The sequence below is a fragment of the Saccopteryx bilineata genome, chromosome 1 (genome assembly GCF_036850765.1).
Source record: "Saccopteryx bilineata isolate mSacBil1 chromosome 1, mSacBil1_pri_phased_curated, whole genome shotgun sequence".
In the NCBI taxonomy this organism is placed as follows: domain Eukaryota; kingdom Metazoa; phylum Chordata; class Mammalia; order Chiroptera; family Emballonuridae; genus Saccopteryx; species Saccopteryx bilineata.
The window spans coordinates 400109562-400229244 of record NC_089490.1 but is presented as its reverse complement, the minus strand read 5'-3'; the positions used below and the strand labels follow the sequence as shown (position 1 = coordinate 400229244).

Below are 119683 nucleotides of genomic sequence, written 5' to 3'. Positions count from 1 at the left end.
CCCAGTCCAACGCTCTATCCACTGCACCACCGCCTGGTCAGGCCAAGCCCCTCCTCTCCTATGTTCAGGTCTCTGGTTCCAAACCCTGGGCTTGCTCAATCAAGTCACATAGGATAACTACTACGAGTTGATGCTTCCCGCTTCTCCCCACCCTTCTCTCCTTTCTAAAATAAAAATTAAAAAAAAAATTATTATTATTATTAGCAGCTTTGACTTGGTCTGTGGTAGTGCAGTGGATAGGGCATTGACCTGGAACGCTGTGGTCGCCAGTTCAGAACCCTGGGCTTGCCGCATAAAGGCACATATGATAAGCAACTAATTAATGAACAACTAAAGTGAAGGAACTATGAGCTGTGATACTTCTCACTTCTTGTTCCTCCAACCTATCTTTTCTGAAAAATCAACAAAATCTTTTTTTTTTTGTATTTTTCTGAAGCTGGAAACAGGGACAGACTCCCGCATGTGCCCGACCGGGATCCACCCGGCATGCCCACCAGGGGGCTCCGCTGTGCCCCTCCGGGGTGTCGCTCTGTCGCAACCAGAGCCACTCTAGCGCCTGGGACAGAGGTCAAGGAGCCACCCCCAGCGCCCGGGCCATCTTTGCTCCAATGGAGCCTCGCTGCGGGAGGGGAAGAGACAGAGGAAGGAGAGGGGGAGGGGTGGAGAAGCAGATGGGCGCTTCTCCTGTGTGCCCTGGCCGGGAATCGAACCTGAGACTTCTGCACGCCAGGCCGCGCTCTACCACTGAGCCAATCGGCCAGGGCCATATCAACAAAATCTTTAAAGACAGAAGAGAGAAAACATAGACCATCCTTCATAAGAGGCTCTGGTAAGAGGCTGAGACGTCATCAAGGGGAACCATGGTGTTCAGTTCAGTGTCTCCCTATCCCCTGCCCCTCTCAGAAGCACTTCAGGGTCCGCACAAGCTGGGTAGGCTGGTTATTAGTCAGCTGACCTGTCTGGATAGTTGTTCCATCTGTAGACGGATACTCCTTAGGAAACAGGAAGTTAGTGTTGGACACTGACTAGGGTTCACATCCCAGCCCTGTTGCCTTGGCCAAGTGATGCAGTCAGAGCCTGCAATCCATTTATAACACGAGTAACCCTTCGGGAATTTTCAGGAATAATTGCCGAGGCCACTCCTTAGTCACAAGGACCCCTTTGCTGGGTGCAGACTTGGTCCTCCCCCTCACCAACCTGGCTGGGTTTACTAGATTGAGCCTCTTACCTGCTCAGTATATAGGGCCCGAATAGAAGCAGGCACTCGAGATTTATGAGGCCAGGCACATGGGTTCTTTCAGCATGTCATTTGCAACTGCAGAAATATCCAACCACTGAACAAACCAGGTAACACATGGCCAGTTGTTTGCTTGGGTGATGCCAGCTGATAAAAGGATGTGACCAGGAGTCACCCCCAAGACTTAAAAGGGAGTATCTGATAGCTCTTAATTGGCTTAAAACTTCATTCTTTTCAAATTTTTATTGATTTTAGCCAGTTAGTGCAAGAGACATCAGTCCCTTCCTGTATGTGCCCTGACTAGAGATTGAACGGGCTCTGGCCAGGGCTCAAATTCCTTGCAGTTTACAAGGGTTTTCTTAGAACACAAGACCTCTCTTCCTAAAGCTGTCTCCAACCTGCCCAGCTCACAGCCAACAAAAGAAGCTGCTTTACAAGTGCCCATTTGTTTGGGGGGCAGGGTGGGGTATTGGGTCTCTCCCCTACTTCAGAACTGTGTTGTATCATGGTGATGTGTACTTATTAGACAAGTTAAACAGGAAGAAAGCAGACCCCACAGAACACTCATTTTCTCATGGATAGAAATTCAGTTTACTCATGAAAGAATCACACCAATAAAGAGCTTTTAAATTTTTATTAATATGAAATCTTGAAAGTTTTTAATTGTGAGGCTTCTCCAAACACTAATTGCATGGAAAAAGTACCTGGAAATTAAAGACAAGGCCGTTACATTATGTCTATATGTATAAATATAAACCGTTCAAGCTTCTACCAAAGCTACATGACTACCAACTGCAGAGCCTAGTCTAGCCCCTGAAAAAGAGGAAAACGCAGAGTTCTGCAGCAGAGGTTATCAAGCAAAGACGCCACAGGGATTTGAACCCTGTCCTGGAAACCAGGAGTGCCAACCACCAGCATCTTTTGCTTTTTTTTTTAAGCTAGGAAAAGGCCAAAAAGCAAAACCTGAGAAAACAAATCTTGTTTTCTCAGGAAAAGAAAAACCTTTGCAACCCCTACTGGAGAGCACTGGAGACTCTGCTTCAGCTAAGATGCTAGCTTGGCCAAGTCTGTTATGTTCACCTGAAAAAGTCTTAGCAGAGAATTTTTGCAATCCCACCCAATCAGCCCTCACCACTAACATGCCTGCCTTCAGTTTAACTTCCCACCCAACATTACAGTCCTTAAGTGCTATTCTGCATTTACTGGTTTTTGTTCACTGGATAATAGTGCGGTTTCTTTTTTTTAAACATCTCAGAGCTCAGTGTGGTTTTAGTAACAACCATTCGCAGGCAAATTAATGGCCTCTTCTAGTAGTGCAACCCACCAGAACCTCAGCACCACTGTTACCTTGAAACTGGTAAAGACCATGCCCACAAGGATCCGAGCTACCGGCAGCATCGAGGTGAGGGGTGAAGGGTCTGCTAGGCCAAAGGCGGGGAGTGGCGATGTGGCAGAGAAGTCACTTGTGGGGACACCTTGCTTTTTACCAGGCTTCTGGAAAAGCTAGGGAAAAGTGGTTGCCCGCTTTCCCACTTGCCCTCCCCTTCAAGCATTACTTGAGGTTTAGGCTGTTTAAAGAGCTGCTATAAAAACAGCTTCCATAAATGTCAGGACAAGCCAGAGGTTTTACAAGGTACTCAAGCATTGCTTTGGATGCCTCACTCCCGAGGAGGATCAATATGCCACAGTGTTAAGCAAGTCCATTTCTGATAGAAGATGGGGTTATGAGGCTAGCAACCTTTTGACCTTAATACAATAGCGCTTTGTTGTCTGTTGCCACAGGAAGGCTCCGTGATTGTCCTACTTTAAGCCTTCGGTGCCTTTAGTGAGGTATACCTGGAAAATCTTAAAGAAAAAGGCTTAGCACCCACCTCACCCCTCCACCCCCAGGCCAACAACTTGCTAACACACTATTTACTCCAGCATAAAGCTGAAAGACTAAACACTAATTTATTTATCCAGAACAGATCTGACCTGGTATGTAAACAGAAAAAGCTTGTTCACCTGTTGTCCTCATTTTGTCCACTGGTGAATTCAACTGGAAGCTCCTTCTATAGTCTGAAGAATACCATCTGAAAGAACTAGTAGTTCCCAATCCCCACATAGAATATGGAATGTTTGTTTGTTTAAAGTAAATAAGCTATTTTTCCTTACTGGGTCTGGCTTCTCTGGCCCTTCGCATACGTCTGCTGTTTTGAGTGTTCCTGTGTATAAGAATTAAGACCAAGGGAGGGGAGAGAGAAACCCATACAAAGACAATGCACTAAGATCACTGAACTGTGTGAAATAAACATTTCCACTTGCCAGTTAAATTTCTTGAAGACTTGCTTGTTTGTGATTTATTTCTTGTCACTGATTTTAAGTAGCATCTGTAAAAGACTAAAGGCTTCAGTGCCCTCCCAACCCCCCTACCAGAAATGAACAAGAAGCATTTTACCTATAGCACAGCAAAAGGTACTTGGCTTCAATCACAAACACAAATGCTTAAAGCTGCGGAAATTTCAACACTCAGCCTTTATCACTCAGCTGGATTTTCCTTCAACAATCACTACTCCAAGCATTGGGATTAACACAATTTTTAATTATACTCCAGTCGTCTCACAATGCATTCTAATAGCAGATCAGAACAGTACTGCATTATTACTTGCCAACAGAACAGACAGACCTGAGGTCAAGACAACTGCATTCTGTGTAGTCTGTAAAAAAAAAGCTAAGACAAGTAAGCCCCACCCCCTCCTCCCTTCCCTTCCAAATCAGGGGGGAAAATTTTGAGTATGCTGATAAAACTCACTGCAAGGTCTCACTCTCACTAGAACAGAAGGCAGAGCCAAGCGCTTAAATGCAAGTCAAAGTCCTGCACAGCTTCATGAAGGATGAAATGAAGCCTCTGAAAAGGAAAATTCTTTAAAAACCCACATGCCCCTCCCCCAGCATCTATATAAAAGGCCAGTAGTGTGAATAACAATGCCTAACACTGAATGAGATGGTTATAAGCATTTGAAATTAACATGCAAACTTGGGAAATGTGGGTAGTATTTCATTACTGTAATTTATAGATACCTGACCTTCTGAAAGTAGTGTCGATGCAGTTACCTGTTATTCTGATCATTATCTCCCACCTGTCTAAGAGGTATTTACTCCTTATTTAGAGGGCCTCTACTGCCATGTGCCTGGAATTATTAAATGCTCATCACATTAACGAAGAATAAAATGTCTTTCCTGCCTTAAGTTAAATTCCTTCTTCCGCTCAATTCCTGATCTTGTCCATTAAAGAGTGTTCGCAGACAAGTTTCTGAAAGATTAGAGAAGAATCCCCCCAAGATTGCCCAACACTAACTACAAACAAACAATATTTTATTTAAATAAGGAGACACCTGCTTCCTAAAAGCATACATTCTATTTAAAATGTTTTATTTTGAATGATTTAATGGTTTTCTGCACAATATACATCACAACACATTTAAGTTTTAGCAAGATCATCTGATTTCTGTCAAAAAGCACATACCTTAGCCCATCCTTTCATAGGGGTTTTTCAAAGATTCAATACTAAATACATTTTAGTTTTATAAAACATTATAATGGAGAGGCTTTGAAGAATTAACTTGCCTCTCAATGACGTGCTATCCCATCACATTAAGGCCACAGGCACAGAGGCCTCTCTAATCTTTAAAAGGCTAGATGGAAAAATTCCTCACAATCCTGAATCCCTTAGGGCAGAGATCAGGAAGGTGGCCACGTTCAATACCTAAAACCTCCATTGCTCTTGCTCTTAATGAAAACAAGCACTTATCCCTAACATGCAATAATACTGCAGGTGCAAGTTAAACTTATCTGTTAACAGTTGCCTGTTGTTTTCTGCTCCCAGATGAAATGAAGCAACTCTTCTGATAAGAGAAACCTGTCTGAGGCAAACGAAAGATTGGCACACAGCACAGCCTCCTCTGATCCACTTGATCCCACTCATCTCTGAATTATTTCAGCTTCTTTTACTCCGGATTAATGTAGTATTATCATTTTCATTTCATTTATATTCTAATTTTGTAAAAGCAGTACTTAGAGATGGATCTTCACTGTATTGCTCATCAATTCGTTATTTCTCATCAATTCATTATTTTTGTGGGTATAGCTTGATGAGCCATAACTTTAAAATGGTAGATTCCATTAACTTTAAATTGGTAGCTTTCATTTGCTTTTTTTTTTTTTTTTGCATATGCAGACAAGGTTTTCATCAGCAGTAAGGATTTCAGGGTTATGCCTTTTCCCCAATGAAGGTATGAAATATCTTTTCTGCCTTTACTTATCATTCACCAAGGAGCTTGTTCCCTCTCCTTCTAGGCCATCATTGCCAGGCTGGTTATGACTCAGAGGATGTTATCTGAAAAAAGTCTACAGAAAAAAAAGGTTTCCCCTCCCTCATCAACAAAAGCCCACCCTTTTTATCAGTTATAATTTATAAATATTTAAGATGTAAACAAAATATACAATTGATGATTTCAAAGCATACCTTAACATCTCGTTTTGCAGTCAAAGGAAAAATATTTTTCTCCTACACTAGGAAAAACTTGCTTATGTACAACTGAAAATAGAATCTTACTTGAGAATACAAAAGCTACCATCAGAAGAAATCCCTTCAGGATCATTAAGCCACTTCCTCTGCTCTGAAGCTCTTATAGTAGTAATAAGCTTTATTAAATCACCTGAAAAAATTCCAAAGAAGAGAACCACACACTACCACATCCAAACTTTTAAGTGAATTAAAAAATTCCCAAACTTATCTGTGTCACAGCCCCAGTGGGCTAGACCAACCCCCAGCTCAACACTTTCCTTCCCCAGGCCCTACACTTGGAATCCAGCAGATCTTCACGAACATTCCCAGCTGCACAATTCAGATGTTGAGGAAAAAAAAACTTGAGGATGGGGAGTTACTTGCCAACTCGGAAGTTGCGATTTCTTAGTTTTTTCCATCCTAAGTATTTAAGTTCTCTGGCATGAGTTATCTGAAATCATAAACTAAAAAATTACCTAAACCCGACCCTCCCCAGCCCAACCGTAACAAGCCATTGCCAAAGACTAAGCCAAAATTTGCCCCTCCCCTTAGATACAAGGTATTTTAAAAGTCACAGACAGTATTTGAAAACTTAACTTTAACATCTGGCCTAGTCAAGCTCTTCTGAAGTTCTCCTGAGATGACTGAATGTGAACCAAAGCTGCACTGGGAACACTCTTCCAAGGTAAAAAGACAGCTCCAATCCCTAAAGGCGATGTTGCCAACAGCATATCGGTACAATCCTTCTCTAACCCAGTTTGTCAATAGTGCTATAGCATCTGTGGAAAGTCTTAGAGAAAACATTTTTCTCCCCCACCCTCTTCCCTCTTAAGACCACCCCAAAACAATTCATGTAAAGTTAAGGGGTTACATACTTTAAAAATCTGATTTAAGGGGTGGAATAAAAAATAACTACCAGCCATTTTTCTCCAACGGACAGCTCCGCCACAGACCTTAAAGTGAGAACTGCGTGTGCTCTAGTTTCTAGAAAATGTATACACCTGTGGTGTTCTGATTATCCTGTTACTGGATTTTCTTTTTTTCTGTTACCTCGAGTCATTTGCCTTTGAGATTCTAGACAGACCTAAGGGGAAAAGAACTCAAAACATATTTTGCCCCCCAACCCACAAAAACTTTCCCCCCAGTTAGATGCCCAAACTGACATTCATATCTAGTTACAAAACTAAAAAACGCTTCATTACCCCAAACTAAAAATACAGATCGCTTACAAAACTTGCCTTAATTTGGTCTCAAATTCACACTTTTCCCCCTCAAATTGGTTAAAAGACAAAGACCATAAAACTTGCCAGCTACCATTCCTCCGGGCCTTGGAAGTCTGCCCTCAAAAGCTTCAGACAAGATGCATGAGAAAATAAGCCTGAAAAAGAGAAACCTGCAACACTCGGAAATCGGCCTACATTCCATAATGAAGCTAAGCACACAACTCCCCCATTACCAAGATAAAGTGAAGGTTACCATACTCTTGTTACCAAACACCTGGACATGGCCGCCCGGACTGCCACCACACCACTGGCTGCCTGTACGCGGCCTCGCGCCGGACGCTGGCTGCTCTAGGCTCCTCTATCTATCCTCCTTCACACCGCCACTTGCCACCTCGCGCGGTCCAGTCGCACGCTGGCGTCAGCACATCGCACTGGCTCCTCCTTCCTGGAATCCTCTCCTAGCTTCACCTCCAAAGCGTTAGGGCGCCTTCCTTCTTGCTAGCTGCCTTCACCACACTGGCTCCTGGAATCCTCTCCTATCTTCACCACACTGGCTCCTGGAATCCTCTCCTATCTTCACCACACTGGCTCCTGGAATCCTGTCTGTCGCTGTCCTCCTAGCTTCACTGAATCCAGTCAGCTGCCATTAACGCTAGTCCTCAGCACTTTTAAGTGATCTGAGCTCAGTCCAATGCAAAACTGTTAAGTTGGTGATTACTCTTGATCTTGAATTACTTCAGTTATAAAAGTCCTTGACATTTTCCAAAGAAAAACTAAGCTCGAGTATTTAGGCCTCTTCATTTTTAACTCTTCCAAAAACATCCTATCTTAATTTTTTGATTACGTCAGACCTCTTGGTAGCTTTTTTGCTGTCTTTTAAAACCGATTTCCCTTCTAGCTTCTTCCGGATACTCTTCTAAGTTAGTCCTGGTCTACAGCCGTTTAAAATCCTCATCTTCTCAAACCTAATTTCTGCACCGAGAAATTAAACTCGCGGGCTTTTATAATTCTTATTAAATTATAAAGTAAATATTTCCTCCTTATTTTTTTCTTGTATTTTTGTACTTAATACTTTGGCTCTAAGCTTTTCTATCTTAATTTTTCGACATCTTGCATGCCTGTGTAATAGCTGTCCTAGCTTGCTTTTCCTTTTCTAGCTGAAATAACTTTTCCTTCATAGTATTTTCAACCTCTATCTTCTAGTTTTCCACTAAATTTGTATCTTCTCGTTTTCTATCTTCTAGTTTTCTATAAATTTGTATCTTCTTTTCTGTTTGTTTCTGTGCTTTTAGTTGCTTTGGTTTTCTAACTTGTTTTAAGTATTTTTTCTTCTGTTCCCTACCTTTTGGTTTAAGTTTTTCTGTCTTCTAAAATGCGCATTTTTATCTTCTATTTTCCTATCTTCTCTTTTCTTCACCTTCCTGTATACTTCTGTCTTCCAAGCTTTTCTCTTCAAATTTCTATACTTCCTCCAAAATCTTATACTTAAAATCAATTAAGCTTCAAATGACGCCATCTTTCCTGCGCCATGTATTTAAGGTCTATCGCTTAAATTACCTTCACTTTAATCTTTAAAAGATGGCCTTTACAAACATTTTAATCACCTCCAACTTTACTTTTTAAGTGACGAATATTCTATTTATATCACCTACGTTTTAATGGTATTTTAAAAGTTTGCCCTTCAATTTAAGGCTTTTTGAATTCGGACTTTACAGTCCAGTCCTATCAGCCATTTCTTTGAATATTATTTTACTTCATGAAGAAGTTTCCTCTCATAACCTCCGGCATGTTCTAGAAAATTTTTTCTTTTCCTTTCTGAAACTACTTGAGTCTTATTATCCCCTCAAGTAATAGCTTTAAATTATAAAGACTACTCTAAAATTTTTCATTCTAAGCAATATCTCAATAAGTATTTAGCTATCTACATTCCCTAAATTATTTTAAATTCCTAGCTCTTAAATAGAAAAACTTATCTGGTTTCCCCAAGTAGCGCCATCCAGCCCAGCAGCACCATGCGCTCTCGCTGCCTGAATGGCTGCCGCAGTCCCCGGACGGGCGTATTTATAGAAGGACGACTCACGCTGCTGGCACTGAATAACCCTCCGCCGCCTTTGTGAGGGACGCAAAAATAGTCCCCCGGAAAAATTAAAAATAGACTGGTTTACAAGCCTTTCTAGAATTTTCCTGTTTCTACTGGTTGCAAACCATGGATCCTGAAATATTTAAGATTCATTATTAGCAAGTAGATCTCAGCTGAAATTTTAGGCAAAAACAATGAAAGACATTTTAAGTAAACCATCAAACAGCTCACAAAAAGGGCATTTCCTTGGGAATTATTTAGCTCTCAAAATACCTTTCATGCTTTCTAGCGGTACAGTAGGTACTATTTAGTGCTTTTTAAAGGATGTTAACGTGGATTCGCTGACAGCGTTACTTTTCATTATGTAACAGCGTCAGCTGGGCCAACACAGACCAGGCCGGTTCAGCAGCGGCAGTGTCGTTCCTCCCAAACTGCTGAATTCCTGCCAGCTGGTTCTGACGCTGTGCCTTGTTGTTTTGCTGTTGTTTTTAGGTTGTGCCTTGTCATGGTTGTCCTTTTATTTGAGAAGTTCAAGTGGCCTGGGTGATCTGCTTGAGAATTCTACTAAATGTGGAAACCCAGGGCAGTAACAGAAACGGTCTCAAATAGCCACAATGTACTCTGTCCCCTAGAGGAGACCCGGCACACAAGGACCAGGGAGAGGTTGGAGTGGGGCGGGCGCGTTCCCGCACTCGGCTCCCCCTCGGTCGGTCCCGGGCCTTGGCCAGGGCCGGGGAGGGAACAAAGGCTGGGGGAGGGGCGCGGCCCAGCACCCACCCGCGCCGGCCGGCGCAGGGATACACGGGCCGTGAGCCGCCGCCTCCCTTTGTGAGGCGTCGGCGCGCGCGCGCGCGCGCGCGCGCACACACACACACACACACACACACACACACACACGAGCGCCACCGGTTCTAGCCGGTTCCAGCTGGTTCCAGCCGTCTCTGGGAGCGGGGGTGGTTGGCGCAGCGCGCTACTGCGCACGCGCGCCCCGCCCTAGGCTCTGCTTGTCCGGGAACGCGAGTTGGGGGAGGGGCAGGTGGGCTCTGGGTTGGGGGCTTTCTGGCGGCCCCTCCTCCCTTTCCCTACTTGTAAATTGGTCTTCTCTTTGCGGGGCGGCTGCCCCTTCTTCCCTATTCCGCCGAGGTGTCCTTTTCCTTCCTTTCCCCCGTCCTTTGTCATTCCCTCCTGTCTCAAAGTCATCCATTACCTAACAACAAAAGAAAGAAGAAAAAAGTTATCCATTACTTTAAAATTCCCACATGAACCCTTGTAATTATCAAATTCAATTTCACTGTAGCATCCCTTGGGTGTTCGTAGTTAACAGGTCTTATTAATCTAGTTCAAATTTTTTACAGACGGAGCCAGTTCACTGTCCCTCAGACCGTTGGAGAGCTGGACTATAAAAAAAACTATGAACAAATCCCTATGCACACTGCACATATCTTATTTTAAAGTAAAAAAACAAAACGGGAACAAATACAATATTTAAAATAAAGAACAAGTAAGTTTAAATCAACAAACTGACCAGTATTTTAATGGGAACTATGCTCCTCTCTCTGACCACCAATAAAAGAGGTGCCCCTTCCGGAAGTGCGGCGGGGGGGCCCAATAAATGGCCTCAGGGGGCCGCATGAGGCCAGGAGGCCGTAGTTTAGGGACCCCTGCTCTAGATGCTCTAGTCTAGGCAGAAAAGGTTTCAGAGACTGACCTAGCAGCTGCCTCGTTTTTTCCTGAAAAGGGAGCAGTGAGATAAAATGGAGACGAGGACACTGTTCAAAGCCCACGGCCCACGAGCCTGTGGTGACAGCCAGCCTCCGGCCCTCTCTTACCTCCAAGGGTCTTTATTCTAGAATCTATAAATGGAATGTTCTTAGGCAGTAAAGTCTAAGAGGGGAGGCCACAGTATAGGTTAGAACAGCAATTATATAATGACAGGCATTGTATCAAGTCGATATGCTATTTTTAAAATACCCTTGGTTCCTGTAAATGACAGTGGTTATGAAAGGGTGGGGGCCCTGGGCCCTGGGCTCTACAAAGTGAGGGTGCTGAGTCATGCCAGCCCCCACTCCTCTCCCATCCCCAATACAGCAGCCCCTCTAAACAGGCCCTGGCAAAGCCGTTCTCGTTTAATCAGTCTTTCTCTTCCTTCCTTTCTTCTCCCCCCCTCCATCCCTTCCCTTTAAGCATGGAATATTACTGAGATGCAGATGGTTCCCTTCAGAGATGGTCTTGATATTTACTCTGGGACTGGAAATTTTTTAATAGAATTTTAGTGCTGGAAGGAGGAAGACTGAGTTGGGTCATGTCATTTTACAAATGGGGATTTGGGAGCTTGGGGAGTTTGTGATTTGCCTAAAATCAGGCAAAGCTAATTATAGCAGAACCTTTTTGTTGTTAAGGGAGAGAGGCAAGAAGCATCAACTCGCTGTTGCATCATTTTAGTTGTTCACTGATTGATTTTCATACATACCTTTGACTGGGACAGGGGCTCAAGCCAGCGACCACGGGATCGTTTCAATGAGCCTGCGTTCAAGCCGGCAACCTCAGGGTTTCGAACCTTGGGCCTCAGACGCTCTAGCCACTGCACCACCAGTCAGGCCCAGAACCTATTCTTGAATCCCAGAATTCTGACTTTAGGGGATGCCTCCCTTTCTCCCCAACCCTCACTCCCCTGCAGCCACCTTCTCCTACTGCCCCTGTCCTACTACTCCTGGGAACATGGGACCTAGGACCCCCCTCTGCTATCTATGGGCTTTCTCCCCCTCAGGAGCACATGAGATGAATGTTAAAACGAGCCCTAAAGTGCTTCAAATGTCAAAGCCTCTAAATGTCATTTCATCCCTTTACAGATTATAGCATTAAAAAAAAAAACAACCTTAGATTTTATTGATTGATTGTAGAGAGAGAAGAAGGGAAAGAGAGACAGAGACAGAAATATGGATCTGTTCCTGTATGTTACTTGACAGGGGACCAAACTCACAACCTTTGCGCGTCAGGGTGACACTCTGGCCAGGACTATAGCATTTTTCTTATACAATGAAAATGACTGTGTGTGTGTGTATTTTTTTTCTTTTCTTTTCTTTTTTTTTTTTTTTTTACAGAGTCAGAGGGATAGATAAGGAGTTTTTCGTTGCAACACCTTAGTTGTTCATTGATTGCTTTCTTATGTGCCTTGACCACAGGCCTTCAGCAGACCGAGTAACCCCTTGCTCGAACCAGCAACCTTGGGTCCAAGCTGGTGAACTTTGCTCAAACCCGATGAGCCTGCGCTCAAGCTGGCGACCTCGAGGTCTCGAACCTGGGTCCTCCGCATCCCATTCCAACGCTCTATCCACTGTGCCACCGCCTGGTCAGGCAAGAATCCCTTTAATTTAAAACTACATTTTTGCCTGACTGGTTGTGGTGCAGTCACTAAAGCAGGCGTCCCCAAACTCCACTGCACTTCCGGAAGGGGCACCTCTTTCATTGATGGTCCGTGAGAGAAGCACTGTATGTGGCGGCCCTCCAACGGTATGAGGAACAGTGAACTGGCCCCCTGTGTAAAAAGTTTGGGGACCCCTGCACTAGAGTGTCGACCTGAGACACTAAGGTCGCTGGCTTGAGGTTCTGGTCACTAGCTTCAGCCCAAAAGCCAACAGCTTGAGTAAGAGGTCACTGGCTCAGCTCCCCCACCCCCCACATCAAGGCACATATGAGAAGCACTCAGTGAACAACTAAAGTGATGCAATTCAGAGTTGATGCTTCTCATCTCTCTCCCTTCCCATCTCTCTCTCTCTCTCTCTCTCTCTCAAAAAAAAACAAACAAACAAACAAAAAAAAAACCACTTCATTTTTTTCAAGGCACTTTTTCTCTGGCCTGCATCCACGGTCCTTTTAACTTCAGAATGTCCGATTGATCGCAGCTGCTCTCTCCGCTGGTACTTCAGTATCGACCTCAGTCTAAAAACCTAAGCTTCATTTGGGCCTAAGATGTAAGAGGATAAATTCGTTTTAGCTGCTTGTCTCATGCTCCCCACCCCCATTCTCAAAAGAGCCCAGGCTAAAAATAGGAGGCCCTTGGTTTCTGGCAATCGGGCCACTGAGGAACCCTGTGACCTTAGGTGCTAACCCAAATTAACTTCTCAGTAGCAGTTTCCTTAGGGGTAGAACGGGGAGATGAGATGACGGAAGTGATGACGCTAAGTCTATAAAATGCAGTGAACAAAGATGGGAGGAGAACTCGGAAGATTTTAGACCTCTGGTTGTAGCTTCAAGGCGGTGGGGCACTGTAAAAGACTGAAGTGGTAAACACTTTTTTGTTTTTGTTTTTTTAAAGTAGCAAAAATTGAGAATAGGACTCCAGGGCCTTCTGTCCTGAAGGCCCTACCTGATCCTCTAGGCAGGTCAAGGCCCGAAGCCTTCAGAGAATGCCAGAATCCACTACACCTCCCGCCCTGTTTAGCCAGGCCAGTCCGACTGATTCAACAGAAAGGCTGCGAGGCCTCTCCTATTTGGGTCTCAGGCCCAGAGGCCAGCCTAGCTGAGGCTTCAGCTACACGTGAATTCCCTCCAGGCCTCTTGTGGGGTTTTTTGTTTGTTTTTTAAGATTTTATTTATTTGCCTGACCTGTGGTGGCGCAGTGGATAAAGCCTCAACCTGGAATGCTGAGTTCGCCAGTTAGAAACCCTGCACTTGTTTGGTCAAGGCACAAATGGGAGTTGAGGCTTCCTGCTCCTACCCCCTTCTCTCTCTCTCTCTCACTCTCTCCTCTCTAAAATGAATAAATAGCCTGACCAGGCGGTGGTGCAGTGGATAGAGTATCAAACTGGGATATGGAGGACCCGGGTTTGAAATCCCGAGGTCGCCCCGGCTTGAGCCCAAGGTCGCTGGCTTGAGCAAGGGGTCACTCGGTCTGCCGTATCCCCCCCACTCAAGGCACATATGAGAAAGCAATCAATGAACAACTAAAGCACAGTAACGAGGTATTGATGCTTCTCATCTCCCTTCCTGTCTATCTGTCCCTACCTGTTCCTCTCTCTGTCACACAAAAATAAATAAAACTTTAAAAAAATAAATAAATAAAATGAATAAATAAAAAGTTTTTTAAAAAAGATTTTATTTATTGATTTCAGAGAGAGAGAGAAATAGTGGTGGAGGGAGGAGCAGGAAGCTTCAACTTGTAATAGTTGCTTCTGGTATGTGCCTGGACCTGGCAAGCCCAGGGTTTTGAACCGGCAACCTCAGCGTCCCAGGTCAAAGTTTTTTTGTTTTTTTTTTCTTTTTTTATTTTATTTTATTATTTTATTTATTCATTTTTAGAGAGGAGAGAGACAGAGAGGGAGAGAGAGGAGAGAGAGAGACAGAGAGAGAGAAGGGGGGAGGAGCTGGAAGCATCAACTCCCATATGTGCCTTGACCAGGCAAGCCCAGGGTTTCGAACCGGCGACCTCAGCATTTATAGGTCGACGCTTTATCCACTGCGCCACCACAGGTCAGGCCCAGGTCAAAGTTTTATGCACTGCGCCCCCACAGGTCAAGCCCAGGTCCAATCTTTATCCACTGTTCACCACAAGTCAGGCTGATTTTTTTTTTCAGATCAACATTAAAATTAGAATAGTAAATCAGTATAGTTGAGACTTCCCTTATATCCTATACTTTTTAATTATCAATTCTAAAGTCCTGGAACCACCATTTGTTAATGCCCTGTCATTTTAATCTGTTTAGGTATCATGTTCCTTCTTATATGTATCAAAACTCATACTGCACCATGAGTTCTGGGTTGCAAAAGAGGATTTATTTTTTTGCACCTGTGTGTAGTCTCTGATTTTTTTTTCTAGTCCTTGATTTTTATCTAATCCTGCATTACCAGACACTGATCTAAAAATGCATGCCTCAAACAAAAGACAAGAGGAGTCCCCCCCAGAAGCACAACTTCCTTGTTTTCTGAAGACCCCAGGAATTTGGAGTTCCCAGCGCTCCTGCCGCCCTCCTCCCCCCAGTTGATCTCCGGAACAGTGACTGCACAAACAAATGTTCAGCTCCCTCATCTCTGCACAGCAGCAAGAGCCTGCGGCAGGAAGAACCGGAGATGACACAGCACAGAGCTCCATTACATGGAAGAGAGACAAACAGAAGCTCAAAGTGGCAAAGGAGAAACAACCTTAATCCTGAGTAATTGATAGTCTAGTGCCTAAGATACATATGTAAACCAATCACACTGCAATGTGATAGTGACTATAACAAGGGATATATGAAATGCTATGGAAAATAACATACTGCTCACAAAAATGAGGAGATATGTCATAATGAATATGAAGCAATAAAAGATCCCCTATTTTTTGTGAGCAGTGTAGATTTGGGGTGGGGGGATGGAGGTTGGTGTAACTGAATGCTACATTATGAAATAGGGTGTGAAGGAGAGCTAACCTCCACTCCAGAGAACTGGGAAGTGAAACAGAAAAGAAGAGCTTGCCCTGGCGGACGGCTCAGTTGGTTAGAGTGTCAATCAGAAGCACAGAGGGTGCGGGTTTGATCCCTGGTCAGGGCACACACAGGAATAGACTGATGATCCTGTCTGTATCTCTCTCTCTCTCTCTTTCTTTCTCTCTCTCTCTCTCCCTTCCTCTCCCTCTAAAATATATTTAAAAATAAACATTAAAAAAAAAGAGCCTGACCTGTGGCGCAGTGGATAGTGTCAACCTGGAACACTGAGGTCACTGATTTCGAAACCCTGGGCTTGCCTGGTCAAGACACATACTATGAGTTGATGTTTCCTTAAATAAGAAATCTTAAAAAGGAAAAGAAAGTAAGAGCTTAACTTTTGTCAGCTGAGGAATACCTGACCTCTAGAATATATGAAAGTTTTGTCTTATAACTGCAAAAATGTTAGAGATTCCATTTCGCTTACCAGTGTCGGATGTCCATGGTTCACCTGCCTCACTGGTTCCAACACTAACATTAGTTATGGCCTGTTGTTGGATTAGGAGGAGCCCAAAGATCATTCTTGACATTATTTCTTATCCTACCCTAGGGGATAAAAGTTAAGGATCCCTAAATTCGATTTAAGTGTATAAAGCAGGGGTAGTCAACCTTTTTATACCTACCGCCCACTTTTATCTCTGTTAGTAGTAAAATTTTCTAACTGCCTACTGGTTCCACAGTAATGATGATTTATAAAGTAAGGAAGTCACTTTACTTTATAAAATTTATAAAGCAGAGTTACAGTAAGTTAAAGCATATAATAATAATTAGCAAGTACTTTATGTTGGATTTTCGCTAAGTTTGGCAGAATAAATCTTTATAAAACAACTTACTATAGTTAAATCTATCTTTTTATTTATACTTTGGTTGCTCCACTACCGCCCACCATGAAAGCTGGAGCGCCCACTAGTGGGTGGTAGGAACCAAGTTGACTACCACTACTCTAGACAGACCTACCCAAGAAGGCATGGGAGAAAGCCCAAAGGCTCCGTGGAGCTCCAGATGGGCAGTCACCCTCCAGAGGGGAGGGCAGTGAGTGGAAGGCTCAGGCTTGGCTGTCATTCCAATATAGGACTCACTGTGGGGAGGCCATGTGCTGGGGCCTTTGGTTACTCACCCCACGGACCTGCTGAGTGGGTCCTTGGGAACAGTGCAAAGGGACAGTGAGGCTTCCCAGTGAGTCATATTGACATTCCTGTGTCCCAGCCTATGATTTGGTCAGTTACCCATTTGAGGTTCCAAACAGATGTTTATGTGAGCATCACATACACACTGCATACCTAGCCTGAAGCTCATTAAATGTTTCACACCTTCCACACACCAGTTTGTTCTTCCTCAATACAACTGTGGCCCAAGTACCACAGAAACAAATCTTATAGGAAAAGGGAGCAGAGGTTGTCCAGTTATAGGAAGTTTTTTTGTTTGTTTGTTTGTTTTAAGTTATAGGAAGTTTGCCAATGATGTATTTGTCAACACGTGCCAGGTAAAAACAGAAGCCCATAGCATTATGGATCCTTCTTGGGGCTAAAGTCACAGTAGAGTCATACAGCGATTGAAGTGGAGTGCGCCTTCAAGCTCACCAAGGGATGGGAATGCACTTGAAGATCGGAAGATTGGGGAAGCAGGAAGGAGGAGTAGAGTGAGCTCTGGGAGAATGTGCATTACTTGGGGACGGAGTTTGGACTCTGCTCTGTGGGCAGAAGGATGACTTCTGAGCTGGGAGCGGCCCTGGTTTGGGAGGTATTGTGTGGCTGCTCCTGGCAAGGTGGCACTGGGTGAGGAGGCAGAGGGAAGGGCGCTGGAGTCCATTTGTACAGCCCAGGTCATGGAGGCTTGGATGAGGGTGGGCGGTGGCTATGGGACAAGAGAAAACACAGATACAGGAAATCTGCTTGAGGCTCTGTGGGCTTTCCACACTGGGCTCCTCCTCTCTGTCCCTGCAGCACCCTGGCCCTTTCCAGACTCATTTTCTTTTTTTTTTTATTTTAATTTTTTTAACTTTTATTAATTTTTAGAAGAGAGAATTGGAGAGAGAGAGAGAGAAGAGAGAGAGAAGGGGGAGGGAGGAGCAGGAAGCGTCAACTTCCATATGTGCCTTGACCAGGCAAGCCCAGGGTTTTGAACCAGCGACCTCAGCATTCCAGGTCCACTGCGCCACCACAGGTCAGGCCAGACTCATTTTCTTAACTCCCAATGACCTGCTTGGAATATATCTCCCAACTCTTCAGATAACACTCATTCTCACTACCCTGTCTAGACCTCATCTGTTAGGGCCTCTCTGAACAGCATATCCAGTCATCTGATGTCACCACCCTTCGTTACCTGTATCTCAGCATGACCTGTATTTTCCTGGATGATGCTATGTTTGTTAACTTGTCTCCTTGCTCCTCTGAAGGTCAATGGGAATGCAGGGTTTGCAGCCTTGTTGGTGGGAGGATGGGGTGCCACTGCTGAAGCCTCAAGGTGGGGACAGACCTGGGAGAGGCAGGTCTGCATCAACTCCTCTGAGCGGAGTCCCCTCCCAGCTGTGGACAAAGGAGGCAGACACCATAGAGATATCCTTTTGTTCTGTTTGGTAACCCACCTTATTGTCCTGAGGCTGGAGCTCTGTCTGGTACTCTAATTCCAGCTGCTGTTGGAGTGGAGGCCCTAACTGGAGATGGGTCTAAGCTGGGAGCCCAGGGTCAGGAAAGGTGGGGCAGGGGGCAGAGAGAGCTTCTGATATCTTCCTAGCTCCGCTCACACAGAAGTCACTTCTTCCACTTGGGAGCTGTTAGAAATAAATATACAAAATACCCCCCCCCCCAAGAAGACAGAGCAGAAGTGGTACACCCCCCACTACAAAGGTACTCCTGGGCTTGTTTGAGGCCTGCTGCCTTGTCCTCTGGGGTGGCACTGCCAGGGGGTGCTGACTTGGCTCAAGAACACTGACATGTTGGTGGAGGCTGCCAATCTTCCCCAGGACCAGGGATCTTGGGGCTTCTGGGACGTGTCAGTCAGGGTGACCCTTCCAGTTTTCATGGCGGCACATGCCCTGTGTACCTGAACTTCTGACATGTCCACACCAGACCGGCTTTCTGTGGCTGTCAGGGATCTCTGAGGCTAGCCCAGGCCTCTTTGGCCTGCAGCCTGCCAGAGCAAAAGAACTGTGACTCAGCAGGGCCTGGGAGGAACAGAGAACAGTGCTGGGGAAAGAACTGGGGTGGAAATTTCCATGACTGTTCTGCTTTGGCCGAATGGCTGAAGCCATTCAGCCTAGACACACAGTGTGGGCTCGAGACCATCAAAGTGTCTCACAGGGTCACCCTTTCTCATCACCTCAGATCCTCATCACTTACTGTCCCACCCTGAGCCAAGGTCATAAAGCTCAACCAGTTGTGTCCTACTGTGTCCCGTTACGAGCCCTGTTTGCTGCCAGGTCCCTAGTGTACAGGACATGCCACCATTTCTCCCCCAAGGACATGGCCCTTCTTCCTACTGGTGGGAGCCCCGCCCTTTATTGGGCACTTTTTTTTTTTACTTTTTATTTATTCATTTTAGAGAGGAGAGAGAGAGGAAGAGAGAGAAATGAGGGGAGGAGCAGGAAGCATCAACTCCCATATGTGCCTTGACCAGGCAAACCCAGGGTTTCGAACCGGCGACTTGTATTTCCAAGTCGACGCTTTATCCACTGCGCCACCACAGGTCAGGCTAGCCCCGCCCTTTAGAAGCCAGGTCAGAGCCATTTCCTCCCGCAGGAGGCTGCTAGACGGTCTCTGCATTCCTGCAGATGCAGTCCTGTGGCCTTCGTGGTCCAGTGACCTCAACAGCACTACTGTGATCACACCCTTCACTCAGTGACTCATCTCTTGTGATCTTAAGCTATGGCATATGACTTCTGATGTCAATGACACTTAGCATCCTTGAAAACAGAGTTGGAATCTTCCGATAGCCCTGGTTCAGCTCAGAGTAGCTCTGTTCACTGGTTATGCAGCATCTGCAAAGTTGACTCTGTATGGCTCCAGGCTGGTGCAGGGGACTGCAAGGCTCACCTCACTCCATGTTCCCGCAGCTGGTCCTTGGGTCTGCAAGCAGCCCACGCCAGCACTTCCCCAGTGGAAGTCCCCGGTAACATTTGTAAACCTGAGTTCCCTGCCTGCCCAGAGCCAAAATCCCAGCACAGCCAATCCAACAGGGTGTAAGATAAGGACTGGGCCCTGGGCACAGGCCTCCACCTTCCCTGGGGTCTGTCTGGTCTTGTCCACCAGCCCTTAGCTCTGGCCTGGGGACACAGGTGTCCTGCAGCCAGCAGGCATTTCCTCCCCATTCTTCCCCCTTAGCCTGAAGGTAACTCATCTTGGTTGGTGAAGCCTTCCTTCCGCTGCCCTGAAAAGCACAGCTCTGCCTCCTCTGCACCTGGTCCCCACCTCATCTGGTTCTAGGACAGACACTGCAAGCATTCATGAGAGGTCGCGGAGAGAATGACCCTCAGAGTCTCACACACTCCTCCCAGCCTGCTTCCTCAATTTGCTGGTTGTCCTCTGTGAGGAGGCAAGTTACCTAACCTCTCTGAATCAAGTTTACTGGTCAGTGAAGTAGTGAAGTAGGCGTAATCCGTGCCATACCCTCTCCTCAGGGCTGTGAGGTTATCAGGAGCTGAGACAGTGCCTGGCTCAAATAATGTGTGCTATAAGTGATGGCTGTCGCTGCCTTCCCTGCCCCTCCAGTACCCAGCACCATGTGGGCACGCTCCCCTCCTCCCAGCCCCTAGGTCTGGCTGGAGCCGGGCACATCTGGAAAGAGGGTAAACACTGGCGGTGACTACATTCCTCCGCCCTCAAGCAGGAAGGAAGCAGAGAAGGTAACAAGATCAGGCTGAAGGCTGGATGGAATTTTCCAGTACTCCTAAACCGGACCAGTCTCAGTTGCTAAGGGAGGTCACCATGGAAACCATCACGTGTGCCTGCCCTGAAGTTATTCCAAACTGGCTTAAGGCCACCACTCAAGCTCCAAGCCTGTTCATTGGCTGCCATGGTCCTCATGCCACTGCAATCTACCAGGAGATTGGCCAGTGCAGTTGCTGGGCTGGAGTTAGACCTTCCCCATCCCCCCTCCAACCTGCTGGCAGATGTTGTTTTGAACCTGAAGAAGATGGAAAATAGGCAGCCAAGGATGTTGCCATAGCAACTGCCTTTCTTCTGCCCTACTTAGAGTTAATAGTTAACTTCTTCGTAGTTGAAGGACTTTTCCAAAGGCAGAAGAGATAGCAGCCATTTTACACCAACCTGACCTCCTCTTTTGAAAGGGAATGCTCTCATCTTCCAAGGCAGTCAAGGAATTTCTGAGCCTCTACTTAACAGCTTTGGTTACCAGCCCAGCCCCCTCCCTTCTATGAAATGAAACACAGGGTGGGGCAAAAGTAGGTTTACAGTTTATATGGAAAAATAATACAATAATTAATAATAATACAAGAATAAACTCCCATGTACTCACACTGTAAACCTAATATTGCCCCACCTTGTATTCATTCCAGAACTTACTATCGTCTAAGCCAGGGGGTCTCCAAACTACGGCCCGCGGGCCGCATGCGGCCCCTTGAGGCCATTTATCCGGCCCCCACTGCACTTCCGGAAGGGGCACCTCTTTCATTGGTGGTCAGTGAGAGGAGCATAGTTCCCATTGAAATACTGGTCAGTTTGTTGATTTAAATTTACTTGTTCTTGCCTGACCAGGCGGTGGCGCAGTGGATAGAGCGTCGGACTGGGATGCAGAGGACCCAGGTTCAAGACCCCAAGGTCGCCAGCTTCAGCGCGAGCTCATCTGGTTTGAGCAAAAGCCTACCAGCTTGAACCAAAGGTCACTGGGTCCAACAAGGGGTTACTCAATCTGCTGAAGGCCCGTGGTCAAGGCACATATGAGAAAGCAATCAATGAACAACTAAGGTGTTGCAACGCGCAATGGAAAACTAATGATTGATGCTTCTCATCTCTCTCCGTTCCTGTCTGTTCCTGTCTATCCCTCTCTCTGACTCACTCTCTCTCTGTAAAATAAATAAATAAATTTACTTGTTCTTTATTTAAAATATTGTATTTGTTCCCGTTCTGTTTTTTTTACTTTAAAATAAGATATGTGCAGTGTGCATAGGGATTTGTTCATAGTTTTCTTTATAGTCCGGCCCTCCAACGGTCTGAGGGACAGTGAACTGGCCCCCTGTGTAAAAAGTTTGGGGACCCCTGGTCTAAGCCTTAGACGTCCAGAACTTACTATTGTCTAAGGCTCCTATTGGACCAAGTGTGCAAACACTGATTGTAAACTAGAAAGCTCTGTGCATTCACCATGTGTCTTTTTTTTTTTTTTTTTAGAGAGGAGAGAGAGAGAGAGAGACAGAGAGAGACAGGAGAGAGAGACAGGGGGAAGGAGCTGGAAGCATCAACATATGTGCCTTGACCAGGCAAGCACAGGGTTTCCAACCGGTGACCTCAGCATTTCCAGGTCGACGCTTTATCCACTGCGCCACACCATGTGTCTTTAATTGACCTTGCCATTTACTTAGGACAAAATAGCCCAATGAGGTAGAGTTAACCCCCCACCCTGCAAAGCAAAGCCCAGAGGCCCATGACGGGGTGAAAGGGTGGGCTTTGGAGTCTACTTCCTCTTCTGCCACCAACTGCTTTCTAGGACCATTGGCACAGCCCCCAGGGGACTTACTTTCTCTTTCTGTGAAAGGAGTCCTCAGTACAGTGATCATCTCAGGAGGCCCATTCCGACTAGGGCATTCCATGAGCCTAAGCATAAGGCCTGCCTGCTTTCCACGGTCTATCTGTGGAACTCATCATGCCCATGAGAGAGAAATATACAGGAAGCTGCCGCACCCCAAGCACTTTCCACATGGCAGGCACTGCACACGCATTAGCTCAATCTTCACAGCAACTTTAGAAGGTGAGTAACATCATTACAGCACCTACCCATTTTACAGATGAGAAAATGGAGGCCCGAGAAGTTAGGTAACTTAACCAAGGTCACAAAACCAGCAATTAGCAAGGATAAAAGATTTAAAGCCTGGTGGTCTGGCAGCAAGTCTACACAGGTATCTTTTCATGCACAAACTGCAATGAGGACAGAAACAACATGCATTGATTCAGAGTAGACAGAAATACGGTGGAGCAAACTCTGGAATAACAATCAAAAGCCCTGGGCTCTCCTTTAGGCTCAGGTTTTGAGCCTAAAACCTTGGCCTCAGGTTTTCCATCTGTAAAAATACAAGGTTACGCCAGATCTCTGAAAGCCTTTCTGGTTAAACACTGAGTCTTTTTTTTTTTTTTTTACAGGGACAGAGAGAGAGCCAGAGAGAGGGATAGATAGAGACAGAAATGGAGAGAGATGAGAAGCATCAATCATCAGTTTTTCGTTGCGACACCTTAGTTGTTCATTGATTGCTTTCTCATATGTGCCTTGACCGTGGTGGGCCTTCAGCAGACTGAGTAACCCCTTGCTCGAGCCAGCGACCTTGGGTCCAAGCTGGTGAGTTGGGGTTTTTTTTTTTGTTGTTTGTTTTTGTTTTGTTTTTTGCTCAAGCCAGATGAGCCCTCGCTCAAACTGGCGACCTCAAGGTCTCAAACCTAGGTCCTTCTGCATCCCAGTCCGATGCTCTATCCACTGTGCCACCACTTGGTCAGGCTAAACACTGAGTCTTTAAGAGAGAAAAATACTGGCAGAGAGAAGACAAGTGACAGCCTTCCAGAATCATAGAGCAAACAAGTGCAGTCTCAAATGGCCTGTCCATTAGCTATGATCTTATTTGCTGAAATACGGAAGGTTTGTGAAAGATTGTTTGAAGCTGAGGCCCACAGACCAGCACCAGTCCATAATAATGTCTGCTGTGATTTTTCCAGAAAACAAAAATACATTTTATTTAAGATTGGCTGGTGAGCCCATGCTCAAGCAACCTCTAGGTTTCAAACCTGGATCCTTAGCAGCCCAGGCCATCACTCTATCCCAGGGGTACCCAAACCCTGAGGCCATTTATCCGGCCCCGCCGCACTTCTGGAAGGGGCACCTCTTTCATTGGTGATCAGTGAGAGGAGCATAGTTCCCATTGAAATACTGGTCAGTTTGTTGATTTAAATTTACTTGTTCTTTTTTTTTTTTTTTTGTATTTTTCTGAAGCTGGAAATGGGGAGAGACAAACAGACTCCCGCATGCGCCTGACCGGGATCCACCCGGCATGCCCACCAGGGGGCAACGCTCTGCCCACCAGGGGGCGATGCTCTGCCCCTCCGGGGCGTCACTCTGCTGCGACCAGAGCCACTCTAGCGCCTGGAGCAGAGGCCAAGGAGCCATCCCCAGCGCACAGGCCATCTTTGCTCCAATGGAGCCTCCCTGCGGGAGGGGAAGAGAGAGACAGAGAGGAAGGAGAGGGGGAGGGGTGGAGAAGCAGATGGGCGCCTCTCCTGTGTGCCCTGGCCTGGAATTGAACCCAGGACTTCCGCACGCCAGGCCGACGCTCTACCACTGAGCCAACCGGCCAGGGCCATAAATTTACTTGTTCTTTATTTTAAATATTGTATTTGTTCCCGTTTTGTTTTTTTACTTTAAAATAAGATATGTGCAGTGTGCATAGGGATTTGTTCATAGTTATTTATTTATTTATTTATTTATTCATTTTTAGGGAAAGAGGAGAGGGAAAAAGAGAAAGAGAGAGAAATGGGGAGGAGCAGGAAGCATAACTCCCATATGTGCCTTGACCAGGCAAGCCCAGGGTTTTTTGAACCAGTGACTTCAGCATTCCAAGTCGACGCTTTTATCCATTGCACCACCACAGGTCAGGCCATAGTTTTTTTTATAGTCTGGCCCCTCTACGGTCTGAGGGACAGTGAACTGGCCCCCTGTGTAAAAAGTTTGGGGACCCCTGCTCTATCCTCTGCACCACCGCTGGTTAGGTGGATTATAGGATACTTAAGATTATGTGCTCTCTCGAGGGTGGTTAGGTTTAGTTCAAAGGTGTGTTAACCAAGAGGCTCAGAAACAAGGACAGGGACTGTAACTTGTGGCTACACACCATGGTCTTCCCAGTTATGATCAGATCACCCTGAGAGGTTACTTTCCATAGAACTCCCCTTTTTTTGTCCACAGGACAAATGTGTTTATCAAGACTGCGGGGAGGGGTGAATGAAGTGAACCAGCAGTGCCAGGAGCAGGAACAGGAGAGGGGCAGCTGAGTCCTAAGTGCCTGATGTAAACCTAGAAGCCTGAGTTTATTCAATAAGGCCATGGACGGGGCAGGACCAAAGCTTGGTTTATTGAAAACTTCTCGAAGGTGGGAAATATGGGGCTCAGGGGAAGAGGCAGGGGTGGCGGCACAGTAGATGGGGAGAGGCCCAGGCCTGAGAAAGCAGGAAGGAGAAGTCGAGGCATATTCAGCAGGAATTGGTGCCAGGAAGCGAGGGAGGGAGGGCAGGAACAGAGAGCATCAGGCAGAAGTGGGGACACTGCCCCTACCTGCCTCACCCCCTGGGTCCCTGGGGCTCTTCCCGGCTCCCAGAAGAGCCAGGCTATAGGGCCCTGCCCACCACCCTGCAGTCCTAGGCCCCGCCCAGATTCCTTTTCCTAGCCTTTGGATCAGGGATCACAATACACATTCCCCAGACTATTCGAGAACCAGGCTGGGCCAAGTCTACAGGAAAAAACGGTTCTCAAAGGCCGAGGTCCACAAAGACCCTGGAGTTCTCTCCCGCGAGGTTCCTCCTTCCCACCTGGACTTGGGACGGGGCTGCCCCCAAGAGACAGACCGCGGAACCGCCCAAGGTGGGGAGACTTGGTAATAAGAGGCGCCCCGCCCCTAGCCTTTTCGGAGTTGCGGGGGAGGGGATGTTTACCAGGGCAGTCCTGTGAGGCGCCGTGCGCGCGCGCCCTGAGTCACCCAGGAAGGATCTGGCACGGCCCCTGGTTTGGGCAGCCAATCTGCGGACCTCCCCCTCGTGGCACCATATCTGGGTTGGGGGGGGGGCGCCCAGCGTCTCTGCCTTCGCTTTACAGATTGGGAAACCCATGTAGTTTCAGACTGGAGAAGGGAGTCGAGGCAGAAGAGGGCTCTAGAAGGAGCAACCCTGAGGTCATCAGATCATGTATCTCATAGCTGGGGCACAGGACAGACGCTGGGGTGGTGATTGGGAGAGTCCGGACCAGCTGGGGGAGAAGAATGTGAAAGGTTTGGAGACAGGATGAAGGGAACATCTTGGGAGGAGCATGGGAGAGGGGAGGGGAGATCCATGTGCCAGGGAGGTGGGGCAGGGGAAATGTGGAACTTCGGAAAGGTGATATACAGTATTAATCTTTGCCCTCTTACCCACTACAACAAGTCCTTGCCTCAGCCGGGGCTGGCATGTCAGTGGCCTCAGGCCGTGGCCTCTCCCATAGTCTGTCTCCCCCACCTCTGCACTAAAGGGCCAGCGGCCTTTCCTGGCACCCAACTCCATCAGCCGCCTGGCATGAAGCCTTTCGCATCCTAGCCAATGTCTCGGCGCGTCCTTCCTTTTCTCCCGCCCTAGGGACATTCCCGGCCTGTTTCGACAGGGGGCGCTTGTACACACTTCTGTGCCTTGGCACCAGCCGGTTCCCTGCATCCGAACCGCCCTCTTCCGCATCGCCTCCTCTGCCCTTGGTGAACTTCAGAGCCCCTGTACCCAGCTCCAGGGCAGTCCCTTCCAGAATGCCTTCTCTGGAAGCATCTCCCGGCTCCACTCTCAGCCCCACTTTCCCCCCCCATTGATTTGGTGGTGGGGGTCAGGGGAAGAGAGGAAGAGGCATCAACTTATTGTTATACTTAGTTCCATTTAGTTGTGCATTGCCTTAGTTGCTTATCGTATGTGCCCTGACTAGGGATAGAACCTGTGACCTGAGCGTGCTGAGGAGATGCTTTATCCACTGAGCCAGTCAGCCAAGGACTTTCAGCCCCACTTCTTTTCCTGCCTCCTCAAACCAGGAACCAGAGAGAGAGAGAGAGAGAGAGAGAGAGAGAGAGAAAGAGCGAGCGCAGGGGCGCCCGCGGCTGCGGCAGGCTGAGCTCACCTGCCGCGGCGACGCAGAGGCTCCAGTCCTCGCACCCGCCAAGCAGCTAGCAGATGCGTCAGCTTGGGCCGACTCCTGACCTCTCTAGCCAGAGCTGCGCGAGGGTGGAGGCAATGAGGGGGCCTGGCTTTGGGGGCTGGAGTGCCTGGGGCCGGGAGAGCGGGGCAGCGGTTGCTTATACGCAGCCTCATGTACCTGAGGACATGAACTAGGCCCACGGCGGCGGCGGGGGTGGTGGTGGTGGTGGTGCAGAAGGTCTGGGGTTCAAAGTGGTTAAGTAGGGAGTCTCCGTGAATGTGGATTCCTGTCTTTGAACCCAGTCGCCCACTTCAGGTTATTCGGATGACCTCATTTCGCTGTGGGATGGAAGGCTCCTCTAGTCCTCTAAGACTGGACTACAGACAGGTGTCCATCCAGCTGCTCCTTGGTTTCTCCCACTAATAGGGAGCTCACTACTAAGAAAGTTTTTAAATTAATAGCCCCTTAGGCCTGGCTTATTTTTTCATTCAACAAATGTTACTTAGCACCTACTATGTGGCAGAGACTGATCACTGGTTTAGATAATGATTTTACAGTGACGAAACCAAGTCCCAAGCATCTTTGGTTCATGTTCTAAGATTCTTCTGAGCTTGTCAATCACTCCCTCCTGGAAACCCTCTGATCTCTGTTCTTGGGGTTAAAATCCTCTTCTGTACTCTGATAGGTCCCAGGCGTCCTCCTCATTAACACCCGCCACCCTTTCACTTCCAGAAACTGGAGAAGGCCTAGCCCCTTTTGGTTTGGATTTGACCAAGGTGTCTGGTGACGACTAATGCACCAACATCCAGTGAAAGCTGAATCCTAAGCTGGCACCCTGCTCCACCCAACTCCCAGCTCTGCTCTCTGGAGACAGTAGGGATGGGGGTGGCTGTGCTGAGGCTGTGCTGGTCCAGGTGAAACCTGGCTTCTACCGCATGGCACAGCCTTGAGAGCAGGAAGACCCGGGACATGTGGTGCAGGAAGTGGGAACTCCTGGAACTGCCTCTCGGAGTATAAGCCCCAGAGTGAGAGGCTTTGTCCCACACACATGAAGAAGATTGTAGGTGTGTCTTTCAGCACAGGTGTCTGGGGCCAGGAACCAGAGCTGCATATTTCACACTCATAAGCGAAGAACAGAAGGACAGATGGCCTGTCACTAGGAGACTTCTTGCATGGCTTGAAGGGAAGAACCTTCCTCTTGCTTTGGGGAGCAGCCCTTCCCCAGAGGGATGTATCTGCGACCCTGACATCATCTGTCCACCCTTGTTTTTCCTTCCATCCAGATTCCCCCCTCTCTTCTCAGATCTGGTTCACACTTATCCTTTGACTCTCTACTCAAATGTCACCTTTCTTGTCCATCCCATCTAACCTTGGTCTCCTCCTCTGGTTCTCTTTATCCACCCTACTTACTTTCTTCAGAACACTTACATGGCTGCTATTCACTAGAACTGTTCCTGACACTTCCATTAGAATGTCAACTCCAGAAAGGAAGAAATCTTATTTTCACTAGCTGTGCCTTGTATGCAGGGTGTTTGTTGAATGGATGAAGTTCAACGAACATCCTAAAGCTAGCCTCACCAGTGGTGGCACAGTAAAGAGAGTATTGACCTGGGATGTTGAGGTCCCAGGTTCGAAACCCTGAGGTTGTTGGCTTGAGCATGGGGTCGTACGTAGAACTCCATGGTTGCTGGCTTGAGCGCAAGATTGCTGGCTTGAGGAAGGGGTCACTGGCTTGGCTGGAGCCCCCAACCCTGTCAAGGCACATATGAGAAAGCAATCAATGAACAACTAAGGTGCTGCCAACTATGAGTTGATGCTTCTCATCTCTCTCTCTTGCTAAAAAAAAAAAAAAGTATTCTGTAATCGAATCCCTACCATGTCTCTCTCCTACCTCCATGTAATTTCCCCTATTTCCATTTCCCTCCTTAATTTCAGGTTCATAACAGAAGCTGCAAAATTGTTATTCTCCAGAGCATTTGAGATCTTGCTCCCTGGACTATATTGTCAGTTTGGCTCAAATAAATTCATACATATTCTCTACAGGTTTGGACATTTCTTACATCAATAGTCCTTAGCCTGACCAGGCCGTAGCACAGTGGATAGAGTGTCAGACTGGGATGCGGAGGACCCAGGTTTGAGACCCCGAGGTCGCCAGCTTGAGCGCGGGCTCATCTGGTTTGAGCAAAGCTCACCAGCTTTGACCCAAGGTCGCTGGCTCGAGCAAGGGGTTACTCGGTCTGCTGAAGGCCCACGGTCAAGGCACATATGAGAAAGCAATCAATGAACAACTAAGGTGTTGCAACATGCAATGAAAAACTAATGATTGATGCTTCTCATCTCTCCGTTCCTGTCTGTCTATCCCTATCTATTCCTCTCTCTGACTCTCTCTCTGTCTCTGTAAAAGAAAAAAAAAAAAAAATCCTTAGATCAGCCTGACCAGGGGGTGGTACAGTGGATAGATTGTCGGACTAGGACCCAGAGGACCCAGGTTCGAGACCCCGAGGGCTCATCTGGTTTGATCAAGGCTCACCAGCTTGAGCCCAAGGTCGCTGGCTCGAGCAAGGGGTCACTTAGTCTGCTGGAGCCTCCTGGTCAAGGCACATATGAGAAAGCAATCTGAACAACTAAGGAGACTAAGGAGCTGCAATGAAGAATTGATACTTCTCATCTCTCACCCTTCCTGCCTGTCTGTCTCTATCTGACTCTCTCTGTCTCTGTTGCCAAAAAAAAAAAAAAAAAAGTCCTTAGATCAGCTCAGCCTGACAGCCTTCTTGAAGACATGGGTGTAAGGATTCTGCCGCAGGCAGCTGACTCATTCCTGCGCCCTTGGGCCCAGCTAAGGCCTAAGACTAGGGCACCAGTGGCTCCAGGCCTAGAGTGTCTCCTCAGATCTGAGTGCTGCCACCAAGTGTGGTCAGTCCACCTCACCGCCCAGCTCAGACCAGTAGCTCGGAAAGCTCAAGAACAGCAGAGAAGATTTGGAGAAGGGGTTAAGTAACACTCTGGTAAGAAATAATTATTGCCGCCTGACCTGTGGTGGCGCAGTGGATAAAGTGTCGACCTGGAATGCTGAGGTGGCTGGTTTGAAACCCTGGGCTTGCCTGGTCAAGGCACAAATGGGAGTTGATGCTTCTTGCTCCTTCCCCCTTCTCTTTCTTTCTCGCACTCTTGTCTTTTTTCTAAAATGAATAAAATCTTAAAAAAAAAAAATTATTGCCCTGGGTGGGTAGCTTGGCTGGTTAGTGTCGCTTTGATGTACAGAGGTTGCTGGTTCGATACCCAGTCAGAGCACATACAGAAACAGATAGATGTTTCTGTCTTTCTCTAAAACCAATAAAATAAAATAAAAAATAAAACATTATTCAAAATTTGAAAATTAGGCAAAAGGATTATTGCCAGTACCAACCTGGTGATAAGTAGATTGATCTGTAAATAGGTGTCAGGTAAAAAAGATTGTTTTACTATCCTGTGGGTCATTAGCCAGTTTTGTAGGTAAGGAAGAACTCCTGCCCTGGCCAGAGAGCTCAGCTGGTTAGAATGTCGTCCCAATATGCAGATTGAATCCCTAGTCATGGCACATACAGGAACAGACTGATGTTTCTGTCTCTCTCAATAAATAAAATTTAAAAAAGAAAAGAAAGATATCTTCCAGTATTTTTTTTTGTGCCTTTAATACTGTCTCTCCAGTTCTCTCTCTCTCCTTTTTTTATTCAGTGAGAAGAGGGGAGGCAGAGACAGACTCCCACATGCACCCTGACTGGGATCCACCTGGCAAGCCCACTAGGGCCAATGCTTTGTCCATCTGGGGGTGTTGCTCTGTTGCTTAGCAACCAAGCTCTTCTCAGCACCTGAGGCAGAGGCCATAGAGCAGGGGTCAGGAACCTATGGCTCGTGAGCCAGATGTGGCTCTTTTGATGGCTGCATCTGGCTCGCAGACAAATCTTTAATAAAAAACTAATGTTAAAAATATAAAACAGCCTGACCAGGCAGTGGCGCAGTGGGTAAAGCGTTGGACTGGGATACGGAAGACCCAGGTTTGAGACCCTGAGGTCGCCAGCTTGAGCGTGGGCTCATCTGGTTTGAGCAAAAGCTCACCAGCTTGAGCCCAAGGTCGCTGGCTCAAGCAAGGGGTTACTTGGTCTGCTGAAGGCCCGCGGTCAAGGCACATATGAGAAAGCAATCAATGAACAACTAAGGTATTGCAACACGCAATGAAAAACTAATAATGATTGATGCTTCTCATCTCTCCATTCCTGTCTGTCTGTCCCTATCTCTCTCTCTGTCTCTGTAAAAGAAAAATATAAAACATTCTCATGTATTATAATCTGTTCATTTCCTACCGCTCATGTTCATGGTTGCAGGTGGCTGGAGCCAATCACAGCTGTCCTCTGGGACAACACCAAATTTTTATTGTATAATGCGTAAGGTACACGTGAGAGCTGTATGGCTCTCACGGAATTACATTTTAAAATACATGGCGTTCATGGCTCTCTCAGCCAAAAAGTTTCCCGACACCTGCCATAGAGCCATCCGCAGCACCTGGGGCTAACTCACTCCAATTGAGCCATGGCTGCAGGAGGGGTAAAGAGAGAGAAGCAAGAGGGGGAGGGGTGGAGAAGAAGATGGGCGCTTCTGTGTGCCTGACCAGAAATCAAACCCGCAACCTCTGTGTATTGGAACATTGCTCTAACCAACCGAGTCATCTGTCTGGGGCTCTCCAATTCTCTTTGAACTGGCTCTTCCCCATACTGGTACCCTCCTTGAGGAGTTAAGTGATCTTTGACACATACTCTATATTAAGGAGAGTCATGCTTTTAGCTTTGTAAATTACATGCTGTGAGCTTTGGGAGACTTTACCAATATCTCCAAATGGGCTCGGCTGCCAGAGCCAATTAAACTTTGATACTGAAGTTTGTCTAATGGGCTCCCCTGAAACACTGCCTCTCCTCCCTTAGGCTTCCTGGCTCCGCCCTGTGATTTTATTACTTATTTATTTAGAAAAACTCAAGTACATGGGTACTTTATTTCTTTTAAAAAATTTTAATGTTGATTTTAGAGAGATAGGAAAAAAAGAGAGAGAGAGAGAGAGAGAGAGAGAGACAGGAACATTGATCTGTTCCTGTATGTGCCCTGACGGGATCAAACCAGCAACTTCTGTGCTTTTGGAGGATGCTCTAGTCTAGCCAACGGAGCTATCCAGCCAGGGCATAGGTACTTTCTTGTTGTAAAATTTAAACAGTACAAAGTCCCTGTATGATCACCTCCCATCCTAGGCCTGTCCTAAAGTTGACTGTTATTCTGGAATATTTAATATAACAGATTATTATGTAATATATATATTGCAGTGTGCAGAATAAATATGCTTTTTTTTGAGAGAGAAAGTACGAGACAGGAAGGGAGAGAGAGAGGGAACAGAGTGATGAGAAGCATCAACTCGTAGTTACTTCACTTTATTCATTGATTGTGTCTCATATGTGCCTTGACTGGGGGGGGAGGGCATTTAAGCTGAGCCAGGGACCCCTTGCTCAAACCAGTGACCTTAGTCTTCAAACCAGTAACTTTGGCCTCAAGCCAGTGACCTTGGGGTCATGTTGATGATCCTGCACTCAAGCCAGTGACCCTGCGTGCAAGGTGGCACACCTGCACTCAAGCAGTGACTTCAGGGTTTCCAACTAGGGACCTCAGCATCTCATGTTGACGCTCTATCCACTGTGCCACCAACAGTCAGGTGTGTCCATAAAGTCATGGTGCACTTTTGACCGGTCAAAGGAAAGCAACAAAAGACGATAGAAATGTGAAATCTGCACCAAATAAAAGGAACACTCTCCCAGTTTCATACCTATTCAGTGAGTTCGATGTGGGCTCATGACAGATTTTTTAGGGCTCTTTAGGTAGCTATCCCGTATAGCCTCTACAGACTCGTCACTGACTGATGGCCTACCAGAAAGGGGTTTCTCCACCAAAATGCCGGTTTCCTTCAACTGCTTATCCCACCGAGTAATGTTATTCCTATGTGGTGGCGCTTCGTTATAAATGCGCCGATATTCACGTTGCACTTTGTGACATCTTAGGACAAGCGGTGCAGGCCACCAGCCATGAAAACTGAGTACATCCAGTACATGGCTGGAGGAGAAAAGATAAACAACCGTTAGAAATGTAGCAATATTTTCCACTGAACTCTATGTACCCAGATCAAGGAAGCCCCTACCCTAGAGACTTAGCCAAGAATGAGGTCAGCTAACCGCACCCCTCCCGCCCTTGTAAACGCTGCTTGCTTGCTCAGCCTAGATCGCCACCCTATAAAAAGGAGCCATTTTAGAAGCTCGGGGCTGCAGTGTTCCCTTGCGTGGGTTGCCTGCAGTCCCTGCACAGGTTTGCAATAAAACTTATAAAATTCACTTTGGGTTTGCTGTGGTCTGTCTCCTGGGATGTAACACACACACTTTGGTCACGGATTCGAATTTAGCAAGCCACAGAACACACTGAACTTTCCTCTGTACCGTCCACATCTCGACTGGCATGGCCATGGGCTGCTCCGCTGTATACACGGTGTTACGTCATCATCTGTGCATGCACACATGCTGCCACATCATCCTACAGAAACTGGGAGGGTTTTCCTTTTATTTGGTGCAGATTTCACATTTCTATCATCTTTTGTTGCTTTCCTGTGACTGGTCAAAAGTGCACCATGACTTTATGGAATACTGTATATGTATGTATATACACATATCATATGTTAAACAATGCACTTGTATATATGTTTATTTAATTTTTAGTTTTCTTATTATTATTCATTTTAGAGAGGGGAGAGAGAGATAGAAGGGAGGAGGAGCAGGAAGCATCAACACCCATATGTGCCTTGATCAGGCAAGCCCAGGGTTGTTTTTTGTTTGTTTGTTTTTTGTATTTTTCCGAAGCTGGAAACAGGGAGAGACAGTCAGACAGACTCCCGCATGCGTCCGACCAGGATCCACCCAGCACGCCCACCAGGGGGCGACGCTCTGCCCCTCCGGGGCGTTGCTCTGTTGCGACCAGAGCCACTCCAGCGCCTGGGGCAGAGGCCAAGGAGCCATCCCCAGCGCCCGGGCCATCTTTGCTCCAGTGGAGCCTCGCTGCGGGAGGGGAAGAGAGAGACAGGAAGGAGAGGGGGAGGGGTGGAGAAGCAGATGGGCGCCTCTCCTGTGTGCCCTGGCCAGGAATCGAACCCGGGACTTCTGCATGCCAGGCCGACACTCTACCACTGAGCCAACCGGCCAGGGCCAAGCCCAGGGTTTTTTTTTTTTTTTTTTTTTTTTTTACAGAGGCAGAGATAGACAGGGACAGACAGACAGGAACAGAGAGAGATGAGAAGCATCAATCATCAGTTTCTCGATGCGCGTTGCGACTTCTTAGTTGTTCATTGATTGCTTTCTCACATGTGCCTTGACCGTGGGCCTTCAGCAGACCGAGTAACCCCTTGCTGGAGCCAGCGACCTTGGGTCCAAGCTGGCGAGCTCTTTGCTCAAGCCAGATGAGCCCGCGCGCGACCTCGGAGTCTCGAACCTGGGTACTTCCGCATCCCAGTCCGACGCTCTATCCACTGCGCCACCGCCTGGTCAGGCAAGCCCAGGGTTTTTGAACCAGCGACCTCAACATTCCAAGTTGACACTTTATACACTGAGCCACCACAGGTCAGGCATATTTATATTTATTTATATATACATAACATACATATATACACACATATATCTTTTTTTTTTTTTTGAAGCTGGAAACGGGGAGAGACAGACAGACTCCCGCATGCGCCCGACCGGGATCCACCCGGCATGCCCACCAGGGGCAATGGTCTGCCCACCAGGGGGCGATGCTCTGCCCCTCCGGGGCGTCGCTCTGCCGTGACCAGAGCCACTCTAGCGCCTGGGGCAGAGGCCAAGGAGCCATCCCCAGCGCCCAGGCCATCTTTGCTCCAATGGAGCCTTGGCTGCGGGAGGGGAAGAGAGAGACAGAGAGGAAGGAGGGGGGGGTGGAGAAGCAAATGGGCGCTTCTCCTATGTGCCCTGGCTGGGAATCGAACCCGGGTCCCCTGCACGCCAGGCCGATGCTCTGCTGCTGAGCCAACCGGCCAGGGCCAAGCCCAGGGTTTTTGAACTGGCAACCTCAACATTCCAAGTTGACACTTTATACACTGAGCCACCACAGGTCAGGCATATTTATATTTATATATACATAACATACATATATACACATATATGTATACACATATATACATAGCTTATTTGATATATTTGTATTTATAGAAATGTACTATTTTAGTGGCTGGCGGATTTTTTTCATAAAAGGTATTATATTAGAGTACTCTTGCAACTTGCTTTTTCTCATTCAAAAATACGGTTGGAGATCTATTTTAGTACATGAGTTCTGTTATTTTTTATTTATTTATTTATTTTTGGTATTTTTCCGAAGCTGGAAACGGGGAGAGACAGACAGACTCCCGCATGCACCCGACCGGGATCCACCCAGTACGCCCACCAGGGGGCAACGCTCTGCCCACCAGGGGGCGATGCTCTGCCTCTCCGGGGCGTCACTCTGTCGCGACCAGAGCCACTCTAGCGCCTGGGGCAGAGGCCAAGGAGCCATCCCCAGCGCCCGGGCCATCTTTGCTCCAGTGGAGCCTCGGCTGCGGGAGGGGAAGAGAGAGAGAGAGGAAGGAGAGGGGGAGGGGTGGAGAAGCAGATGGGCGCCTCTCCTGTGTGCCCTGGCTGGGAATCGAACCTGGGACTTGCGCACGCCAGGCCGACGCTCTACCAGTGAGCCAACCGGCCAGGGCCTAGTTCTCTTATTTTTTTAACCACCAACATGGCAACACAAACCATAAAATAACTAGGAATAATATTTTTTTACTACCTGGTAATACATTTCTTTTCTTTTTTTTTCTTTTTTTTTCCATTTATTCATTTTTAGAGAGGAGAGAGAGAGGGAGAGAGAAGGGAGGAGGAGCTGGAAGCATCAACTCCCATATGTGCCTTGACCAGGCAAGCCCAGGGTTTCGAACCGGCGACCTCAGCATTTCCAGGTCGACGCTTTATCCACTGCGCCACCACAGATCAGGCACATTTCTTTATTTTTAATGTTTATTTTATTGATTTTAGAGAAAGGAAGGGAGAGCAAGAAGAGACAGGAACATCAATCTGTTCCTGTATGTGCCCTGACCAGGGACTGAACTAGCAACCTCTGTGCTTTAGGACGATGCTCTAACCAACCAAGCTATCTGACCAGGGCTCCTAGGAATAAAAATTTTAAGAACTGTGTGAGACTCTAAGTAGAAAGTTATGAAAGATTTTGCTATTTTATAACATGTTTAAAACAAGAGGTTGTGATATTTAAATCTATGAATTTTATAAAGAACAATGAAATGTATGAAGCAGGAAGTAAGCACACGCACCATGGTAAGAGCGCTGTGTTTTTCCAGTCTTCTTCTCTACCCAAGTATATTTCTGGAACTTGCTTAGCGGGTTGAGTCAGGAAGTTGAATGCTTCTGTAAATAGCTCTGACGCAGCTTGGGACAAGCACACTGCTTTTGCTGAGGCACCCGGCGTCCTGGGAACCTGCGTCAGGGAGTCAGTCATGGTCATGAGCACTGGGGAGGCTTCTGTGAGGGCGTGGGACTTCAGTGAGGCCCGGAAGGGTGAGCTGGCAGATAAATTGGGCAGGACAGTCCAGGAAGGGAACTTGGACTGGGGGTGGGACAGTTATTTCCTTATGGCCGGTCCCTGACAAGGGTGAGACGGAGGGCCACATTGAGAGGTGTGCGGCTGAGGCAGGCTGAGGCCCCATGGCCAGTGTCCTGGCTTGAGCCTTCTGGATCTAGGCTAGAAGCTGATGGCCATAGCCAGCCCTCTAGTTCAGGTTACAGTCCAAAGAAGAAAGGCTCCAGGCTGTGTACCTCCTGCACTGCTCAGAGTGGGGACCAGAGGGTGTCTCCCAGATGTCAAAGCTGGGAACATGCTTGGTGCAGGAATGGGAAGTACTCATGCCAAACCCCAGGCAAGGCCAGGCACTGTCCAGAGATGGAGCCCCAGAACTCACAGGCTCTCCCAGAAACCAGTGGGAACTGGTAGGGAGATGGATCGGAATTCTTTGTTTCTCTCCCATCTCATCAACTGTCAGATGAGGTGTTTTGAGTCACAAGACCTTGTTCTGACCCAGGGGGTTTACTTGAGCACACAGCCCTTAAGGAGCTGGTGCCTGTGTGGCAGCTGGGCAGCGTGGGCAGGGTGACACCTGCTTCTGAGACGGAGACAACACCTTTACCTGCCTTAGCTGCTCCACAGCCCTAAGAAACAGAGGCATAGAGACAGCCAGGCCTGGTTCAGGTTCCCCCAGTGAGGAAGTAAAAATAGCCAGTCTAGATTTCATATTTTCTGCCCCTCAGTGTCAGGTCGAGTCTATGTAGTGAAAGGTGGGGAGGCAGAGAGACTCCCACATGTGCCCCAACTGGGACCCACCCGGCAAGCCCCTACCAGGTGATGCTCTGCCTAGCTGGGCCTCAGCTATTTTAGAGACTGAGGTCAATGCCATGGAGCCATCCTCAGTGCCCCTGGGGCCAACTTTGCTCCAATGAACCATTTGAGCCATGGCTGTGGGAAGGGAAGAGGGGGAGGGGAGGGGTGGAGAACGAGATGTTTGCTTCTCCTGTATGTCTTGACCAGGAATCAAACCCAGGACTTTCACATGCCAGGCTGATGCTCTACCCCTGAGCCAATCAGCCAGGGCCTGGGTTTTTGTGGTTTTTTTCCCAATCCTCAAGAGACAGGCCCCACTCCCATTATTACTCGCCGGAGTCACCTAGCTCAGGCCTGGCAGCCTAGTGTGCTAGGTCAAGGTCTGAATCTACCAGATCTCCTCAGCTATCACCTGAAACTCCCACCCTACCCCAAAAGGACCTGGGCAACAACCGGTATTTATTGTATCATATAACTAAAAAATACAGAGGTGGCCCCAGGCCTCTGGCAGAGGTGGCCCTGTGTATGCCACAGCTCTCCACCTGAGGCTCTGCTACCCTCTGGCTTTCTTCTCAGACAGGCCTTCTCATATCGCTTGGATGAATTGGTTTGCATTGTACATAATAAACAGGAAGTGCTTGTTAAACTGATTTGACAAGTATTCAGAACTGGACAGTTTGGCCCTGGATAGCTAGAGCACCGTCCCGAAGTGCAGAGGTTGCTGATCTGATCCCCAGTCAGGGCGCAGACAGGAATAGAGCTATGTTCCATTCCCCCCTCTCTCTGTCTTCCCCTCTCTAAAATCAATAAATTTTAAAAAAATTAATAGTAAGTTTACTGTGATTTACTCATGCTGTGAAATGCTCAAACCAGAAGGGACCACAGGGCCTCACAAAAGGTTCCTGGGATTTATTTTAGAATTACGTATCCATATATTAGATTCAGCAGACTATCAGAAAACTGGATGGAAAAAGCCTGTATCAAGGTCAAAGCAAAACAGCCTGACCAGGCGGTGGCGCAGTGGATAGAGTGTCAAACTGGGACGCATAGGACCCAGGTTAGAAACCCCAAGGTGGCTGGCTTGAGTGCGGGCTCACCAGCTTGAGCATGGGGCTGCCGGTTTGAGCGTGGAAGCACAGACATGACCCCATGGTCGCTGGCTTGAGCCCAAGGTCGCTGGCTTGAGCCCAAGGTCGCTGGCTTGAGCAAGGGGTCACTCGGTCTGCTGTAGCCCCCCCCCCTCAAGGCACATATGATAGATCAATCAAGGAACAACTAAGGAGAGACTAAGGAGCCGCAGTGAAGAATTGGTGCTTCTCATCTCCCTCCCTGTGTGTCCCTCTGTCACTCACACACACACACACACACACACACACACAGTTTTGTGAGAAAGCCACAGGAGGACAGGCAAAGGGCAGATGGGTAAGGGACGCTCAGAATTACACTATTACCTTTACCTTGATCTGGGCAACTGTTTCCAGGCCAGTCACTTCAAGAGTGTGAAGGACAAAGAGCTGCATGAGGCAACTTGAGGACAGAAGAGTGAGGTCAGCAGCTGGCAGGGGGAGGGATATGGGAATCCAGGACAGTGCCTGGGGCTGAAAGGCGCTGTGGATGGAACAGCATCCTGCAGGCGTAGTGGGGCAGAACTGACTAGAGCCCACAGGAGGGGCATACGCGGGGGTGGGTCAGTCCTCCCGCGTGCCCGGGGTCAGGCCTCGCTTCTCCGTCCTCCGAGCCCTGTAGTCTTCAGTCTCCCTCAGTTTCATGTTTCAGTTCTAGCCTGATTTACCTGTGACGCTGCCTCACGCCACGTAACCGTGAAAACAGAATCTAGAAGCCACAGACTGAAGGCGTGAACACACCTACCACTAAGGGCGCGTAGCGTCAAGGCCCCTCACTGCCCCACGCCTTCCTCTGAGGTCACGCCCCAGTCCCCCGAGGCCACGCCACGCTGCGATCTGCGCAGGCGCGGGCACCGGCCTGGGCGTGCTCAGGCTGTCGGAGGGGCGGTAGGAAGGGCGGTGTCGGTGTGCTGTCGGGTCGGCTGAGCTGGAAAGCGAACTCCATTCCTGACGGTGGGACGCGGCAGGTGGTGGGAGCCGCTTAGAATAGCTCTTGGTCGGAGGCTCAGCTATCGTCGGGCCCTCAGAGCAATGAGTCGTGGGCTGGAACCTCGCTTTTTCATTTGACGTGGACATCTCTGCTTAAACACAGAAAGGGTGCAGAGCCCCGACTTCTGAAGGGCCCCACAGAACCCAAACTTGACACTTATTTCTAGTGACACCAAGTTTGGTTTCATATGTGCAATTTTAACATTAATAGTACATTTTTTTTATTTAAAAATATGGTTAATGTGTATTTTTATTTTCTCTCTCTCTTTTTTTTTTAAGAGGCCCAATATTTTCTTCTGTGCCCAGGGCCTCAATCGACCTTAATCCGCCTTTAGTGCAGAGCAAGCGAGTAGTTGGTGAAGGGTGCTCAAGGGGCACTCAGGGATTCAGGTGCGGCCAGGACATAGAGGTCGCAGGAGCGGAGGTGGAGGCAGAGGCGGGGTAGGTACTGGGCGGTCCCACCTAGAAGGAGTCACCTGGAACACCTAAGGCCCTAGACTACTCTGCCTTGCACCCGTCTTCCATTGTAACCCTGAGGCCTAGTCCAGCACTGGGGCGTTGTGTTGGACTGAGAAATACTCTGTGGGTTCTTTTTTTTTTTTTTTTAAGATTTTAAAAAAATTTATTGATTGATTTTTAGAGAGAGAGGAGTGAGAGAGAAAGAGAGAGAGAGAGAAGGGGGAGGAGCAGGAAGCATCAACTCCATATGTGCCTTGACCAGGCAAGCCCAAGGTTTCGAACAGGCAACCTCAGTGTTCCAGGTCGACGCTTTATCCCACTGCGCCACCACAGGTCAGGCTCAAAGGCAGAATAGTTACGTCATAAGTTGTTGGCAAAAAAAAAATATAGGGCTGAATTCCTAATTCAGAATTTACCCTCCCCAAGTTTAATTCTTCTGTGAAGTTGGGTAAAAAAGAATTGCTATCTTGTAAGGCTGCAAGAAATATGTCACTTTCAGTGCAGTGCTGGGTGTGTCTGCATAAAACCAAAACTGGGAAAAATCTGTGCCAGAAATAGACTTTTAAATATCAAAAACCTTTATTACAGGCCCTGGCCGGTTGACTCAGTGGTAGAGTGTCGGCCTGGCGTGCAGAAGTCCCGGGTTTGATTCCCGGCCAGGGCACACAGGAGAAGCACCCATCTGCTTCTCCACCCATCCCCCTCTCCTTCCTCTCTGTCTCTCTCTTCCCCTCCCGCAGCCAAGGCTCCATTGGAGCAAAGATGGCCTGGGCGCTGGGGATGGCTCCTTGGCTTCTGCCCCAGGCGCTAGAGTGGCTCTGGTCATGACAGAGCAACGCCCCGGAGAGGCAGAGCATCGCCCCCTGGTGGGCAGAGCGTCGCCCCCTGGTGGGCGTGCCGGGTGGATCCCAGTCGGGCGCATGCGGGAGTCTGTCTCTCCCGTTTCCAGCTTCAGAAAAAATATAAAAAAAAAAAAATTCACCCAGAATCACAGGGCCCATTAAGTGTTACGGTGACAGTAAAAACAACAACAACAAAAAAAACCTTTATTACTTTTTAAAAAGGTTTTATTGATTTTACAGAGAGAAGAGGAAGAGGGGAGCGATAATATCAACCCACAGTTGTTTCACTTTAGGTCATTGCTTGCTTGTCATATATGCCTTGACTGTCCACTCTGCCAGCACAGGCCAGGCTAATTATCGAAAACGTTAGATCCTGGCCTGGTATTGTTCAGACTTTGGAGCCAGAGTGAGTAAAAATTCCAGCTCCGTTATTGAGAGTCTCTGTACCTCACACTTCTTATTTGAGAATGGAAATAACCTACTCATGTGAGAATTAAGTTAGTACTGTATACACCAGCCACCACTCATACAGTAGGCCCAAGCCAGGGTTCCTCAGTGAGGGGTTCTCTCAGCCCAAGTTGACGGGCTTCCTGTCCTCTGTCTCCTGGTTCCCCTCCCTCTACTCTGCAGGCTGCGTTTCTGTGGGGCAGCTGTGTTAGGCTTGCTTGCTGGTTTACTGGCTGCAAGCACTTTGCCTGATTGTTGCGTGAGCATGTGGCCGCGCCACATGTGTGGCCTATGTAAGGCCATGGGTGCTTGTGCTCAGGGGATTATGGATGGCGGATTGTCCACCACTGTGAGGGGCTCTTCTTGCCGTCTGTGTGCTAGAGAAGAGGTTTTCCCCTGCCTGTGTGCTCATCTGCCATTGTGAGACTCTATTAAATGGTAATGGCCCAACACTTTCTGGCTCCACAGTTTCTCTACCATCTGCCCAAGTCAGTGTGGACCTGCCTGGCCTTGGCCACTGGCATTACAGTTTCCCTCAGGCTTTTCCAGGTTTGGTGTGCCCGCCACCCAGTGGGAGCCCAGTTCTCCCTAAAGGACCATGTGACTGGGTGGACAAGAGCTGCCAGGGCACGTGGTGTTCTAATACGAGGTGGGGGAGTCTTTAGCCCATCTTGAAGAAAAGGCCCCACCCCCCAAGCCAACTTTGCACACCTCCCTTCTGCTTCCAGCTGGGCCTTATGAGCCTTGGGTTGTTAAAGAAGACAGGGAGGAGAAGACCGCTGAGGGTCTCTGTGGGAGCTTGCTCATGATCACAATGTGCTGCCTCTACCAAGCCCGAGCTGAGGGATCTCCTGGGATCCCCCCTCAGGTGCCTGGTACTGGGAGAGTGCAGACTCAGACCTTCAGTGCCCACCCTGGCCCTTCTTACCCTCAGTCATGTGCTCTTCCTGCACCAGGGCCTGCTGTTGGCCCCTCTCTCTGCTCCACAGACAAGGCCACTTCGGAGCCTGCCTGCCTCCACCCAGGCTGCCTCCCCTTTCGTCCCTGCACTCAGCCCTCCCTGGCAAAGCTGTCCTGGTCCTCAGAGGGGAAGGTGAGGATGATGTGGGCTGATTCCTGGAGTCCCGGCTGGAGAGGCAGGTGGGAAGCTCATGCTGATGAAAATTCCAGGTGGGCCTGACCAGGCGGTGGTGCAGTGGATAGAGCGTCGGACTGGGATGCGGAAGGACCCAGGTTCGAGACCCTGAGGTCGCCAGCTTGAGCGTGGGCTCATCTGGCTTGAGCAAAAAGCTCACCAGCAGGCCCTGGCCGGTTGGCTCAGTGGTAGAGTGTTGGCCTGGTGTGCGGGGGACCCGGGTTCGATTCCCGGCCAGGGCACATAGGAGAAGCGCCCATTTGCTTCTCCACCCCCTCCCTCCTTCCTCTCTGTCTCTCTCTTCCCCTCCCGCAGCCAAGGCTCCATTGGAGCAAAGATGGCCCGGGCGCTGGGGATGGCTCCTTGGCCTCTGCCCCAGGTGCTAGAGTGGCTCTGGTCGCAGCTGAGCGACGCCCCGGAGGGGCAGAGCATCGCCCCCTGGTGGGCGTGCCAGGTGGATCCCGGTCAGGTGCATGCGGGCGTCTGTCTGACTGTCTCTCCCCGTTTCCAGCTTCAGAAAAATACAAAAGAGAAAAAAAAATACAAAAGGAAAAAAAAAAAGCTCACCAGCTTGGACCCAAGGTCGCTGGCTTGAGCAAGGGGTTACTCAGTCTGCTGAAGGCCCGTGGTCAAGGCACATATGAGAAAACAATCAATGAACAACTAAGGTGTCACAATGTGCAATGAAAAACTGATGATTGGCCTGACCTGTGGTGGCGCAGTGGATAAAGCGTCGACCTGGAAATGCTGAGGTCACCGGTTCAAAACCCTGGGCTTGCCTGGTCAAGGCACATATGGGAGTTGATGCTTCCTGCTCCTCCCCCTTCTCTTTCTCTCTCCTTTCTAAAATGAATAAAAAATTTAAAAAAAAAAAAGAAAAAAGAAAAAAAAAACAAAAAAAACCCCTGATGATTGATGCTTCTCATCTCTCTCCGTTCCTGTCTGTCTGTTCCTATCTATCCCTCTCTCTGACTCTCTCTCTGTCCCTGTAAAAAAAAAAAAAAAAGGAAAAAGAAAATTCCAGGTAGTCCCTCAGTCTTGGTGTTCAGGGCCCCCAAGGTGCCCCCTCCCACAGGGTTCGGAAGACGGGGCTGCTTCCGCAGCTGTGTGTGGGGCCCTAGGGGAAGCGAGTGCTGCAGCTCCTGCTGCTCACCATGGCCCAGGTCCCCCAAGGGGGTGAGGGAGAAGAGAGTGGAATAGGGGGCTCCTGGGAGAGAGGCCCTGGGCGCCCGCCCAACACCTCTCCTGGGGGACAGTGATGTCCTGATGGGGTGGGGAGGAGGGGGCTGAGTGGGAGCTGGAAGGAAGCAGGGACACCATAGGGACTCGAACCCTGACCCAGCAAGCTGGGTGTGCCACCACTGGTGCCTTTTGCTTTTTCCTGCTCATTTTCTCACAGACTTAAAAGGTGAAAAGCAAAACCTGAACGCGGCCCTGAGCTGCGTCCAGGAAAAGAAACACCTGCGGCGGCTCCACGCCCCCCTCCCGGGGTCATTGCTTCCTACTGACACCCTCTTCCCACAGCCAGAGGACAACGTCCCTTGGCTTCACAGCCACGTGTCTCCTGTTGTGTGGCTGCATACCCCACCTGCAGGAGCCCACGGGTCAGGTTGGCAAACTGAACAACAATTTATGGTCCTGCCTTTTCTAGTACAGTGACAGATCCTGTATGTGTATAAAAATTTCCAGAAAGATTCAAAGAAACTTGAGAGGCCACTTCTGTGTTGTAAAGCTGGCATGGGTGAGGGAAGGGGATTTTACTTTCATTTTCTATCTTTGGAATTTTCAACTCCGTGCAGACTACTTTTCTATTTAAAGGCCAAAATCTGAAGTTTTTCATTGGACCAGGAAATCTAAGAACTAGGGAAAAGCTTGAGCACTCAGGCCTAGCTCAAATGCCAATGGCCCTGCAGGTATGCTGTACCCCAACCGCGGGGGGTTATATAGCGCGCCCACCTGCCTCGCCTGCGGTCCTCTGATCTCTCAGCCATTGTCACCTGTGGAACCCATCCTGGAAACTGCCATCACGTGAACGTGAAGTCGGAAGTGCAGTGCCCCCACCAGCCTCTCCTCTCATTGGACTCTCATCAGAGTCTGAGTTCCAAGGAGGACGAGTCTAAGTCACCAGGGCCCGAAGTCCATGAAGCCCACCTTGAACCTTAGGTAGTACCTGCCCCAGGCCACCCTCCCAGTCCACTGCCAACATACCCACAGCTCCCAGCCCAGGCTCTGTCCCCCTGGGCCCCCGGCGGGTCTGATGGCAGCATCCCCCATGAGCTCCGTAGTCCTTGCCTTGGAGTCCTGTCCCCCCTCTCATGGGGAGGGTCCATAGGCTGCCCAGGTGGCCACGAGGAGTTCAGAAGTCCCTCCTAGCAAGGTCCAGATGAGAAGCTGAGCCCAAAGCAGGGTGAATTCTGTTCAGGGTCATGCAGACCTAAGAACTGGGTCCTTTCTACACATTCCGAGGGATGAATATGAGCAGAGCCAGCCCCACTTCACACTCTCACACACACTCACACACATACACAGTTGTTCACACACACACACACACACACACACACACACACACACACACACACACACAGTCATTCACACACACAAGGGTTGTGGATGACCATACCTGCGGGCCCAGCCTCCAGACCCCTCACCCTGCTCCCTCACGGCCCTGTCCCTCCTCCTGGCCCATGTCCCCTTACAGCCTCCCTTCAGCTTCACCCCCAACACACCACAAAGGGCAGCACTTACTGATTGCAGCAGGAGAGAGGAACCATGAACAGCCATCTAAGTCCCAACCTGACGATGAAGTAACAAAACTCTGGCCTTAAAAGGCCTCAGAAATGTGGATCAAAACATACTCTGAAAGATGAACACAGAATTAATGTAACAGGTTAGTGACCAGACCTCAAGGTTTGTGCTGCGGGAGCCCCAGAGAGGGAGATCTACCCAGGGAAACACGCCATTGGCTAGTAGTTAAAATGGCTTCAAGAAACCACTCCGCACCCTGTCCATGAGCAAATACAAAAACAGCCTGTATTTGCAGGGTGGCGGGAAAACAACAGTGTACATAACTGGCCCCTAAAACCATCCAGAGGTCACAGGACAGTGAGCAACTGCCCCTTCCCTTCGGCCCGGCGGGAATGCAAACCCAAGGTAGCCTCAAGGTATCAAGGGGATTTCCCAAAGACGTTTGTGACAGTGTAACTTCCAATAAAAAAGTGCTGGGACCAGCCCTGACAGGCTCACACACTGCAATGCCCCAGCAGACCTCAACCAGGCGGAAGTATTATCTCAGCAGAGACCTGTGGCTATAACATAACCTTAAGTGGGGAAAGCAAAATGACTACTACTCGTAACTGTGTAAAATAAAGTACATGTGAGCAGAAAGCAGGCAGGGAGGTGAAATAGCTTCAAAACCCAACAGTGGAAAATAACTCCCTGACAGGTACTTCAGTCAAATACAAACAGGATGCCAGCTGGGGTGTGGGGTGGGGTGTGGTGCAGTGTGGGAGCAGGTGTGGACATCAGACAAAGTTACCTCTAAGCAGAAAGCCCTCCCAGAGGTCAGTCTGTGTTGCTGGGCATCTCGTGGTCCCAAGAACAATGCAGTAAAACACGGAACAAAGCCGTCAGCCGCCTTGGTACATGCAGAGGACCCGAGAGGAGTCTGACCCTGCTCCTCAATCTACAGGACAGAGTGGATCTGGATTGGACCGAAACACACCTAGAGGGAAGGACCGACCTCCACAACTGCCATGGGACCGTGACAAAGATGCATGCCCTGAGCGATGAAGAAAGGGAGCCATAGATTAGGAAAAGCAGAAATTGTAGAGGTCGCTTGCTCAGGTAACCAGCCATTCAGTAAATCAGAAATTGATTACAATCGTTAAAAAAATAGAAATTTCCAAACTCAGAAATTTTAAAGCATGCTTTTAAAATAACCTGACCAGGAGGTGGTGCAGTGGATAGAGCATCGGACTGGGATGCGGAAGGACCCAGGTTCGAGACCCCAAGATCGCCAGCTTGAGCACAGGCTCATCTGGCTTGAGCAAAAAGCTCACCAGCTTGGACCCAAGGTTGCTGGCTTGAGCAAGGGGTTACTTGGTCTGCTGAAGGCCCACAGTCAAGGGACATATGAGAAAGCAATCAATGAACAACTAAGGTGTTGCAATGAAAAACTGATGATTGATGCTTCTCATCTCTCTCCGTTCCTGTCTGTCTGTCCCTATCTATCTCTCTGTCTCTGGGGAAAAAAAAAAGAACAAAGTGAGGGCCTTTGGTGGTGCAGTGGATAGAGCATCGACCTGGAACACTGAGGTCATCGGTTCAAACCCCTGGTTTTGCCTGGTCAAGGCACAGATGACAAGCAATCAATGAAAAACTAAAGTAAAGCAACTAGGAGTTGAAATTTTTCACTCCCCACACCTGTAAAATCAATCAATAAATTTTTTTTTAAAAAACTTAAAACCAACCAAATAAAAACAAACCACTCTGCGCAGTAATCCAGGTTCCTGCACAGCGAGCAGGCTGTGCCAGCTGACATCACTCGTGAAGGCACACACAAGCAGCACGTTCATGGTTCCACATTTAAGGATCATGCTCTTTTCTCACTGCCAGACATGCGTGGTCTCGCCAGGGCCACCCTACCAAACTAATCATTCACACAACACAGATGTTTTTGCCTCATCTGAGTACAGTCCTCCCCACTTAAATAAATTCACTTCTAAAATAAAAATTTATTTTATGCCTAAGGAACTTATCAAGAAAGTAGAATCACAAACTACTTAATGGGAGAATGTATCTGCAAACCATCTATCTGATGAAGGTCTAGTATCCAGAATATATAAAGAAGTCTTCTTACAACTCAATAATGAAAAGACAAACACCCAATTTAAAAGTGGTCAAAGGATCAGTATATCCACTCTCCCAAAGATATACATACATGTGGCTAACAAGTGCATGAAAGGGTGCCTGACATCATTAGCCATCAGAGAAATGCAAATCAAAATTACATGAGATGCCACTTCCCACGCCCATATGATGCTATAATCAAAAGTGAGGTCAGTGTTGAAAAGAATGGAGAAACTGGAACCCCCACAATTCACTGGTGGGAATGTGAAATGGTGCAGGCACACTGGAAAGGTTTGGAGGTTCCTCAGAAAGGTAAACAGAGTTATATACAGTCCAGCAATTCCTCTCCAAAGTGGACACCAAAGAGAACTTAAAACTTATAAACCTATAAAATTTTATTAACCAATGTCACCTCAATATATTCAATTTTAAAAATAGTCACACAAACATTTGCCCACAAATGTTCATAGAAACATTATCATCATAGCTAAAGAAGTGAGAACAACCCAAATGTCTAGCTGATTAATGGAGAAACCAAACGTGGTCTATCCATACGATGGAACATAATCCGGTTAGGAAAAGAATGAAGTGTTGTTCAAGGCCGCAGTGTGGATGAACCTTGAAAACACTGTGCTGAGTAAGTTAAGACAGACACTAAAGGACAAATACATGATTTCACTTATACGAGATACCAAGACTAGGCAAATTCACAGGAATAGAAAGTATAAGGAAGGTCCCCAGGGACCGGGGGAGAAGGAATGGAAAATTACTCTGTTGTGGGTACAGAGCTTCTGTTGGGGATGACAAAAGAGCTCTGGAAACGAGTATCAGTGATGGTTGTACAACACAGAGAACTACTAACACACACTGAATCGCACACTTCAAAAGCATGGGTTGTTTGGTATGTGAATATTTCCATTTTATATTTACTTTTTACTTTTTATTTTATTGACTTTCAATTTTAAAAACGAAAAGTAAATTTATTTTAAAAGGAAACTATATTCCCACCATAAATGGAAAACCAATAATTTTTAAAATACATTAAGATAAATATATGAATATTAAAAATTTAAACATCTAACTCAGATCCTTTCAATTTGTCTTGGGGACCACCAGCAGGACAATCATCCCGCCCAGCGACTCGATGCGGCTGCTGGGGGCTATGGCAGCTCCCAGGGCCCTGCTGGCCAGCCCTCCTCCATTTGCTGACATATCCCAGGGGAGGGTCAGGCGGGAACAAGACCGTGATGCTCACAGCCCAGTAGTAATGTACAGCCAATGCCAAGAAGACTGGCAAGAGAGGTAGGAAAGGGGGACTAGACCATACGGCCAGTGTCCTGATGGAGGGACAGTGCTCACTCCATGGCAGGGAGGCGCTCAGTAAGCACAGTGCTTGCTTTGACCCTCATCCCACTTCTTAGTAAATAATATGATTACACTGTCTTACAGATGGGGAAACTGAGGCAGAAAGCTGGTCACAATAAGCGGGTCCAGCATGAGAGCAAAGTGATCTGACTTGAATGCCTACACTTTTAGCCAAGATACTGTATTGCCTCCAATTGGCCCTAATAGTGAAGTTCGGCATAATTACTACACACACATTCACCTTACCATATAGTCTATCATCATCTAAAATTTTTATTGAAAAGCATATCCAACCATGATACAGAATAGCGGTTCTAAGAACCAATGTCATAAATGTAAATGTGCCTAACTTTTTATGAGAAGTCCAAATTTACTGAGTCTAATTTTCCTGATGAAAATCACTTTTTTTTAATGTAGACAAGTAAAAGTTTACTTAGAAAGTCATGGAAGGGCCTGACCAAGCGGTGGCGCAGTGGATAGAGCATTGGACTGGGATGCCAAGGACCCAGGTTTGAGACCCCGAGGTCGCCAGCTTGAGCGTGGGCTCATCTGGTTTGAGCAAAACTCACCAGCTTGGACCCAAGGTTGCTGGCTTGAGCAAGGGGTTACTTGGTCTGCTGTATGTAGGCCCATGGTCAAGGCAAATATGAGAAAGCAATCGGTGAACAACTAAGGTGTCGCAATGTGCAATGAAAAACTTATGATTGATGCTTCTCATCTCTCTCCATTCCTGTCTGTCTGTCCCTATCTATCCCTCTCTCTGACTCTGTCTCTGTTAAAAAAAAAAAAAGTCATGGAGGGAATGGCACCAGGGGGCACTCAGGCACGGTGGGACGACGTGTGAGGACACGGCGAGAAGGCGGCCTCTGCGCACCACCAAGAGAGGCCCCAGGAGAAGCCAAACCTGCTGACACCTTGAGTTTGGACTTCTGGCCTCCAAAACTGTGAGAAGATAAATGTTGTTTAAGCAAAAAACAAAAATAAAAATGAACGAACAAACAAATGAGTCACAGAGGCAGAAGAAATGGGCTCAGGAAACAAGTCACAGAAGCAAAGGAAGGGCCCTTGGGGCTTAGGGGACAGAGGCCTGGGGGAGGGGAATCATTGGACCCTGAATAAACAGGGAGGCCAGTTCCTAAATGGGGAGTCTCAGTATTGTGATAGATTTATAAAGGTAATGCAATTCCAATAAAAATCCAAATGCTCTTATTATAAAGCTAAAACAAACACTGGGTTGGCCCAAGGAAAGACAGATCAGTGAAACAGACGAAGTTCAGGTACAGAACTTAATAATTAAAGTATTTAGTCCATAATTAAGTACTGACATTTCAAACTGAGAGAAAGAATTATTATTCAGTAAGTGGTGCGGGGAAACTTGGTTAACCATTTTGAAAGAACTAAATTAGATTCTTACCTCATACTGTTCAGCAAAGTAACTTCTAGGTAGGGGAGCACAACACCCGAGTACGAAACCATAGTAAGAAAATTACGGCTGATGGCGAGATCCAACATGCAAATTTAAATGGTAAGCTACAAACCTGGAAAGCTTTTTGTAACACATAAGGGTATAAACGTCCTCACACAAAGAGGGGCCCAGGAAGAGAAAATTTCAGTGAAGCACAAAGCAGACACACAACCAACTAACAAACAGCTTCCCAGAATCAAAAAGGAAAATGAAAACACCAGTGCATCCTATCCTATTTGAACAGTAAGTCAGAAAAACATCATCAGAAAACGGTAGTGTTTGCACAGGCCCAGGCGCCCCCTGACGCCAATGGAGAGAAAGGCCGGGCTCAGCCTCAGCTGCGGCAGCACATACCGGCCCCAGGAAGGGGGGTGGGCTGACCCGACGCAGTCCCCTAACCAGAAGGGCAGTCAGTGAGGGGACAAGCTAGTCACCTCGGCAGCCCCTGAAAGAACCACTGTTCTCCAGAAAGGTCAGAGTTCAAGACGGTGGCTGGCCTTGGGACCCTGGAGAAACAGTAAATTCTGGCCTGTACAATCTCTGTGACAAGGCAGGAAAGCATTCAATTCATTTTGCAAACACTTCCAGCCAGTTGTGGTGGCTCCAAGGGTGAGCATGGGGTCAGGTGCTAATCACCAGAACAGGATTCATTTAGGACAGGAGACATCCAGGTACACAGAACTCCCAATACTGGGAGTCAGCCACACAGGCACAGAGGTTCAGAATGCGAACTCTGTTGTATGCCAATTATATTTCACTAAAACTGGCTGAGGCGGGGAATGCAAACCCTCCCAGCTGAGCTCTCCCGAAGTGTGACCTCCTAGAACAGGCCCATCTCATTCCCCACGCTGGATAATGTATCGGCACTTTGACCAGGACAGTGTAGACGTGTTTCATCTGCAAGTTCCCTGAACTGGACACTGCCAGTTCAACAGAAACAAATAACCCTTAGGCATAGCCGAGGCCATAAACCTTTCCTGTGATGACGGTGGTTATTGGGACGGGCGCAGGGGGTCACCAGGAGGCAGGTCAGGATGCCCAGACTCCCTCACAGACCACGACCACCAACCACAGCTTTTTATAAAAGCCAAGTCCAATGTACGTGAGCAAATGGAAGGACATACCTTATTCCTGCACAGGAGGGCAGTAGCATGAGGACACCATGAGGAAGAAGAAAATGTAAGAAGAGTCAGGACACTTCTGGAAAAGGAAATGACGAGGAAGGCCACAGGGCCTGCACTGAAGCACAGGACTGCAATATGAGAACTGGACTTGGCACCTGAACAGAGGTGCCCATCAGTAACTGGTGGAGGGGCTACAGGCCAACTATCCCCACCCCAACTCATTACCCCAGATGAAGTCCACACAGATCCAAGATTCAAACAGAAATAAAACCGGGATGAAACATGGGGTTTTACAAAAAATCATCTTGAGCTGGATTAGCCTGCTAAAACACTCCTAAAATCCAAAGGCCTTAAAATATCGATGAGTATTTATATATGTAAAACTCTGAAGAGTAAAACTTTAGCATAAAACTTAAAAGATCAGGAAAGTGACAAACAGGAAAGTATTTACTTGACTGGGCTAATTTCTTTAATATATAAAGAGCTCTTAAAAACCAGTTAGTATATAACCCAATAGAAATACAAATCAAAACCTCAATGAATTTTCCCTTCTCACATGGACAAGGCAAGTTCAGGAACACAGTGTTGGTAAAGGCACAGGGAAATGTCAACCAAAACGACTTCCTGAAGTGCACGGAAGCTGGTGGCATCCACCACATTCAGAAAGGCACACAGACGGTAAAGCCCCCGGAAAGGAAACTTGCCCCCGATAGTTGCCCATGCACATAAAAACACACACAAACAGCCTGACCAGGCGGTGGCGCAGTGGATAGAGCGTCAGACTGGGATATGGAGGATCCAGGTTTGAGACCCTGAGGTCGCCAGCTTGAGCGAGCGCTCATCTGGTTTGAGCAAAGCTCACCAGCTTGGACCCAAGGTCGCTGGCTTGAGCAAGGGGTTACTCGGTCTGCTGCAGCCCCATGGTCAAGGCATATATGAGAAAGCAATCAATGAACAACTAAGGTGTCACAACAAAGAACTGATGATTGATGCTTTTCATCTCTATCCATTCCTGTCTGTCTGTCCCTATCTGACTCTCTGTCTCTGTAAAACAAAAACAAAACAAAAAAACAGAAAAAAGAAAAACACACACAAATAGATACTCAACAGAACCTTATAGACAGTAAAAATGGCTGGGAATAACCTAATTTTCCGCAACAGAGAAATGAATAATTCAAACATGGATTCTGACACAACCGTTGAAAAGCCTGAAGTCAACCACAAATACAGGTATGCAGTGAGTACCTAGATGTGCTATTAACTGAATGATCCAAAGTGCAAGTCAGGGTATGTGGCACACCAGAACACACAGTTCAATACACACATACTTCTTTAGACAGAAACTCCAGCAACTGGCTGTAACAGCTGCCTCCGTGGGAAAGGTTAGAGAAAGGGGTCACTGTACTTCCTACGGGGCCTGCATCCAACATGTGCAAGGCGTTACTTTGAACATTTTCTGCACCTTTAGGTTAAATAAATTGGAAAAAAATCAGCAGTCTTTGCCCTTGTTTTGGCACACAGACGGTGGATCACATCAACCAAAGAGGAAGAGGGACAGTGCACTGACCGCTAGAGGCTGAGTGGGGAGAGGAGACTTCTGGGGCGGAGCCCGGGCCTGGGTTCCTGACATTAAGCTCCTGAGCCTATGAGCCAAGGAAGAGACAGTGGGGCTCACAGCTGTGCCCCTGGCGCTGGGCTGCCTCCAAAGGACAGGGGGACAATGCTAAAGCCACAAAGCAGCCGGGGCTGTGCGGAAAGGGCAGGCAGGGAGCAGACTGTGCCCCACCCACGTGCTCTCTTTTCTGCAGTCCATTAGACTAATACCAGCTGAGGAGATTTCTACAGACCAAGAAATGTCACCTTTTTTGCAAATGTCACAACTGCTTTCCTAGAATAGTTTGTTTTTCAACATGCTTAAGGGAAAGAACACCAGGAAGTAGAATCTGGGGCTCATTCTGTGCTAAATAAGTCAGACACCAGCTTGCACCAAACTTTGGAACGGACAAGCAGCTTCAGCAAGTGAGCATCTTCACTGGACTCCATGGATGTGAAGAGAAGGCTGGCATTACTTCCCTGGGGCAGTGGGAACTCTCAGCCCACCTCAGGAGACCGAGAGCCCCAGCCCCTACCTACTGCACCCTGGAGCGGGGGAGGGAGCGAGGGAGCGCCCCCACCATGTGCTGAACCCTGCAGCTTCTCAGTCCTCCCCTGGGCGGATAGGGACACATTCTGAGAACTGTCCTGAGGTGATCTCCTTGTTGAGCAGACATCACAAAGTACCCTTGACAAACCTACACGGGCTAGCCTACTGCACACTGAGGTTGTATGGTCTATTGCTCCTAGGCTACACACCTGTACAGCATGTTGCTGTCTGAGTTCTGTAGGCAACTGTAATATGATGGTATTTGTGTACCTAAACATACATAAACATAGAAAAGGTACAGTAAAAATACGGTATAGAAGATAAAAACAGTACACCGGCATAGGGCACATACCACGAACGGAGCCGCAGGCCCGGAAGTTGCTCCCGGTGATTCTGTGAGGAGGGTGAGGGGTGTGAAGCCCCGGGCATCACTGTACACCACTGCAGACTTTATAAACGCTGCACACTTAGGTACACTAAATTTATAAAGCAGGAAATTAAAAGCACAGAGAAGAGGCCTGACCTGTGGTAGCGCAGAGGATAAAGCATCAACCTAAAAGCACAGACAACACAATACAATCAAGAGGTGAGGTGGGCCCTGGCCGGTTGGCTCAGCGGTAGAGCGTTGGCCTGGCGTGCGGGGGACCCGGGTTCGATTCCCGACCAGGGCACATAGGAGAAGCGCCCATTTGCTTCTCCACCCCCCCTCTCCTTCCTCTCTGTCTCTCTCTTCCCCTCCCGCAGCCAAGGCTCCATTGGAGCAAAGATGGCCCGGGCGCTGGGGATGGCTCCTTGGCCGCTGCCCCAGGCGCTAGAGTGGCTCTGGTTGCGGCAGAGCGACGCCCCGGAGGGGCAGAGCATCGCCCCCTGGTGGGCGTGCCGGGTGGATCCCGGTCGGGCGCATGCGGGAGTCTGTCTGACTGTCTCTCCCCGTTTCCAGCTTCAGAAAAATACAAAAAAAAAAAAAAAAAAAAAAGAGGTGAGGTGACCACAAGCAGCACGCCGCTTTACTGCAAACTTTTTTTTAATAAGTAGAAAGAGTGCACTCCAAGATAATAAAAGTATAGTACTGGATACCAACATGTACAAGATTAAATATCATGGAGCCAAGGAAATAATCAAGTAGTAGCAGAACAGTATTTATTGTATGACCCTATCTTAGAGCAGACAATAACAGGATACATTTTAGCATGTCCATGGAGGGAGGGATGTCTGAAGGAAAATAAATCTTCATCAGTTATCTTAAAAGAGAGTATAGAGAAACTTTTATCTATTACATTGCATCTTTCTATAGTATTTGAATTTTAAATACACCACCAGTAATTTATAAAGGGATTAAAATAACTTCTGCAACACACTCGCCACAGCCCCAGCCCTGCGATACCTAATAGTAACACTAGCCTCAGCCTCAGCAGGTCTGCAGAATTTTGGTCCCTTCAGAAGAGTGGCTGCAATGCAAAGATAAGCAGAAAACAAAGCCACAGTGTGATGCAGACATGGAGTTTAGGTTGGGTGTCCTCAGTGGCCTCATGACGAGTAATTTAAAACATATTTCAAGAAAATGATAATGTGTCTTGGACCTTGTGACTCCTATCGGTGTTAAGCCCACAAATGTTAAGCTCACAGCTGGCAAGAACCCATTGTAACCACTGAAGTCTCAGTGAGTCACTGTGCACACATGAGGAATGAAAGAAAGCAACTAGCGGAAATGGCAAAGTTCGTTATACAGGGCGCCGAAGAGGATAAGGACACACTCTCGTATTTGGGTACACGAATCTGTACACTCCCCTGGAGGGCAACAGGGCAGAACAGAGGAGAAAGTCACCCATGTCCTGTGACCCAGTCTTTGCACTACTTGGCATCTACCCTGAGAAACATGCCTGCGCACAGGGGTGTGGATGACGATAATCACAGTACTGTTTGAAACATCAAGAAGATTGAAAATGTCCGTCAATATTAAAACAGCTGCCTGACCAGGCGGTGGCGCAGTGGATAGAGCGTCGGACTGGGATGCAGAAATACCCAGGTTCGAGACCCCGAGGTCGCACGCGGGCTCATCTGGCTTGAGCAAAGAGCTCGCCAGCTTGGACCCAAGGTCGCTGGCTCCAGCAGGGGGTTACTCGGTCTGCTGAAGGCCCGCGGTCAAGGCACATGTGAGAAAGCAATCAATGAACAACTAAGAAGTCGCAACGCGCAACGAGAAACTGATGACTGATGCTTCTCATCTCTCTCTGTTCCTGTCTGTCTGTCCCTGTCTATCTCTGCCTCTGTAAAAAAAAAAAAAAAAAAAAATTAAAACAGCTAAGTAACTCATAGTACATTCATGCTACGAAATGCTACCCAGCAGATCACGTGTCTCCCTATTACTAAATGAAAAAACAAGTCAATAATTATATATATATTTCCCTACTTAAATAGAAAAGAAAAAGAGAAAAACACAGTATCTCCTTTAGATATGCACAGAAATGAATAGAAGCAGGCCTGGCAGGAAACATGGCCAACAGGTAATACCGGTCACTGTTGGGGATGGGGACTGGGTAGTGCCAACCTTGCTGGTCAAGTTTTAATTCTGAATAAGGAAGGAACAGCTACCAATCACTTATATAATTGCACTTAACAAGCCATAGCTGTCACGGAACTGTGGTACCGTCACATGATGGATTCCACCCAGCAAGCAAACCGAATCATATACACACAGGGTAAGGGATAAGCCTTATATTAAATGCGAAGAAGTCCAGAAGATTATGTACAACACAATACCTTTTCTATAAAGTTAAAAACAAAGTTAAAACATGTACTTTACAAAACACATTTAGATTAGAGTTTTTTAGTCAAGTGAGAAGAAAGCAAGTAAAAGAAACCCCGTATTCGGGGTGGTGATGGCCGTGGCTGGAGGGGGCAGGGAGACAGGTAGAGAATTCACCGTCTAAAGTCCTAGTTTTTAGATTTAATATTAGGTCCGAAATGCTTATTACAAACATCAGGGGAGCAAACAGAAGAGAGCCATGTTATATCATGAAGCACAGGTTAACCCAGTTCAGTGCACTCAAGTTCCAACCAGGAGAGAACAGGCTTGCCCTGAGAAGAGTATCACAGTTTCAACTCAGTAGATTTTAATACACAATAAACAATGAGAGTCATTAAAATTCATTGCATTTGATTAGAGAAAACAAAAACTAGCGACTAAAAATTCCAGAAATAGATTAATTATATATAAACCGCTAATATTGACAGACCAGATTAAAGAGCAAAGACAGTAATTATGCAATAAAACTTGATACTTCAACTTTATGAGCATAAATAGTTAATTTAGATCCATTCCTAGGTTAGATTCATAATTCCTTAAATGGAGAATATTTATTATAATTGTGGTAGTTCATACATGTTTAGCTACTAAAGAAAAATTAATCAAAACCCAACAGACATTAGTTTTTGTTATCACTCATTAATTTCTTAAAAGTCCTTATATAATAGATACATTTTTTGCTCTAACAATAAAAAGAAAAAATAATAAGTTTGACAATCTCAATGGCAAACAATTATCTTTCCAACTATACAAAAAAATCATGGTTGTTATAAAAATCAGTAAGGAAATTTCACATGGCAAGTGGTTAAAGAGGGAAAATGCAGACTGTAAATCAAGTTGTGAAACTCTGAGGCTGGCCAGTAATTACAGAAATACAAATTATGATTACCTAAGTACTTTTAAAAGTAGCAACAAATACTTCTAACATTGACCTTGGCAAGGATTTCTTGGACATGACACCAAAAGCACAGGCAACAAAAGTAAACACGGACAAATCGGATCACTAAAATCAAAAACTTCTGGGCACAAACCGGATACAATGAATATAGTAAAAAGGGGGAACCTACAGAATGAGAGAAAATATTTGTAGATCGTGTGTCTGATAAGGAGTTAATATCCAGAATATGTAAAAAACTACAAATTAACAAAAAATACAAATAACTCAATTTAAAACATGGTCAAAGGACTTGTAAACACATGTCTCCAAAGAAGATATACGAGTAGTCAACAAACATGAAAAGATGCTCAACACTACACTAATCGTTAGGGAAATGCAAATCAAAACCACAATGAGAGATCATTTCACCGATGTTAGGATGGCTGCTATTAAAAACAGGAACAGCCTGACCTGTGGTGGCGCAGTGGATAAAGCGTCGACCTGGAAATGCTGAGGTCGCCAGTTCGAAACCCTGGGCTTGCCTGGTCAAGGCACATATGGGAGTTGATGCTTCCAGCTCCTCCCCCCTGTCTCTCTCCTCTCTCTCTGTCTTTCTCTCTCTCTCTCCCCCTCTCTGTCCTCTCTAAAATGAATAAATAAAAAAAAAAAAAAAATTAAAAACAGGAACAGCCTGACCTGTGGTGGCGCAGTGGATAAAGCGTCGACCTGGAAATGCTGAGGTCACTGGTTCAAAACCCCGGGCTTGCCTGGTCAAGGCACATATGGGAGTTGATGCTTCCTGCTCCTCCCCACTCCTCCTTTCTCTCTCTACTCTCTCTAAAATGAATAAGTAAAATCTTAAAAAAAAAACAAAACAGGAACAAAAGCAACAGAAAATAGCAAGCACTGGTGGAGATGAGGAGAACTAGACCCCTGCAAACTGTGGGGACAGTAAACTAGCGCAGCTGTTTTGGAAAACAGTATGACATCTCCAAAAAATTAACCCTATAAATACCGTCGGATCCAGCATTCCACTTCTGGGCACCTACCCAGGGAACTCAGAGCCGAGTCTCAGGAAGGAATCTGTGCACCGTGTTCACAGCATTATCACAATAACCAAAAGGTGGGAGCAACCTAAGTGTTCAGTGGCAAAGGAACAAAGCACAGCACTTACACACAGTGGAGTATTACTCAGCTCTTCCACAAAGGAAGAAATTTTGGACACATGTTACAACATAAGATGAACCGAGGAGGACATTATTCTAAGTAAAATAAACCAGTCACAAAGGGACAATACTGTAGGATTCCACCGAATATGAAGCACGCAGAGCAGTCAACCTCACAGGAACAGAAAAGGAGAACGGTGGGCACCAGAGGCTGGGGGAGGGGTGGGGGGCGGAGAAGGGAATGGCGAGTCTAATGGATAGAGTTTCGGTTTTACCAGATGAAAAAGTTCTGGATACAGCTGACACTACTAAATTGTACACTTAAAAATGGTTAATATGGTAAATTTTATGTTAACTTTTTCCACAACCTTTTCAGAAATGAGCAAGAAATAAAACAGAGTCTGAGGTTAGCAGTTAGCTGTGCAGGGAAATGGGCTCACTCACAAGAGGGTGCGCTCTGCAGTGCCGGGTCTGAGACTGGAAGAAACCATAACCATGCACGTGCACTGGCCAGGATGCACCCTGGGGACTGCGCATGGACACCAACTACACAGATGCTCAGGGAGCACAGTCTGATGCTCCAAACCCTGCTTACAGCCCAAGATGCACTAAACGCTGTATACAAACAAGCACAGCAGGATAGAAATGCGGCCATCCACTCATGATCTTTGAGGCGTGGACTCCTTCACTGAGATTATGCTTTTCACAGAAGAATACAGTATACAGTTTCAGAGCCTTCACAGACCTCTGAAAACCCATCCATGGAACTCGTGTAGGAATTAACCTGGAGAAAAGCCACTTCCAACGTGTTTGTGGACTTGGCTGCCATAGGGAAGTGTGAATGGAAACGAAATTAAAGGTAAAGCCAGAACAGACTGGAGTATGCACACAGATTGCCACTGCGTAAAGGCTGGAGCAAGGTGGGAGGTGGTGGGGATGGGAGAGGAGCCAGGGGAGGCAGCAAGATCTGCCACGGGCGGTCCATGAGGAGCTGAGCACGGATGGACAGAGGGGCTCCCAGACACACACTCATCACCCCCACTTCCCAGGCCAGGAAACCGGGCTCTCCCGGCCACAGAGCTGCCATGTGCAAATGAGAAGTAGCACCAATTCTGTGTGCATCTGCTCCTGACACCTTCCCATCCCCACTGTCACAGGCCACAGGTCCAAACCAGTTAGGATGGGGAACAGGGAGTCATGGAGGAGGATCAAGCCAGGATCCCATTAGGAAACAACAGCCACCTGCCTGCAGGTACCAGTGAACTGTCCATTGTGACAACTCTCAGGGATGACAGGACTCTGCCACTCCATCACCTGGCCGCAGGGCAGCAGCAACCAGAGGGAGCGAGCCCCAGGAGCTCTGAACGGAGGGCACACCTGCCGATCCCCAACACAGACTTCAAAATAAACTCCAGTTGAATTACATGTTTAAATGTAAAAAATGAAACCATATGCGTGCCACAGAAATTACAGATTAACATTTACAGATTCTTGGGGTGGAAGAGACCTAAGCATAATGCCAAGTGCAGAAACCACAAAGAATGACAAATTAACCTCGGAAAAACTGTAATTTGTGTGTGTCTGAGACACATTACACAAATGAAAGGCAATCTACAAACTAAGAAAAACATGTGCAATATAACAAAGGATTATTAATAGCCTTAATATGTAATTGCTTTCACTGAACAACCAATAAAAAAATGTGTGATGAAGAAGAGGAAAGTCACATGTACACACACATATGAAACTGCAAACGGCCAACAGACATGCACAGCCCGTCAATGTTGCCAGCAGCAAAGTACACTCCCACCGACCCCACTGAAGGCCTGGACCTGGCCAATGCGCAAAGCTTTCTGACCTGATAATACCCGTCCTGTCCGGAGGAAAAGGGGAGCCAGTTTACCTCACTGGTGAGACCCTGCTTTAGAAAATCCCTCCCCGGATGTCAAGTTAGCAACATGAACCTAAAGCCTGACATGGGCATTTTATGGACACCACCCAAGGTGTGTTCTTGGCTGCATTCACACCACCCAAGGAAGCAGCCCTGAATGTAATCAAGTCTGAGTTCCAGAGAAGGTTATCACAGCAGAATTTCCTCAGAGGAAAAGACAACTGGAAATACCATTGTTTAACTGCAAAATATCATTGTTTAAATTGACATAGTCATTCAATAGAACATTGTCACCTGTACAAAAGGTGCTTCAGAGTGACAAAATGTCCACTATATATTAAATGGAAAGGATTGCAGAACAGAATTTGCAGTATAATCCCATTTTTGTATAAAGTGAACATATATGCATATGAAAAACTCTAGAATATGCCAGACAATTGTTAACGGATTACTGAGGTTTTTCAATTTTCTTATTTATGAACCTTACAATAAACCCTTTTTACACAATGAGAACCCAAATAAGAGTTATTTGAGAGAGTGGCCTGGCCAGTGGTGGCGTAGTAGATAAAGTGTCAACCTGGAATACTGAGGTCCCCAGTTCGAAACCCTGGGCTTGCCTGGCCAAGGCACATACGACAAGCAATTAATGAACAAAAAAAGTGATGCAACCATGAGTTGATACTCCTCACTGCCCCCCAGTCCCAATAAAACAAAGAGTGAAGGCAGTGCAGAGCTGAGGGTCCTCAGAGTGAGGCCCCAGCAGACAGCCCCGGCAGTGTCCTGCCCAGTGGGTGTCCTCACACAGAGGAAGGTCAAGGCCACACTCCAAGGGCCCACATCCCCACATTGCATTTTTGGTTATTTCTGAGTTTTGGTAATGTTGATACCTTCCTGTTGACATTTCAGGGCTGCATTAGTATATATACTTTTGTGCATTAAATACGAACATTTGAAACACACCACAAATACCTGAAGCCAGTTTCGGCATTTCATTTGTCAGCACCGCACAAGTACTGCTCAAAGCCACAGGTCATCATCTCCTCCACTTACGCGCCCACAGAGGTTAGCCACCAGCATCAACGGTCCTAGGGGTCCCTTAATGGCCATCGTCAGTAAGACACACCAAGAGGGAGCCGCCATGATCCAATCTCCTTTCCATACCACAGGCCACTCCTGCACATCTCCACGTGTCCCGCCTGGGCACACAGGAGCCTCACCAATACTTACCCTGCAACTCCTTCCCTTTTTGAAAGGACTTCGGGATTCAACTTTTGCTATGCTTAGGCCCTTTACTTTTCATTTGTACCAGATCAGATTTCTACTCACTGTTTCATTGTATCATCCTCCGCCTCAGGAGTACAGAGCAGACTTGTGCAGGAGGAGGCAGTAACTGCCAACCACTGTCCTCAATACTGTGACTCACCCCACCCCATCCGAGGATGACAGTGCAAAACAGGGAGGAAGCTCGCTGAGTCCAAGAGCACCAGGATTGGGTGGAGGACAGAGGGCACCAGCTCAGCCTTCAGCTGCCTGCTTTCTGCTTCTCATATTAACAAGCACCACTTCAAACCTCCCAATGCCAAACATTTACACACCTGTGGAGATATTGGTAGCTTGGTAGTTGCTAAGAAACAGTACTATTTACACAGAGGTGTTTACAGCAGTTACCCACTAAGGTTGGAAGCAAGAATTTTGTAATCATTAATATAAAGAGACATGAGGAGAAACCTTTCTGAAAAGAGCGCAAAGCAGGTGGGGCGGGGCTCAGGTAAGAGGCAAGGAGAAGGGCAAAGGAATAGGAAAGGTGGCTAGACAGCTCCAGGTAACAGGAACGGGGGCAGCGCGCAGGGAAATGGTTCTTGAACATGCCCACAGTGGGGCCCACTCTTGAGAGCCATGAGCCCTGGACAAGTGGCCTGCTGACGGGCACAGTGGCTTAACCCCATTTTCTCTGTAGCATACACGAGGGGTCACAAGGACAGAAGAGGCAGGCACACAGGACACATTGAGTGTGGATGGCACCCAGGCCCACTGCTGCGCTCTGGGACTCTCCACCTGTTCTGGTCACAGCACAGCAGCACAAGAGTAACTCCCAGGATAAACGCCGCTGCCAATTCCCCACCCAGGACACAGAATCAACTAAGTCACGATGCTTACTCTGGGTTCCAGGCGCTCCCACTCACACCCTTTGTATAGTTAGGGTGTCTAGTGCAGCAGTTCCATAGCTCAGCCCACATTCTCGCCATTCATCAAAAGGCAAAAATTGAGCCAAAGCCAAACTTCTGTAAGATGAGAATTATGTGCTTAGACCCAAATCTCAGATAGTCTGTTTCCCAAGGCCCCAGGTATGGAAAACACATAGTACATGTCCAGTCTATTCTTAGACAGTTTCCTCTAAGCAAATGAAAGAAAAATCGGTCCTCTTTTCGACATCACCACCTGGAAATCCAACCAGGATATCACAAACTACTCTCCCCCAACTCACCCAACTTTGATATTGACCTTTACTGAATGGTTGGCACAATCTTTTTTTAAAGTTTCAAGTAAGAGTTTATTAGTGAAGCAGTGACACAGAAAGTAGGCTACTCCACAGAGCAACAGGGCATCCAATTTTTCAAAACCACTCCATTACATACTCTCAGGTGAGCAGGGCCCCCTCCCCACCCACCAGGCTGCACACCCACCAGGACGCCAGTTCCAGTTGATGTTACCACACTCTACTGAGTGACTTCAATTATCTGGACCCGTTGAAAAGTGAATTTAAGCCTAAATCTACAATACGATTTATCCAAATCCATTACAAAGGCAATTTAATTTACAGAAAAGATTTTAAAAATGTAACAATACAACCATTCTAATGAGTTTAGAACCCAAAACCTTTATTTGTGCTGCAATGGGGAAGAAAGATGATTAGTCCCGTACATGAGGCAACAGTACAGTTCTTACCCAACATACTTCCCCATACATGCATAACCAACTCTTTAAATCCCAGACAGTAATTGTGTCATGCCCAAGTCACTGGTTAAGAGCACAACTATCATGCCAACATTTAAAAACAAACAAAAGAGAACACAGAAAATTTCCAAGGGCTAAAAGTACTAGGAATTTAAAATTTTTAAGTGAAATTTAAGGGAAGAGGGACATGACAACAAAAGCCACTGGTGTTACTTTACCAATTCAATAGATGCATCTCAAACAAGTGGGATCATGAAGGGTTTCAGACCCTTCCTTAAACTTCTACAATCAGCCCGCACTGAGCAGAGTCTCCCCACCCCATTTTGCTTATTCCCCAAACTAATTTTGTCTGATAGCTTCCCCTCTAGTACTGGGTCATTTAAAAAACACATACTTTCAACTAAAGATATGATGGGTTATAAACGCTAACCTTGGTACATGGATTGTTTGCTGCCAAATATTACAGTAATTTTACAGTGACCACAAAAGGTTATTTGATTCTCCTGGTTACAAAAACTATGGAAAGATAATAGTAAGCAAAAACTTTTGTTTGTATGAACACTCATCAAGACAAGTGATGTATTTATAAGACAATGTAACACAAAATTCCTTTAGAAATGATTTTCACTTTGCTAAGCTCTCAGTGAAGGAGAAAAATCAGTTGCATACCCAGAAGAGTAGACCGAATCTCAAATGCACACCAAAATCTCACAAATACGTTTAAAGCCCACAATTAGAGCCTTCAGTCTTTCCTAAGACTCACCTTCACAGCTTCAAAGAAACACCTGAGAAGCTTGCAGAGCGCTGAAGGATGTTAATACCCACGCAAGTTTTTGAACCCCAACATTCAAATGACTGGTACTCAGGTTCAGTTAAACCTTTTCAGTCTCCCCACCTTGCAGCAAGGCAAAACAATTTTGCTTTTTTCCCTGCACTGAGAGTTGTGTTTTAGGTTTCCAAGGAAATTTTGTGCTTCCAAGCAACAATTCAACTGACATTAACAATGTACTAACAGTAACTAGTACTATATGTTCTTTGCCCACCAGCTCTACTCAATTGTCCAGAGAACTCCCTTCAACCCACATCCCCCACCACTCCCACCCTCTGCAATAATTACCCACCTCTCCGGGTTCTTCACCCTACCCCTCCCATTCTTCTCCAGAGAACTCCCTTCAACCCACATCCCCCACCACTCCCACCCTCTGCAATAATTACCCACCTCTCCCAGTCCCAGCCTGCCCTCCCCTCCCACTTCTCCAGAGAATTCCCCTTCAACCCACATTCCCTACCTTGTCCCCACTCTCTGCAATAGACCCAATCACCCCCCTCCCGGTACCGCTGTCAAGCTATGCCCTCCCCTCCTTCAACTCTCAATTTAGAGTCCTCCTATTTGAATGTCAAAATTACTGTGGAATCTAATCAAGTAAAATTCAAGTTAAAAAAACGCAGAGCAAGAAGAATCAAAGGTCACTTACAATACAGCGACCTAAATACAGTAATTTGCAGGGACAAGATGGTGTCCAAACTAGACCTGCCATTTCTAACAGAATCTGGGCATGACCAGTTTATACCTCCCCAGACCTCAACACGTCACCCCCCCATTTGCTTCATTCGCCCAAACATTTGCCAAAGACACTTCAAATCTGCACCCCCCCCCCATAGTTTATCATCACACCAAGAACTCTGCAGCCACTGACGCGCAGGCAGGTGGGTAGGTAGGTGAGGGTCACTGGGCTCCATCGGCAAGCTCCATCTACAAGGCAGCACTCTGCGTTGAGGCCTCTTTAAATGTTCTACAGCTTAAGAATCTTCTGGAAGCAAAGTTCGTAGCAGAGAACTAGCATGACAGGAAGCTCAACATAGAAGACGCAGCATCTGCAAACCTCCACCCAAGAACGGAGGGGTGCCTGCCGGCATTCCAGTGCCCGGAGGCTGGTGCTCCAAGATCAAAATTCAAATAAACACATCTGCTGGTGGCCAGGAAGCATCTGATTTGGACTTTTAAAAATTGCCCCCCTCGGAAGCTCATCTGAAAACCTTAAACGATGACCTCCTGTACACAGGGCTTCCTGAGCAAGGCCTGGAAACAGGCATTGGAGAACTTCCTCCTCTTAAAGACTGGAAATTCAATCTGCAGGCATCAATTTAGGCGGGCTCTCTCCTGCACTGCTACGACTCACACTGGCCAGGGGCTCCACGTCTCCTGGTGCCATCTGCTCGCCATGATGAACACTATAGTAACAAACCACGGTCCATGAGGCACTTCTGTAACTTTAGGCTGGCACCATCGCTGCAGGCCCACCCACGGGTAGACACTCAATCCCCCCTCTTCCACCAAGCAATGCCACCCCGCCCCGCCCAGAGTCTCGGCAGGGAGAGCCTGTCCTTAGATATGACCATTACCGACTTCCACAGGGACTTCGGCCAACTTTCCCAGGCTTACCAGATTACCAGAAGCAATGTTTTAATTGAATGGAAAACCTCGAGAGAGTGAAAAGGAGAAGGGGCAGTGTAAGCTCACGGGAGAGGTTAACACCGAACCTAGAGGAAAGTCCAAAGGGAAGCACTGCCACCTGGAAAATAAAGCGTGGGTCAATCTCGTCCCCAGACGTACAAACCTCCGGCCTCGGCGCCCCCGCCTGTCAGCCACATTAGGCACCTTCCGTCCTGAATCGCTCCTTACACCGCCCGCACCTCCGACCTCGCACCCAGACCTGGGTTCCACCAAACCGGGCCTGGCCTGGTCCCTCTCCAGGCCGAGCCAAAATTACATACCACCCTGCTGGGCCAGGGCGTCAGCCCGGAGAAGCTAAGTTCAATTTCCACAGGACCAGGCCTCATATCCGGGCGGCTTCACCACCCTCTGGAAAGAAAGGGGGCTGCTGGTATTGACAGGGTCCAGCTCTGCCCGCCCGGCCCGCCTGCGGCCCTGCGCTCCGCTGCCCGCCTTCCCGGGCCCAGTCCGGAAAGGAACCCTGTCTCCTTCCTCCACCTCCTCCTGCCACACAAACCGGGGCACCGGGGGGCGCTCTCCGCCCGCACGGAGCGGCACCCTCCCGGAGGTCACACTCCCATTGCCCGCCAGGTAGCAGCGACAGCCTGGCCCGCAGGGCCGCCATCTGCCCCCTCGGTCACTGCGGGCCCTTCCCACGCGGCTGCGCCCAGGACAGCTTCCCCAGGACCCAGTGTCCTCCTTGACCTGCCTCCTCCCTGGGCCCCAACCTCCCCGGCCTCCTGCCACTCGGCCATCGCCCCCAGCTGTCCCCTAAGGCCCTAAACTGGCCACTTCCTCCCGCACCACTGGGCCCAAGCGCGCAACCCTGCCCTCCCCGTCGCTAACTCCTGCTGGACGGGTCACAACTTTTTTTCGTTTTTATAGCCCTTGGTCACGTCACCCACAGCATCGCTCAACGGGACGATTCCTCCACTGCCACCGGGGGAAAAAAAGTCCGTGCCCAGCCTGCCCAAGGTGACGGCTGGGCGGCGCTCGGTCTCACGGGGCGGCCGCCCCCGCCCCCACCAGCAGGGCTTAGTGAGCTAGATACACTCAAGGTCACATTTGAGAGGCGACTCCTTGGGGCCGGGTGGGTGCAAGGCCCCTTTCCGTCGGGAGTGTGTGACAGGAGGGCGGCGGGGGCGGGGGCCGCCCTCCCGAAGGGTTAAGACCATGCGGAGGTCGCCTCAGGTCATCCCGCTCCGAGAAGTCCGAAAGAAGGGCCGGCAAAGCATCTGGAAAATTCCAGGGGGCGGCGGAGGGATTTCTGCAGAGGGCGCATCACTATCGGAGGCGGCCGCGCGTGACTCAGCGGGCGGTGGCGCGGCCTCGTGAGTGCCGGTGATGTCAGCGCCCTGGCGCGCGGCGGGGGCCGGGCGGGCGGAGCCCCTGCGGAGCAGCGGGGGATGTGGGCACCCGGGCAGCGCTTAGGGACCCGCCCCCACAGCCGTGCTTACAGGGCTCTCCAGTTAAGAAACCCTGTTGTGATTTTGTTATTTTAAAACGGTTGGGCTAACTTTAATTTTTTTAATTATTTTAATTTAGAGAGAGAAAGAGAGAGGGAAACATCTGTCTGTTGCTGTATGTGCCTTAACCAGAGACCGAACCCGCAACCTTTGCGTATAGGGACACGAGCTATCCAGCCAGGACAGGCTACATTTAATTTACTTTTAATTTAAAAAAATGGTTGGGAGTAAGTTAATGAAAAAGTTAAACCCCAAGTTACCATGGGAGCTTGAGGGCGGTGCGTCATGGTTGTGTTATGCTCGGTAACCAGAAAGTATGAACTGTTTCATAAGAAAAGCTCTCTCTTCCTGGATAGAATACTTAGTGATTATTATATAAGCGGAAAAAGCCAGTTGCAAACTAGTAAGTGGTATCTTATTTGTGCACAAAACAGGAGCTGTAATTGCGTGGCATCAAGACTAAAAAGGATATATTCAACCCATTTATTTCTGGATTGGGAGGTGGGAGAAAAAGACAATTTTTTTTGGAAAAACTAATTTGTCCTGGGGAGTTTGCAGCCTGTGAGGAACCTCAGGGGACCCGGTTGATGCCTGCGGGGGGGAGGGGGGCACTGCCTGCTCTCTGCCCACAGGGACCACTCCCAGCCTGGGTCTTCTAAAGCAGAGGCTCTAGCAAAGGAACCTCTCGTCCCCTCCCCTGAGGTCAGGCAGGTCTTGAGCCACTTGAAGAGTTTGAAGAAAGTGGTTGGCCGCTCGAGAGAGAGAGAGAGAGAGAGAGAGAGAGAGAGAGAGAGAGGGGGGGGGGCATGGAGAGGGGGAAGCGCAGCCTGGGACCCACGCGGGGCTCTTGTTCCGTGGAGTCTCAGGTGGAAAGCACAGTGGTCAGCGCACGCAGAACTGAGAAAGGCCTCTGGCCAGCTGCCTGCCAGGAAGCCTCCTCCCAGGGTCAGCACCCACACCCCAAACAAAACCGCCTGTGACAACAGGCTCCCTTGGCAACCAGGAGGAAACAGGGCCAGATTTTTTTCCCCCTTTGTCTCTGCAAGATGGCATTTGCAGGCAGGGCTGGGCTGGGCCGCTGCACCTTCCCTGTGGTTCTTACAAAACTGATGACGCACGTGACCCTCCACACAGAAAGATGGCGCACAGCGGGCCCAGGCCTATCTCCCTCGCTCCCCAGCCCTTCTGCCAGGAAAAGATTCCAGCAGCTCGCCCTTCCCCAACGTCTCGTCCTGGCAACATTTTCACGGTTCGGTTGGGGAGACTTGGCCTAAAAGAACAGTGTGGAGGAAGGGAATCGGCTTATTAGAATGTTCTAGAATGCTGGGAGGTGTCTAATACCAAGCAAATGCCTTCCCTGCTGCGTCACTGTGCCAGGCTGTGGGATCAGGTCTTTATTTATCTGCAAGGCACCTGACAGGCAGTCGTCCCTGCTGTGGCTGCTTCCTGGGTCCACCTTGAGGTCTCAGCTTGCTGTTCTTCGCTGGCCTAAGATCTCCTGCATGTCATTCCCAAGTCCCAGAAACAAACTGTCTTAGATTTTATTTTTCAAAAGAGTAGGAGTAGGTGGGGTTGCCAACACACAAAGCACTAGGATTCTACAAAGCTTAGGACGCTCCAGCATAAGAGGAACTAAGGCCCACATTTGTGCCTTATGTCTGCAGCTGCCCTAGCCACCCACTTTCAAGGACCCATTGGCGCCGTGTCAGAGGGTCCTTGAGAAGCTCTCCTAGCCTCTGCATTCCGCCCAGCTAGTTTTCTTTGGGACTGAATAGAATGTATTTGAGGAGAGATGAAATGAGGATAGAAAACCACACCAGGACATTCCTGCCCTGCCTTGGGGTGGGGCAGTGCTCACAGTATGTTGGACAAACATCTGCCTCTTTCTTTAGGAACACGTCTAAAACTCCCTCCTTCCTGACTGCGGAGGAGGAGAGCAGTGTCAGTGTGTCAGCAGATTTCTCTAGATCAAAACAAGCTGTTCCCGGAATCAGTAAACAGATGGGCCCACACCACGTGGGAGCGGGGGCTGAAGGCTGCTTTCTGACAGCCGGCTTAGGGGCTTAGGGCTGGAGGGGAAAGGACAGGAAAGGGCCCTTGGGCAACATCCGGACTTCAGGGTCAGGCCCTGGCTCCAAGTCCTTTCTCACGGCCATGGTGGCCTCCCTATCTTGTTCCGAAGTAAGCTCAGCTTTGTTGTTCCAAACACACACCAGATTGTCCACAGGAGCCCCCCGGACAAGGGGGAAAAGAAGAGGGTGGGAAAGGGGTGGGATTTCAGGTTCACAAGGGCAGGACAAGGACAGGATTGCTGCCGCCAGTTAAGAACGTGCCAGAACTCCACCCCAGCCCCCATGGGTCCAGTTCCAAAGCTATGGCCTAGGTCACCTTGGATTCTACTCATAGGAGACTTTCAGCTGGAGCCATCTCTGAACTGGGAGGCCCCTGGGAGGCCCATCTGAGCTGAGGCCCTCCCTAGGTTCAGGGCCTGAGTGAGGAAACTGCATAGTCACCAGGTGTTGGCAGGGAGCCCTAAAGGCCAGCCTGCCTCACAGCAGCCCTTGTAGAACAGCAGCCTGGACCCCACCAACACCCCTCAACCCCCGTGGGCCCCACCTGCCTTGACAGGGAGCTGGGCCTCAGCCTGGGCTCCAGCCAGGGGGCCCCACTTCACAGCAGCACGTCCCTGGGCACACCCTTAACCCCTGCTTTGCTAGCTCATTCCCACTTCCTGATTCTGACTAGCGTTCATCAGCCTGGAGGCTTTTCACTGGTGGGCCTCGTCCCAGCCTTGAGCCCTTACAGGAAGGGGCTTTCATCTGTCTTGTATCCTTCTGGCTCTCTGTGCCAAGTAGTCCCTGGTGTGTTCCTGGCACGAAGTGGACCTTGGTAAATGTGTTGACGAGATGGTCTATGATTTATAAAGGTCCCACTCTGTCCATCTGTGATACTTGTGGACTGACCGAAGCATCATAAACTCCATGATGGGCCCAGACCTGTCCAGCCCTGGGTTCCCAGGGCAGCAGCCAAGGCGATGGCGGGCTGTTTCCAGTGGACAGCGGCCCAGCAGCGTGCACAGAATGGCTGGGGCAGGGAAGGGACCCAAAGCTGGTGGAGGCATTTGAGAGAGAGGACGTGGGGGTGGACACTCCCTAGTTTCTGGTTTATTTTCTTGTCCCAGGTGGGCCAAAAAGAGGTAAGGGAAGCTGGGAGGCACCCTAATGAGAAGACTTCTTCCACATGATTCGTGTGTCCCCGGGGGGTCACGGGGCCTGTGTGCTCTGAGTCTCTGGTGCCCTTTCTGGCCACTGCCAGGACAGATCCAGCTGGAGTCCTCTTGCCTCCTAGGACCAGGCCTCCAGGAAGTCAACTTGGTGGTGTCAGTCCCCTACATCCAGATCTCTAGGACTGCCCACCATGTACACCCTGATTCCTGGGCATCAGGCCTTCAGTGCCTGAGCCCTACCCGCCCCCACTCTTTCAACTTCCCTGCGACCTGCCCAAGCCTGGAGCCTGCTCTGCCCTTCTGCCAGCTGCTTCCTGGTTCATAGCCACCTCCCTGTGTTCTGAAGCCCTTATTCCTAAGTGCTCACCAGACCCACCTGTCCCCTCCCCATGCCAAGCACCTGTGTCCTTATTCCCCAGCCTCCAGCAGAGGGAAGGCCTGTGGAATAAGGGGACTGGCCCCCAGACCCCCTGGGCACCTACTGTTGTCAACTAAGTAAATCCCAGCTTTCACAGACCTCACCCTTTGGCCTGTGTCCACCTTGCCAGCCTCTCCTGAAGCCCCACCCACCAGAAATGGTGGCAACAGATCTTCCCAGTGCTGACACCCTAGGTTTGCACAGCCCCCAAGGACTGCTCTGCCTTCTCCAGGGCCTGCCCGCAACCCCCACTGCCAGAGCCTCCCACTTCTGCCGGGCTCCTGCCCACGGTCAGTCCTCAGGCCCCCGCAGTGACGCCCTTGGGTCATTGGTGACTCAGACCAAACCTCTGCAGGAACCTTTTCTGCATTGGTGCTCCTTGCCTCCCCTGAGCGGTGTTCGTGTGTGAGGTGTGCAAGGTGCCAGGGCTTTTGCTGGGAGAGCAGGGACCCTCTGAACGTTTCCATTGGCCCCTGGAGGCTGCTGACCTTGAGGCTATGAAGGAGGCTGGTGCTCTTACTGGCCCAGAATGTCAACAGCCATCACCACCCTCTGCACTAAATGCCAAGGTCAAATGGGCAGGAGATACAGAAATCTTAGGGAAGAGCTGGGACTATTATTACTCTCCCTCTTGCAAATTATATTTATGACAAATAGTTTAAAATAGCCAGAGGGCCTGAGCTGTGGTGGCGCAGTGGATAAAGCGTCGACTTGGAAATGCTGAGGTCGCCGGTTAAAAACCCTGGGCTTGCCTGGTCAAGGCACATATGGGAGTTGATGCTTCCAGCTCCTTCCCCCTTCTCTCTCTCTGTCTGTCTGTCTCTCTCTCCTCTCTAAAAATGAATAAAATAAAAAAAATTAAAAAAAATAGCCAGAGGGCTTAGTATGGGTGGGGGAAGGGAATTCTGAGAGAGGCCAGGACAGCTGAGAAGGGAAGGGACGTGGGGCAGTCAGCTCCTGTGGGCGCAGGGTGAAGCAGGAGGGACATGACTAGTCACAGGGCATACCCACCCACCTCCTGAATTCCCCCAAATAACCCTGATTTTAAACATTTTGACTTAGTTTTCAGTTCACAGAAAAGTAAAAAAATTCCAAAGCAGAATCTATGCATCGTGATCTCTGGATAATGTGGGTCCCATCACCAAATGAGAAGCCTAAGGGGATCCCCTGTATCTGGTCTTCTTGGTGGTCTGGGACTCCCCGCTTCCCCTGTCGTGGAACGGAGGAAGGTGGTGGCAGTCGGGAGCCAGAGGGCCTGTTCTGCAAGAATGTGGACAAGCAGCTACCCATCTGAGGCCCTGAAGACTCTGCCCCGGGGTTTTTCCAGCTGCATAGATCTTGGTAGGTGGTGCCAGCTCACTGCCTCTGCGGCAGAACTGGAGGAGGAAAAGGCAGGTTCAGCTGCCCTCTGCTGGTGGAAGCGGGATCAGCAACCCGCGGATAGGGACCGTGGCCGATTTCCCACCAACTGCCCCCCCCCCCCCATCTGGGGCTGACTCTGGGCTCAAAAAGTGGCCCACCACAAGACACCACACTTGCTGCTTAAAACTGAAGTCGTGACCCGGGTCTGCCCCGCCGCTGGTTCCAGATGAGGTTGGGTAATCTGCCTGCCTTCTCTGAAATGTGAGACTGATTTGGACTGGGAGAAAGGGCCAGGTGGTTCCCAGACGCTGCAAGGGGTGAACGATCCAGAAATGTCCCCAGCCTCAGACAGGACAATGAGATGGCTTATGTTGGCTGTTCAGTGACCTCTGTTACCTGAAGGGTTAGGGGGTGCCTGGGAGCCATGAAGACCCTGTCGTGCTGCCCTGACCCCTGTGGGCATTCCGTAGGGCCCCCTCTGCTCCAGTGACCTCCAAAGCCCTGAGCGGGCTGAGCCAGGCCACGTGTGCCAGGCTGGTGGCGCAACCACTGCAGCTTCTCCAGGCAACCCAAGGGCAGCTGGTATTTTAAAACAACCTTTGATACATTTAAAAAGACCCAAAGGAGACCAAGACAATAAACTACTAAGGTGGTATTGTGGGTTGGATTGCCCCCTCCCCCGATAAAGATGTCGAAGCACCCCCAGAATGTGGCCTTAGCTGAAAATAGGCAGTTATAATTAGTTAGGATGAAGTGGAAAAGGGCGGGCCCCTCATCCAATGACTATCTGACATCCTATCAGATGGCCACGTAAGGACACACACACGCAGGGAGACGCAGAGATTGGGCTGTGTGCAGCTGCGAGCCAAGGAACACCCCAGACTGCTGGCAAAGCACCAGGAGCTGGGGGAGGCTGGATAGGTCCCCTCCAGCCCGAGGGAGCTGGCACTGCTTACTCCGTGGTTGTGGACTTCTGGCCTCCAGAACTGTGAAACAAGACATTTCTGTTGTTTCAGCACCCCTCCTCCCATTTGTAGGACTTTGTTAAGGCAGCCCCAAGATGGGAACAGAGGGGACATGAGCATGGCCTCTGGGACATGGCGGGTTACACGGGATGAGTGCATGAATGAACCTGACAACCACACACGGGACTCCGGCATTGCAGCCCACAGATGTTTCACATCTGGTGCATAAAGCAAGAGCTGACTGACCCCCTTAACAGATGTAGAAATGGGCTCAGAGAGCTGACGTTTTTAGAGGAAAATAACGTCAATTTGTTGTTCCACCTATTTATGCATTTATTTTTATTATTTTTTATTTTTTTTATTTATGCATTTATTGGTTGATTCTTGTACGTGCCCTGACTGGGGATCAAACCCACAACCTTGGCATAGCAAGATGATGGTATGACCTACCCGGTCAGGGTGTGACCATCCCCATTTTAGAGAAGAGGAAATGGAAACCCAGACAGGGGATACAATTTGCCTGAGGGTGCACTGTGGGGGGGGGCATGGGGGAGTTATAGAATAAAGAAGGTCTTGGCCCTCCAGGAGAGAAGGTCTGTTCCCAGAGGACAGCCAGTCCAGCCTGACAGGGGAAGGGAAGGTGGGCTGGGGGTGTCGGGCAGCCAAGGTGGGGAGGAGGTTGGAGAGTGCTGAGCGCAGGCCCTGAGGTGAAAGATTGCAGCCCCTGTTCAAAAACAAGTGGAGCCAGTATGTTGTGGGTGGGGACTAATCCAGGACTTAAATCATTGTAGGCGTTCTCTTTAAATTATTATTTTTTATTTATTCATTTTAGAGGAGACAGAGAAAGAGATACAGAGAGAGAGAGAGAAAGAAGGAAGGAGCAGGAAATATCAACTCCCATATGTGCCTTGACCAGGCAATTTTGAACTGGCAACCTCAGCATTCCAGGTGGACGCTTTATCCACTGCGCCACCACAGGTCAGGCCTGTAGGCATTCTCTTTGAGAAAAATAATTTTTAAATCCTACTTTTGCAAATTTCACTTGCCCATTGGCCATCTCCAGGTGCATGGAATTGGGGTCACCAGCTGCAGGCCTGCAGAGAACAGAGGCCGCCAGGAGCGCCCAGCCTCTCAGCCGCTGTACCGGCGGGCTCCCTCTACAGGCCACAGCGGGCGGTCTCCGGGGGTCAGCGGTCTCCCCAGCTGCTCCTGGAGCACATGGCCCACATGCTGGAGCTGTGATGGCTGAGCTGAGCCTGGAACGGAGCCTAGAGCTGGAGGTGGGAGGAGGACAAACAGGGAGGTGGTCTGGGTGGGCACGGAGAGCACAAAGGCCCTTCTGTGGAGGAGAGCCCACTGAAGACTGAAATGGTGTGCCGTGTGTGGTTAAGGAGACACATTCGGAATTTATGCCCCAAAGACAACTGGGTTGCGGTCCCCGGGAGCAGGCCTGGGCGGAGGGAGCCACAGCAAGGAGCGCCTGGAACAGGTCCTCCATGGTGCTGGGAGGGTCCCCGGAAGCCTGGGCCTCCACGCGAACACGCGGCCACGCCTGCTCAGCTGGCTGGGTCGGGACAGGCAGAGAGGACATCACTGTCACTGGCCAGAGCACACAGCAGGGAGGGCCGCAGAGAAAGGAATGCTATGGCAGGCAGAGTAAGGCCCCCAAGATGCCTGTGTCCTGGTCTCCAGAGTCTGTGAAGATTAGGTTTCCTGGTACAGGCGAATTAAAGTAGCTGATGAGCCCTGGCGAGGTAGCTCAGTTGGTTAGAACTTCTTCCCCATGCACCAGCTCTGTGGGTTTGATCCCCAGTCAGGGCACATGCAAGGGCCAACCAATGAATGCATAAATACGTGGAACAATAGATTAATATTTCTCTTCCTCTCTATACAAAATAAAAAGAATAGCCAATCCGCTGACAAGAGATTACCTGGATTATCCACCTTGGCACAGTGTAATAATCACAAGGTTCCTTCAACATGGAAATGGAAGGCAGAGGAGAGTCAGAGAAAGAGATGTGAGGAGGAAGAGCCACAGTGCAAGCTGGGAGGACACCCCCTCACCTTCACAGGGGGGCGCCTAGCCAAGGAACCTGTCCTCTAGAAGCTGGAAAAGTCGAGATTTCCCCTAGAGCATGGAATGCAGCCCTGCCACACCCTGAGCTTAGCCCAGGGCTCATTTCACACTTCTGACCTCCAGAACTGTGACACAAGTATATGCTGTTTCTTTCTCTTTCTTTTTTTTTAAGTGAGAGGAGGGGAGATAGAGAGACAGCCTCCTGCACGTTTCCTGACTGGGTTCCACCCGGCAACTCCTGTCTGGGGCTGATGCTCAGACCAGCCAAACTATCCCAGCAGCGACTCTTGAACAAATTGAGCCACTGGCTGGAAAGGAAGAGAGAGAGAAGGGGGAGAGAGTGGTGGAGAAGCAGATGACCACTTTTCCTGTGTGCCCTGACCGGGGATTGAACCTGGGACCTCTGTACACCAGGCCGACACTCTAGCCACTGAGCCAACAGGCCAGAGCTGAGTGTGTGCCGTTTTAAGCCACTAAAGTTGTGGTAATTTGTTATAGCAGCCACAGGAAACCAATAAGGGGGCAGACTGGTCAGATAGCTTGGTTGGTTAGAGCAGTGGTTCCCAACCTTTTTTGGGCCACGGATCGGTTTAATGTCAGAAAATATTTTCACGGACTGGCCTTTAGGGTGGGACGGATAAATGTATCATGTGACCAAGACAAGCGTCAAGAGTGAGTCTTAGATGGATGTAACAGAGGGAATCTGGTCATTTTTAAAAAATAAAACATCGTTCAGACTTAAATATAGATAAAACGGAAATAATGTAAGTTATTTATTCTTTCTCTGCAGACCGGTACCAAATGGCTCACAGACCGGTACTGGTCCGCGGCCCGGGGGTTGGGGACCACTGGGTTAGAGCATCATCCCAACACTCAAAAGGATAAAGAAAACCAGTTAGAAGGTGATGGAAGACAATTGGACTTTGGGTGATGGGAATGCAGCATAATCAAATGTCAAAATAACCTAGAGATGTTTTCTCTGAACATATGTACTCTGATTTATCAGTCACCTCATTAAAATTAATTAATTAAAAAAGGATATGCAAAGGTTGCAGGTTTGATCCCCCATTAGGGCACATACTCCAGTTTTCAGATCGATGTTTCTGTCTCTGTAAAGCCAATAAATAAGGTGTTGTTTTTTTTAAATTATTTATTCATTTTAGAGAGGAGAGAGTGAGAGTGAGAGAGAGAAAGGAGGAGGAGCAAGAGGCATCAACTCCCATATGTGCCTTGCCCAGGCAAGCCCAGGGTTTTTGAACTGGTGACCTCAGCGTTCCAAGTCAACGCTTTATCCACTGTGCCACCACAGGTCAGGCTTGTTTTTATTTTTTTTTTAAACTTTTTTTTTTTAAAGACTTTATTCATTTTAGAAAGGGGAGAGAGAGGGAGAGAGGGAGAGAGAGAAGGGGGAGGAGCAGGAAGCATCAATTCCCATAAGTGCGTTGACCAGGCAAGCCCAGGGTTTTGAACCGGCAACCTCAGCATTCCAGGTTGATACTTTAAACACTGCGCCACCAGAGGTCGGGCCGCTTGTTTTGTTTTTTAATGAGAGGAGGAGATAGAAAAACTCATGCATACACCCCGACTGGATCCACCTGGCAACCTGCCCGGGGCCTATGCTCAAACCAACTGAGCCACTGGCTGCAAGAGAGAAAGAGAGACAGGGTGGGGAGGGAGAGGGGTGGAGAAGCAGATGGTCTCTTCTCCTGTGTGCCCTGACTGGGAATCAAACCCGGGATATCCCCATGCCAGGCCAATGCTCTATCCACTGAGCCAACTGCTCAGGGCTGTAAAAAAATTTTTAGCCTGACCAGGCTGTAAAAATATTATTTTTAGCCTGACCAGGCGGTGGCGCAGTGGATAGAGCGTTGGACTGGGATGCCTGGAAGGACCCAGGTTCGAGACCCCGAGGTCTCCAGCTTGAGCACGGGCTCATCTGGCTTGAGCAAAAAGCTCGCCAGCTTGTGTTCAGGGTCGTTGGCTAACAACTAAGGTGTCGCAACTAGAAACTGATGATTGATGCTTCTCATCTCTCTCCGTTCCTGTCTGTCTGTACCTATCTATCCCTCCCTCTGACTCTCTGTTCCTGTAAAAATAAATTAAAAAAATTAAAAAAAAATTATTTTTAAATGGAAGAGGGAGACCTGGCCAGACAGCTTTTGGTAGAGCATCATCCCACAGCTCAGAGGTTGCTAGTTTGATCCCCAGTCAGGGCACGTACAAGAACAGATTGGTGTCCCTTTCTCTCTCTCGCTCTCTCCCTTCCTCTCTTAAAAAAAGAAACTAACACAGGTGGTGAGGGCAGACAGGGCCTGGGTAGGGGAAGGGCTCCCTTACCCACCAGAGTGGGGGTGTTTACGCCCTGGCAGACCCTGGCCTCTCAAGTGAATCCATTCTCCCTCCCAGCTTTCTGGGCATAGGACTTCCCAACCCTCCACTGGTGTCCCCCGCCCTTGGGAAAAGCTCACGGTTATTAGAGCTGTGCGGCTTCCTACGGGGCCTAAAGCGCTCCAGAAGGCAGGCTGGATGCTGCCCCTGCCTCAGGATCTGTGGGAAACAGTGCCTCCTGTCCTGCAGAGGGGTGAGGATCTGTGGGAAACAGTGTCTCCTGTCCTGCAGAGGGGTGAGGATCTGTGGGAAACAGTGCCTCCTGTCCTGCAGAGGGATGAGGAGTTCTCGGGGATGGCTGCAGAGTCGCCCAAACCTCAAGGGTTCTATGGGTCCCCAAGCGCTGTGTTCTGGGCCCCACCCCCTAGGTCTTTTTTTTTTTTTTTTTTGGTGACAGAGTTAGAGGGACTGATAGGACAGATAGGAAGGGAGAGAGATGAGAAGCATCAATTCTTCGTTGCAGCACCTTAGTTGTTCATTGATTGCTTTCTCATATGTGCTTTGACTGGGGGGCTACAGCAGACTGAGTGACCCCTTGCTCAAGCCAGCGACCTTAAGCTCAAGCTGGCGAGCCTTGCTCAAACCAGATGAGCCTGCCGTGCTCAAGCCGAGGACCTCAGGGCCTCAGTCCTCCACGTCCCAGTCCGATGCTCTATCCACTGCGCCACTGCCTGGTCAGGCCCTATCCCAGGTCTTAGGAGGAACCTGGGGCATGTGGCTTAGGTCATCAGGACAGGGACCAAGGCCCCAGGCAGGCAGCCTTCTGTTGCTCCTTGTCCCACTACCATCCTGCAGAGCTGCCACCTCGGTTCCCACCATGAGCCCCCAAGCTCCCTTGGACCTTCTGACCCTGACCAACCACCAAGATTGGAGACTGCACCCTGATTCTCCATCAAATTCACTCAGGAGCTTCGAGGGCCGCACCCCTTGATGCATGGTTAATAAAAAGCCAACATGCAGCTGTATCAACTCCCAGCTATTAACATTCTTGTTATTCCCTATCATCAACTACACCAAAGTTGCTGGAAATTGATTTTATTATTAATAAGTCACATGATACAAAAGGATGAGAATACTCAAAGGACGTTTAGTAAAATGCTGCTTTGTCCCAAAGGGCAGGCAGAAAATAAGGCACAATGAATGCTTAGAAAACCAGAGAAAGACGAGTAGAAACAAGTAATCTGTGCATATGTGAGTGCGCGTGCGCGCACACACACACACAGACACACCCAGCACACCCCGCAGGCTTATCAGATAAGAATTCACTTGGCGTCAAAACAGTGAGTGGGATGAGAGGACCAGAGGGCCAGGAGCCAGACCGGTGAGGCCGGGTGGCTCCAGGAGAGACAAGATGTCCTCTGACTGGGACATTTCAAAGACCAGGATACCTGTTTATTATGAGAAACAGCAAAGTCCCTGCTGCCAGAAGGCAAGCCCGATTCAAAACATCTGGTGTGTTCAAAAGTCACCAGAGGAGGAGGCCGTGGGCTCTGGAGCCTGAGACAAAAGAGCTGTACTTCCTCTCCCACAGTTCGCCACCGGGGAGGGGACACAAGGCAAGCCCTGTGGAGCCGTCCACCTCTTTCCTGTGGAAAGTCCCTGAAAGCACCGGGAGCCCTGGCACCCGCGCCAGAGGGGCCACGGTGGGTGGGAAGTAACGCCTCCTGGAATGGCCACGCCCAGCGCCACATTCACCCCTGTCACTTGTTTTGGAGGAGGAGACCACTGGCAGGGCAGGACTCCCCCAGCATGACCCAGCCCAGCCCCAGTCCCGGAGTCAGGCTGGGTGGAAAGCACAGGACCGCCCCAGGGGGAGCCACGCAGTCTGAGGCTGCTGGGTTCTCCTGAGTTGCCTCAGGGTTCACAGGCTTCAGGGACCCAAAGTAGTTGAGAAAAGACCAAAACTAGAGGCCCTGGCCGGTTAGTTCAGTCTGCTAAGAGCACTGTTCCGAAACAAGGGTTTTTGTGACAGAAAGAGACAGAGAGAGGGACAGACAGACAGGAAGGGAGAGAGATGAGAAGCATAAATTTTTTTTGTTGTTGCAGCACCTTAGTTGTTCACTTACTGCTTCCTCATATGTGCCTTGACCGTAGGCCTTCAGCAGACCGAGTAACCCCTTGCTTGAGCCAGCGACCTTGGGCTCAAGCTGGTGAGCCTTGCTCAAAGCAGATGAGCCCGTGCTTAAGTTGGCGACCTCAGGTTTTCGAACCTGGGTCATCTGCATCCCAGTCCGACGTTCTATCCACTGAGCAATGCCTGGTCAGGCCCAAAACGGGTGCGGGTTCAATTCCCGGTCAGGGCACATATGGGAAGCAACCAATGAATGCACGACTGAAATAACAGATGAATGCTTCCCTTCTCCATCCCCTCTTCCCCCTCACCTCTCTCTGTCTCTCCGAAACAATAAATCAAAAAGAAATAAGCCCTAGCCGAATAGCTCTGTTGGTTAGAGCATTGTCCCAGAGCACAGAAGTTGCCGGTTCGATTCCCCAGTCAGGGCACATACAGGAGCAGCTTGACGTTCCTCTCTCCCTGGCCCCCTCACAAAAAAAAAAAAAAAAAAAAAAAAAAAAGGCCAAAACTAGAATCCAAAGTCCTTGGGGGTTTGGGAGTTTCTTTGAGTGTAGTGTGGGTCTGGTGGGCCGGTTGGTTCCCTGGACAGCCACCTCCCTAGACAGTACAGTGACATCACCAAAAGTTGGCAGAAAGGTACTTTCCACTGGTCAGGGTCTCCTGCTCGCAAGATGCCTGAGTGAGGGGCACAAACTGCCCCGCGCTGGGCCCTGCCAGCTCCCTGCAGTTCCAGCCAGCCAGGGAGAGGATGACTGGGGGCCTCCCCTTCTGTTTCTGCCATGCCAGCTCCGGGAGGTCCCTGTCCTGCCCCTACCGTGATGCCCCGCCTGGCAGCATGTGCGAATGCTGGCCAAAGGAATGCGAGGGTATGGTCCCCGAAGTCCAGGGAACAGACTGGAGGCACACGACTGATCTTCAGGTCCCAGCCCTGTTCCTCAGCCATCTGCCACGGGAGCCGCCAGTGGGGGCTTCAGAGCAGGGACACCATCCATCTTGAGAGGGAGGCACAAAGGCCAGTCCCTGTGTGACAGAAGGGCCTGACCAGATGGTCCTGAGACAGCAGTGGGGCCCGGAGCGCAGGGGCAGGGTGGACAGGTGCGAGGAGCCTGAGCCAGCTCCGCACAGCCCAGGCCTTCTTCACCTCCGAGGCGGCCTTCCTCCCTGACTGGAGAGCTGAAGCGGCCCTGCCTCTCCGCCCTCCTCCTGCTGGCACTGCCGCCTCAGCGCGGGTCTGGCCTCTCGGCGGGCTGCACCACCGTGTAGCTCCCCTGGCTCCCAGACAGCTGCCGGCTGAAGAAGGACGTGGTCCGCTTCGGTTTCACCGGCTTGATCTGCTCGCCTGTCGGGGAGGAAGAGCAGCGTGCTGAAGGCTCCCAGCAGGGCTGGGCTGGGGCTGGGGCTGGGCCCCGGAAAGCCTGGTTTCGGCTGCACCCCCCTCCTCATGCCTGCTAGATTTTGGGCCTCACTCCCCCCACCCCAGTTCTTCCACCAGTAACATCAGTGGTCCCCACCCCCCGGGCCACGGACCGGTACCGGTCCGCAGAGAAAGAATAAATAACTTACATTATTTCCGTTTTATTTATATTTAAGTCAATACGATGTTTTATTTTTAAAAAATGACCAGATTCCCTCTGTTACATCCGTCTAAGACTCACTCTTGACGCTTGTCTCTTGACACATGATAGATTTATCCATTCCACCCTAAAGGCCGGTCCGTGAAAATATTTTCTGACATTAAACTGGTCCATGGCCCAAAAAAGGTTGGGGACCAACCACTGAGTGACATGATGGGTGGGTGGGGCGTATCACCCGCCCCCCAACCAGAGACCTGTGTCTGACGCTGAGCCAGCTGTGGTCCCTGAGGAGGTTTTGCTGAAACCTATCCAAGAACAGACCAGGCCTCAGCAGGGTAGCTCAGCTTGTTAGAGCATCATGCCAACATGCCAAAGTTGAAGGTTCAATCCCCACTTGAGGCACATAAAGAATAAACCAGTGAGCCCTGGCTGGGTTGCTCAGTGGATGGAGCATCATCTTGGCACACCAAGGTCACAAGTTCGATCCCCAGTCAGGGCACAGGTGAGAGGCAACCAATGAGTGCACGACTGGATGAAGCAGCTGTGTGGAACAGTGAGTCGCTGCTTCTCTCTCTCTCCTCCCCCTCCCTCTCTCTTGACTCAATGGGAAAAAAAAAAGAAAATTAAAGGATCTCTCAGTGGAAGTGTTAGAAAAGTAAGATTGGAGCCAGCTGGAAAGTGGCAGGGACAGTGTGTTTACAAGTTTGCAGCTATCATGGTAACCAACTGCATATGAACTTATGTGCTGAATAAAATAAAAACACCAGCTTGAATGCGGGCTCATCTGGTTTGAGCAAGGCTCACCAGCTTGAGCTCAAGGTTGCTGAATAAATAATGCATAAACATGAATGCATAAATAAACAGAACAATAAACCCATGTTTCTTTTTTCTCTCTAAAAAAACACACACACACAGGCCCTGGCCAGTTTGCTCAATGATAGAGTGTCGGCTCAGTATACGATGTCCTGGGTTCACTTCCTGGTCAGGGCACATAAGAGAAGTGACTGCTTCTCCACCCCCCCCCTCTCTTCCCCTCCCGCAGCCATGGCCCAAATGGTTCGAGCATGTTGGCCCCATGTGCCGAGGATGGCTCCTTGGCCTCATCTCAGGTGCTGAAATAGCTCAGGTGCTGAGCAATGGAACAGCAACCCCAGATGGGCAGAGCATTGCTCTGTAGGGGGCTTGCCAGGTGGATCCCCGCTGGGGCACATGCTGTCTCTCGGCCTCCTCACCCTTCACTTAATAAAAAATAAATAAAAGTAAGAACACACACACCTAAGAAACAAAATACCTACAACAACATGACTGGCTGAAGGATGAACCACAGTAAGACAAAAATAGTAATTTTTTTTCCTTTTTGTATTTTTCTGAAGTTAGAAGCGGGAAGAAGCCTGATCAGACGGTGGCACAGTGGATAGAGCGTCAGACTGGGATGTGGAGAACCCAGGTTTGAGACCTCGAGGTCACCAGCTTGAATGCGGGCTCATCTGGTTTGAGCAAGGCTCACCAGCTTGAGCTCAAGGTCGCTGGCTCAAGCAAGGGGTCATTTGGTCTGCTGTAGCCTTCCGGTCAAGGCACATATGAGAAATCAATCAATGTACAACTAAGGAACCGCAACGAAGAATTGATGTTTCTTCTCTCCCTTCCTGTCTGTCCCTATCTCTGACTCTCTCTGTCTCTGCCACAGAAAAAAATTTAAAAAAGTAAAAAAAAGAAGTGGGAGGAAGTCAGACTCCCGCATGCACTTGACCAGGATCCACCTGGCATGCCCACCAGGGAGCGTTGCTCCATTGCCGCTGCAGCTATTCCAGCGGCTGAGGCAGAGGCCCTGGGGCCACCCTCAGCTCTCAGGCCAACTTTGCTCCAGTGGAGCTTTGGCTGTGGAAGGGGAAGAGAGAGACAGAAAGGAGAGACAGAAGGGTGGAGAAGCAGATGGGCGTTTCTCCTGTGTGCCCTGACCGGGAATCGAACCTGGAACTTCCACATGCCAGGCCAATGCTCTACTGCTGAGCCAACCATCCAGGGACTAATTTTTTTTTATATATATACAGATAGAAAGAGAGAGAAAGAGAGATAAGGACAAACAGGAAGAGAAAGAGATGAGAAGCATCAATTATTTGTTGCAGCTCCTTAGTTGTTCACTGATTGCTTTCTCATATGTGCTTTGACTGGGGGGCTACAGCAAAGCGAGTGACCCCTTGCTCGCGCCAGTGACCTCGGGCTCAAGCCAGAGACCATGAGGTCATGTCTATGATCCCATGCTCAAGCCAGTGACCCCATACTTAAGCTGGTGAGCCCACACTCAAGCTGGCAACCTTGGGGTTTCAAACCTGGGTCCTCCACATCCCAGTCTGATGCTCTATCCATTGTACCACTGCCTGGCCAGGCGACAAAAGTAGTTATTTTAATAATTTATCTATTTGAGATAAGAAGAGAAACATCAGTGTGTTGTTTTACTTATTTATGCACTCATTGGTTGACTCTTCTATGTGCCCTAACCAGGGATTGAACTCACAACCTTGGTGTATTAGGATGCTCTATCCAACTGAACTTACAAGTTAAACATTTCAAGCCAGTTGATCAAGGTCAACATCAACAATCATAAATCATGTTGATAATGCACCTTTGAGTTGATGTAATAAAAATGGTATTCTACCTCCGTGATCTTCCTCCTCAAAAGCCAGAGGCCCAGTCTAGTCATGAGAAAAACCTCAAATTCCAGTAAAGCGAAGTCCCACAATATCCCTGACCAGTCCTCCTCACAACTGCCAAGGTCATTGAAAGGAAAGTCAAACTGTCACAACCAAGAGGAGCCTGAGGAGACATGACAACTAAATGCAGTGTGCTGTCCCAGATGGTATTATGGAACTGAAAGAGGACATTAGGTTAAAACTAAGGAATTCAGGTTAACAATGCTGTATCAATATCGGTCGCTAATTATAACAAATATACCCTATTACTATAAGATGTTAACTTGATTTTCAAATCAAGCAAAAAAGAAAAACGGAACACAAGTGAATAGTAAGTCATGAAGAAAACATAAATGATGATCAAGCACAAAGAAATGGTCCAACTTCACTCGCATTCAAACAGCAACTCACCCACACACGTTCTCTCTGGATGGTGATACCCATTATCGACCTGCTGGAAAAAACTTAAAACTCCCAGTGTCTGCTGTGACAGGTGTGGGTGCAGAAGCGATGGGACCCTGTCCTGTGAGTCAGTGCAGCTGGTAAGAATGCGATGCCCCAGCCTGACCTGTGGTGGCGCAGTGGATAAAGCGCTGACCTGGAAATGCTGAGGTCGCCGGTTCGAAACCCTGGGCTTGCCTGGTCAAGGCACATATGGGAGTTGATGCTTCCAGCTCCTCCCTCTGTCTCTCTCCTCTCTAAAAATGAATAAATAAAATAAAAAGAAGAATGCGATGCCCTAAATGCAGGTGGTGTCTTGGATCGGGTCCTGGAGCAGAGGGCTCTCATTGAAGAGCTGGTTGGCTCAGTGGTAGAGCAAGCCCAGTGTGTGGATATCTCAGGTTCAATTCCCAGTCAGTGCACACAGGAGAAGCTTCTCCATCCCTCCCTTTCCCCCTTCTCTTTCTCTCTCTCTCTCTCTTCTCCTGCAGCCATGGCTTGATTAGTTTGAGCATACTGGCCCTGGGTGCTGAGGATGGTTCTGTGAAGCTTCCACCTCAGGCGCTAAAAATAGCTCAGTTGCAAGCATGGCTCCAGATGGGCAGAGCATCAGCCCCAGATGGGTTGCTGGGTGGATCCCATTTGGAGTGCATGCAGGAGTCTTTCTATCTCCCCTCCTCTCAACTTGGAAGAGAGAAAAAATAATACTGTACGGATGGTCATTGGTGGGTGAGAGTGCCAAAAGCAGGAGCTGCTCTCTCTTGTGGGAGGAGCACCCTTAGGCCCAGCAGTTCCGTTTCTAGAAATTTATCCTGAAGAAATAGTTCAGAATCCAAGGAAGAATGTAATTACAGGTTTGTTGTTTGCAGTTGCTGAAAACTGGAAATACTTATAATAATGTCCCCCAGCAGGGGCCGGGTGAAGATGCTAGCCACGCGGAGGAAGGCCCATAATGACCATGTTACAGAAAAATGATTTTGCTTTTTCCAATTATAAAAATGGCACACGTGGAAACTTTAAATGCTACAAAGAAGCACAAAGGAGAAAGTAAAAGTTACAGCAACAGCTCGCCACAGTGGGGTCTCTCCTCGGACACATGGATGCCATCTTTAATTTTTTTTTTTTAATTTATTTTTTACAGAGACAGAGAGTGAGTCAGAGAGAGGGATAGACAGGGACAGATAGACAGAAACGGAGAGAGATGAGAAGCATCAATCATTAGTTTTTCATTGCGTGTTGCAACACCTTAGTTGTTCATTGATTTCTTTCTCATATGTGCCTTGACCACGGGCCTTCAGCAGACCGAGTAACCCCCTGCTGGAGCCAGCGACCTTGGGTTCAAGCTGGTGGGCTTTTCCTCAAACCAGATGAGCCCGCGCTCAAGCTGGCGACCTCGGGGTCCCGAACCCAGGTCCTCTGCATCCCAGTCCGACGCTCTATCCACTGTGCCACCACCTGGTCAGGCCATGGATGCCATCTTGCATGTTGCTGCCCTGTTATCTGATTTTTTTCTAGTCAGTTTTATTTTATGAACATCTTGCCATTTATTTTTTTTAATTTTTTTTTAAGATTTTATTCATTATAGAGAGGAGAGAGAGAGGAAGAGAGAGAGAGAGAGAGAGAGAAGGGGGAGGAGCAGGAAGCATCAACTCCCATATGTGCCTTGACCAGGCAAGCCCAGGGTTTTGAACTGGCAACCTCAGTGTTTCCAGGTTGACGCTTTATCCACTGCGCCACCACAGGTCAGGCCATCTTGCCATTTAAATGTAGGTCTTTGTTACTGCATTAATAAACCCTTTCAATTTTGGAATAATTCTAGATTTGTAGAGAAGTTGCAAAGGTAGTAATACCCTCTCCTAACTCCTGATGCTAGTTAGGATCTTCCGCTGCCACAGCGCGCTTGTCAAGCTAAGAAACGAGCACTGGCACAGGGCTACTAACTATAGAGACTTCTGGGTTACCATTCCTCCACAAGGGCCCTGTCTGCTCCAGACACCACCCTGCATTTAGGACATCACATTCTTACCAGCTGCACTGACTCACAGGACAGGGTCCCATCGCTTCTGCACCCACACCTGTCACAGCTGGACAGTCCTGCATGAACACAGCTGTGGATGCAGCAGGGAGAAGGGACAGAATAAGATTCTTCCCACCTGGGCCCCAGAGGCCTCCAGTTCCTGATTACAGAGCTCAGAAGATGTGACTCACCCAGACCTTTTTTCAGCCTGGTCCTTCCAGCTGGAGGCTATCTGAGACCATGCGTGTGTGTGCGTGCATGCATATGCACATGTGTGTGCATGTCTAGGTACACGTGTGGGTGGTACATGTGTATTGTGAGGAGGTCACTCACCCTCCTCCACATAGTCGATGGTGGAGAGGTGCTGGATCCGGTTGCACACCACGCTGCTCTGTCTCCGTAGCTGGGGGCGCTGAGTGAGAGGTGACGAGGAGCCAGGGGCCACGGAGGGGCCCGGCCCACTCTCCTGGGGTGCAGCAGGCTCCGAGGCCTGGCTCAGCTCGATGCAGTACTCGATGAGGCTGCTCATCAGCTCAGCCTGGGGAGGAGAGGCCAGCATGAGGACGGGAGGGAGAATCATAGCCCAGGTCTGATCTCTGCGTTCCCTGCACGGCGAGAGGAGTCAGATGAACACCCCTGCTCTCTCTGGCAGTGAAGGCAAACGAGGAAACAAACACCATTCACACAAAGAAGGAAGTGGGGGGCAGGTGCTCTGTGGGTCAGGGGGTGAGCAGGCGTCCCATCCGGGGTGATGTTACGGGGCAGCCTTGGTAGATGAGTTCGGGTCCCGGGTCTGGGAGGTGGGTGAGAAAGCGCTTTCTAGTTAGAAGGCACAGGTCAGGACGGCAGCGGCTGCAGTGGTCAGGCCAGGCAGGGAAAGAAGCTCGGCTGCTGTGGAGAGGATGGGGAAGGACAGAGGGAGGGAGGGAGGGAGGAAAGGAGGGAGGAAGGAAAGGAAGAAGGGTGGAAGGAGGGAGGAGGAAGGGGGGAGAGAGAGGAGGGAAGAAGAAAGGGTGGAAAGAGGGAGAGAGGGAGGGGAGGAGGGAGGAGGAAGGAGAGAAGAAGGGAGGGAGGGAAGGAGGGAAGGAGGGAGGGAAGGAGAAAGGGAAAGAGGGAGGGAAGGAGGGAGGGAGGAAAGGAGGGAGGAAGAAAGGGAAGGAGGGAGGAAGGGAGGAAGGGAAGGGAGGAGGGAGGGAGAGAGGGAAGGGAACAGGGAGGGAGGGAAGGAGGGAGAGAAGGAGAAAGGGAGGGAAAGGAGGGTGTGAGGAAGGGAAGGAGGGAGGGAAGAAGGGAGGGAAGGATGGTGAGAGGGAAGGAGGGAGGAAGGAGGGAGAAAGGAGGGAGGGAGGAAGGAGGGAAGGAAGGAGGGAAGGAGGGAGGGAGGGAGGGAAGGGAGGAGGGAAGGAGGGAAGGAGGGAGGGAGGAGGGACGAAGGGAAGAGGGAAGGAGGAAGGAAGGCAGGGAGGGAGGGAGGGAAGAGGGAAGGAGGGAAGAAGGGAGGGAGGGAGGGAAGGAGAGAGGGAAGGAAGGAGGGAGGGAGGGAGGGAAGGAGGGAGGGAGGGAAGGAGAGAGGGAAGGAAGGAGGGAGGGAGGGAGGGAGGGAAGGAGGGAGGGAGGGAAGGAAGGAGGGAGGGAGGGAAGGAGGGTGGGAGGGAGGGAAGGAAGAAGGGAGGAGGGATGGAGGAAGGGAAGGAGGAAGGGAGGAGGGAAGGAGGGTGGGAGGGAGGGAAGGAGGAAGGGAGGAGGGAGGGAAGAAGGAAGGAGGGAAGGAGGGAGGGAGGAAGGGAGGGAGGAAGGAAGAAGGAGGAAGGAGGGAGGGAGGCAGGGAGCAAGGCAGGGAGGGGGCTTTCTGGGCTGAAAGAACTGCATGCATGCTGACTGAGAAAAACCCGCAGGCCCATGGGGAGAAAGCAGCGGTAGTGAAGTCACAGGGGAGGGGTGGGTGGCTCCCTCTGAGTACATTGTTTTAAGTGAAGCCTCCTCAACAAATCTGAAACATAACATGTGTTGATATAAAAGAAGTGACCAGATGTCAGTGACCACAGTCTGGGCACCACAGAATGGAGATGTCGGGACTGACAGATGCACAGATGGGAGGTTGTCAGCGGGTGGTGTTCCCTAGTCAGACAGCACACATTTATTGGGTGCCTACCTTGTGCAAGTGAGGTACAGTGGGGACTGAGGCAGGCAGAAAGAGAACCCACTGGGGAAGCGGGGTCCGAGGCCACAGGGTGGGGTCCCTACACTGACAGATGTAATCGGTCTGGCGCTGGCCTACCCACAGTGCAGCCCGAGACCTCTCTGAAGCAACACAAGCCCCCTGGGCCCATACCCTACACAGCCCAGAAGGAAGAACCAGCGTCCTGGTCGCCATACCTGCCTCCTTTTCTCCGTCCACAGTGGGCAGCTGGCTGCTGAGGGGGTGGGACAGAGGGCCCTGGGTGGCAAGTACAAAAGAAGCCCACGCCCCGCTAACATAGCGTGAGGCTCTGAGGGGCCAGGAGCCGGCCAGGAAAACTCAGCCTGGCCTGCAGTGGTGCAGGGACAGAGCGTCGACCCGGAACACTGAGGTCAGAGGCTCCAAACCCTGGGCCTGCCCGGTCAAGGCACATACGGGAAGCAACTGCTAATAGTGGAGGGAGCTTCCCACTTCTCCACCTTTCTCTCTCTCCCCACTCTCTCCACAAATCAATAAATAAAACCTAAAATAAAAGGAAAAGGAAAGGTCCAGACAGACAGAACACAACTCATCTGATGAGGTGCTGGTGTGCAGTCTGTGTGACAAGCTCACTCAGAAAGAGAGCAGCTCGATAAACACAGGACAAATAATTTGAGTAGACACCCCAACAAGAGAGACATAAGGATAGCAAGTTAAATACATGAAAACATCAGCACCACCACCAGTCATTAGGAAAATGCACATTACAACCACAATGGCGTATCACTAACACACTCGAAGGGGCGAGGCAAACAAGTGAAACCGCCAGCCGAGTGCCCAGCAAGGGCGCAGCGCCCCCGCGGGAGCTGTCCGCCACTGCTGGTGGAAACAACAGAACCGTCACTCTGGAAGGCAGTCTGACAGTGTCTGGGAAAGCCAAGCATGTTTAGCACGTAACCCAGCAATCCACTCCTAGGTGTTTATATACAGGAGATGAAGACATAGCCCCCCTCAGAAGCCTGTGCACAAATGTTCACAACAGCTTTATTCACAAAAATCCCCAAACTAGAAACAACCCAGCTCTTCAGTGAGTGAAGAGCTAACCTGTAGCATACCACACCATACTTTGCAACAATTCAAAGGAACTAAGTGCTCTGTGGGTGAATCTCAAAAGTCTGAAACTTGGTGGAAAAGGCCGGTCTCACGGGCAGCATACACTGTCTAAGCTGCGGGCTTGTACAGCTTTCTTTTTAACAATTCACTGGTTGACAATCATTTGTGTTGTTTCTTGTACAGCTTTCTTTTTAACAATTCACTGGTTGACGATCATTTGTGTTTCCAGTTCTTTGGTTATTACAAACGAAGCCGCTACACACATTACAGTACAAGTCTCTGTGTGGACATACGTGAACAGACAGTGCAACTCTAGGAAGACACTGTACAGAATAGCAAGCAAGCTGCTCCAAAGTTTGACTGTGGCAGTGGTAGTTGTCAAAACTTTTAGAGACAGACAGACAGACAGACAGGGACAGGAGAGAGAGAGATGAGACACATCAATTCTTCGTTGCAGCTCCTTAGATGTTCAGTTGTTCATTGATTTGCTTTCTCATATGTGCCCTGATGGGGGAGCTCCAGCCGAGCCAGTGACCCTTTGCTCAAGCCAGCGAACATGGGATCATTCACATGCTCAAGGCGGCGACCTCAGGGTTTCAAACCTGGGACCTCAGTGTCCCAGATCAACTCTCTGTCCACTGTGCCACCACTGGTCAGGCTCAAAACTCATTCTGAAAATGAGTGCATTATATTGTAAATGATACCTCAATGAAGTTGACTAAAAAATAAAAGGGAAAAAGACATAAAGAGATACACTACTCATGGAGGCGGATTAAGGTTGGTTGAGGCCCCGGGCGCAGAAGAAAATATTGGGCCCCTTACATTAGAAAAAAGTGTCCAGTTGGGGTTTTGCAGGGCCCTTCAGAAGTCTGGGCCCAGGGCGCCCACCTGGTGCGCCCGCCGTTAAAGCTGCCTCTGACTACTCACCCACCGGAGTGGATAAAATGAAAAAGACAGACCACACTAGGTGCCAGAGAGGAGTCAGGTGACAAGCACTCACCCACCCTGTGGAGTGCAAACTGGTACTATTGCTTTGGAAAACTGGCAGTGTCCCCCACACCTGAGCACGTGCCCACTGGTGATGCAGCCCCTGCACGCCTGGCTGTGAACCTAGATAAGCAGCATGTTTGCAACAGTCCGGAACTAGAACCCCAAGTGCCCGCCAGCAATAGAACGGCAGAGTCGCGGCGGGCAGATCGAGACGCTGGAACACCAGGGAGCATCGTGAGAGATCAAACCACCACCCTGGGCAGCAAGGACGGGCTCACAGACTCAACGCTGGGCAGGAGCAACCGGACAGGAGCACACTGTGGAGCCCATGCTAGAAGGTTCTAAAACAAAGTGACTCGGGCACAATACAGGTCAGGATGCAGGGGGCCGTTTGGTGGGGAGAAGAACTGGGAGGGTGCTTGAAGGGTCCCCTGGGGTCCTGGTTCTATTTCCTAGTCTGAAAGGTGACACATAGGTTTGTTCAGGAAAAAAATCTATTGAGTTATACACTTGGGATTTGTGCACTTTTCTGTATGTAAAGTATAATTCAATACACATTGACTTTTAAAAAGAGGTCTCAACTAGTCATCAGCAAAAAGATGAAGTCATCAGCAAAAGATGGTGACAGCAGAGTGACACCGTGAGAGGGGAGAGCTTCTAGACTCCAACAGGGAGAGATGTCCCTGGAGAGGTCCCGGAAAGGAGGGCCAGCAAGGGGAAGGGAGGGGGCCAGAGGTCAGGGCAGCGCCGCAGGGGACGGCGGAGGCAGGGAAGGCAGACAGACGCCTGTGCACTGCGCACGTGGCCAAGCAGAGGCTCTGGGCGTGGAGCAGGGCGCAGGCTGGCTGCGAGGGGTGAGGGACAGGAAGGGAGGCGCAGAGAGAGCAGAGAGCAGTGCGGCTCTGCAAGGCCTACAGCCTGGGGGTGGTGGCAGGCAGGAGGGACGGGCATGTGTGCTTTCAGTGATAAAGCCCCTGGGGTGTCGTCTTCCCACAGAGGCACCAAGGATAGGCCAGAGGGACGCAGTCATGACAGCCCTGGGGGAGGAGCAGCCTCTCTGTGAGGGGGCAAGGGGCGGGTGGAAGACCTGGCGCTGAATGAACTGGACGGTAAACAGAGGCAGCAACAGGTGCAGAGGGCCTGAAGCCTTCCATGCCTGCGCCTCCTGAGAGCAGCCACCTCACCTCACAGGGAGGGGCCCTGAGTACAGAGGGACTGGTGCGGGTCTGGGAAGCCCGCAGCGAACGGCCACCGTCTGATGTCTGTGAACTCCCCAGACCAGGCCCAACGAGTGAGCGCACCAGGCTGGCTCCAGGCCAGTTAGGTCAGCTTCCAGGGGCCCCAGGCCCTCAGCACACCCCACCTGCTGGCCAGCCAGCCTGGAGCCCCAATAGGCTGGGGCCCCTTGAGCCCTGCCTCCCCCCACATCCCCCTTGCCGGTGCCAGCGACACCCTGCTACCTGCTTTGAGTAGATCTTGAGGAGCCTGTTGACCGGTGTGCCCTCATTGTTCCCATCAAACTCCAGCCACAGGACAGACTCCTCCTCCTCAGGGGACGTGTGGTCCCAGGACAGCTCCTGGAAACGCAGGCCCAGCAGGACGTGCTGGCCAGCGGGAGGCAGAGCTTGGACTCCCTGGGCAGAGGTCTGCTCCCCTGCCTCAGCCGGCTCAGGCACCGCCAGGAGGGGACTCCTGGCTGTTTAACTCCAAGGCTATTCTAAATTCACGTGTGAGCTTCTGAGGAAAGTCCCTGCTTTCATCAGACCGTGGAAGGGAGCGGGGGTCCAGGGAGGCTGAGACACCCTGACCCACGGCACTTCTCACTGGGGTCAAGCCCCTGGCAGCCAGGGCAGTCACGTGGGGGAAGAGGCCAGTGGGGAGGGGAGCTCTTCCCCATGAGGCCAGCTGGTCAGCGCCTCAGCACAGATGCCCAGGCAGGGCTGGGGTTCCTCTCTGGGACAACCCGAAGTCCCCCAGACCGTTCTGCTGGCTTAGGAGGGACTCCCGGGCAGGTGCAGAGAAGCTGCCGTACAGGGCAGCTGCCACCACCACCTCCATTACAGGCGGCCAGCAGGTAGCCGGCACGCGACCGGGTGAGGAGCAGGACTCAGCCCAGAAGGCGCCTGGTCGTAGGCCTTTCTGGAAAACCAGCAGTGGCTCCCTAGCTGTTGGCCAGGCAGACTGCCAGAACCCGCCAGATCCCCGGTCGCCCAAGTGTCCTTCCCAGCTGCAGCCTCCCCTACCTGGCCACCCCTCCTGCCCAGTATACTGTGCAAAAAGGCTGATCCAGAGCAGACCCAGAAAAGCCCCCAGGGTGACAGTGAAAGCCTCAGGCATGTGCAAGGAGGGACAGGTCACCCACCCTGCCCAAAACCAACCACAGGCCCAGGGAACCCGGAAGGCCTGCATAGGACCCCACTCTCTACCTACTCACTGAGCCCCCTTCACAGGCTGCACCCTGGAGCTGACGTACCTTCTCCCTGCTGTCGATGACATGCACGCCCTCCAGACTGATGGCTACAGTCACTGGCTTTCGTCCGCCCCGGTGCAAAAAGCCCTGGGCTGGCTTGTCAACCTCGCCATGGAAGAAGGCACACCTGGTGAGGGGAGCCGGTGTCAGCCTGTCCCGTATAGCACCCAGACAGACGGCCCAGGGTGCCCAAGAAGCTTAGCAGTGCGGTGACTGAATGTTAAATGGAAACCTGCCCCAGGGGAGGGAGGAACTGGGGCAGGAGTGGGGGAAGTCAGGGAGGCTTCTAGGAGGTGGTGGCATCTGAGCTGGTTCTGCAGGACGGGAGGGTTTAACAGGCAGGAGGTGGAACTGGGTGGCACAGAGAAGGGGACACCACAGGAAGAGAAAGCATGAACCCAGGTGTAAACAGCAAGTGATGCTCAGGGAACCACCAGGAGCCTGAGGACTCAGTGACCGAGGCCGCTGGCGGAGGCCAAGCCATGTCAGGGCTGGGAGATCCTGCTGCCCTCTTCAGCAGCAGGGAGGGGTCGAGGCTGCACCTGCTTGGGCCCGTGAGGGGGCAGAAGCTGCTCAGGGAGGCAGCTTCAGGGCTTGAAACTGAGAAGTGGCCTGGGGACACCAGCCCACTGAGCCGCCACCCTCTCCCTCCTGCCTGCCCGTGTCCTCTCCCATTCCCATGTGGCCTTGGCCCCTCAGCCCCTTGCCCTCGGCTAAGCCCGAATCCTCCTCAGTCCCACTCTCGGCGACTGCCTGCACTGGCGCAGCGGGGTGGGACGAGATGAGCACTCACTACCTCCCATTACTGAAAGCGGCTCGGTAACTGCCTGGCAGCCCCACGTCTGCCCTGCTCCTGGAAGGCTTCTCCGGCTTGGCTGAGGCCCGGGAAACTGCTGCACCAGGAGCGAGGACACTCGCCCGCCTCATCTCAAGTATTCACTGTTTTTTTTTAAGTGAGAGGAGGGGGAGATAGAGTCCCACACATGCCCCCAACTGGGATCCACCCAGAGACCCCCGCCTGGGGCCGATGCTCAATAAACCGAGCTATCCTCAGTGCCCAAGGCCAACGCTTGGACCAACTGAGCCACTGACTGTGTGAGGGGAAGAAAGGGAAAAGGGGGAGAGAAGCAGGTGATCACTTCTTATGTGTGCCCTGTCTGGGTATCAAACCCAGGACATCTGTCTGCATGCCCAGCCAATGCTCTATCCACGGCGCCGACCGGCCAGGGCTTCAAGTTTTCACTCTCTACTGGACCATCCCTGTCAGCGCACGTGCTCCCATCACTAAATGGAAACCCTTCTGCCCCCACCGCTCCAGCTGCTGCCCCACCTCTAGACTCCGTTCGGCGGCACAGCTCTTTGGAGGAGCTGCTCACGCTCACTGTCTCCAGGCTTTCTCCCACTCTCCTCCATGATGATGAAGCCGAGGACCATCATCAGCTACACAGGACATGTCAAACTGGACCTTGAAGCGGCAGCACGAGATGCTTGGCCACTCCTTCCCTGACACCTCCCTGTGCCTGGCCTGGGGAGACCCTGCTGCCTCCTGGCTGGGGTCCTCCTCCCATCCACACTCACCTCCGTGGCCGTCAGTTTGGGTCCCCGGTATCAAACACTGTCCACACGCTGACGACTCACCACTTACTACCCAAGTCCAGACCCAGAGGCCCAAATGCCTACTCGGAACGGCCACCCGGCATCCAGTGAGCATCTCAAAATCAACACCCCAAAGCCGAGCCCCAGCCTCCCCTGACCCGTTCCACGGCACAGTCCCAGCTCAGCTGAGGACAACGTCATCCTCCAGTTGGGGGCCAGAAACCTGGAGCCCTCTCTGTCTCCTCTCCACCACCTCTCTACCCGGCAAATTCTATCAAATCCACCCTCAGGCCTGACCAGGCGGTGGTGCAGTGGATAGAGCATCGGACTGGGATGCGGAAGACCCAGGTTCGGGACCCCAAGGTCACTGGCTCGAGCAAGGGGTCGCTTGGTCTGCTGAAGGCCCACGGTCAAGGCACATATGAGAAAGCAATCAATGAACAACTAAGGTGTTGCAACAAAAAACAGATGATTGATGCTTCTCATCTCTCTCTGTTCCTGTCTGTCTGTCCCTATCTATCCCTCTCTCTGTCCCTGTAAAAAAAAAACAACAACAAAAAACCAACAAAAATAATCCACCATCAGCATCTCTGGAATTAGACCACGTCTCACTCCTGCGGACCATCCGGCTGAGCCGTGTCACCCTGCGGAAACGTGTCACACAGCCCTCACCTGTTGCCTGTCGCAGTCCCTGCCCACCTGTAGTCGGCTCTTTACCTCTATTGCTCACTCTCTCTCCCCACTATGGCGGCAGCTTCACCAGGCAGGGGTCGTTGTCTCTTTGCTCACTGAGGTGTCGCCAGGGCCTAGAGGGTCAGCATATCAGCTAGAGGGAGACTGCATAAATGACAGCACTGGCTGGAGGGGAGGCCAGCAGGGTCCCTGACCAAGTGACTGTGACAGGTGGAAGGAGAGGATCTGTCCAGAGTGCCCTGGTCTGTGATGGGAGGAAGGGAAGGACAGGGTCCGGCTCAGGACCACGGGGCGGGAGGTGCTGGCACCAGGGCACACCTTGAGGACGGGGCTCAGCTGTGGCAGAGACGGGCTCACTGGCCGCACCTGCCAGGGCCAGGGCTGTTGTGGGACCGAGGAGACGCAGAGCTGCGGCCGCCTGGGGCGAGGCTCACCCGTAATAGGGAAGCTCGTGGCACTTGGTGAGGTAGGCGTGGTAGTGGGTCCTCAGGGAAGCGTCGCCCTCACTGTTGCTGCTGACCGCTTCCTTCACCCTGCGGTAGGCGTTGAGCAGGCCCTGCTCACTGGTCCCAGCCTTGGCCCCTCGGCCCCGGAGGGCAGCAAAGAGCCCATGGCCCCGCTTACACAGGTGGGCAGGGAGGAAGGAGTCCAGCTTCTCCCTGTGGAGGAAGGAAGATGGATGAGGAGGGGCTCCGTGGCTGGGGGTGTCATGGTCCTCAGGTGCAGGAACGCTCATGGGGCAGGGATGGGGGGCGGGGACAGAGCCCTGGGCACGGACTGCCCAAGGAACCTACTGCTGCCATCCCAGCAGCATGCCTGATCGGTTGGCGACCTGAAGGAAAAGTCAGCGGACAGAGAGGAGCCAAACCCGGGCCCACTCTGGAACCAGACTGGCTGGAAGGCTTCAAAGTAACGTCTGGGTCACTGCTAAGTGAGGTTTGGATTTCTGAGCTAGTGGAACTTTTACAACCAAAATGATACCAGTGACCCAAAACTACCAATGTGGTGGGTTTTTTTGTATTTTTCTGAAGCTGGAAATGGGGAGGCAGTCAGACAGACTCCCACATGCGCCCGACCGGGATCCACCCAGCATGCCCACCAGGGGGCGATGCTCTGCCCATCCGGGGCGTCGCTCTGTTGCAACCAGAGCCACTCTAGCACCTGAGGCAGAGGCCATAGAGCCATCCTCAGCTCCCGGGACATCTTTGCTCCAATGGAGCCTTGGCTGTGGGAGGGGAAGAGAGAGACAGAGAGGAAGGAGAGGGGGAGGGGTGGAGAAGCAGATGGGTGCTTCTCCTGTGTGCCCTGGCCAGGAATCAAACCCGGGACTCCTGCACGCCAGGCTGACGCTCTACCTACAATTCATGGGCACAGGTTCACAAAAGAAGGGGCATTTTCAACCCCATGCACAGCGGAGGGAAGACCCTGGGCATGACCACATGTCCTTTTCCATCCGAGGCAGCCTGTGATGACGTGGGCCGTGCACGAGCCGTTCTGCATAAACCCAAGTTGGAGCCTTGGTCTGTGCGTGCAGAGCCCTCGCCAAGCCCCGTCTTCGCACATATAACTAAGGAACTGATGTCTACCTGCACAGATGAGTGTCAGCGTGTGCCTGACATGCAACTGGTGCCGGACAAATTCCATCGCCGTTGTCATTTACGCTGAAGAGGAGAGGGTCCCTGCGGAGGCTTCCAGAGGACCAAACACTGCCGGCCACGGGGAAGGGCAGCTGGCCCAGCAGGAGGGCTGAGGAAGGTGTGCTGGCCTGGAGGGCCACTCAGGGCGGCAGGAGGGTCTCCAAGGGGCTGCCCACCCTTCTCAGGCTGCTAGGGCACTTTCATCATGTGTCCCCCACACAGTCCCTAACTGTAACTACAAACAGACACCTCAGCTGAAGGCTGAACTCCATCCTCACGCACATCTAGGGCTTGTTGGGCTGGGGACTCTGCTCACAGATGTCACCTCACCCAAGTCTCCCCTACCCAGGCCCTTCAGGCCAGGGCAGATGAAGAAAAGGAGGCTCAGAGAGGCAGGGCACCTCAACCAAGGTCACAGTGTCCAAGCCAGCCCCGAGGTTGAGGCTGAGGCCTCCTGATTCCAGCACCTTTCAAGACCTAAGGCCACTTGTAAGTAGGATGCCAGGGCAACGCTCCCCACCCTGCACCCTGCTTCAGGCCCCGCCGGCCCTACCTTAGGGTGCAGGCCATGCGCTGGCCGGGCCGGAAGGGCCCGAGCTGCACGCGGCACACCAGGGCGCCCAGGGCCTCGCAGTCCTCCACATCGCATGGGTAGCGTGCCGCCAGCACATTGCCCTTGGCCTCCTCATAGAGTAGCCGCAGGGTCTCCTCGTCGTGGACCTGTGTGGCAGGGGAAGGCTGCTCAGCTAGGTCAGGGCACGAGCATCCAGGGGTCTAGGGACAAGGGGACACTAAATGCAGGGTCTTCGGGTTGCTGCCTCACCTGGAGCTCCCGCCGCTTTGGGAAAAACACGTTCCTTCGGAACTGCAGGGCAGGCTCATCTGGGGGGAGAGGCTGGGGTCAATGCCTGGCCCCAGTCCTTAGGCTCAGACAACCACAACTGAAGCCTGAAGGCTTCCCAGAGAGCAGGGTGTGTGGCTCATCTTGACATGCTCGCTGACCTCTCGCCACCCTCTCCTGGGCTCCCCTCAGGGACCCTGGGTCCCCTGCCAGGAGAGGCTGATGGGGCCTGGGGAAGATGTCGGCCCTGCTCCTCAGCCTGGCGGGACCGGAAGTCAGGGCCCCAGACCCAGGTGGGCCCTGAGATGGGGGCTGCAGAAGCACACTGACCTGTGGCCACATCATCATCTGGGGCATCGGTGAAACGCAGCAGCAGCTCCGGCCACTGGCGGCCCAGCTTGTAGGGCTGGTGCTTGGGCTTCAGCTGCACCTCTGCAGGACAAGAGGGGAGCGGCCATGCAACCTCCACCAGTGACAGCGGGGCGGGGGGGGAGCGAGAGACAGGCCCGAGGCATACACGCGTGCACCTGCTGCCGCCCACCAGCGATGGGATCGCAGTCCCGGGCAGTCACCTGCACAGGCAGGTACTAAGTGACCAGACCGTTCTAGGGGTATAATCTGCAACATCGCATCATCACTTCATCCACAGAGAAAACGAGGCTGAGAGAGGTTAGGTCATTCGTTGAAAGTGACAGAACCAGCCTGACCAGGTGGTGGCACAGTGGATAGAGCGTCAGACTGGGATTTGGAGGACCCAAATTTGAGACTCCGAGGTTGCCGGCTTGAGCACGGGCTCATCTGGTTTGAGCAAAGCTCACCAGTTTGAGCCCAAGGTCACTGGCTTGAGCAAGGGGTCACTCGGTCTGCTGTAGCCCCCCCCCCCGGCACATATGAGAAAGCAATCAATGAACAACTAACTAAGGAGCTGCAACAAAGAACTGATGCTTCTCATCTCTCTCCCTTCCTGTCTGTCTGTCCCTATCTGTCCCTCTCTCTAACTCTGTCACCAAAAAAAAAAAAGTGACAGGACCAGCCTTTGATGGCTCCCACCGTGCCGAGGGGAGCCTAGAGCTGAGGCTGTGCAGACAGAAGGTGCTGGGGGTAGCGGACCAGGCAGACCTCTTGGTCACTAGGGAGCAGAGCCCGAAGTGGGTACTGAGGCCCAAGGCGCTGCCCTTCCCTGCCCTCTGCAGAGCCCGGGCCCCCTCCTCACCAGCCTCTCCCTGGGAGCTCCAGCTGACCGTCCCTCCTTCAAGTGCCTGGCCTCCATGGCCACAGATGCCATGGCATCCAGCTCGCCCACCTGGTCCCCTTCTCTTGCCCCCTCTCCCACTCCAGCCTTCTTCAATCGCTGAAACACTCCCGGCTGTCTGTGCCTCCAGGCCTTTGCACTTGCTGTTCTTCCTGCCTCAGTACCCTTCCCCAACATCCTTACTGGTGGGTTTGGGCCTCAGTTCACATGTCACCTTTCCTGGACCCTTAACTAAGGCAGCCCTTTCCTGTCACCTATCAAACCAATGGTACCCCACCTGGTTGACTACAGTGGTCAGCGCTATCTGCCACCACCTCACTGTGTCCCCACTAGCCTGAGTGCGGCAGCTAGTGGGCAGGAATGCCTCTGTCTAGCTCACTGAAGTGCCCCTAGCCCACATGGGCCCTCACCAGATCGGCCCTTCAACCCAGCCTGTCAGCCCGCCCCAGAACTCAGCTCAGTCCAGAAATGACAAAGCAGCTTCATCCTGTGCTTTGCAGCTTGTAGCCTTTGAGAATTCCGAGGCCGTTTCCAAGACCATCTGGTGATGAATGAGGATGGCTCCCCGGGAAGGAGGGAGGGGGAAGGAGGGGAGGAGGGGAGGGTAAAGGAGGAGGGGGAAGGAGGGGAGGAGGGGAGGGTAAAGGAGGAGGGGGAGGGGAGGAGTGGGAGGAGGAATGGCAATATCCAAGCCATCAACTAGCTACCCCTACCTTCTGAGCCTTATCTCCCCTCTTCACCATCACCCACCAGGGGGCCAGGCACCTTCCCCTGCCAGCCTGAAGTCAAGTGTTCTCACCTCTGTTCTCTGGGCTTCCATCTGGACCCTGAACGTAAACCAGAACAGTAGCCGCAGCCTCCAGAGGCCCTCCCTCCCTGCCTACAGCCTCTTCCACCACCCCTTGCACTCAGCTTCCAACACCCCTTTCTTCTCCCATCATTTCTCTGATCCAGATTTCCTGGTGGCTCCACGGCCCTCATTTTCTACCTAGACCTCTGGCAAAACCCAGGTGTAACCATCCGTGTCCCACCACTCCCCAGGAGGGGAATGTGTCGTGTGCATCAGTGTCCTCGTCCCTCCAGGAAGGGCTCCCTCATCAATCCCACCTGCTTGGCCAGACTCTCCAAGCACACTCTCAATTCAGATTCACTGAAGCCCAAAAGAGGGACAGTGCCTGCCCAAGGCCACCAGAGTTAGTGGCTACACCAGAACAGAGCTCTGGCCACTGAGGCTCCTGCCAACACTGGAGATATACGTTCCCTGAGGATCCTGCTCGCCACTGAACCCCCAAATCTAGATCGCTGCCCAGAACGGAGGGAGGGGCTCCTCCATACTTGTGAGATGCGTGAGGTACTGACTAGCTGGGACCCCTGGACACACTGAGGGAGTGAACCTGGGACAAGAGTCCCTTCCTTCTGCCTATGGCCCAGCCCCGACCAGCCTTACGCCCCGAGCCCCAGCAGCTCAGAACTCTCATTATCAGAACGGGACTGTGCTGACCTCATGGACCAATGCACTTCCAGATGGGGACTTTCTGTGTGAAGTTGTCACCCACACAGGCTGACTGTCCCTTGAGCCCTGTAGAGTGACAACGGCACTGAGAAAGCCAAACCCTTCCAAACATCCAGCTGGTAGGGCTGCTCCAACAGACAGCACCCCTCCCCTGCCTCACAGCCCTGGCGTCTCTGTCAGTACTTCACCCGCTCTGGGAGCCAAGGTTCTGAGGGGCCCGAGTCAAAGCTGAAGTGGCCTTTCAGCCTTCCTGAACCCGGCCAGGGAACAAAGTGGGCACTGACTTCGTGCTGGGGCCTCGAGCCACCCTCCTCCTGGACGAGGCTGTACCCCAGGGTGACCAGGCCGGCAGGACCACATAAGCAGACCATTCACAGTCCTGAGGGGGAGCAGGAATGTGCTGGGGAGGGAGTAGGGGCAGAGGAAGTGGGAGGGGAAACAAGCTGGCCAGCTGCAGGGACAAGGAGCCTAAGGAAGGGCGGCCACATGGACCCCCCACACACACACACCAGCTCTTCAAAAACACAAGCCCAGGGACCCACAGTGCTGATCAACAGCCTGGAGGGTGGAGGGGCAGTTGAGCTGGGAGGGGAGCCTCCGGAAACAGCCAGCAGGAAGAGAGTGGGCGAGAACAGCAGCTGGGCAGGAAGCTCCAATGATGGGCAGGGGGTGGGGGACCCGCACACCCTCTCCCAAGCCAGCTGCCACGCCTCGTCCTGGGTAGAGGCACAGCCGCAACCGCCAGGAGCCCCGAGGATCAGCTCTCCACTTCCTGACCCTGCTCCTCTACAAGGAAGGAGAAGTTCAAGCTCGAAGAACAGGCCTGGCCCTGGCACCAGTGGGGCACCTCTCACCTGACCCTCTTCCTGTTCTAGCCAGGAGGCCAGGAGGCTGGAGGCCCTATTCAGAGGTCGCAGAGAACTCCCAGCCCCTCCCCCCCGCCCCGGCCTGAGGGTCTGGAGAGCCACTGCCCTCACTTCCGCTCCATCCGGGCCTTGAGAGTCTCAGCCTGAAAGGGCAGGACGCTGGTGGTCACAGGCCGGAAACCAGACAGGGCTGGAGGACTCCTGACAAGAGAAGTCGAGTTCCCTCTCATCCTGCCTTCCCTCACCCCAGGACAAGTCTCATCTTTAGGGGTGGCTGCTCGTTAGGCTGAGAACAACCCTCCTCCTTGCCCTCAAGAGTAGATGCAGCTCAGAGAGGTCAGTCGAGGGCCGCCAAGGCTTCCGTCTGACCTAGGTTCTACCCTTCACTGGTCCCACCAGTCCACCTCCATTTCCTCATCTGCAAGACAGGGCTGGTCACAAGGAAAAGGTGAAATTCTGCTGACAAAATACCAGCTTGGGCTGTAACGCAGACCAGGTGCTCGGCACATGCAGGCCCCTGCCCTCTCTGTCTCGTAGTCTTTCCCCTTGCCGTCCCAGAACCCACACCACCGAGGTTGACGGCAGGCCTGCTCCCCCTGCTGCCCCAGGCCCCACACCCTCGAGGCTGGGCAGGCCTGCTCCCCTTGCTGCCCCAGGCCCCACACCCCCGAGGCTGGGCAGGCCTGCTCCTCTTGCCGCCCCAGGCCCCACACCCCCGAGGCTGGGCAGGCCTGCTCCCCTTGCCGCCCCAGGCCCTACACCCCCGAGGCTGATGGCAGGCCTGCTCCCCCTGCTGCCCCAGGCCCCACACCGCTGAGGCTGACGGCAGGCCTGCTCCCCCTGCCGTCCCAGGCCCCACACCCCCGAGGCTGGGCAGGCCTGCTCCCCTTGCCGCCCCAGGCCCCACACCCCCGAGGCTGATGGCAGGCCTGCTCCCCTTGCCGCCCCAGGCTCTACACCCCCGAGGCTGACGGCAGGCCTGCTCCCCCTGTTGCCCCAGGCCCCACACCACCGAGGCTGACGACAGGCCTGGTCCCCCTGCTGCCCCAGGCCCCACACCCCCGCTGCCCCAGGCCCCACACCCCCGAGGCTGACGGCAGGCCTGCTCCCCTTGCTGCCCCAGGCCCCACACCGCCGAGGCTGACGGCAGGCCTGCTCCCCCTGTTGCCCCAGGCCCCACACCACCGAGGCTGACGACAGGCCTGGTCCCCCTGCTGCCCCAGGCCCCACACCCCCGCTGCCCCAGGCCCCACACCCCCGAGGCTGACGGCAGGCCTGCTCCCCTTGCTGCCCCAGACCCCACACCCCTGAGGCTGACGGCAGGCCTGGCTCCTCCTCTGCCACTAGCAGAATGAAAGGAGGTGGAGGCAGAGGAGCCAGGCATCCTCTCGGGGCTCGGGGTCCTCAAAAGGGTGGACAGCTCCAGGGCACATGTAAGTCCCACCTGCCCCAGATGATGTACAGCGGCCACAGGTTCGGGAACCTGTCCCCTCCCTTCTCACCAGTCAGCACCCTTCCCGCCCTCTTGCTCAGGCTTCTTATTGCCAAGCCTTACCCAGAAGAGGGGAGACAAGCCAGAGCGCAAAGGTGTCCACGGCGACGTCCGGGAGCTGCAGGACATCACGGATGGCACGGTGTAGCTCATGGGCGCTGACGGATGGAAGGTTCTCCACAGCCAGGGGTACCACCGTGTCATCCGCCAGATACACCAGCACATCGGCTGCTGCAGGGGGTGGGGGCATAGTCAGCTGGGCCCCGTGCCGGCACAGGCATGTGCATCAGGCACCCTCCCCCCCACTCTATACCCCCTGCGTGATCAAGGCCCCTCCAGAGGCAGGGCCCCAGCTTCCCTGCAGGACCCTGTGAAGGGTGCTCCCTGTTAGGACTTACTTCAGACCCTCAAAACACCCAGAAACCCAGTACCTCTGTGCCGGGGATGGGCTCAGCCCACCCTGACCCCCAAAGGTTCAAATCAGGGCAAGCCACTGCATTCCCACACCCCCCAGCAGCCCCAAAGACTCTCCCGTGCTTCTCCCTGCAGGAGCACATTCCCCTGTGGGCACTGAGGCAGACAGGCTGAACCCATGGTGAGGGTACAGCAGTCAGTCTCTCGGGCGGGAGCAGGGAGAGGGGTGACCCACACTATCCCAAGGCAAGGCACTGCCTCTCTCTGGCCCCGGCTAAGATGGGAACTGAGGACTAAAGGCCACCCTAGGGCAAAGCAAGATGCAGCGCTCAGCTTCCTTAGGACTCCTCAGCCTCAGAACTCAGTGCCACAGCCCTGCAGGTAGCCTGAAACAGGCCAGGGAAAGCACAAGCTGAGCACTGCCTTGTGCCAGCCTCCGGGATGCCTTTTCAGAGCCCAGAGCCAAAGGGAGACCCTTGGAAGAGCAGCCAGATTCAAATCCCCACTTCTGGAATCATAGCGACTGTGATGTAGCACTGAGTCTGGAAGCCAAATAACTTGGGTTCCAATCCTCACCCAGCCATTGGCTAGCTGGCTGGCTTCAGCACCTCAGTGAGTGGAGGCTGCCTCACCTCAAATGCAGGGCCAATACCCTCCCTCACAGAGTGGCTGTAAATCAAATGCAGTGAAGACTGTGAAAGGCAAGGGCACAGTTTATCATTAACACAAGTGAAGGTGCTTTTTGGATACTTAAGTCTGTCCCCTAAAACTGCTTTCTCAAGAGATCATAAAATCTCCTGGAGGCTGAGATTCAGCCATTTTTTCTTTTTGAGAGAGAGGCATCAACTTGTAGTTATATGTCACTTAAGTTTTCACTGACTGCTTCTCATATGTGCCTTGATGGTGGGGCAGGGGCTCCAAGCCAAGCCAAAGACCCTTTGCTCATGCCAGTGACCTTGGGCTTCAAGCCAGTGACCCAGGGTTTTGTACCTGGGACCTCAGCATCCCACCTCGACACTCAATCCACTGCGCCACTACCGGTCAGGCTTTTTTTTTTTTGTATTTTTCCGAAGTGAGAAGCTGGGAGGCAATCAGACAGACTTCTGCATGTGCCCGACCGGGATGGCATACCCACCAAGGGGCAATGCTCGGCCCCACTGGGGCGCTGCTCTGTTGTGGTCAGAACCATTCTAGCGCCTGAGGCAGAGGCCATGGAGCCATCCTCAGAGCCCCGGCTAACTTTGCTACAATGGAGCCTTGGCTGAGGGAGGGGAAGAGAGAGACAGAGAGAAAGGAGAGAGGGAAGGGTGGAGAAGCAGATAGGTGCTTCTCCTGTGTGCCCTAGCCGGGAATAGAACTCAGGGCTTCCACACGCCGGGCCAGCACTCTGCCACTGAGCCAACTAGCCAGGGCCCTGGTCGGGCAATTTTTAAAAAATATTTTATTTAACCTGACCAGGTGGCAGTGCAGTGGATAGAACATCGGACTGGGATGCTGAAGACCCAGGTTCGAGACCCCGAGGTCGCCAGCTTGAGCACAGGCTCATCTGGTTTGAGCAAAAGCTCACCAGCTTGGACCCAAGGTCACTGGCTCGAGCAAGGTGTTACTCGGTCTGCTGAAGGCCCACGGTCAAGGCACATATGAGAAAGCAATCAATGAACAACTAAGATGTCGCAATGCGCAACGAAAAACTAATGATTGATGCTTCTCATTTCTCTGTTCCTGTCTGTCCCTGTCTATCCCTCTCTCTGACTCTAAAAAAAAAAAATTGATTTTACAGGGGGGAGAGATGAGAAGTATCAACTAATAGTTGCTTTACTTAAGTTGTTCATTGATTGCTTGTCATATGTGCCTTGACCCAGCAAGCCCGTGGTTTCAAACCGGTGACTAGCCACTTTTCAGGCAGGGAAAACCCAGGCACTGAAGGCTCCAGTATCCTGTGACTTAATGTCTCCAGGGTCCAATTTCCTTCCTATAAAATGACCATAATGGCCTGACCAGGCGGTGGCACAGTGGATAAAGCATTGGACGGGGATCCAGAGGACCCAGGTTCGAGACCCTGAGGTCGCCAGCTTGAGCGCAGGTTCATCTGGTTTGAGCAAAGCTCACCAGCCTGAGCCCAAGGTCGCTGGCTCCAGCAAGGGGTTGCTCAGTCTGCTGAAGGCCCGCGGTCAAGGCACATATGAGAAAGCAATCAATGAACAACTAAGGTGTCGCAATGAAAAACTGATGACTGATGCTTCTCATCTCTCTCCATTCCTGTCTGTCCCTCTCTCTGACTCTCTCTGTCTCTGTAAAAAAATAAAAAATAAATAAAGTGACCATAATGGTTTCTATCTGCTAAAGGGTGTTTGTGAGAAAGAAATCCAACAAAAAAAGAGAACGTGTCACTTTTCATTCATCAGATTTTTAAAAAATTTCACAGTTCTGTGAGACATGCTCATTTTACATGTGAGAAAAAAGAAGATTTAAGAAGCGTTCCCAGTCCTGGCCAGTTACTCAATGAATTAGAGCGTTGTCCCAAAACACCGAGGTTGCGGGTTCAATCCCTGGTCAGGACACACACAGGAAGTGACGACTGAACGCACAACTACACGGAACAACAAACGAATGCTTCTCTATCTCTGTTTAAAATCAACAGAGAAAAGAAAAATGAAGACCCTACTTGGCCAGTAGCTTAATAACAGAACCAGGTCCTCTGACTGACTTGTGTCACCTTCCCAAACCTCAACATACCTTCCTTGTTAATTAACACATAAGATTCTCATTAATGGAAGAGATGACAAGCCAGAACCACTTCCCCAGAGCTGGGGTCCCAAGAGGGTACGGCGGGAGACGGGGACAGGGACCCACCTCGGGCTCCCACGGAGGACACGCTGCTTCGCTGGGACCGCTCGGCGGGGCCGGGCTGCCCCACATTGCCTTCCGCCCCGTCCATCTGCGGAGGGAGAGAGGAAGAACAGTTACTGGGGACCTGGGATGAGGACCGGGGCGTCCCACCGGCTCTCACTAAGGAAGGGAGGATGCCGGGCTGAGCGGCAAAGGTGAACGGAGAAGTCCGGCGCGCCGGCGTGCAGACCAGAGGGGCGGGGGCGGGGGTCCTCAGCCAACCGCAGGCCAGGTGGGAGGGGTCGGGCCTCGGCCAGGGGCGGCTGGGAGCTCGGCTTGCCGGCGCGCCCAGGCAAGCAGCGCGCAGCCCTGTCGCCGTGCTCTCACCTCGCAGGGACGCGGTGCCGGCCGCCTCGGCCCAGGCTGCTGCCTTGACTCCCACCCCAGCTCCGGTTCGGGTTCCGCCGCCCGCCAAGACTCCCGCTGCACCCGGAGAGCTCCCGGGGCTGTGACGCGGAAGCAGCGGCCGAGGTAGCGCGGCGCGCACGGCCCCGCCTCCCCAGCGCGGAAGCCAATTGGAACCCGGGGCCGCCACGCACGCGCCCTCTCCGCTGCCCGCACGCTCACGGGACCCCCCGCGTTCCTGCGCATGCCCGGGGCGCCCAGGTCACACGCCTCGTTTTTCTGGTCATACCCTGGGATGGCTCCAGTACGAACCAAACTCGTCACCAATTCGACTGAACAAGGGCGGGCGGCCAACCACCCCGCTAGCCTGTAACAGGGTGTGGAAGGTTCAAGGCAATTGGAGATCTGGGCGTGAGCTCTGGCACTGGTGTGTGACTTTGTGCCTGTCCCCATCACCTGTAAAGTGGAGATGCTTCCAGGGACCTGACAGGGGTTCACACTGTGCTGGGGCCCTGGGTGGAGATGTACAGCGCCTCCGGGCCCGAGAGCCACGGTGATGAGCTCTTTGCTGTGGTCAGGAGACTGGGTGCCTGTCCTGACTCATCCTGGACAAATCCCTTTGCCCCTTACCTCCGCTCCTGGGCTTGTTTCCTAGTCTGTAAAATGAAGATGACCTCCAAGGACCCTCAACTTATCCACTGGAAACCCAGGCTGGGCACACTTGTTTTTCCAGGGAGCAGTCACATGAGCCTTTGCTATCTTAGATACACAGCCTCCGAGACCTTGAGGCCTTACCAGGCTGGGAAAAGGCAGGAGCAGGTGTGAAACCACCTATCCCCAAGGTCACGTCACCAACATGTTCTGTCAATGCCAGCATGTGTGTGCCTGAGGTGTGGATCTCAGGGAGAAAAACAGGTCCATGGGGTGCCTTCCTGTGTTAGAACAGGAGGTTGTTCTGAGTGAAAACAGTGAACTCAGTGATCAGCAGAATGAGGAAGGATTTAGAGGGTGGGGGACGTGGGGGAAGGTGGGCGGTCAGCCTCACCAGGCTCTGATTCCCTTTCTTCGGAGTAGCTCCTACCTAGCCCAGGTCTTGTTTCCTCAGCATTTGAAACAGCTTTTAGCCTGTCCCCCCGGGATCCACACTACCCCACAATTAAGCCCATTACGTCTTCCTTACCAGCATGACCTGAACAATCAGGGAAGCTCAGATGTGAGCTGGAGAGAAGAGTACACAGTAGCAACAGACATCGCCCTCCTGGTTCTCAGCTCTGTGACCCTCAGATCAGGACATGCTGGCTCAGTGGCCTTCCTAAACCCACTGGAGCAAAGTGGGAACGCAGCTCAGTGTTGCTGAGTGCTTGCTGGGTGTGAGCCTGGGCTGGGGCAGGGGACGGAGACCTGGGTGAGACATGTAAGCTTGTGTTATGTGCTAACTGGGCAGTGCAGGGAGAGAGGAGAGAGAGAGGCCCTGGAGAAACACGTGTTTAAAACCACATAAGATGACAGGATTGCCTTTAAAAATAGAAAATGCCACAAGCAGGAAGGGAAGGGTCCTCAGTTCCTCAGCACCTACTGTGTGCTAGGCCCTTTCCCGTGTTCCCTCAGGTCACCCTTGTGGACTCTGGGAGTGGAATAAGAGAACATAATTGCCATCTATAGAGCATGTACAATGTGCCAGAACCCCTCTAAGTGCTTTAATCCATATAACACACCAAGATGACTGTTATAGCTCCATTTTATGGTGAGAAAACAGGATCAAAAAGGTTAAATAACAAAGCAAAGGTCTGGTGTATGTGTGGTGGTGGTGAGGCGGCTGAAACCCAGGCCCATGGAAGAAAGGCAGAGATTCCTGAAGGCATTCCATGTGGTGGGAGCTGGCTGCAGGAACAAGGTTGGGGCACCAGGGGAGCCCTGAGCAATCACAGCACAACAGGTGCAGCAGGGACGTTGGGGTGGCACCCTGCGGGGGGGGGGGGTTAATACCAGGGTGAGGGGTGGGGGGAGGTTGGCAGACAGTGAGGATGTTCTGGAGGCTGTGTGCTGAGATTAGAGCTCTGCTCTGCCAGGCTGAGGCTTAACCTGGAGGAACCTGCAGGAGGACTGGAGAAGAGCTAGCCAGGGGTGGAGCTGTTCGTCTGCAAGGCTCTGGGCAGTGCTAACTGGTCTCCTGTGAACTAGAGTGGTAAGGTGGGATTAGAGGGTGGGGCCCATTCTGAAATGAGTGGACAGCTCACAGGCCTTTAGAAGGTCTTAAACTAGGAATCAGCTGGCTGGTCCTGTGCTTTTGCTTTTGCAAGCATTAAGGAACCTGAGGCCCACAAAGGGGTTTGCCCAGCATCACTCAGGAGAGAACGAGCGGAAGTAGGATTGTAGCCCAGCCCTTCGTAAGAGGCCAGTCCTCAGGAAGGTCTTGGGGCAGCCCAAGGAGCACCAGGAAACTCCAGGGGGAGGAGGTCAGAAAGGAACCCCTGTTTCTTAGCACCTGTTCCCCTACAAGAAAGTAGTGGGGTGGAAAGGATCTTCTTTGGCAGAGGGAGAGAAGAAGGGTGAGCAGGACTGGCCCTTGGGCATCTGATGGGAAAGAAGAGCTACAACAAGATCTGGAGGGGCAGATGGGGCATATGTTGTGCCTTTAGTCTTTGCGGCCCTTTGGAGATGGGGGGAAAGAACTGGAGACCCAGGGCTGGTGCCGGGCTGTCCACTGGTGCTGCCGCCTGACTTGTCCACTCATTCGTTCTTTCAATTAATATGTATTGAGTATCACTGTGCCACACACTGTTCTAAGCCTTCAAAATAACACTAGTGAACAAAACAGCCAGATCTCCCTGCCCAGGCAGACAAGTTAATTACATAGTGTTTCAGATGATGAGGTGCCAGAAATGCTGGGCAGGTAGGGCAGATGGTAATACTTAATGAGATGCTCAGATGGGCTCACTCTGTGGGTCCCACACCAGAGGAGGCCAACAGGAAGATGGAACAGCCAATGCGAAAGCCTGGAGGCAGGAGTCCGTTTGACGAAGAGAAGGAGGCCGACCCTGGCCTGGTAGCTCAGTTGGTCAGAGCATTGTCCCAATATGCCAAGGTTGTAGGTTCAATCCCCAATCAGGGCACATACAAGAATCAACCAATGAATGCATAAATAAGTGGAGCAACAAATCGATGTTTCTCTCTCTCTCTCTCAAATCAAAAAGAGAGGCAGAACCTGATTGGTGGTGGCACAGTGGATAGAATGTCGACCTGAGACACAGAGGCCTAAGGTTCCAAAACCCAAAGTCACTGACTTGAGCGCGGGCACATCTGGTTTGAGTGCCAGGCTTCCTTGACTGTGGGGTAGCCGGCTTGAGTGTAGGATCATTGACATGATCCCACAGTCACTGGCTGGAGCCTAAAAGGCTTCTGTCTTGAACAAGGGGTCACTGGCTTTACCTGAGCTCCCCAGTCAAGGCACATATGAGAAGCAATCAATGAACAAATAAAGTGACACAACTATGAGTTGATGCTTCTCATCTCTCTCCCTTTCTGTCTCTCTTTTTTAGAGAGAGCGAGGGGAGGAGACCAGGGTGGCTGGGGGCAAAGCAAGCAAGGAAGTGGCCAGAGGTGACAACAGAAAAGATGGGGCAGTGCTGTGAAGGCTCCTCGAGCCTGGGACAGTAACTCTGGCTGCTGAGTGGAAAACATACTGGAAGTGGGAAGGGGTGGAGAGAGGGGGCGGGTCATGGGCCAGAATCCAGAATCCCAGTGGAGGTGACAGTGGCTTGGGGTGGAGCTGCAGCAGTGGAGGGGTTGGGGGTGGATTTAGCTCTATTTTGAAGCCCAGCATGGAATGCCCTCATGGAAGGGTGGTGAGGCATGCGGGAGAGGGGGGGTCAGGACCACTCTGAGGTTTGGCCCCCGCATTTGGGGCCTTCACAGATTCCTATAGGCAGTGGCTCCTGAGCTCTGGTCTCTGTGCTCTCAAAAGAAGAGCCAGGCCCTGGCCGGTTGGCTCAGCGGTAGAGCGTCAGCCTGGCGTGCGGGGGACCCGGGTTCGATTCCCAGCCAGGGCACATAGGAGAAGCGCCCATTTCCTTCTCCACTCCCACCCCCTCCTTTCTCTCTGTCTCTCTCTTCCCCTCCCGCAGCCAAGGCTCCATTGGAGCAAGGATGGCCCGGGCACTGGGGATGGCTCCTTGGCCTCTGCCCCAGGTGCTAGAGTGGCTCTGGTCACGGCAGAGCGATGCCCCGGAGGGGCAGAGCATTGCCCCCTGGTGGGCAGAGCTTCATCCCTGGTGGGCGTGCGGGGTGGATCCTGGTCGGGCGCATGCGGGAGTCTGTCTGACTGTCTCTCCCCGTTTCCAGCTTCAGAAAAATACAAAAAAAAAAAGAAGAGCCCACTCCTCTTCGTCCCCTCTTCTCCCTCATCTCCAGGGAGAGGACTCAGCCCTCTGCCCTGTCACTTTGGGTTGTTGTTGTCCAAAAGAAACAGGCGGTCAAAGCCTGCTCAGCTCAAAGCACTTTCCTCACCCTTCAGACACTCGAAACCCCCACCTTTCCCTGGGAGAGAGCTGGGGAGGAGGCCGGAGGAGGCTGTTTATGACTCACTTGGGGAGTAGTAAACAATCCAACAATCCGGGAGGAGGCCTGGCCTCAGGCCCCAGTGACTCACTCATGTGGGGTGGTCCCCACCCTGTCAGCTTTGGTGGTTCTCTGGTGCCCAGGAAGACCTTGGGCTGGGCCTGCCCCCTGGTGGCATGGCCCATCTCCTCAGCCTCCCTGCCTGTCCCGGATGGGATGAATGGCTGTGGCCCAGGCTGGGCACTCCGGGCCTTGCCCCTGAGCAGGCTCATTAAACCCGTGCTGACTGAGGCAGCCTGGAAGGGCTCGGCCAGGGTCCTGGGCCTGGCTGCCAGTCCTGGCCACACTGCAAGGCCATCGTGGGCTGGCAGGGCTGGCAGGTCACCATGGGCCGTCATCCCTGCCCCATGAGCTTTCACACTGCATGCCCCTTCCAGTCCTTCAGGGCCACCCAAGCAGGCTGTTCCCCTCTGCTGATGTCCAAGGTCTGGGCACCAGGCCACGGCCTCCCACCCCCACCCAGGGTTAAACATTAGTGGGAGGTTATCAGGCCAGGTTTGCGGAGGGATAGGGTGAGTTACACTTTCACCAGCACCTCCTCTGCTGAAGCACCGGTTCCCACCTGGCTGGACAATGCCTGTGGAGGAGTTTGTGGCCGGCTGGATCTCTGGTGAGACATTTTTCTTCTTTCTGTCACATCACCCCAAATGGGGGGTCACTCCCTGGGGATGGTGGGTGACAGAGGATGAGCCGAGGCCAAAGTCCTGGAGCCCCCGGAGGTGGCTGTCCCAGAGCCTCCTGGGAGTTGTTCCAGGGGAGAGGACAGGAATACACAGGCGGCAAGATGCTACTGAGTCCCAAGGCTGTGCTGCCTGTCCCCTGCCGAGAGGGGGCCAAGGTGAGAGCACCCTGGTACACCCACAGCACTGCACCTCGAACCCCACTCTCCAAGCCTGCCTTGTGGGGCTCAGAAAAAAGTTCACCTTTGACCTCACCGCTGTCCTGAGTTCCCCTTTGGGCCTCTGCTTAGACCACAAAGCTAGTGAAGAGATGTGCTTTGGGGGCAAAGACTGGATGCCTGGGCCTTGAGGCCTGCTGGGCTGTGGGCTCGGCTCAGCTTCTGGGTGGCATTCCTCTTAGGAGGGGGAGAGGGACATGCTGAACCTGTCTCCTGGGGATGCAGCCTCTCCCAAAGCTCCAGGACTACCTCTGCTCTAGAGGGCAAGGCCAGGGGGAGAGCTGGCCTGGGGCTGGGCCCCCTCCCGCGGTGCCAGCTAGACTCCCTTACGTACCCCCAGTTCTGCACTGCTGGCTGACCCCAGAGCACTGGGGGAGCAGGACTTGGCCTGGACCAGGGCCCTGAACTGGACTGTGGCTGTGAGCGAAAGGAAGGGAGGGAGGGAGGGAGGGAGGGAGGGAGGCTGTCAGGGAGGCAGGAGCAGTGGAGACTCCTCCAGAGTCCATGGCTAGATAAGCCAGCAAGATGCTCAGTGTGGGCTCCCAGTGCGGACACCATGCGTCTGTGGTTGGCTCCTCCCTTCTGCACGTGTGTCCTCCAGGCAAAGTTGGGCTCCTCCTGGTGTCCCCAGGCTTCCACAGCGCAGGGCCTGGCATAGAGGAGAGTCCAAGGGGGCAGCTGCAGTTTCTGTGGGGCCTGGTCGAATGTCCTGCCCTCTCCTGCCTGAACATCTCTTTCCTCTCATGGCGGTAAGCACAGGCTTGCTCCTCGAGCCTGGTGTGAGGGGCCTCACGCATAGCACCTTCTTGTCACCACAGGCGCTCTGGGCTTGGTCCTGGGACATCCCTTTGACACTATAAAGGTGAGTCTAGAAGAGGCGCCCCAGGAGCGACAGACGTCGCCTGAACCAAATGTCAGGACGCCCCGAGCGCAGGGCCTGGCTGACAGAGGCTCTCTGCCCCGCCTCTCCTGCCCTGCTGGCATCCTGCTCAGAGGGGCACGGGCCTGATCCACGCCCGGCCTGCCCGCCTGCTCTGTCCTCCTTGTCCAGGTGCGGCTGCAGACCCAGACCACGTACCAAGGCATCATTGATTGTATGGTGAAGACTTACCGCCATGAGTCGGTGGGTGGCCTGCTTCTTGGGGGTTTCAGGGTGGGAGGCATTGAGCGGTCAGAACCAGCTTCCTCTTCCCCAGGCAGAGGGAAGAGGGAAGAGGGAAGCCCCAAGTCTGAGGCCCCTGGGGGCTGGGTGGTAGCTTAGTGTCTCAAGGGTGGTACTCAGGCCAGCCCAGCCTCTACTGCATCCGCCTCCAGCCGGGCTCAGGGTGCTTTCCAGCTAGAGGCGGCCTGGCTAGGGCTGGCAAAGGCAAAGGGGGTTCCCACATCCCCCACTCACTCCGATGCTGTCCTCTCCCTGCAGCTCCTGGGCTTCTTCAAGGGGATGAGCTTCCCCATAGCCAGCGTAGCCCTGGTCAACTCAGTCCTGTTCGGGGTCTACAGCAATACCCTCCAGGCGCTCTCGGCCACCTCGCACCAGGAGCGGCGAGTCCAGCCGCCCAGCTACACGCATGTCTTCATAGCTGGCTGTGTCGGGGGGTTCCTGCAGGTCAGGGCAGCGGGGGGGTGGATGCAAACACACACACATGGATGCAGTAATGGTCAGTGTGTCCTTCCGTTCCCCCAGCTGCAGACCGTGGCCTTCCCCATCAGAATGTGAAGAGCTGTGGGGAGATGGGCAGCTCCTGCTCTCCCCAACAACCTGGCCAGCTGAGCTGCAGCCTTCTACGTTGCAGGCCTAGAAGGGAGGGTCATGGAGAACAGAGTGGGCAAAAGACAAAGAGGGCTCTCTGTGGGGGCAGGACGAGGGAGACGGTGCCAAGAGGATACCACGGAGAAGCAGCCAATGCTGCACTCTGAGGCAGATGGCTTCCCCACCTCTGGAGGGCGCCTGCCAACCTCAGGGTTATGAGAAGACCTCTCTCCAAGGTGACCTTCCATCCTGGAGAACTGACAGCCCCCACAGAGGCCTGAGGCCAGTCCTGATGTGGTCCTGGCACAGCCCAGCCCCTACCCAGCTCAGCCCCTTGGCCTGTGGCGCCGGGTGCCTGAAGTCAGTGAGCCCTGCCAGGGACCATGGTGTGCAGATCTCCCTGGGGGAGGGCCACGGTATTAGTCATTTGGTAATTCCGATCATTTGGTTTTGATCCTTGTTCTTAGCATTTAAATACTGGGCTTTTGAGGGGTAAGGTGGAGGGAAGGGGGGCCTCCAGGAACCAAGGGAGCCCCAGCCTGCCTCTGCCCCAGTCAGGTGCCTTGGATCACCCTCTATTTGGCGTCTGCCCTGATGCTCTTGGCAGACATGGGGCATAGAGCAAGGGCAAAGGACAGTCGGCCAGCTCCCTGGAGTGAATTAATAATTCATGAGGCCCCAGAAGGTCCTGGCTTCTCTTCTGCTTCTTTGCAGGGTGCATACCTGCATATTTCCCAAGCCCTAAGACCTGGCACCCCCAGAAACAAGGACGAGAACTGAGGCTCCAGGCCAAGCAGCCTGATTTAGGCCTAGCCAGGCCCAGCTCCAAAGTCAGCCTCTCCTCCAGCTCTTTGGAAAGTAGGACGGATTCCAGTACTGGGAACTCTTGGGTTATGATGGGGACTAGGGTCCAGGGATCAACTGGAGCCCAGGTTTGCTGTCAAGTCTATGACTTCAGTCTTGGAGCAGAAAATGTGTTTTAGTGTGGAGGTGGGGAGGAAGAGCAAGAAAGAGACTCTGGTTAGCAAAGGGCAGGGACTGACAGCTTCCGCTGTGCACAGGAGTTGCTTTGGCTGGCTAAGGCCGACCCTGTCTAACAGCGCAGCAGTATCTGATGTCCCCACTGCCCCCGTGGGCACGAATGGGGAGGAGGGCCCTGACCAACCCCTACCTGCCACCCTACCTTTGGCCTAGCCATTTCCCTGGCTCCTAGGAGCCTAGGGCTCAGAAGCACACCCCCTGGAGAAGCTCTTAGCTTGGCACTGCCAGTACGCTCCAGAGGGTGACATCAGGGCCCCATCACACAGGGAGGGTCCCAGCCCGTGGCCCTTCTTGCAGGGGATGAAGCCAGCAAACTTGGCCTGCCACCCTCTAATATCACTGCCAGAGCCAAGCACCGGCCATTGACCATCTCCACGGTGAGGGACTGAGCTCCTGTACCTTCCACAACACACACACACACACACACACACACACACACACACACCCCAGAAGTCCCTAAATGCTCTGCTAACCTCAGCCTGACCTCAACTCTCAGCCAGCAGTGGACCTTGGCTTAGCTGAATCCCTGACCCAAGCCTTAGCCCCTCCCCTGTCCTCCCTCCATGTGCGCCCAGCACCCACCCTCAGTCCCAGTGCTATTCCCAGTCTGTGCCTCATCTGCCTCAGCCAGCTGGTAGGAGTTCCAGGACCTGCAGACCTCACCCTGCCACCCACATTCTGTTAGAACACCAGTCGTTGGAGGGGGGGGGTGAGAGGCAGGAAGGGCTGGCCCAGTGCTTGCCCCCTCAGGGGCCTCTGGGGGAGGGAGAAGCTATGAAGCTGGGACCCCCAATACGAACGAGGTGACCTTAGCCCTGGCAAGGGGCCGGAGCATTGCTGTGCCCGTACTGAACGCTTTCTACGGACCCAGCACTGCACACCCATGCTCACTCCAGGGAGACGATTTTCCCACTCCTGAGCTCTGTGCACGCACCAGGCGAGTGGGTGCTATTGCCTGAGGAGCAGGGCCGTGCTGCCCTCTGTCAGGGGCCTGGTGCTGAGGAGGTAGCCCCGGCCCTTCCACAGCCCCGAGTTGAGAAGCGGAGGGCTGGCAGTGGCAAAGCGAGGTCCTGGGGAAGACCCTGCCCTGTCTGCCCACAACCTTCCTCTGGTCAGAGTAAGCTGTCCTCGCGTGAATCCCTGCCCAGGCCTCTACGCTTCCTTCCTTACAGGCCTACTTTCTTGCCCCTTTTGATCTCATCAAAGTTCGACTACAAAACCAGACGGAGCTGAGGACACAGCCCAGCAGCCCCCTGCCCCGATACCAGGGCCCCATGCACTGCCTGGCCTCCATCTTCCGGGAGGAGGGGCCCCGGGGGCTGTTCCGGGGAGCCTGGGCCCTGACACTGAGGGACACCCCCACACTGGGAATCTACTTCGCCACCTATGAATGGCTCTGTCGCGAATCCACGCCGAATGGCCAGAACCCTAGTAAGTGAAGCGGTGGGAGAGGGTGGGAGGCAGAGAGGAGTGAGGCGGGGGGCTGGCCCATCACGGAGGGCAGCGGGAGACATGGGCCAGGGGAGGACGTTCCCTGGTCTGACCCTGCTCCGGGCTCCGTCTACCCCAGGCTCAACCACAGTGCTGGTGGCAGGGGGCTTTGCAGGCATCACCTCCTGGGTGACAGCCACCCCCTTGGATGTGGTCAAGTCTCGGATGCAGATGGCCGGGCCGAAGCAGAGGGAGTATGGGGGGGTGCTGGACTGCATGGTCAGCAGCGCCCGGCAGGAAGGCCTGGGGGTCCTCTTCCGGGGGCTGACCATCAACAGTGCCCGCGCCTTCCCTGTCAATGCTGTCACCTTCCTCAGTTATGAGCACCTCCTCCACCTGTGGGAACGAGCCTGACCAGGCACTTCCAGCAACTCTCCAAGGGACTGACCCCTCCCCCCCCGCCCAAATTGGAGGCCAAATTGAACCTGCCAGGTTGAGATTCTAATGCAAGAGGTTCAACCGTCTTTGCCAAGGCACCTCCCAGCCTGGGAGACACAGATAGGGATGGGGAGACAGCAGTGGGGAGCAGGCCCCCCACCCCTGCTCTGCCCAGAACCCAAAGCCGACTTCAGCACTCGCCTGGATCCTTTTGTAAACCAACTAACCAGAGTGCTGGTGACATTCCGGTCCCCATCCCGTGACTTCGCTGCTTCAGGAGCTCTTAGCCTCTGCTCAGCTGCCTGGGTGCTAACTACTCCCCGAATTCCAGGGGCAGCATCCTCACCTACCGCCCAGCTCACCTCCCTTCATACCTCTCCCCACCTGACTGGCCATCCCAGAATTCCTCAGTGTCTCTTGTCACTCTCAGGGCAAAGCCCAAACTCCACCCCCTCCTGACAGGGCATTTGGGGGCATCTCCCTGCCGACTAGCTTTCCTCTACCTCGGCAGCTTCAGTGGCCTAGCTGTTCGCGGAGAATCAGCTGTGCCCCTCGTCACCACCAGCCTGGAAGGCTTAGTCCCTCCTGGCCAACACTGGTCATTGCTGAGGGGTGGTGACTCCATCATTTCTCTGGCTGGACCCACTCCCAGACCGGGCTGAGCACTGTTTCCTGGGGTCCTTCCTCGGCTCCTGACCCCCTGCCCCAGACTGCCTTTGGGGTCTGCAGGCCCCCTGCCTCTCCCTGACAGGTCTGTCTGCCCCAGGGTCATCCCCAGCGGGAGTGGAGCCAGAAGTCGGGCATGTGTGCCCGGCCGCTCCCATCCATGGCACATGTCTTTATTTATCTCAGTTGCAAAGTGGGCATTAAAAACCAGCTAAGAGGGTTCACTTAACTGGCAATAAAGCTGAGCAGAGTTTGTACCCACTACTGTCCCGATCTGGTCTGAGATCAACCTGGGCTGCCTCATGATGAACGGAATGCCCAGAATCCCTGCCATTTACCGGGCACTCCCTGTAAAAACAATCATGGCAGGCTCACCACTGTCAGCAGAGGAGGGGGCCTCAGCTCAGTGTGTAACATCCAGGTTACACAGCTGGCATGCCACACACTTGCCTGGATGCATCAGAGCCCCCGACTGCAGAGCTCAGTTACTTTGCTACCCTGCTCTCCCTGGGGACTATGACAGTCTCCCTCGAGTCACCTCAGTTCAGATTCACCCAAGCAGACCTGCCAGCGTCAGCCAGCAGACTCCGTCAGCATATCATGGCCACAGGGTGTGTGGCCACTGAGCCAGGGTATGTGTCCCAGCCTCCTTTGCAGCTCGCTGGGCCCTGTGCCTGGGTTCTTGCTAGAGAAATGTGTGAGGTGTGCACGTGGCCGGTCACCGATTTACAAGGAAGTTGCTCGCTGTCGGCTGGAATGCTGACCCTGGAAGGCCTGCTGCGGATACGGGAGGTGCCCCGCTGGTCCAGACCTGGGTGACTGCTGCATTCTGACATCTCTGCCACAACAGTTTAGCCTTCTCACTGGCTGACACACAGCAGGTGAGGGTCTATGATTTGAGGTTGGGGTGGCCCCAGTGTGGTCCATGGAGCGGCGGCCTCAGGACCTCCTGGAGCTGGTTAGAAACGTGTCCCAGGCCCCAGCTGGGACTGACCGAACCAGAATGTCTGATGCTGGGGCCCAGGAAACTGTGTCATACAAAGTACGTGCTCCGGTGACTTTTACACTCAAAACAGTGTTCTGGCTGCTCCTAACAGCAGAAATGTGCTGCCCTTTCAAGTAAGGGAGCTGTGCGTCTGGTGGAAGGGACTTGAATCCCAGTGCTAGAGGCCTCTACTCCGCACTGATTAGGAAGCTTGTCCTGGGATGGAAAAACAGGGTCTGCCTGAGCCAGTCACTGCCCTTTCTGTGCCTCAGTTTCCTCCAACATCTCTTCCGACTGGTCAGCCTGTGAGCCCCAGTGGCCGGCCAGCACCACCGCAGTGCCAGAGATTTTGGGTGGCACACGACAGTCATCGGAACTCCCAGGGCAGTCTGTGGCTGGAAGGAGGCGGGGAGCATGCACGTGAAAGAGGAGGTGGCTCTCACAACCCGGGGAAGAAGGGCCAGGAGGTCCGGGTGGGCCCTGCAGGCTGCCATCTCTCACCACATTACCAGTTAGCAAGAGGATATAATACGAAAGTCCTTTTTCCATTTTGTTTAAACTAACCCCTTTGTGGGGTGTAATTTCGCCCATTAGTCCATATTTGCACCACCTGGGTGCACACTTGCGTGTGCCCGCTGCTTCTCTCCAGAGATGTCACTAGAACCGGAGACAGGGTGGCGGGCCTCACGCGGCTGTGCAGTCCCCTGCACTAGCCCGGCGGGCTGCCAGCTGCAGAGCAGTGCTGCAGGGAAGGCAGGGATGAGCTCTGAGAAAACAAGGCATTCTTTTGGAGGCCGCTGGGAGGGGACAAAACTGTTGGAAAGGAGAGTGGACAAACAAAGCCAGGCAGGAAATGGCTGAAGGTCTTTTTGACCCCCTTTTTATTGATTGATTTTAGGGGGACAGGGAGAGAGAGAGAAGCATTCACTTGTTGTTCCACTTAGTTGTGGGTTCATTGGTTGCTTCCCATGTGTGCCTTGACTGGGGATCAAACCCACAACCTTGGTGTTTCAAGATGATGCTCTGACCAACTGAGCTAGCCAGCCAGGGCTGAAGATATTTTTAAACGTAGATTTTGTTTTTTGGGTTTTTTAAAATTATTTTTATTTTATTTATTCATTTTAGAGAAGAGAGAGAGAGAGAGAGAAGGTGGGGAGAAGCAGGAAGCATCAACTCCCATATGTGCCTTGACCAGGCAAGCCAGGGTTTCAAACTGGCAACCTCAGCATTCCAGGTCAAGGCTTTATCCACTGCGCCACCACAGGTCAGGCAAATGTAGATAGATGTTTTTACATTAGCAGGGTTCCATAATATGCATGTTAAATTCTTAAGGAATTAACAGATTTATTGGAGGTCATCATTATTCTTGAGACTCATTTAGATAGAAGGAATCCCTAAGAACTAGGAATCAATGAACTTCATTGAGGTTGTAAACGGGTGTGGTGTCTGAGGGTCACCTGGAAAGGGTTTATTTTTTTATTTATTTATTTTTTTTTTTTTTACAGAGGCAGAGATAGACAGGGACAGACAGACAGGAACGGAGAAAGATGAGAAGCATCAATCAATCAATCATCAGTTTCTCCTTGCACGTTGCGACTTCTTAGTTGTTCATTGATTGCTTTCTCACATGTGCCTTGACCGCGGGCCTTCAGCAGACCGAGTAACCCCC

At 51.3% G+C, this 119683-nt stretch overlaps 2 protein-coding genes, 2 long non-coding RNA genes and 1 pseudogene across 7 annotated transcripts; 2 read left to right on the top strand and 3 right to left on the bottom strand.

The window, feature by feature from the left end:
- Nucleotides 1-14792: 14792 nt before the first annotated feature.
- On the bottom strand, nucleotides 14793-14880 carry LOC136321302 (small nucleolar RNA SNORA40; annotated as a pseudogene).
- A 25071-nt stretch (nucleotides 14881-39951) lies between these two features.
- LOC136320913 (uncharacterized) lies at nucleotides 39952-46123 on the top strand. The gene is made up of 2 exons (XR_010728385.1): nucleotides 39952-39996; nucleotides 45983-46123. It is a non-coding gene; the product is annotated as an uncharacterized lncRNA (long non-coding RNA).
- Nucleotides 46124-62630: 16507 nt separating this feature from the next.
- Nucleotides 62631-66459, bottom strand: LOC136318916 (uncharacterized). Of its 2 annotated transcripts, none has more exons than XR_010728138.1 (2): nucleotides 66123-66459; nucleotides 62631-65590 (listed from the first exon to the last, which is right to left on the bottom strand). It is a non-coding gene; the product is annotated as an uncharacterized lncRNA (long non-coding RNA). The 2 variants fall into 2 exon arrangements; XR_010728139.1 differs by having other exon boundaries at nucleotides 66127-66459.
- Nucleotides 66460-73499: 7040 nt separating this feature from the next.
- Nucleotides 73500-106318, bottom strand: FRMD8 (FERM domain containing 8). Its single transcript, XM_066252009.1, has 11 exons — nucleotides 106171-106318; nucleotides 105808-105892; nucleotides 102604-102771; nucleotides 97748-97849; nucleotides 97400-97458; nucleotides 97130-97296; nucleotides 95374-95598; nucleotides 92654-92777; nucleotides 91641-91784; nucleotides 86253-86457; nucleotides 73500-80536 (listed from the first exon to the last, which is right to left on the bottom strand). Exons 2-11 carry the CDS (start codon nucleotides 105890-105892, stop codon nucleotides 80418-80420), a joined length of 1398 nt encoding a protein of 465 aa, XP_066108106.1. The 5' UTR covers nucleotides 106171-106318; the 3' UTR covers nucleotides 73500-80417.
- Nucleotides 106319-111307: 4989 nt separating this feature from the next.
- On the top strand, nucleotides 111308-118101 carry SLC25A45 (solute carrier family 25 member 45). 3 transcript variants are annotated; one of them, XM_066252011.1, is made up of 6 exons: nucleotides 111308-111415; nucleotides 112522-112565; nucleotides 112755-112826; nucleotides 113124-113309; nucleotides 115667-115925; nucleotides 116065-118097. In XM_066252011.1, exons 1-6 carry the CDS (start codon nucleotides 111379-111381, stop codon nucleotides 116337-116339), a joined length of 873 nt encoding a protein of 290 aa, XP_066108108.1. In that variant the 5' UTR covers nucleotides 111308-111378; the 3' UTR covers nucleotides 116340-118097. The 3 variants fall into 3 exon arrangements, with proteins under 3 accessions (XP_066108108.1, XP_066108110.1, XP_066108109.1); XM_066252012.1 differs by lacking the exon at nucleotides 111308-111415 and adding an exon at nucleotides 111581-111643 and having other exon boundaries at nucleotides 116065-118098; XM_066252013.1 differs by lacking the exon at nucleotides 113124-113309 and having other exon boundaries at nucleotides 116065-118101.
- Nucleotides 118102-119683: the final 1582 nt, after the last annotated feature.

Excerpts from the sequence above, each read along its gene's own strand:
- SLC25A45 (XM_066252011.1), top strand. The coding sequence starts at position 111,379 with ATGCCTGTGGAGGAGTTTGTGGCCGGCTGGATCTCTG. Across the intron at positions 112,566-112,754 it reads ATCCCTTTGACACTATAAAG|GTGCGGCTGCAGACCCAGAC; the intron begins GTGAGTCTAGAA and ends CTCCTTGTCCAG. Across the intron at positions 112,827-113,123 it reads AGACTTACCGCCATGAGTCG|CTCCTGGGCTTCTTCAAGGG; the intron begins GTGGGTGGCCTG and ends CTCTCCCTGCAG.
- FRMD8 (XM_066252009.1), bottom strand. The coding sequence starts at position 105,892 with ATGGACGGGGCGGAAGGCAATGTGGGGCAGCCCGGCCCCGCCGAGCGG. Across the intron at positions 102,772-105,807 it reads GTCCTCCGTGGGAGCCCGAG|CAGCCGATGTGCTGGTGTAT; the intron begins GTGGGTCCCTGT and ends CACCCCCTGCAG. Across the intron at positions 97,459-97,747 it reads AGATGATGATGTGGCCACAG|ATGAGCCTGCCCTGCAGTTC; the intron begins GTCAGTGTGCTT and ends CTCTCCCCCCAG.